Genomic DNA, 129,175 nt, shown 5'->3' with positions numbered 1-129,175 from the left:
AGGCTATTTGCCAATGTTCAGTATTATTTTTATCCTCTTACATTAAAGGGTATAATTTATACAATAAAATGTTACAGAGATTTCCTAGAGACTAACAAAAATACTTTAAAAACATATTCTTCCATGAACTAATGTAACAATTCTCTTTTACTGAGCTGAAATCTGTCTGCATGCACTCAGTTCCTTTGTGGTTAGTTCATGTGGAAGACAAGACACAGTGTAATAATTCCTGATCTTGGAGTCAAATCATTTTATAAATCAGCTTTATAACTATGTAGCTCTATGAGTTTGGACATGTTATTTTACCTTACAGATGACAGTCTTCTCATTAGTTTAAAAGAGGGGGGGTGGGCTAGTAATATTCACCTCACATGTCTGTTAGCAGGATTAAATGAGTATACATTGCAATAGTAATTGCTTAATAAGTGATAGTTCATTACCATTATATGTCATATATTTGAAATCAACTGAGTAGTCTCTTTTGCAAGTTAAACATTGGCATCATTCAGTTGTTTCTTATAAGATGTAGTTCTGAGTTCTTTCGGTGGCCTTGCTGTTTGTCTATTCTCATTATAGCTTGTCTATCTGCTCTTAAACTACAGTTCTAGTGTTAAAAATAATGACCTAAGTTTGCCCTGACCAAAAAACAACAACAAAAAAGAAAACAAAAAAGAAACTGAGCCAGATTATAAACTTCATCTTTCTACCAGTACAATGAAAGTCCCAATCTTTTTTTATTTTTTTATTTTTATTTTTTGGTCACATTGTTCTCTTGACTCTCCTTAGGTTTACCAATGACAAAATTCCCAAAAAACAATCCAAGTCAGTTCCACAAATACTAAAGATCTGCTTTGGACCAGATGCTGTGATAGGAGCTGGAGTTTAAAAAGATGGATACAATTGTTTTTGATTATGGAAGCTTTCTTCTCATGCCTGGTGAATCATGTGTTTCATCTCCTATAAACATATAGTTGCTTTGGAGGGAGCTCAGTGCAACACTATAGTTTTTTACTTTTAAGTTACATCTTGTTAGATCCAGTTCATGATTGCTACCCACCAAGATCTTTTGGAATGGTGATTCTGTCATCTTTTGCATGCATTTTTTAATATACTTTATTTACTCTCTTAGCTTTGTACTCTGTAATAAGGTTCCTAAGAGAGGCCTACTCACTAGCACAGTACCTAATACATAGTGGACTCCCTCCCTCACTCTCTGTGTTTCTTTCTGTATTAAATATATATGAATATGCATGTGCATCATATTTGAATTCAATTGAAAAAATGATTAGCATATATTTTGTGCCATTATCTATTTAATAAAATAATCTGGGTGATTTTTTAATGATACAGTTTGAAAATAAAACATCGTTATGGGAAAACCTTAATGAAGATATTTTGTCCTTTTTGACTCAATATAGTCTGTTAATGAACCAGGACTTAAATGTATATACTTATGGACTAGCCATATGCCTTTTCTTCTAGAATTATAGGTGAAGAGCAACCCCATTCCCATTGCCCTTTTCTAGAAACAGTTGTTTTTTTTTCTGTTTTATAGAAAAATGCAATTGCTCTCTAGAGAAGGACTTGAACTTTGTACTTCATATTCTCAGCTGAGATTGATTTTCTCTTTTTCTATTGGTCTTTATCATCTTTCACTGAGGATAGTTATTATCCTTCTATTTTGAATATAGAATCTTCTGGTTATCATTGCATGTCCTTCCTTATGTTGTATTAACATTTATATCTTGGTATCTTTCACCTATTTAATATACAATTCAGGGAACTGCAGAACAAATTTAATTTTCTTTCAAATATATTGACGGCCTTGAGAAACCTAGATTAAAAATGTTTCAGAAATAATAAATTAATACCACTTAATATGTAGTACAAAAGCACCTCAATTTCAAGCTTTTGTTATTTCAGAGTTTCCCTCTGGTATATTCCCCCTTTCCTCCATAATTGTTCATTTCCTACTCAATTGGTCTGAAGTTTATTGTGAAAATTCAAGTCTCTCATAAAAGCAGATGGACTGCAAATAAATGAGTCAATTTATTACAAACATAATTATTTTATACAGTATTGATCCCAAACACAAAATCTTTTATTTCATTGAGTCTTAATATGTAATTTGTACAATAGAAATATCTTTTTGTTGATGCTTCTTGCTTAGCCCAGGCTTTCTATTTGAAGGAAGACTAATTTATTATCTATCAATTTAGATTTAACATTGCTATCAAATCCATATCGTGCAACATTTTTCACAAAAATTATTTGTTTCAAAGCAACGTATTTATTCATAGCATGGATGAATCCCAGGAAAGTGCTAAAAGTCACTTCCCTTTTTTGAATTTCAACATCTTTTGGCTTAGTTATTCATAGGATTGCCATCACCCTACACTTATTTTAATAGCTTAGTCCTGATTCTGTTGAGAGTGGCTGTTAATGGAACACATGATTAATGGCTATTAATGAGGAACACAGGCATAAATACTATGCAGGAAACAATTACAGTGGTTTGAAGCTCAGAAAAATGGGACATCCAAGGTTTCATTGGAGGAGCATTTTATATATTTGTTTATAGATCTTTTCTGTGTTATCTAACATTTAAATGTGTATAGCTAATGAGAATGCAAATTCATTGTGATACAATATTATCCTTGATCACTGGATTGTTGCATACATATCAAGTAAAATGGAATAGGCACTCTTTATTTGTATGGTAAAAAACAAATAAATAAATGAAAGCAAAAAACTTCTCACACCAACTTCTACCCAATAAACCTAAAACAAAGGCATCTAGAATAAAGTGGATGACAGCCGTGGACTTTTGATTTAAAAAAAAAAAAAAAAAAAAAGCAGTTCAAAATCCAGGCTCAACTATTTACTTCCTTGTGACTTACTAAATTACTTACGCTTCCTGATATTTGGTTTCCTTTTCTGTAAAGCAAAAATATGAGAATCAACTTCAAAGAGGGTTTATAGGATTACACACATATGAAAGAATTTATCCTTTGTCTTTTGGCTTTTTATATCCTGTTGTATGTGGCCTACAAATTAGCAAGAAGAATTATCATAAATAATACACTATATTTAATAATACAGAATCATCCTTAAAGGATCTGATTCTTTTAAGGGCCTGAAGGTAGTATCTAGGGTCCAGCTAAATCAACTCTTTTGAAAATTCATCCAAAAACAAATAGTTTAAATGATACATAAGTCTAAATGTCTTTCTAAAATCTGGAACCTCATTTCTATTCAAGTCTTGCTCTTCAATTTCCAGTTACAGAGGTTTGCCATTACCCTAGTACAGCCCCTTATCACTTTCTATTAGATAAACAGTTGTCAGATGTTTCAGTCTCAGGACTCTACAAGTTTTTAAATTATTGAGGATCCAAAAAGCTTTTCTTATTTAGGTTATCTTTATCACAGTCTATCACTTCAGATATTAAAACTGAGAGATCTATAAAAACATTTCTTTATCATTATACTTTATTTTATTTATTTATTTATTTTTAAGACAGAGTCTCTCTCTGTCACCCAGGCTGCAGTGCAGTGGTGCTCAGCTCACTGCAAGCTCCACCTCCCGAGTTCACTCTATTCTCCTGCCTCAGCCTCCTGAGTAGCTGGGACTATAGGCACCTGCCACCATGCCTGGCTAATTTTGTTTTTGTATTTTTAGTAGGGACGCAGTTTCACCATGTTAGCCAGGATGGTCTCGATCTCCAGGCATGAGCCAACGTGCCCAGCCTATCATTATATTTTAAATAACAATACACCTATTACACGTAAACATAAATCTTTTTCTAGGAAAAAGAAACCCTATATTTTTCCCAAGCAAGAAAATATTTAGTGAGAAGAATGGCATTGTTTTACATTATACAATTCTTTTAAATGTCTGATTTAGAAGAAGACAGTTGGATTCTCATATCTGCATCTGCATTCAATCAGTTGCAATACATTGTTTAGCTGATATATATGAACAAAAATATGGATTTACAATTGCATATATGTGTTTGGAAAAAGGAAGATTATTTTAACAGCCTTTACAAATAATAGTGGATATTTTTCTTTAATACTAAATCCAAACTTAAGAAGTGCTAGTTTTTTAAAGGTTAGTTGGTATGTGGAGATTAAAACCACATTAATGAATTTTTTGTACTTTGACACGTTTAAATCTATTGATCTGTCTTCTACTTTGAACGAATCTGCTATTCATGTGTAGTTTTGTAATAGTATGCATTGATCATTTAGAAAATACTAGTTCACTGCATTATGTCACTTTCCAAATGGTGAAACATGTCATTAGAAAATAGCAACAAATTACATTTGTTCATATTACAACTGGTCTTGTAGGAAATTTCTTCCAATATTGAGATGCTGTTAAGCTCCCAGTGGGGGACAATTTTCCAAATTCCAACTTTGCTTGAAAGCCTGAACTTAATCATTGGTAATAGATACTTTTAGTTTTCCTTGAGTTGATACATTCAGTTCTTTCATTTTCAGGAAGATGTCTGCCAAACACAGAATTTCGAATAAATGTAGTTTATTTTTCAGTCATTCTTTAAATAAAAATAGTGATCCACGGAAAAAGTGGTTAGTTCAGTTCACAGCTCAAACAGTCATGCATGTGCTTTTCTTTGAGACAAATCTCTTACTTTAGTTTGTGGCAGAAGCTTCATGTGTCCTTCCCATGTCATCATACACAGATTTAAAGAGATGTACTCAAGGGCCAAGATTTAATACCATTAATACATTTTACTGATCCATTAATTATAGTTTTAAAAGTAGAACTTATTTCATGTTTTTCTTCTGTGACTGCAGGTCTGTGAAGAGCACAGTGACTCTTAGTACAGCATGGGGTTATTGTATCGATTTCTGCTAAGGTGTGAGCAGTTGAACTCATGATTGCTTATGCACCATTCATGCAAAAATGCAATATAGTGAAAAAGCCATTTAACTTTATAGAATTATTATTAAAATTGGTTTAACTTCGTTGATCCATGGAAAGAGTCTTAGAGACCCCACAAATCCACAGACTATACTTTCAGAAGCGCTGATTTAGGTCATTATAAGAATGTCTCAGCTTCTGTCTTTTGTTTCCTTTTACTCCATTGAACATTTGTACCAGTGCCATGTAAATCTTTCTAAAATCTCTTCTTGAGCAAATCACTCTTTTGCATTATAGCCTTCAATACTCACCAAAACAAAACAAAACAAACAAACAAACAAAATGTATTAACCTGCATTCTTATCTCCGTACAACTCTCTGTCCTTCCTTTCCCTTGATTCTTTCTCTCATCCTCCCCTCCCTGAACTTCATGCTCCAAGGGTCACAGAGAAAGCAGTGGGGGTAGCACTTTTGCAGTGCTTTAATTCTGCTGTCAAACCCTTGCACATTTGCCTTTGTATAAAAGACTCGTTGGTGTTAATTCCATGGGACTATTCCATTTTCATTAAAAACTGGCATTTTATTCACATTTTCATCTCTAACCCAAGGCCTGCCTTCAATTTTCTCTCTGTTTTTCACAGCTTCCCTTTCTCCTCCTCCACACTTTAAAATCTGGCCTTTATTTCCAAGGACACTAGGGACTTTCATAATGTTAAATCTATTGGTGTTTTAGTCTTTATTTTGTAGCATCTCTCTTTTTGATATTCTTTATTATCTCTCTTCCATAACTTTATTTTTTAAAATTACTTTCCCACCCTGACAATTTCTTTTGGTTTATCTTAATGCTTTCTTCTTCCTTTGCTTGCATTTTAAATGTGGATGTTTTCCAGCATTCTCTCTATTAACCTTTTCAACGTGTTCTTCTTAAGTAATCTCAAGTCATTCTTGTCTTGATTTTAACCTATATGCTGACAGATCCAACCTACATCTCCAGCTCAGTTGTTTCTCTAAAGCTTCAGATTCTAATACAGATAACTTTGGTAGACATTTCCACTTAAATAACTCATGAGCACTGGAAATACAACAAGCCTAAAGCATTTTCACCTTCCTATCCAAACATAGTTCTCTTAATGGCATCATCATCTCCTTAGTTCCCCAAGGCAAAAATCTGGCAGCCTTCCTTGGCCTTCTAGGTAGGCAGCACTGTTCAGTGGTTAGAAATGTGAACTTTGAACTGGGTGAGGTGGCTTATCCCTGTAATCCCAGCATTTGAGAGTCAGAGGTGGGAGGATTACTTGAACCCAGGAGTTTGAGACCAGCGTGGGCAACATAGCAGAATCCCATCTCTACAAAAACAAAAAATTATCCAAGTGTTGTGGTGCATGCCTGTAATCTTAGCTACTCGGTAGGCTGAGGTGGGAGGATCACTTGAGCACAGGAGGTCAAGGCTTCAGTAAGCTATGACTGTGCCACTGCACTCTAGCCTGGGCAATAGAGAGAGATCCTGTCTCCAAAAACAATTTTAAAAGAAGTATAAATTCTCATACCCCATTTCTTGCTAAAATCTTGTTTCAATCACAGGCAATTGGTGTGACTATGAACAACTTAATCAGCTAGTTGATGGCCTGATTTTTTCATTTGTAAAATTGGATTTCCAGTAGTGCTTACTTTATAAGACTTTTATGGGTGTTAAATGAGCTTCATTAATAAAGCACTTACAAGAGTCCTTGGCACAATATGCATCATATAAATTTTTGTTAAAGAAAATCATAGACTGCTCTCACTGCCTTTCCCACATTCAACTACCACGATTGTTGATTGTACCTTTTGGTATCATTTTTGTTGTTCAGACTTTCACGGCTCATACAGAGTTTTACAGTGAGCTCTTAACTGATCTATTTTCCTACATGTTCATCCTATACACTGTAGCCAGAAAGAGATTAAAAGAATGGAAATCAGACTGTGCCCTTGCTGATGATGCTTGTTGGCTCCCCATAATGCACAGGATAAAGTTAAACATCCTGACATCTAAGGTCCTTGAGGACAAACCCTTTTAGCTGCATTTCTGGATACCCACTGTTTGCTCCTAGCTCACCATGAATCCTGAACGGCTTATAATTCCCTGTACTTGCCATGCTCTTTCTTTCTTCTCTGTTTTTGCTCATTTTTTTTTCTTCTAGCACACAGTAGATATTTAATAAACATTTTACTTTGATTTTTATTTTTATTATTTTTTCCGAGATGGAGTCTCACTCTGTCACCCAGGCTGGAGTGTAATGGCGTGATCTTGGCTCACTGCAATCTCCGCCTCCAAAGTTCAATCTCCGCCTCCCAAGTTCAAGCAATTCTCCTGCCTCAGCCTCGCGAGTAGGTGGAATTACAAGTGTGTGCAACCACGCCCAGCTTTTTTTTTTTGTATTTTTAGTAGAGATGGGGTTTCACCATTTTGGTCAGTCTGGTCTCGAACTCCTGACCTCAAAGGATCTGCCCGCCTCGGTCTCTCAAAGTGCTGGGATTACAGGCGTGAGCCACTGCACCTAGCCAATAAACATTTCTTGACTCACTGTAAGACACTGGTTCTATTGACATTATAGACTGGCAGTTATGGAATGTAGCAGCTCCTCAGCCTTCTCTGTAGCAACTGATTGCCAGGATAGTGGTGTAGACTCCATGGTTTGGTGTATTCTAGACATATGCAACAGCATATCTCAGAACTTAATGACCTGTGCCAAACAATTAATTGATAATTTTCTCTTTAAGTACTTTTAGTAAAATAATAATTTAAAATTGTCAAAATAGCAATATTTCATATTAACAGTAGGACATTCCATTTTTGAAATGAGATTTATAGAAATGTGAACTACTCACAGAGCTTTTGATGAGATTAAACTACCATAGAACATGTTATTTTTTTTTTTGATTGCTTTAAATATAAAATTAAACTTCCATGGTAACCTTAGAATTAAGTTACACTTAGATTCTTTGTGGCTGAAATTTCTGCTTCTTATCTTGGATTATATAGTCTAGGCTTCATTTGGATCCATTTGCAGGCTCATAGAGCAGTACTAACGTAACTTGTCTTTGTGTTTATCTGTTCTGTGACTGTTTTCATGTAAGAACAACGAAAGCAATCCATGTATTTTAATGGTGTTTATCACTCTCAATCCTTCTCACCTTCATAGAATGTTTCCTCTTTTCAGGGAGGAGATTGCCAAAATTGACATAGAACAAGGTCTACTACCCAAATTTATTCTCTAATCTGTCTGTATTGTTAGTAGAGATGGGGTTTCACCACGTTGGTCAGTCTGGTCTTGACCAGACTGTCTTTTTTCTCTAATCTCTCTGTACTTTCCAAATCTTATAGGGGAAAACACAAAAAAATTTTTGTACTAAAATTAATTTGCTACTGGGAAAGTCCAGTGCATGTACTTTGTGAATATTTTCTATTATTCTGTTTTTTTAGCTTACAATTTTACTTGTTTCTCCCTCATTTTCCTTGTAAGTGTCCAAGTACATAGTAAGAATATTGATTAAAGTAAATTGATGTTTTGAAGTTCATTCTTAATAATACCTTACTATAAAAGGTTTAAATTCTTAAAGAGACAGATATAGTTCTGTTTTGAATCTTTAAAATTTTTCTGGGCATAAAAGAAAAGTTCTAAAATCCCCAGTGTCCCCACAATGCCTGTCTTTTTATTTTCTTAATCAAGTTTATGGACCTCAAGAGCAAAAACCAGGATTTACCCTTCTTCATAAATATGTTAAAATCTCCTCTCTTAAATGTAAATGCACACCAAGGGGAAACTCTCAGAAGTCTACAGTATGTCAGGTATTCTACTACTTTTTAAGGAAACAGACCTGAATATAATGTACATGGGTACATGACTAAACATTTCCTGATAGGAGGCTACAGAATTATTAATGATAGCTCATTGTATTAGTCCATTCTCATGCTGCTAATAAAACATATCTGAGACTGGGTAATTATTAAAGGAAAGAGGTTTAATAGACTCACAGTTCAACATGGCTGGGGAGGCCTCAAAAAACTTAAAACCACGGCAGAAGAGGAATCAAACACGTCCTTCTTCACATGGCAGCAGCAAGGAGAAGTGCAGAGTGAATGGGAGAAAAGCCTCCTATAAAACTATCAGATCTCGTGAGAACTCACTACCATGAGAACAGCATGGAGGTAACTGCCCCTATGATTCAATGAACTCCCACTGGGCCCCTCCCATGACATGTGGGGATTATGGAAACTACAATTTAATATGAGATTTGGGTGGGGACACAGCCAAACCATATCATCCATCATATGTCTAGAAAATCTCATCTGGAACTGTGCTTCCTTTTATATTAACATATCCTTTAATATAGCTGCAAGTGTTTAAGTCTTTATTTCTTGAAGTAGAATTGATTTTTTTTGAAATATTAAAGCCAAGTTTATGCATTCATTGTATTCATATTATTTTGTTTGTGGTTTAAAGAAAGACATTCAGCTTTAGTGTATGTGAATGAAATTTATTTTCAAAAAACACGTTTATGAATTTTTTTAAAGCAATTTCAAGATTAGTTCTTAAACCAGCAAGTTTTTTCAGAAACAGATAATCTTACAAAATGACCATTTGAAAGACTGCTTTCATTTATTCATATTCTAGAGTATTTAGTTTTTTTTAAAGGAAACATTTAATTTGTTGTCACGTTGCTCATATACTACTTTACAAAATGTCAGTCTTATGTATATCCAAATATTTTAAGGGCAGATCAGAGTTTAAAGGGGGCAGTGTCTAATATGTGAATCTGTATTTGAGCTTAGCAAAGCCCCATGGAGACCTCTACAAGGGAAGGGCTACTGATAAGCTAGACCAAATAAGATAATAATATTGGATTTCTGGTGAAGCAAGATGGCAGAATAAAGGACTCCACTAATTGCCACCCAGATATCTACACAAAAAAGCACCTCATAAGAACCAAAAATCAGGTGAGCACTCACAGCATCTGTTTTTTTTTTTTTTTTTTTTTTTTTTTCTCTGTTGCCCAGGCTGGAATGCAGTGGTGCAATCTCTGCTCAGGTTCATGCCATTCTCCTGCCTCAGCCTCCTGAGCAGCTGGGACCACAGGCGCCTGCCACCATACCCGGCTAATTTTTTGTATTTTTAGTAGAGAAGGGGTTTCACCATGTTGGCCAGGATGGTCTCGATCTCCTGACCTCATGATCTGCCTGCCTCGGCCTCCCAAAGTGCTGGGATTACAGGCATGAGCCACTGTGCCCAGCCAGCACCTGGTTTTAACTTCATATCACTGAAAGAGAAAGAGGCACTGAAGGGGTAGGAAAAACAGTCTTGAATCACCAACACCATCCCTCCTCCATTCCCCAGCAGAGGGTGGGCAGTGCATGGACAGTGTTTCTGTGTGCTAGGCAGAGGGAGATTGCAACATTTGTGACATATTGAACTCAGTGCTGTCCTATTATAGCAGAAAACAGAACCGGACCAAACTGTGGGGAGCATTTAACCCAGCCCTAGCCAGAGGGGCATCACTAATCCCAGTGGTCTAAACTTGAGTTCCTGCAAGCCTCACCACTGTGGGCTAAAGGGCTCTGGGGCCTTAAATAAACTTGAAAGACTATCTAGGCCACAAGGACTGCAACTTTCAGGCAAGTCCTAGTGCTGAACTTGGCCAACAGACAGTGGACTATAGGAGCATTGTGATGGCTAAGGAAGAGCTGGCATCACTCCTCTCCTAGCCCCAGGCTGCACAGCTCACAGCTCCAAAGAAATCCCTTTCCTCCACTCTACAAGGGGAGAAGAAAGAGTGGGGGGGACTTTGTGTTGCATCTTGAATCTCAGCCACAGCAGGATATGGCCCCAGTCATCGTCGTAAGGCCCTCTTTCAAGGCCCTAGCTCCTGGATAACATCTCTAGACACGCCCTGGGCCAGAAGAGAACCTGCTACCTTGACGGGAAGAACCCAGTCCTGGAAAAATTTATCACTTGCTAATGAAGAGCCCCTGGGTCCTGAATAACCAGCAGCAATACTCAGGTACTATGTTGAGGGCCTTAAGTGAGACTGAGAACTTCATGGCTTCAAGTGAGACTCAGCAGGTTCCCAACCATAGTGACTATGGGGTAGGACTCCTTCCACTTAAGAAAAGTGGCGGGGGGGAGGGGGAAGCAAAGGGCACTTTGTCTTGCACCTTAGATACCAGTTTGGCCCCAGTGGGGTAGAGTACTAAGTAGGTTCATGGGGTTCTAGGACTTGGCTCTTGCATAGCATTTCTTGGCCTGCCTTGGGCCAGAGGGTAGCCCATTGCTCTGAAGGGTGAGTCCCAGGCAGGGTACATTCATGCCAAGCTGACTGAAGAGCCTTTGTGGCTTAAAGGAACAGCAATGGTAGTCTGGCAGTACTCCCCATGGGCCAATAGTGGCTCTGGCCACAGGGTGAAGCTCCTCTGCCTTTGGAAAGAAAGGAAAAGTGGGAAGGACTGCATTTTGTGGTTTTAGTACCACCTCAGCCACAGTAATGTAGAACACCACATAGAGTTCTAAGGTTTTTGACTCTAGAACCTGGCTACCACATAGAGTTCTAAGGTTTTTGACTCTAGAACCTACAGCAGGACTTGAGTAACACCCAGTGCTGTGTTGGCCTGAGGTCTGACCCAGCAGAGTCCAGGTAGTGGTGGTCTCAAGGGTTCTTGTGTCACACCACCCCCAGCTCCACGTGGCTCAGAACAGGGAGAGAGACTCCGTTTGTTTGGGAGAAAGTAAGAGAAAAAAACAAGGGTCTCTACCTGGTAATTCAGATAAGTTTTCTAGATCTTGTCAAAGACCATCAAAATGGTACCTCAGTGAATGTGCAAGAATCACAGCATTACTGGGGTTGAGGCGCTCCTTAAAGCAGATACACCTTAGATTAGAACACCCAAGTTATTTTGAATATCTGGAAAGCCTTCCCAAGACGGACAGGTACAAATACAAACCAACCCAGGCTGAAAAGACTATAATACATACCTTATACTTCAATGCTCAAACACAGATGAACATCTACAAGTATCAAGACAATCCAAGAAAACATGACCACACTAAATGAACTAAATAAGCCACCAGGGACTATTCCTGGAGAAACAGAAATATGTGACATACAGACAAATAATGTAAAATAGCTATGTTGGAGAAACTGAAGCAAATTCAATGTAATGCAGAGAAGAAATTCAGAATTCTATCAGATGCATTTAACAGAGATTAAAATAATTAAAAATAATAAAACAGAAATTATAGAGATGAAAAATGCAACTGACATACTGAAGAATACATCACAGTCTTTTAATAACAGAGATGAAGAAGAATGAATTAATGAGCTTGAAGACAGGCTATTTGAAAATACAGTCAGTGGAGACAAAATAATAAAGAATAAAAAGCAATGAAACAAAGAAGCACACTCACAGGATCTAGCAAATAGCCCTCAAACGGGCAAATCTAAGAGTTATTGGCCTTAAAGAGGAAGTGGAGAATGAGATAAGGGTAGAAAGATTATTCAAAAGGATAATAACAGAGAACTTCCCAAACATAGAGAAAAATAGCAATATTCAAGTATAAGATTATTATAGAACACTAAGCAAATGTAATCTAAAGAAGACTACCTCAAGTCATTTAACAATCAAACTTCCAAATGTCAAAGGTAAAGAAAGGATCCTAAAAGCAGCAATAAAAAAGAAACAAACAACATACTATTTAGCTCTAATATGTCCGGTGGGCACACTTTTAAGTGGAAACCTTACAGGCCAGGAGAGAGTGGCATGACATATTTAAGGTGCTGAAAGAAAAAAAAAAACATTTACCCTATTTCTTCATCAAATATACTTTAAACATGAAGGAGAAATAAAGACTTTCCCAGATGAACAAAAGCTGAGTGATTTCATCAACACCAGACCTGTCCTACAAGGAATGCTAAAGGGAGTACTTCAATCAGAAAGAAAAGGATATTAATGAACAAAAAGAAATCATCTGAAGGTACAAAACTCACTGCTAATAGTAAGTACGCAGAAACCCATGGAATATTATAACATTATAACTTTAGTATGTAATCTAAACCTATCTTAAGTAAAAGGAATAAATAACAAACCAATACACAAATAATAACTACAGAAACTTTTCAAGATATAGACAGTACAATAAGATGTAAATAGAAACAACAAAACCTTAAAAAGTAGGGGGACAAATTTAAGGTTTAAAGTTTTTGTTTTTGTTTTTACTTGTTTGTTTGTTTATGCAAAAAGTGTTAAATTGTTATGAGGTTAAAATAATGAGTTACAAGACAGTATTTACAAGCCTCATGGTAACATAACCATCCCTCAAAATACAAAGGATACACCAAAAATAGAAAGCAACAAATAAAACCATATAACCAGAGGAAATTACCTTCACTGAAAGGCAGATACATGGAAAAAAGAAGGGAGACAAGACCACAAAACAACCAGAAAACAAATAACCAAATGGGAGGAATAATTGCTTACTTATAATAACATTCAATGAAAATGGACTAAACTCTCCAATCAAAACCTAATTAGTGGCTGAATGGATGAAAAATCAAGACCCATTGATCTGTTGTCTAAAATAAACTCACTTTACCTCTAAAGATACATATACACTGACAATAAAATGATAGGAAAAGATATCACATGTCAATGGAAACCAAAGAAGAACAAGAGTAACTATACTTGTATCAGACAAAATAGATTTCAAGACAAAAGCTACAAGGAGAGACAAAGAAGATTACTATATAATGATAAAGGGGTCACTTCAGCAAGCAAATATAACAATTTCAAATACATTTGCACCCAACATTGGGCACCCAGATATACAAAGCAAATATTATGAGAACAAAAGAGAAAGACAGGCCCTAGTACAATAATAGCTGGAGACTTCAAAAGTCAACTTTCAACATTAAACAGATCTTCCCGACAGAAAATCAACAAAGAGACCTCACATTTAATCTGCACTATAGACCAAATAGACTTAATACAGAACATTTCATGCAACAGTTACAGAATATACATTCTTCTCCTAAGCACATGAATCACTCTCAAGAATGGACCATATGTTAAGTTACACAATAAGTCTTAAAACATTCAACAAAATTAAATATCAAGTATCTTCTCTGATCACAATGGAATAAAACTAGAAATCAATATCAAGAGGAATTTTGGAAACTGTACAAACACATGGAAATTGAACAATATGTTCCTGAATGACCAATGAGTTAATGAAGAAATTAAGAAGGAAATTGAAAAAAGTCTTGAAACAAATGACAATGTTTATTTGAACACAACATACCAAAACCTGTGGGATATAGCCAAAGCAGTACTAAGAGGGAAGTTTGTAGCTATTAAGTGCCTACATTAAAAAAATTCAAATAAGCATGTCTTAAAGAATTAGAAAAGCAAAAACAAACCAAAGATAAAATTAGTAGAAGAAAAGAAATAATAAAAATCATAGTAGAAATAAATGAAACTGAAATGTAAAAAACAATACAAAAGATTAACAAAACAAAAAATGAGGTTTTGAAAAGATAAACAAAATTGACAAACCTTTAGCCAGACTAACTAAGAAAAAAAGAGGGAAGATCCAAATAAATAAAAGTCAATGATGGAAAAAAAGACATTTGGACTGATACTGCAGAAATTCAAAGGATAATTAATGGCTACTATGAGCAGCCACATGCCAAGAAATAGGAAAATCTAGAGGAAATGGACAAATTATTAGACACATACAACCTACCAAGATTGAACCATGAAGAAATCCAAAACCTTAACAAACCAATAACAGGTAATGAGACAGAACCCAGAATAAAGTTCTCCCAGTAAAGAAAAGCCCAGGACCTAGTGGCTTCACTACTGAATTTTACCAAACATTTAAAGAAGAACTAATGCCAATCCTACTAAAACTATTCTGAAAAATAGAGGAGGAGGGAATACTACCAAACTCATTCTATGAGGCCCATATTACCCTGATACCAAACATAACAAAGTCACAGCAAAGAAAGAAAACTACAAGCCAAGACCTCTGATGAATACTGATGCAAAAATCCCCATGAAAATACCGGCAACCTGAATTCAACAATATATTGAAAAGATAATTCATCGTGACCAAGTGGGATTTATCCCTGGGATTCAAGGCATACACAAATCAGTCAATGTGATACCTCATATCAACAGAATGAAGACCAAAAAACATATGATTATATCAATTGATACTAAAAAAAGCATTTGATAAAATTCAATATTCCTTCATAATAAAAACCCTCAAAAAACTGGGGCTAGGAGGAACATACCTCGACATAATAAAAGCTATGTATTACAAACCCCCAGTTACTATCATACCAAATGGGGAAAAACTAAAAGCCTTTCCTCTAAGATCAGGAGCATGACAGGGATGCTTATTTTCACCACTGTTATTTAACAGTACTGGAAGTACTAGCTAGAGCAATCAAACAAGAGAAAGAAAGTGCATCCAAATTGGAAAAAAAGAAGTCAAATTATCCTTGTTTACAGATTATATTATCTTATATTTGGAAAACTCTAAGGATTGAACCAAAAAACAATTAGAACGCATCAACAAATTTAGTAAAGTTACACGATACAAAATCAACATACAAAAAATCAGTAGCACTTCTATATATCAACAGTGAACAATCTGAAAAAGAAATCAAGAAAGCAATTCCATTTACAATAGCCACAAGTAAAATGAAATACCTAGGGGTTAAATTAACCAAAGAAGTGACAGATGTCTATAATGAAAACTATAAAAAATGTAATAAAAGAAATTTGGGCGACAGAGCAAGACTCCATCTCAAAAAGAAAAAAAAAAAAAAAGAAAAAAAAAGAAATTTAAAAGGACACCCAAAAATTGAAAAATATTCCATTTTCATGTATTGGAAGAATAAATATTGTTAAAATGTCCATACTACTGAAATCAATCTACAAATTTAATGTAATTTCCATCAAAATCCCAATGACATTCTTCACAGGAAGAGACATAATAGTCCTAAGATTTATGTGAAACCACAAAAGACCCAGAATAGCCAAAGCTCTCCAGAGCAAAAAGAACAAAACTGGAGGAATCACATTACCTGACTTCAAATTGTACTACAGAGCTAAAGTAACCAACAGCGTGGTACTGGCATAAAAACAGACACATAGACCAATGGAACAGAATAGAGAACCCAGAAACAAATCTACACACTTACAGTGAACTCAGTTTTTTACAAAGGTGCCAAGAACATACATTGGGAGAAAGACAGTCTCTTCAATAAATAATGCTGGGAAACCTGGATATCCGTATGCAGAACAATGAAACTAGACCCTTATATCTCTCACCATATACAAAAATCAAATCAAAATGAATTAAAGACTTTAAGTCTTCAAACTATGAATCTACTACCAGAAAACATTGGGGAAACTTTCAAGGACGTCTGTCTGAGCAAAAATTTATTGAGTAATACCACATAAGCACAAACACCCAAAGCAAAAATGGACAAATGGAATCATGTCAAGTTTAAAAACTTCTTCACAGCAAAAGAAACAATCAACAAACTGAAGAGACAACCTATAGAATGGAGAAAATATTTGCAAACTACATATCTGACAAGAGATTAATTAACAGAATGTATAGGGAGGTCAAACAACTCTATAGGGAATAAAATCTAATAATCTGATTTTAAAAATGGGCAAAAGAATTGATTAGATGTTTCTCCAAAGAAGATATGCAAATGGAAAACAGGTATAAGAAAAGATCATCACCGATGATTGATGATCATCATTGATGACACCATCATTGATCATCAGAGAAATGCAAATCAAAACTACACTGAGATATCATCTCACTCCAGTTAAAATGGCTTATATCCAAAGAATAGGCAATAACAAATGCTGGTGAGTTTGTGGAGAAAGGGAACCTTCATAAACTGTTTGTAGAAATGTAAATTAGTACAACCAGTTTGAAAGTTCCTCAAAAACCTAAAAATGGAGCTACGTCATGATCCAGCAATCCCACTGCTGGGTATGTACTCCAAAGAAAGGAAATCAGTATGCCAAAGAGATAGCAGCACTCCAATGTTTATTGCAGTACTGTTCCCAGTAGTCAAAATTTGGAAGCAACCTTAGTGTCCATCAACAGAAGAATGGATAAAGAAAATGTAGTATTTATATATACTACTCAGTATATATATATATACACTACTCAGTATATATATACTGTATATATTTATATGTACTACTCAGTATTTATATATACTACTGAGTACTACTCAGCCATAAAAAAGAATGATACTTTTATTTGCAGCAACATAGATGGAACTGGAGGTCATTATGCTAAGTGAAACAAACCAGACACAGAAAGAAAAAGTTCACATGTTCTCACTTATTTGTGTGATCTAAAAATCAAAGCAATTGGACTCATGGAGATAGAGAGTAGAAGGATGATTGCTAGAGGCTGGGAAGAGTAGTCAGAGGGTATGGGGGAGGTGGGGATACTCAGTGGGTTACAAAAAAAAATCATTAGAAAGATTGTATAAGACCTACTATTAGCACAGGAGGGGCAAGAGCCCCCAAGGCTGTGGGGAGGAGGCTGGGCCCCTGCACGGGAAAGGAGGGTGGAAGCCATGGGATGTGGAGCAGAGGCTCTTCTCTTCTTCAGGAGATTACTCTAGGATTTGAATGATCACAAGAGATTCACCAGAGGATTTTATACACTTGGCTGTGGCAGCAGACTAATTACACCACAGCACCAGGCTAAAGAAGAAAAATCACATGATCATATCAATAGATGCAGAAAATGCATCTAGCAAAACCAGCTCTCATTCATGATCAGAACTCTCAGCAAACTAGTGATAGAGGGGAGCTTACTCAACTTGATAATGAACATGTACAAAAATCTTTCAGCTAACGTCATACTTAATGGTAAGACATTGAAGCTTTCCCACTAAGATAAGGAGCAAGATAAGGACATCTCCTTTCACCAACACTTTTCAACATCATATTTATTGAAAGTCCTAGCTAATGCAATAAGACAAGAAAAGGAAGTAAAAGGTATACAGATTGGGAAGAAGAAAATAGAACTGCCTTTGTCTGCAGATGACATGATTATCTATGTAGAAAATCTGAAAGAATTGACCAAAAAACAAAACAAAACAAAAAACCAAAACAACAACAGCAACAAAAAACTCTCCTGGAGCTAATAAGCAATTATTAACAAGGTAGCAAAATTAGGTTGATATACAAACGTTAATTGCTTTCCTATATGCTAGCAACAAACAAATGGGATTTGAAATTAAAAACAAAATCCCATTTACAATATTACCCCCAAGCTAAATACTTAGGCATAAAACTAACAGAAATATATAAGACCTTTATGAGGAATTCATAAAACTTTGATGAAGAAATAAAAAACTAAATAAATATAGAGAGATTCCATGTCTACGGATGGGAAGACTCAATATTATGAAGACATCACTTCATCCCAACTTGATGCATAGATCCAAGGGAGACCCAATCAAAATCCCAGAAAATAATTTCCTGAATATCAACAAACTGATTCTTAAGTTTATAAGGACAGGCAAAAGAACCAGTATAGCAAACATAATATTGAAGAAGCACAAAGTTGGAGGACTGTCACTATCTGACTTCAAGACTTACTATAAAGCTACAGTAATAAAGATAGCGTGATATTTGCCAAATAATAGAAAAATAGATCAATGGAACAGAAAAATAGATCAATGGAACAGAGCATAGGTATAGACCCATATAAATACTATCAACTGATTTTTCATAAAGGAGCAAAGGGAATACAATGGAGAAAAGGTAAGTTTTCAACAAATGGTGTTGAACAATGGGATGTTCACACTCAAAAAGATGAATCTAGACATAGACCTTAAACTCTTCACAAAAATCAGCTCAAAATGGATTATAGACTGAGATGTAAAATGCTAAAGTATAAAACTCCTAGAATATAGTGAGGAAGAAAATCTAGATGATTTTGGGTTTGGGCTGAATATTTGGGATCCAACACCAAAGGCATGATCGATGAAGGAAATAATTGACAAGCAGTACTTCATTAAATTAAAAACATTTACTCTTGTGAAAGCACTGTCAAGAGAATGAAGTGACAAGCCACAGATGGGGAGAAAGTATTTGCAAAATGCTTTTGATAAAGGACTGGTGTCCAAAGTACTCTAAAAACTTACCAAAGAAGACACACACCAGGCAAAGAAGCATATGAAACAGTTTTCAACATTGTATGCCACTAGCCAATTGCAAATTAAAATGAGATACCACTACATACATATTAGAATGGCTCAAATGCAAAACATGAACAACACCAAATGCTGGGGCAGCAAGAACTCTCATTCATTGCTGCTGGGAATGCATAATGGTAGAGCCATTCACAGTGCCAATCATAATCCAAAAGACAAAATCTCAAATGCCATAATCTCAAATGCCTATAAACTGTTCAGTTGTTTTTTTATGTTTCTCAAACAAACCTTCTTTACAAATGTAAGTAAATGTCTTTAAACAAAATTTTTTAAAATTATCTTTCCAGAATTATATTGTGATTTTGGTCTATCAATATTTGAATTTTGGGAATTTTAGACATTAGGGATTTTGATAATTTGGGATTTCAACATTTGATATTACAAAATTTAGAATGGCATCTTTCAGGAGTATGGCCCCAACCCCAGTCACTGTAGAAAACAGTTTGACAATTTCTTAAAAAAGCTAAACACCCAGCCACTATTGAAAACAGTTTGGCAATTTCTTAAAAAACTAAACATATTTTTGCCATACAATCCCATAATCATGTTCCTTGGTATTTACTCAGATGAGTTGAAAAGTTGTGTCCGTATAAAACCTGCATACAGATGTTTATAGAAGCTTTATTCATAATTGTCAAAATTGGAAGCAACCAAATTGTCTCTCAGTAGGTGAATGGATAAACTGCAGTACAGACAATGGGGTATTTTTCAGGGGTAAAAAGAAATAAACTATCGGCTGGGTGTGGTGGCTCACGCCTATAATCTCAGCAGTTTGGGAGGCTGAGGTGGATGGATCACTTGCTCCCAAGAGTTTGAGATCACCCTGGTCAACATGGTGAAAACCCATCTCCACAAAAAATACAAAAAGTAGCGAAGCATGGTGGCATGTGTCTGTAGTCCCAGCTACTTGGGGGACTGAGATGGGAGGATTGCTTGAGCCCAGAAAGGAGAGGCTGCAGTGAGCCATGTTTGTTCCTGGGCAACAGAGCGAGACCTTGTCTCAAAAAAAAAAAAAAAAAAAAAAAAAAAAAAGAAATGAAAAGAAAAAGAAAAAGAAACCATCAAGCTATGAAAAGACCTAGAGAAACCTTAAATGCACATTTCCAAGTGAAATGAGCCAATCTGAAAAAGCTATGTACTGTATGACTTCAACCATATGACATTCTGGAAATGACTAAACTATGGAGACAGGGGAAATGTCAATGGTTGTGAGAGATTGGAGGGAGGGAGGAAAAAATGGGAAGAGTGTACGAATTTTTAAGGCAGTGAAACTATTCCATATGGTACTATAATGGTGAATGCATGTCCTTATATGTCAAAACCCATAGAATGTACAACACAAAGGTGAACTCTAATGTAAACTATGGACCTTGGGTAATAATAATATGTCGATATAGGTTAGTTGATTGTAATAAAGGCAAGAGGTGTTAATTGTGGGGACACTCTGTGTGTGTGTGTGTGTGTGTGTGTGTGTGTGTGTGTGCAAAGGTCATATGGAAATTCTCTGCACTTTCTGCTCTATTTTGCCGTGAACTTAAAACTGCTCTAAAAAATAAAGTTCATTTTTTTAAAAAGCATGCTATCAGTAAGCCCCCTACAAAACAAGATAGCACAACAGGGTGACTACAGTCAATAATAATTTTAGTGTACATTTTAAAATTACTAAAATAATGTAATTGGATTGTTTGTAATGCAAAAGATAAAGGCGCGAGAGGTTGGGTGCTCGATTTGGCATGATGTGATTATTACACATTGCATGTGTGTATCAAAACATACCATGTACCCTATAAGTATGTACACCTACTAGGCACCCATCAAACTAAAATTAAAAAATAAAAAAATGGTAATATTATTAGGACATTTGTGTTATAAGAAAAAACAAAATTTGTGGGGGAGAAATTATGTGTTCAGAAAGAGAAGATATTAAGAGGTTGGAGTGAGGTTCCTGGAAAATAGTCTAATGTTGGATATAAGGAGGGTGGGCCTTGAACCCAAATAGAACACATTTTGTTTAAATAGAACACACTTTGTTTTTCCGTGTAAAACATGAAGAGAAAAGTTACCCTGGGTCAGGGGATAGTAGTATTTTCAGGGGCTGAGTCTTCATTCCTGAACGCAGTTTGGATAGGAGAATGACATGGTGATTAGAAAAGAGTATCAGATGTTTTCTCTTGGGGCAACATCACAAGACTTAATCTGTTTTTATTATTTACTAGGACTATAATGGGTTTTGGTCTCTCACATTTTTGATATGCAGGGTCAGAAAAGACAAAAGAAAGGAATTAATGGGGCACAATAGAAAGTGAGAAAGAACTTGGAACCCAAGGATGCATATTTTCTTCTTTTTGTTTGTTTGTTTGTTTTTGAGACAGAGTCGTGCTCTGTCACCCAGGATGGAGTGCAGTGGCCTGATCTCAGCTCACTGTAACCTCCGCCTCCTGGGTTCAAGTGATTCTCGTTCCTCAGCCTCCCAAATAGCTAGAATTACAGGTGCAAGCCACCACGCCTGTCTAATTTTTTGTATTTTTAGAAGATACAGGGTTTCACCATGTTGGCCAGGCTGGTCTCAAACTCCTGACCTCAAGAGATCCATCTGCCTCGGTCTCCCAAAGTGCTGGAATTACAGGTGTGAACCACTGTGCCTGGTCCCCAAGAATATATTCTTAGGAGAAAAAAATATCTCTTTGTTTATACCTGAGTGCCGGCAGCTGCATGTTAAACAAAAGTCAGAAGGCTTTAGTGAATCTTTTGTCTGTGGTTTCCCTGGGGAGTGCTGTAAATACCTACCTTACTCTACATGGTGAAGAGTTCAGTGCCTCACACTTGGTGTGTAATCATGAATACGTGCTGTTTGATTGATTGATTGATTGAACAGTTGGCTTAATTGACTAGGTGGTTTGAGTGGGTAGATGGTAAGGACACAGCACAATTATATAGCAACATCACTTCCACTTAAATGGTCTTGTTTGATGTTTTTGTTGAGCAGGAATTATTTTATTTCAATTTTTCTAATTCAGAAGCTGATGCTCAAATTATTCCAAAAACTTAACCATGGTCACCTGTATGAAAAATAGAACGGGAAATCGAGGAAGTTAAGTGCTGGGGAGGCTTTATGGCTCCTTTAGACTTCTTCCCTTTATCCCTTCTCATAACTTATGGGTATGAACAATACATTTTCTTGACTGTCTGCCAGACACTGTATTGGGTACTTCCCTTGAATAACCACATGAGGTAGGTTCTGTCCTAAGTCTCTGTATGCAGGTACGTGAACTGGGCTCTGTGGAAGATGGAGTGAATGCCTTCAGAGGCTACCCTCTTTAGCCATGGCAGTCTGCCCTGATCTCATGTACACCTGTGCCCCAGTGCCATTAAAAGCCTACAAGAGATTCTGTCCATCATAAATACCTGGATTAAGACACATGGCAAAATGCACTGTGACCATATCAAATCTCAGGTAGATTTTTGGCTGTGACAAATGAATAATACTCGCCCATTCATTTACTTAACAAATATTTATTGGGCATCACCTATTGGTCAGGCACTGGTACCAAATACTTAGTTAAAAGAGTAAAAACACAAAATCCCTGGTTTAATGGAGCTTACATTGCAGAGGGAGGAAAGAAAGATGGGGTATGAGAAGGAAGAGGAAGAGAGAGGGAGAGAGGAAGAAATTAGTTTCATGTAATGTCAGATGGTGTTAAGTGCTGGGGAGGTAAACAAGTCAATTTTGTGTCAAAATCAGCTTGATAGCCCAATGAAAAAGTAAGCTAAGACGTAAACTGAGATATTTGTATTTGATTACATAAACAGAATCATATTGATTAAGGGAATAAATCCCAATCATTATTTCTGGATACAATCGTAACCATTGTGGGATTTTTCTGTTTGTTTTCAAAGAACTTTTTTTTTCTGTTTATTTGGCTGGTGACCTGATTTCCAATTGAGAAACTCTCCACCAGACTCCATCTCTTTCTGCTGTATACTAGAGCTCCTATCACAGTGAAAAATACAGTCCACACGTGTGTGTTTTCACACATGCCAAAATAGCTGTTGCGTATTCCTAACTTAAGAAAATAACTTAATGTCATATTAAAAAAGTAGAATTGGAATTCCTAAACTTGAAAATAACTTTCAGCATAAGTTCTTCAAATTCACTTCTAAAAATTACAGTGTTGCAATATGTGTCATCAGCAATTTAAATTCTTATCAGAGTCAGGTATACAAAGTAAAGTACCTTCTAAAGAAGTTTGGTTACTCTTTACTCACTGCCTTTTCCCCTTCTTCCCTCACTTAAAGGTAATTTAAAAATTTTGGTTTCTCCATAAATTGTTACCATAAACAGATATGTATATGTATTAACAGTATTTTCTCTTCTATCCTTAGGTAATTGTTGTCACATATACAATTTTATCTCCTCCCTGCTTTCTTATGCTTTTTGTGTGTAATTTTATAACCTGCTACTTTAATATAGTTTCCCGTGATAGTACATAATGATATACAGAGATATATTTCACTGCTTTTAATAATTGTAAACAATTTGTGTGTGTGTTTGGAATTACCATACTTTATTCAACCAGTACCTTATTAATGAACATTTGAGTTATTCTCTGACATTTGCTGTTCTAAACAGGAGTACAGTGAATTGCCCTGTGCATTTTGGATTTTTGCTAGCGTATCTTTGAGGTAGATTCCTAGAGTTACTGCTGCATCAAAGGATACATGCATATGTAATTTTGCTAGATATTATTAACTTTCTTTACTTGGAAATCGTACATTTTGCTACTCCACAAGAAATATATATGACTGTCTGATTCTTCATGAATTTGACAGCAGAGTATGATTTCAACCTTGTGGATTTGTGCTGATCTAGTAGGTGAGAAATGATATCTCCATGTAGTTTTAATTGCATTTCTTTTACCAGTGAGGTTGACCATCTCTTAGAGTTAAGAATCATTTGCTTTTTTGTGAGATCTCTTTAATTTTCTATCCCATTTAAAAATAGAGCTATTAGTCTGTTTTTTCTTTATTTTAGAAGATCTTTATATATTAGAGATACAGCACTTAGCTATTTTTTTCAGTTTGCCATTTGTCTTTATTTGCTTATGATTTTGCCATATCAAAAATATCTTTTTATTTTATGTACTCGTATTCATCAATTTTTTCCTGTATTACTTCTGGACTTTGTTGTGGCAGTTTTCCCACTCTCAGATGATAGAATTTACCCATGTTAACTTCTAGTACTACAGTGTTTAATTTTTTAGAATTTACTTTTTGATTCCTTCAGAATTTATTCTCATGTATGATGTAAGAGACTGATCTAATTTTTGTCTTTTTCCATATGAACATCCAATTATCTCAATTCAAGTTACTAAAAGTTCATCTTTTCAGCTTAGACTTGAGATTCTATCTTTATTGTATCCTATATTTGTATCCTATATTTTCTATGTATGTATGTATAGGTAACCAAGCTGATTTCTGAATTTTTAAATTTTGTTCCATTAGTCTCTCTGTCTTGTTACATATCACATTCTATACCATTATGAGACTTTTAGTGGATTTTAATAACAAGACTAGCCACTCTCTCCATATGTTTGCTTTTTTCCCAAATGAACTTTATAATTAACTTCTCAAGCTCTAGAAAAGAAAAATCTGGTGGTTTTCAATGGTCTCGTATTAAATTTCAAAATTACCTGAGGGATAACTGATCTCCTTATAAGGTTGCTTCTTCCTAAGTACGTGGCATATCTTTCATTTGTTTAAGTTTACTTTTGTGTCTTTGAAGAGTGTTTTCTAGATTTCCTCTAGCGATGTGAACATTTCTTGCTAAAATTTAGCCTGGATATTTTATATTGTTATACATTTTGGCTATATCAAATATGGTCTTCTTTTCCATTGTATCTTCAGTTTAATTATATGTGCATATAGGATATTGCTTTTGGCAGGCTTACTTTTTATATCCTATGCCTTATTCAATTCTCTTCTTGTTTAAGGCACATTTTTTATTCTGGAGAATTTTAACTTCATTTTTGCATGGGGTTACATATCTTAAATTATAGTAATGGGAAAATTACTTCACTTTAAAATTCAAAACCCCGTAGACCTTTTAGAAATGCATATACCACATAAATGAAAGGATATCTGTGCTCAGTGGGCCCAGCAGTAATGTATTCAAGGACATAGCTTCTGGTGAAATCTCTGCTTAGCTGGGCTTTTTTTCCCTAAATTCAGCATAAGCAAATTTTAAATCACCTTACCTTCAATCGTCATTAAATTTCCCTTAAGGTACCAGGTATGTAGTTTTGTATATATGAACCTGCATGTCGAATTTATCAATTCTTCTCATTGTCTGTGGCTCTTAATATTCATTTTCTTTATGACAACCAGCAGCCTGCTCAGCTTTTTGTCCATGGTAGGAAACCTCTTAAATATAAGGTTATGTTTTTCCTTCCCTCATAATTTTTAACTGGCTTCTCATCTTACTTAGAGTAAAATCAAGTTTCTTCGAATGGCTTGAAAGGCCCTACAAGATTTGTGTCCCACCTCACTCCTCCACCACCTCTGTGACCTCATTTCTACCACACTTCCCTCATTTCTTCCATACTGCCTTATGGCGTCTGCACTTGAAATATTTCTTCCAGATATTTCTGTGGCTCACTTATTGACCTCCTTAGGGTGTCTTATCAGTTAGATCAAATAGATCAGTAACCTCTTTCCTGACCTGTCCTTTAAAGTAGCATCGACGCCATGGTAGATGCATCACTGGCCCCATTTCTTACCCTTCCTTGTCTCTGTATCCTTTACTATCTGACTCTCCAGTTCCTTCTCTCAATGGGTAGGATGACCTGCTCTGTTCTTTGACTCTAGTATCAACAATATGACTTTCTTTCCCCAATCGAATGAGCTAGAAGTGACAGTGTGCTAGTGCAAGTCTAGGTCTCAAGAAGCCTTGGCTATTTCCACGTGTCCTCTCACCCCTTCCAAAGCCTGATAACCTGCTCAGACTAACATGCTGGAGATGGAGACACATGCTGGTTTCTCCAGTCACCTTAGCAAGAATCAGCTTTGATCACCCTTCAGTCAGCCAACCCCTGCCAACATCAGCATAGTTGACAGATCTCAGACACATGAGCAATAAACACGTATTGCTGAAATGTGACAATTTTGTGGCAATAGTAAACTAATGGACACACTATTGACACTTTATTTTACTAAGCTTTATTAAACATTTACCATTATTCAACCTATTAAATTTTACTTATGTGTTTATTGTTTTCTACTCTTTGATGTTAACTCCATGAAGGCAGAAAATTTTGTCCAATATGAAATTGGTTCCCCATAAACATTTGTTGGATGAATAAATTCACAAATTATTTCTGTAACTTTTGCCAGCATGCATTGATTATTTCAGGTACTTGAATGGCATTGCTTACAGAATTTCTCAGTTTCTCTCACACAGGAAAATTTAAATGACTAAAATGCAATGAACATAGCTATTTATAAGCTCTTCTTAGATTCTCACATATTAGTTTTTGAAAGTTTCCTGGCTGTAACTGGTTGATATTCTATGCATCACATCCTTCATTGTTATTGTTCTCTCTTGATTATTGGATAAATTTAAAAAGCAGGAATCAAAATGTTTGAGGCTCAAGGCTAATGTCCACTTGAAAACACTCTTCTTTTTGGCAGGCCTAAATCATCAAGGATATGATGCAACAAATTCATTCATATGCTATTTGTGTCCTCCCCACCCCCACCAACCAAATTCATATGTTGAAACCCTATTCCTCAATATGATGGCATTTGCCGATGGAGCCTTTGGCAGGTGGTGGGGTCATGAGGGTGGAGCTCTCGTGATGGGATGAGTCTCCCTATGAGAAGAGACACAAGAGGGTTTTCTTCCTCTCTCCCTGCTGTCTGCCATGTGAAGACACAGCAAAGGATGGCTATCTACAAACCAGGGAGAAGGCACTCGCCAGAAATTGTTCTTGGACTTCCCAGGCTCCAGAACTTTGAGAAATAAATTTCTGTTGTTTAAATCACCAGTCTCTGGTATTCCATTATAGTAGCCCAAACTGATTGAGACACTTATATTTCATTCATTTTTGGAAAATATGTCACAGACTCTATTTTAACTTTTGAACATTGCTGAAAATTAATACATTTAAGACAGAAAAAAATAATTGATGAAAATATAATAGAAACAGAAATTGTGAGCAAAATTCTATCTTTGAGTTTAAGACTCTAGGCTGGGCACTATTGGCCACTTTAATCCTTTGGAGAGATAAGACCTAAGAGGGCTTGGAAAGTAGAATGACACTCTAAAGGCCACTGTTTTGCCCAAACTGGGAACTATAAAAATTTGTATTTTCAGCTTAAGTGTGCCCAATAGATCTAAAGGAAGGAAATACATATATCTATTCATGATCCAGAATAAAAGTTGATGATCCATTTACTGCTACTTTCTGAGGAGTAAAAATTCTTAATAATTTAAACATTGTGGAAAGTTTCTATTACGATAGTGATTAAATAACTAATGTTTATTTCTACTGAGCTTTACTTGCTTGAGATTATTTCAGAAATGTGTCAACTATTAAAACACAGCTATTAAAAATCATAGCTTGTTACATTTCTATTATTTAGCCCATAGTTAGGTCCAAACCTTTTGTCCACACCTTTTGTTCTGTCCAAACCTTTTGCTGAAGCAATGATTGCAAATACTCAATTCCACTGGTGTTATTGATTTGGTCTCATCACATAACTGCTAAAAATGCAATTAAGGAAGATATTTCAGTTTTTACATTTGGAAGTGGAAGTCCAATAAATTATTTAGTTGGTAGTTGAAGTATTGCTTGAATTGCTTGGAAAGTAGACTCAGCTTGACTCTCAGAGTATCACCCTTTCTATTACTGAATGAATCCTTTTTCATATTTAAAGTTAAATCCAAGTTCTCTGAAAACATTGATGTGGCATAATTTTAATAGTACCATCTGTATTAGTTGTCCATCTGTGAAATAAATAAATAAATGGGCCTATATTGTGCTCATACTAATGTCTGTCAAAGATGATTTCTTTTTGAAAAGAAGAAATGTTCTAAAATGGTCTACACAAAAATATAGTAGAAAACTGACATCATTTTAAAAGTTCTGGTCAGAATAATGTTTACTTTTTCTTGAATATTCATGCAATTGAAAAATATGTATTTTTTCAATTAAAATTACCTGGGCTTAAATTATTTGTATGTATGAGCATTGTGTGAATACACACGCACATAGGTGTACAAAGATAATTACGCAGTCTTGAGGCAGTTTATATTTATATTAACAAATACCACTCTTGTGAAACTTTTTAATCTGTCAAAGCTTTTCTTCTTTTTGCTATTGGCTGGTTTTTGTAAATATTTAATTTCCTTAGCTGGGAATCCTATATTTCTCTATAAGTCGTCCAAGCTGCCAACTCTGATAAAGTTAAGAAGTCACCATAGGAACTCTGAAATAATTTCTATAAAACCGTAATTTGGCATAAATATCACTCCATGGCCACTCTGAGAAAACACAGACATGCACACACACACACTTTATCATTGAACCCACACAATTGTTAACTACTATTTTTGTGCTTGGTAGTCCTCATTTCCTGCTCTTACATCACAGGGACAAGGTGGAATGTACAGCATTTAAGAGACGAGTGTCAAGTAGCCCTTACTCCTACTCTTCCAGCAAATGCAATGAAAATGATTTCTTCAACAAAATAAATGAACTGTACCCTACCCTGGACCATGCTACTTCAGCACTGTGCCTTGTGCTGCTTCTCCTGCCACAATGTGAGAGGATATCAGAGTTCTGTGCTCCAGGTTTCCAGGAAACATTTTGATGGGATGTAAGGGCTGGTCCTTCTCATCGAATTACATTTATTGCATGTAGTAACCACAAGAATAAGGGGCTGCAATTACAGGAAAAGCAGGAGCCCTTTTCTGTCATCTCAGAGCAGCCCAGTTCTGCCACATCCACTTGACCGAATTCTCTTGTTTGTAGGAGGAAGGGGCAATTTGTGCAGGCAAAGTCACACACTGAATTCAGACCACACACTGAATTCAGAAGACTGTCTGACCCAGCTGCTTTTTCTTGCTTGCTTTCCTATCTTCCTGTGAGTTTTCAGGATGCAAACTTAGAGCAGGCATACAATATTGTGACAGATCACACTTCCTTTGAGCTCGAAGGAGTATTTTCCTCCAAACGAACCTGGAGGGCTTCCCAGCTTTGGTGCTGATGGATTTAGCCCTCGTCATTTTCTTTACAGGAAGACAAACAAAGAGTTATTGGTGGGAAGGAAATCTTGAACAACAAGCAAATACACATGCAGTGATGAGCCAAAGACAATTTTGTTTTTGGATGAGATGATTTTGAAATTAAAATTCTAGTTGCCCGTATTCAGATATAAGATCAAAACTGGTTTACAGTGATTTGACTGAGAAATATCTCTGCTCACTAAAGTAACTAGTAATACTCTATTAAAGGGGTGACCTTTCCAAACAGAGAGAGACCGTTTTTTTTCTTAAGAGAAGATAATATACTAACACTTGTCATTTATGAAGGTCTGTGGTCCAGGCACTGTTTAAATTCATTTACTCTCCATAACAATGCCATGTAGTAAGCATTTTCCTTATCCTCATTTTATAGGTTGGAAACCGGAATAGAATATAAAAATAACTTACATGAGTTTACAGAGTTCGTATGAAGTAAAATTGAGTATCAGTTGGGTAGTCTGCTTCCTAGCTTATGTTTCTACCCGTTTTCCTCTACTGTTGCTCATTACAATTTATCTTCAGCATTGGCTTTGATGATGGACGAGCTGGCCTTTGACCCTGGATCTGACACTTCCCAGCTAACTTCCACAAATCTGTTTCCTCATCTGTAAATTGGAGATAATAGAGTCAACCTCACTGTGTTTAGAAAAAATGAATAGAATATGCTTGGCGCATTTACTTGGGTGGAAACTGTTAAATCAAAAGTTAGTCCCTTTACTTAAACTTTATATGTTGTCAAATTAAATACCAAAACAAGTGTCTTGGCTGCCTCCTTGCAGTGAGATGCCCTCCCTATTCCCTCATCTAAGTTTATTTATCTGTCCTTCGTTTATCTGTATGTCTCTCACATATGGGAGAAGAATTAAATAATTTTCATATTTGCTGAAAATATCCTGCAAGTTTGGCTGGATTTTTTTTTTTCAGTGTAATTATAAGATAACCTCATTTTGAAGTGACATCTGGAGTCAAATTCTCTGCTTTTGTTCTGGTAGTGCTTGGTTTTATATAGACAGCGAGAAAATGTTTCATAGTGACCTACATGATAGGAATTACTGCAATTGTATAAGAATCTGTATCACAAACCAGCATTTCTTGTTAAATAGAAAGGATATCTTATTCAGGGTTTGTTTTGGTGAGAAATATGAGAAAATATACGTAAGCACATTAGAAAACCACCTATATTTGTAAATCCCCTGCTTCATCCCATGTCTCCTTCTATTGACCACTTCATGTATTTCCTTCAAACTCATTTCTTCCAGGTTGTCACTCATTCAATCTCGACTTCCTCACTTCCTATCACTTTTCAACCTATTGAACCTAGCTTTCACTTTCATTGTTTCATAGAAATGGCGCTTGACAAGACCACTCTCGACTTTTATTCTGATAAAACTAATTGACCCAGCATTTCCTCAACCTACTCATTTTCTCTTTCTTTTCTTTAATTTTTGTGGGTACATACTAGGTGTATATATTTATGGGTTATATGAGATACTTTGATACATGTAATGCATAATAATCACATCGTGGTAAATGATGTATCCATTGCCACAAGCATTTATCCTTTGTGTTACAAACCATCAAATTATATTCTTTTAGTTATTTTAAAATGTACAATTAAATTATTGACTATAGTCACTCCGTTGTGCTATCAAATACTAGGTTTTATTCATTCTATGTTTTGTACCCATTAACCATCTCCACTTCCCCCTACCCACCCCCCACTAACCTTCCCATCCTCTGGTAATCATCCTTCTATTCTTTATCCCCATGAATTCAATCATTTTAATTTTTAGCTCCCACAAATATGCAAGAATCTGTGAAGTTTGTCTTTCTGTGTCTGGCTTATTTCATTTAGCATAATGACATCCATTTGCATCCATAGTGTTGAAAATGACAAGACGTTATTATTTTTTATGGCTGAATAGTACTCCACTGAGTGCATATACCACATTTTCTTTATCCATTCATCTGATGATGGACACTTAGGTTGCTTCCAAATCTTGGCTATTGTGTACAGTGCCACAATAAACACTGGAGTGCTGATATCCCTTAGATATCCTGATTTCCTTCTTTTTGGGTACATACCCAGCAATGTGATTGCTGGATTGTATGGTAGCTCTATTTTTAGTTATTTGAGGAATCTCCAAACTGTCCTTCACAGTGGTTGAACTAATTTACTTTCCCACCAACAGTGTATGAGAATTTCCTTTTTTCCATATCCTCGTCAACATTTGTTATTGCCTGTCTTTGGGATATAGGCCATTTTAACTGGGGTGAGATGATATCTCATTGTAGTTTTGATTTGCATTTGTCTGATGATCAATGATGGTGAACATCTTTTCATATGCCTGTTTGCCATCTGTATATCTTCTTTGGAGAAATGTCTAATCAAATTTTTTCCCCATTTTTTGATCAGATTATTAGATATTTTCCTACAGAAAAAAAATTTCCATAAGAAACCCTTATCATTGATATTATTCAGTGTCTTCATTGTGGTGGTGATAAAATTGCTTTTTATATATTTTGTGGGTTGTCTCTTCACTTTGTTGATTGCTTCCTTTGCTGTGCAGACACTTTTTAACTTGATGTGATTCCATTTCTTCATTTTTGCTTTGGTTGCCTGTGCTCTGGGTATTACTCAAGAAATTTATGCCCAGATCAATGTCCTGGAGATTTTCCCCAATGATTTATTGTAGTAGTTTTACAGTTTGAGATCTTAGATTTAGGTTTTAATCCATTTTGATTTGATTTTTTATATGGTGAGAGATAGGAGCCTAGTTTCATTGTTCTGCATATGGATATCCAATTTTTCCATGTTATTTATTAAAGAGACTGTCTTTCCCTGATGTATGTTCTTGGCACCTTTGTAAAGAAATGAGTTCACTGTAGGTGTATAGATTTGTTTCCAGGTTCTTTATTCTGTTCCATTGATCTACATGTCAGTTTTTATGCCAGTACCATGCTGTTCTGGTTACTGAGCTCTGTATATAGTACAATTTGAAGTCAGGTAATGTGATTCCTCCAGTTTTGTTCTTTTTGCTCAGGAGAGCTTTGGCTATTATGGGTCTTTCGTGGTTCCATATAAATTTAAGATTACATATTTCTCTTTCTGCAGAGAATGTCATTGGTATTTTGATAGGGATTGCAGTGAATCTGTAGATTCTATTGGTATATGAACATTTTAATAATATTGATTCTTCCAATACATGAAGATGAAATATCTTTCCATTTTTTGTGTCCTCTTCAATTTCTTTCATTAACATTTTATTGTTTTCATTGTAGAGATTGTTCAACTCTTTGGTTAATTCCTAGGTATTTAATTTTATTTGTGGCTATTGCAAATGGGATTACTTTCCTGAGTTCTTTTTCAGATTGTTCACTGTTGGCATAGAGAAATGCTACTGATTTCTGCAGGTTGATCTTGTGTCCTGTAACTTTACTGAATTTACTTATCAGTTCTAATAGTTTTTTTGGGCTCGTCTTTAGAGTTTTCTGAATATAAGATGACATCATCCACAAACAAGGATAATTTGAATTCTTCATTTTCAATTTGAATACCATTTATTTTTTTCTCTTGTCTGATGGTTCTACCTGGGACTTCCAGTACTATGTTGAATAACAGTGGTGAAAATGGACATCCTTGTCTTCTTCTAGATCTTAGAGAAAAGGCTTTCAGTGTTTTCCTATTTAGTATGATAACAGCTGTGGGTCTATTGTATATGTTTTTTTTTTTTAATGTTGAGGTATATTCTTCTATATCCAGTTTTAGTTTTACTTTAATCATGAAAGAATGTTAAATTTTATCAAGTGCTTTTTCAGCATCATTTGAAATGATCATATGATTTTTGTCCTTCGTTCTGTTGATATGATGTATTACATTGACTGATTTGCATATGTTGAACCATCCTTGCATCCTTGGGATAAATTCCACTTCATCATAATGAATGATTTTATGAATGTATTGTTGAATTTTGTTTGCTAGTATTTTGTTGAGGATTTTTGCATCAATATTCAGGGATATAGGCCCATAGTAATTTTTTTTTGGTGTGTCTTTATTTGGTTTTGGTATCAAGGTAATACTGGCCTTGTATAATGAGATTGGGAGTATTTGATCCTCTTCTATTCTTTGGAATAGTTTGAGTAAGATTGGTATTAGTTTTTATTTAAATGTTTGGTGGAATTCAGCAATGAAAGCATCAGGTCCTGGGCTTTTCTTTACTGGAAGACTTTTTATTACAGCTTCAATCTCATTACTTGTTATTATTGTATGCAGGTTTTGGATTTCTTTTTCTTTTTTTTTTCCAGGCTGGAGTACAGTGGCACAATCTCAATTCTTTGCAACCTCCACTTCCCAGGCTCAAGTGATTCTCATGCCTCAGACTCTCGATTAGCTGGAATTACAGATGCATACCATCATGCCTGGCTAATTTTTTTGTATTTTTAGTAGAGATGAGGTTTTGCCGTGTTGGGCAGAGTGGTCTTGAACTCCTGAGCTCAAGTGATCTACCCACCTTGGCCTCCCAAAATGTTTGGATTACAGGCATGAGTCACAATGCTTGGCCTAGGTTTTGGATTTCTTCAGGGTTCAATCTTGGTAGGTTGCATGTGTCTAGGAATTTATCCACTTCCTCTAGATTTTCTGATTTATTGTTATATAGTTGCTCAAAGTAGCCACCAATGATTCTTTGAATTTCTGTGATATAAGTTGTAATGTCTCCTTTTTCATCTCTGATTTTACTTGCGTTTTCTCTCTTTTTTTCTTAGTCTGGCTGAAGGTTTGTCAATTTTGTTTATAACAAAAACAGTTTGTCAGTCTTTTATGTTGTTTTCTTCATTTCCGTTTTATTTATTTCTGCTCTGATATTTATTATTACTTTTCTCCTATTAATTTTATCGTCGGTTTGCTTTTGATTTTCTAGTGCCTTAAAATGCATCATTTGGTTATTTATGTAATGTTTTTGTTATTTTTTCAAATAGGCACTTATAGCTATAGATTTCCCTTTTAATACTTCTTTCTCTGTGTCCCATAGTTTTTGGTAAGTTGTGCATCCAATATTATTTGTTTCAATACATTTTTAAATTTCCTTCTTAGTTTCTTCATTGACACATTGGTCATTCAGAAACATATTGTTTATTTTTCATGTTTTCATACAGTTTCCAAAATTCCTCTTGTTATTGATTTGTATTTAATTCCATTGTAGTCAAAGAAGATGCTTGATATTATTTCAAATTTTTTTGAATGTTTTAGGACTTGTTTTGTGACCTAACATATGATCTATCCTTGAGAATGATTCATAAACTCAGGAGAAAAATGTGTATTCTGTAGCCATTGGATGAATTGTTCTGTAAATATCTATTAGGTCTATTTGCTCTATAGTGCAGATTATATCTGATGTTTCTTTGTTGATTTTCTGTCTGAAAGATCTGTCCAATGTTGAAAGTGGGCTGTTGAAATCTCAAACTATTATTGTATTGAAGTGTATTTCTCTCTTTAGCTCTAATAATAGTTGGTTTGTATATATGAGTGCTCCAGTGTTGGGTAGATATATATTTACAATTGTCATATCTTTTTGCTGAATTGATCCCTTTATTGTTACATAATGACCTTCTTTGTCTCTTGAAACGTATGTCGTATGTTTATCTTGAAATCTATTTTGTCTAGTATAAATATAGCTATTCCTGCTCTTTTTTTGGTTTTCATTGGCATGGAATATCTTTTTCCATCCCTTTATTTTTGGTCTATATGTATCTTCATAGGCAAAGTGTGTTTCTTCAAGGCAGCGGATCAGTGGATCTTATTTGCTCATCCATTCAGCCACTCTTTTGTTTTGAACGGTGAGTTTAGTCCATTTACATTCAATGTTATTATTGATAAATAAAGACTTACTCCTGCTATTTGGTTATTTGTTTTCTGGTCTTCTCTTCCTTCTTTGCTTCTTTCTTATCTACCTTTTGGTGAAAGCGATTTTCTCTGGTGGTATGATTTAATCTCTTTCTTTTTATTTTTTTCTGTATCTGTTGTATGTTTTTTGATTTGAGGCAAGCATGAGGCTTGCAAATGCTGTCATATAGTTCATAGTTTTAAACTAATGACAGTTTTACACTGATTGCATAAACAAAAAAAGCAAAAAGCAAAATATGAGTAAAGATTATACACTTTAACTGCATCTCTTCGCTTTTTAACTTTTGTTTTTTCTCTTTATGTCTTCTTTTTCTGTCTATGTCTTGAAAAGTGTCATAATAATTATTTTTCACTGGTCTATCATTTAGTCTTTCTCCTTAAATAAGAGTAGTTTACACCCCACATATGTGTTATAATATTCCGTGTTTTCTCTATGCTTAGCATTACCAGGGAGTTTTGTACCTTCAGATGATTTCTTATTGACCATTGACATCCCGTTCTTTGAGACTGAAGAACTCCCTTTAGCATTTCTTGTAGGACAAGTCTGGTGTTGATAAAATCCTCCAACTTTTGTTTGTCTGGGAAAGTCTTTATTTCTCTTTCATGTTTGAAGGATATTTTCACTGGATATCCTTTTCTAGGGTAAACTTTTTTTTTCCTTCAGCATAACAAATATGTCATGACTCTCTCTCCTGGCCTGTAAGGATTCCATCTAAAAGTTTGCAACTGGATATATTGAGCTTCATTGTGTATTATTTGTTTCTTTTCTCTTACTGCCTCTATGGTCTATTTATTTTTATTTTTATTTTTTAATGAAATCTTACTCTGTTGCCCACGTTGGAGTGCAGTGGTGTGATCTCGGCTCACTGCACCCTCCATCTCCTGGGTTCAAACAATTCTCCTGTCTCAGCCTTCCAAGTAGCTGGGACTACAGTTGCATGCCACCATGCCTGGTTAATTTTTGTATTTTTTTAGTAGAGTCTGGGTTTCACCATGTTGGCCAGGCTGGTTTCGAACTCCTGACCTCAAGTTATCCTCACCTTGACCTCTCAAAGTGCTGGGATTATAGGTGTTATCCACTGCACCTGACCATTTTAAAATGGTCATTTAAAAATGTCGTATTGTTGTATGTTATTAATCAAAATGAGCTTATTTTCTCTTGCTGCTGACCTTAAAATTTCTGTTTCAATTACTGCCTTAAACAGAATCCATCTCAGCCACCTCTGAAATTTTGGGTGCCAACTAGCTCAGGGATAAAGTCTGGCAGGGGGCTGAGGGTGTGACTCGGCATGGGCCTGCAGGTGTCCCTCAGAATGAACAGTCTGGGTGGTGCAGATGGTATGTTAATGCAGTGGGAGGCAGACAGGTTACTAGTTGGGAAGGGATGGGTCCCCAGTGAAACCTCACCTCCAAGCCAGGGATGGCCTGAAGCCTGGGAGCCGGGCTGACTGTTCCAAGTGGAATCTGTGACCAGGAGTAAGAACTTCCTTGATGTCTTTTGGCCAATTGGATGGTGCTTTTTCAAGGCCTACCCACGGCCACCCATGGACCAGTCAGCATGCACTTCCTCCATCCTGGCACATAAAAACCACAGACTCAGTCAGACTCAGGCACTCGTTGGGATGATCTGCCTGCAGAGCTACCCACTTTGGGTCTCCCAGGAGCTGTTCTATCTCTCAATAAAGCTCCTCTCCACTTGCTCACCCTACAGTTGTCTGCATAACCTCATACCTCATTCTTCCTGGACATGGGACAGGAATTTGGGACCTGCCAAACAGCAGGAACAAAAGGAACTACAACATGTTCCTGGCTGGCTCGCTGAGCTGCAGGCAGTGACACACTCCTGGACTGTGGGAGTGAAGAGTAGTGACCCTTCTGGAAACCCAGATCTCAGGGTTCCTGAAGCCAGAGCTGCTGTAACAGTATAGCTCTTCTGCCTTCCACTGGCTCCCAGTGGTCACCCCATGCAACAGGAAGCAGTGGTGGGGCTGGGTCAGTCCAGGAACCACAGGCCAGACTTGGTTAGTGGGACTGAAAGAGCTGTAACACAAATGGGCTAAAACATGCCCCCCCAAAACATGCCCTCCCACCCTTGCTCACCACACTGTGGGTGGCAAGAAGGAAAGAAGACCTGTGGCCCTTCTGGGAGTCCAGACCTTGTGGGTCCCTGATCCTGGGCTGTGACAAGCTGTAACAACCTCTTTGGGGCTCTGTGTTCCTGGCATCTCTGAGCTTTTGGGCACCCCTGTGTTCCCTGGTGCCCACAGTGGAAGCCGCTTATGGTATACCTGGTCCAGCTGCAGCCTTGCACAGAGCCAGAGCCAAATGAGCAAGCATGATTACAGGTGTGAACCACTGTGCCTGGCCCGAGCCCAGTGGATGTAAGCAAAACCCAAGCATAAGTGCCACCTGTCACAGAGGTTTCTGGTTGGCAAAGCAACACCCTGAGGCTCCAGTGATGATACCTTTAAATATAACCTACATTCTAACACTACCAACGTTGTATTTATATTTCAAACTCCTCTTCTGAAATATTTATTCAGCTTACTAGTTAGTGTCTCTATTCTGATAACTCTTAGCATCCCAAACCTAATGGGCCCAAGCTTAACATTTTATTTCATCTCTAAAACTTTTTATCACTGAGTCTGCTCTCATTTAGTAAATGACATCATTGTTCACTTAGTTCCCCAAACCAGCAAGGTCTTCCCCTGCTTTAAATTCTTCCACAGCCACTGCATTCAGGCCCTTGAGTTGTATGGCTTTTGCTGATCTTTCAGACTCATCTGGTTTTACTTTCTCCCTTGCTGTGCTTCAGCCACAATGACTTTATTCCATTTCCTCGAACATATCAAGTTCTTCCTTAATATTTCAGCACAAACATACCCCTTCACCTACTCTCCTTTGTGCTATTCCTGTGATATGATGAGTTCTTGTCACTTAGTGGGTTAGTTCATATGTTGCTGTTGTAGAGAGGACTCCCCTATATGATCAAAATTGATGGACTTTTGACTCTCTAGCATAACCGATTGTTAATTTCCTTCCTGGCATCTAACACAATTTGTATTTATTTGTTTATTTGAGATGGAGCCTAGCTCTGTTGCCCAGGCTGGAGTGTAGCAGTGCAATCTCAGCTCACTGCAACTTCTGCCTTCCACGTCCAAGCAATTCTCCTGCCTCAGCATCCCTAGTAGCTGGGATTATAGGCATCTGCCATGTGGCTAATTTTTATATTTTTTAGTACAGACAAGGTTTCACAATGTTGACCAGGCTGATCTCATACTCCTGACCTCCAGTGATCCACCCACCTTGGCCTCCCCAAGTCCTGGGTGGCATGAGTCACCGCCCCTGGCCACAATATGTATTTAAATACATATTAGTTTATTTACTTGTATTACCTATTTCCTACCATATTATGTACTTTTTAGTTCAGAGCCTAATTTTTGTCTCATGTATTATATGCTTAGTGTCTCATACAGTGTCTTGACATAGTAAGTACTCAATAAATACTTATTAAATAAATACATAAGCTAAATAGATTGGAAAATTGTTTTGAGACATAGTGTGTGCTAGTATCCCTTAGAGCAGAGCAAAATAAATAACAATTACAGCTGTAGAGTTTGGAACATGGTTTATGAGCTCTCAGGGTTTAAATTTATTAAAACCTCTATGAACTTCAACCCAAGTGCAACATGAAGTCCATAAAGAAGCAGAAAAAGGGAAATACAACTGAGGACTGTTTATCATCTTCACTTCCCTGAATCATTCCCAGAGTAATTCTGCATATTGTTCTCAATGTAGAAAAAGGCATCCAAAACAAATGACAGCTATCCAGTCACTCCATTCGGTGAAGTGTTCTCCCTTTGATGTAGCTGATGGGAGAATTAATAGTCCATAGCAGTTTAGAAAATAAGAGTAGTAGCAGACTCAGATGCCTTTAATGGAAGAAATTAATTCTTCCCTTTATTGTGTATGAAGTGAAAAAAGTTAATAAAATATCAACTCGTACTATTCTTATTAGCTATCCAGCTTCTTGCACCAATAAATACATAGTTCAGCAAAATCAGAGAATCTGATGGCAAATTTGGATTATTTTCCTATTTGGGATCAGTATTGTATAAATTTAAAACTGTAATTCCTGGACTTATGCTTTCAGTGGAAATGGAGTTAGAGAGACTCAATTTAACCTCTTGCCTGAGAAAATGACTTTCAACTTATTGGACATCAGGAAACAAAGAACAGTGATGCCTGGGAAATGTGAAACACACAAGGTGAGCCTGAAAATTGCCTCAATTTCCTGCCTGAAGAAAGTTTTGAGGCTGCAACATGGGGAGGAAGAATTCAAATAGAACCTGGTGGTCTCCTGAATTGGGAAGAGAAGGCTGTGTGTCCCTGGAGAGGACAAGGTGGCTTGAATAAGTATGGCAGAATACCAGAGAAAAGAGTGCCACATATAGACAGAACTGCATAGGTCCCTCTCAGAACTTCCGGTGTTTACTAGTCAGGACGTGCATGTGAGGAAATTATCTGAGGCCAGATGAAGAACAGCCTGAAAGTATTAAGAGTCAACAGTGCTTCCACTAGGGTTGAGAATAGTTCTTCTTCCACCAGAGTAAAAAATCCTCTAAACCATGGGCATCAAGAAAAGTACACAAATGCCTTTTACCTCAGTAGTAGGGAAAATTAACACTAAAATAAAGGCTTCTCTGCTCCTCCCTAACCACACTTAAAAGCAAGACCTGTAAAAATCTCACTGTTTCTGAGTAACTTATCTTCTGTTCCAGAAAAAAAGATTAAGAGTATTTATAAAAATACAAAAATATTTAGCATCCAACAAGGTAAATTTCATAATGTTGGCTTATAATAATAACACATTACCAAATGTGATGGTTAATACTGAGTGTCAGCTTGACTGGATTGAAGGATGCAAAGTATATTGATCCTGGGTGTGTCTGTGAGGTGTTGCCAAAGGAGATTAACATTTGAATCAGTGGGCTGGGAAAGGCAGAGTCACCCTTAATATGGGTGAGCACAATCTAATCAGCTGTCAGCGTGGGTAGAATATAAAGCAGGCAGAAAAAAATGAAAAGGCTAGACTGGCTTAGCCTCCCAGCCTACATATTTCTCCCATGTGGGATGCTTCCTGCCCTTGAACATTGGACTCCGAGTTCTTCAGCTTTGGGACTTGGACTGGCTTCCTTGCTCGTTAGCTTGCAGATGGCCTATTGTGGGACCTTGTGATCATGTGAGTTAATACTTCATATATATATACACACACATATATATACACACATATATACATATATATTCACATACACACACACACACACACACACATATATATATCTCCTATTAGTTCTGCCCCTCTAGAGAACCCTAATACACAAAGTGTCCACAAAGTGTCCCAAAGAAGCAGGAAAATATGATACATAATGAAGGAAAAAATCTATCAAACAAATCCAATCCCCAAATAATACACATAATAGAATTACTTGACAAGAATGTAACACAGTTATTTTCATTATAGTTGATATGTTTAGGAAGCTATGAAAGAGATGAGCATATTAAGTAGAGACATAGGAAAAATCTCTATATCAAACTTCCTGAAATGAAAACTACAATAATGGTGATAATAAATACACTGGGTGAGATTAACAGCACATTAGACACTGGAAAGAAAAATATACAGATTTAGCAATAGAAACTCTTCAAAATAAAATACAGAGAGGAAAAGAATGAACAAAATGAAGATTACATCAAAGAATTGTGGGAAACTTTATGTAGCCTAATATATGTAAAATAGATTCTCCAAAGGAAAAAGGAATAAGAAAAAAAGATAAAATAACAAGTAAAAAAGTAAGGTGGTTAAAAATATGCCATACTAATAGTAATCAAAGCAAACCTGGGGCACCTATATTATGTTTGTTAGGCTAAGTGGATTTCAGAATAAATAATGTTACCAGAAATGAAGAGAGGTTTTAAATGACATGAAGAGATCAATTCATTAAGAATGCATAATCCCAAATATGTATGCATTTAATAGTAGCACCTAAAATACATCAAGCAAAAACTGAAGAACTAAAAGCACGCCAAGGAGAAACAGACAAATATATAATGTGTGTTGAATATTTAAATACCCATTCTGATATTGACAGACCAAGTAGACAGAAAACCAGTAAGGATACGGAAGACTTGACTAACACTCTCACCTAATTTGACCTAATTGACATATATAGAATGTTTCTTTGAACAAGACCAAACTGTCCATTTTTCTAAGTGCACATGGAACATTTAATAAGGGAAACCATATCCTGGACAATAAAATGAGTCTCAGAAGAATTTAAAAGTTTCAAGTCATAGAAAATATGTTCATTGAGCAAAATGGAATTAAGGTACAAGGCAATAATAATAAGAAATATCTCTGAGATATTTCTTTAAGACCTATACTTCTAAGATCTCTAATCTTAGAGATCATCTAAATAATTCATGGGACAAAAAAGAATTTAAAAGCAAAATTAAAAAGTATGTTGAAGAGAATGAAAATGAAAACACAGCATATTAAAATTTGTGTGATGTAGCTAAAGCAATATGTAGAGGGAAATGCATAGCACTGAAGTCCTATACTAGAAAAATTAGTGTCTCAGATTAACGACTTCAGCTTCTACTTTAAGATACTAAAAAAGAAGAGAAAATTAATTCCAAAGTAAGCAAAAGAAAGAACATAATACAGGTCAGAGAAGAAAACAATAAAATAGAAAACAGGAAAATAATACTGAATAACACGCTGATTTTCAAGAAGATAAATAAAATTGTGAAAACATCATTCTCCCTCCTCTACCATCTACCTTTGTGGGTTTTTAAAAATATTAGATTAGGGGACGTTTTGACTACTCTGCACAGTGCCCTATAAAATATGATAGTTTTCCATCTGGTTAGTAGAAATAGGCAATATTTTTAGCACGAGATGAGTGCCAGATACTGTTCCCTCTAATCCTGTTTGGGTGGTTCTTTTTCAAGTCTTTAATAGCTTCCTCTGCACTGTTCAGTATTATGTTGAATACTCAAGAAGCACCCTCTGCAGATTCCAGGGTTCTTTATCTCTGCAGCCCTCGCCTCTCCAGTATTCTGCCTGGTGAGCTCTAGCTGCCTTGCTTTTCCTGGACTTTTTGCTTCCTCTCTTCACAGCTCAGATGCTCTGCCTCGGTTTCCTCTTCCTGTGCTATGGCCTGGAAACTCAAGGCACTAAGCCAGGGCAACCGTGGGCTCATCTTGTTTCCTGTCTCTCAGGGATCATTGTTCTTTGTTGTTGGATGTACAATGTTTTGAAGACTTTTGTTTTCAATGTCTTGAAGACTTTTGTTTTTGTTATTCTCTTTTTATTGTTTCAGTGAGGGTTAATGAAATATCTGTTATTCCATCTTGGCTAGAAAGACAACCTTAAATCTCTTTTGTTTTTAAATCTATGTCTGTCATATTATGTTGTGTCTTCTCTTTGTATTTCTCTTCTGTGGTTCCATCCGATTTGTTTGGCCCTTAAAAAATCATTTGAGTGTTTAATTGTCTCCTAAATTGAAATGGAATTTATACAACCTACGTATTTTCTTTTTGTGGTTGCACTAGCAGTGGCAGTTAGAAAGTGTTTGATCACTAAAGAATACTCATAGAACCTAGAATTATAATGATACAAACCTGTGGTTTTCTTCAGGAAAAGGATATTGTATAGCCACTTAGGAAAATTTAATACTCTAAGACAATTCATGAAGTGCTTTTCATATACAATATTGGTTTATAGCGATGTGATACCAAAATAAATGTTGAAATCAGTCAATGTAGTATTAAGAATGTGTTTAAAACACAAAACTATCACCGCGCTTTTCGAGTTTCACATTTCATGCTACTCTTCTTTAAATATTACATGTCACCTTGATTTGATCCAGAAATCACTTAAGGCAACTCATGATACATATAGTAAATTGAGATTGTCAATGCTCTCTAGACAAAGACAATGAGAAATTTACCTGTAACAGAACAAGTTGGAATTACTGTTTGTATCAACAAAGATCATAGGAAACCGAGTCACCTCAGTAGAAGGGTTTTTGAAAAAACTTTTCTTGTTTGTTTTTTTTTTTTTACATAGAATTTGGGTTTGAGGTTAGTGATTTTCAGAAGAGTTAAGCAAGCAGGCTTTATTCTGGATTGGATACTCAGAGACTGGGGTTATTTCTATCTGGGTAAATCACATCTAGAAGGAGGGAAGACTAGACTGAGGTTGAAATCAGCCACTCATCTTAGCTAGAATGGGGTGTGTTTAGACAGTTTTGTGGTTTGAACAACATCAATAATTTTGCCTGTATTTGGACACAGTTTTGGAGTGGTCTTGTCTTTGGCTTAATCCATCATAGTCACACAGTGTCCTTGTCTGATATTGATGTTCTCTGAAACTATGTTACAGAGGAGAACATCAAGGCATAGCTCTAAGTGCCAGGCCAGCTCCTGGCTGTCAAGGGCAGCTTTTCTGTTTTCCAAGATAAATTAAAATGAAATCAGGTAAGGGAGATCCAGGAGAAGTAAGGAATAGAAAAATGTGTTAAAATCAAAATAATAAGTGTACAAAATATGTACCATCATATTAGTCAGGGTTGTCCAGAGAAACAGAACCAATATATACAGAATATAGAGGGTATATAGAGAATCTATATTGTTTTATGAAATTTCTCCAATATGGAGACCATCTAGTCCCAAATCATCAAGGTGGACTGGCAGGTTGAAGATCAGCCAATGTTGCTGTTCAAGTCCATCTTCTGACAGAATTCTCGCTTTCAGGGGAGGTCAGCCTTTTGCGGTACTCAGGCCTCCACTGATTGGAGGATGCCTCCCCATTTTAAGGAAGGCAAGCTGTTTTACTCAAAGTCTCATTTAAATGCTAATCTTATCCAAAATACCCTCATAGAAATATCCAGAATGTTTGATCACATATCTGGGCACTGTGGCTCAAGTCAGTTGATACAAAGTTAACCTTCATAACCATGAAATGTTATACACTTACTAGAAAAGGAACATAAGCAGTTATGTGTCTGATAGGGTCTGAAAACTAGTAGCTCTGGAGAAGCACAATCCTTCCTGGTACTGAGACCAGCGATATCTCTCTTTTTTTTTTCCCCTGGCTCTCATAAAATGGATAGACAAGTCACTTGGCTGTTGAACAAAGTATCAGGCTGTGTCCAAAGCAATACATCTCTGGGTATGCTGCTTTGGAAATGTGCGCTACTCTGTTCCTCTAACTTGTTACATTTAGTCAGCTCACAACATACTTTGAGGCTGAGGTTCTATAGGAGAGGTTGCTCTTGTCTGCAATACAGCTTGCATTATCAGACTTCGGAAGCTAATGATGAAAACCTTGGGGCTGCTCTCTCTGATCTTCTAAGCACAGGAGAATGTCTGCAGGATAAGACAAGTTTTGAAGTATAATTGGTTCATGAACAACGTGGGGATTGGGGCACTGCCCCTACTCCCCCCTACCCCCGCCCCCGCCACAGTCAAAAATCCACGTATAACTTTTGACTTCCCCAAAACTTAAACGACTAATAACCTCCTGTTGTCTGGAAGTCTTAATGATAACTTAAATAGTCAAAAAGTACGTATTTGTGTGTTACATGTATTATCGGCTATATTCTTACGATAACGTAAGCTAGAGAAAAGAAAATGTTATAAAGAAAATCATAAGGGAGAGAAAATACACTCATAGTGTTGTACTGTATTTATCCATATGGTAATTTGATAACCGTTTACAAGATGATTTGTCTGTCTGAAATGGTTGACAACCGTAGCTGCAGACCTCAATCTAGGGTATATATCAAGCAGTCCAACTTTTTTTTTTTTTTGTAATGCCATAATTTTTATCTGCTCCTCAGAAGCACTTCCAGCGGCACTGCGTGCACTTTATATTCAACGTTTACAGTATTGTGCTCAACATGATGAAAAATACGTGAGAACAGTGAGAACTCGCTTTTCACTACCACGTGCAAGTTACTGGAGCTGGAAACCACTCAGCTGGAGATGATTAGCATGATAGGGCATTTTAAGTGGCTACTCACAACACTTGAGCTCACTGCAATAGCAACAAAAGATGGTTATAAAATGATTACACTAGCACACTTACTTTTATACAGTTATGATTTAATACTACATCTTTACATTTGTTTACATTTATCTCAACTGCCAATGGTACCTTATATGGTCTGCGTCCGTGTGTGAGTTTTGATGTATTTAGCTTTTTGTAATAGACGTATCTATTTTATTATAGTACATGATAAAATACAGTAGTATCATAACATACAAAACTTTTTCTTAAATGTTTTTGACATTTCTAGGCCATGTGGTTCATCTGTGAGGTTTTTCAGATTGTCCCAAACCTTCACGAATTTTCCCAATATATTTACTGAAAAAAATCTGCAAATAAGTGGACTTATGCAGTTGAAACCTGTGCTGTTCAAGGCTTAACTGTATGTTTTGTAATCCAGATTGTGAGATTGTGAGCCAGATTAATAACATAATATTTAGATCAAATACATAGCTCAGAAACTCACTAAAAAATTTCTATATCTTGTAATATCCCTCAACTATTTGCAGGGAATAACTGTTCCAATAACAATTGAGAAGCATTTATGCTTAGTTGTGAGGTGAGAAGCAGTTTATGCCTAGGAACAGTATAATCTTAGATCTTCCAATAGGAGGTCATAAACTTTTTAAAAAGCTTTTTCCACATTCACCTTTACTTTTGTTTTGCATTTGTGGCTAAGTCTCTTGTTTCGTTCCCACATCGCCTTGTTTCTATTTTTCATTCCTTCAGCTACAATTCAAACTCCTTTTAGGCAGAAGTCCTGGCTTCTATTTATTTTGCAGTGGTGGCATGACCTGCAAAAGAGTTGCATAAATCGAGGGTGTGTGGCACTTAACAGATATTGTTGAATGTACAAAAGAAGGAAGGAAAGTGTGAATATATTGACACATGAATAAATACCAGGTAGGGAGAAAGAGAAGTTTGACTCACCCTAGTCCATCTTAAAAAGAAAAAAAAAAAAAAAAAGGCTTTGCAAAGACTACATTTTGTGCTCCTATATCTCTGGTTAGTGTTTACAATGACAAAAGCAAGTTCCAGAGGAGCACTTGGCACTGTAACTTTTATCCAGTAACTGAATCGAGGTGATCAGACAGCACACTACAAGTATCAATTGATACATTTTATCTTTCCTTTTTCAATAGTCTGGTATTTCTGAGTTTCTTCTCTCTGGCCTTTTATTATGAGAAAGTAACAAGAATATTGAGCAAATAATTAGAAGAGTATTTCTATGTTCTGGATCAACCACTTATTACGTCTCTGACATTAGACAAGTCATTGTGGTTAAAAGATTTGGGTTCTTAATCTAAAAATGAGGAAAGTAATTCCCACTCTGCCTGTAATGCCATTATCAAGAGATGTGATGAATACGATGGGCATTTACAGGCCATAAAGCCTGAAGAAGTGATTGAAATTCTATTTGTGAGAGTCTCAGTTCTGCAGGAACAATGGCAATTTCTAATCTGTTTACCTTGTACCTGTGACTTTGTTTAAATGTGAGATTCCTGTGGTCCTCCTGAGACTATAAATGTCAGATGCACTAAAGGATGGAGGCAACTATCCAGATAATTTAGAACCAGAACACCGTGTGTGGCGTTTCCAGAGAGTGGGCGTGAATAATATTAGAGAGGCATCCAAGAGTAAGGCCATGTAGGATCTGGTAGGCCATGCTAAGGACTTTGAAATTTATCTTGAGTTCAATGGAAAGTCTTTGGGAGTATTGACGGCAGAGGGCAACATGATGGGATTTCTGTTTGAAAGGATAACTCTGGAGAATGTGCAGCTAGCCTCCAAAGATGGAGCCCAATGGCCCGTACTCTTCAGAAGTCATTTTTTGTGAAGTCCTCTCCCACCACCATGAAACTAGGCTGGCCTTTGACATACGTTAACCAATAAGTGTGACAGAAGAGATGTTGTCCTAGTTATAGATCTAGCATTTATGAGGACTGTCCACTTCTGCTTCTTCTTTCTTGAACCACTCACTTTGGGAGTCTTTAGCTACCATGGGAGAAGCCTGGTTACTCTGCTGAAAAACCACATGGGGAGGACAGGCCCTGAGAGGACAGGCCCTGAGGCTCCACAAAGAGAGGGAGGTCCAGCTTTCTCCTTGTCCAGGTAACTCTCTACCTCCAACTGTGTTAAAGACACCAAGTGAAGCCAGCCAAATAATCAGTCAGTCAAGCCCAGTCAACACACAGAACTATGAACAACCATAAAATTGTTGCTTTCAAGTTACTGTGCTCTAATAAAGTTTGTCATTGCAATAGATAACCAGAATATGGATGTAGAAAGGCAAAAGAAGAAACAGAGAGATGACTTAAAGGCTTATTCAGTTTCCAGGTGAAAGATAATGACGACTGAGTTCTAGAGATAAGAAGTTGTTGAAGTTAGAGATGACACAGTTTGTTGAAGGATTGCTGGTGGGGTCTGGGATAAAGATGAGAATCAAAGGTTACTCTATATTTGTTGGCTGGAGAAATTAGGATCACAGTGCTACTACTTAGAGTTATCTTTTGCATATTGTCAACATAAAAAGAATTATATTGGCTGGGTGCAGTGGCTCATACCTGTAATCCCAGCACTTTGGGAGGCTGAGGTGGGCAGATTGCCTGAGGTCAGGAGTTTGTGACCATTCTGGCCAGCATGGTGAAACCCCATCTCTACTAAAAATACAAAAAAAAAAAAAAAAAGTTGGGTATGGTGGCGTGGTGTGCACCTGTAATCCCAGCTACTCGGGAGGCTTAGGCAGGGGAATTGCTTGAACCAGGGAGGTGGAGGTTGCAGTGAGCGAGATCGCGCCACTGCACTCCAGCCTGGGCAACAGAGCAGGGTAGAGAAGGGCAAACAGAGGATTAGCCATATTAGATATTTGATAGATACCAGAGGGCATGTCAGAGCTGAGGTCTAGTTATTGGAGTCATTAATTTAATTTGTGGACAATATTAACACATGGTCCTGTATGAGATCACCTGGAGACAAACCATAGTTAGAGAATAGACATACTGCAAGATGGAGCCCTGGAGTATGCCAATATTTAGAAGTCTGGAACATGTATAGCATCCAAAAAAAAGGGGGAGACTGAGAAGAAATGGTCAGTGAGAGCAAAAGATAATCAGAAAAGTATGTTGTCCCCAAATCCAAGTGAACAGGTGTTTGAAGGAAGAAAGTGTGAACAGTTGGGTTAAATAGTGCTGAGAGATCACATAAGAAGAGGGCTAACCATGGCTATTGCATATGACAATATGAATGTTGTTATTGACCAAAAACAAGACTAGCTTCAGTGGAGTGGTGGGGATAAAAGCTTGAACTGATGAGTTCAAGAGAGAGTGGGTGATTACAAATAATGGCAGCAATGAGGATAAAAATCATTTTATCTCATTTTTGCTATGAAAGGGAGCAAGAAATGTGTGCAAAACTGGTGGTATGGGGGTTGCAAGAGGACTTTTTAAAGGTGGGACTTATCACATGATTGCTATGTCATTAGAATGTTCTAGTGAACAGGGAGAACTTGATCCCAGGGGAGACGACCCAGGTAATTTCAGGAGCAAGTTTCTGAGTAGGTGAGCAAGGCTGGGATCCAGGGCATAGGAGGAGGAATTGACTTCATCTAGGAGAAAGGCTTTTCCTCCATAATATAGGAGAGTTGTGTTCTACATGAGCACAGATGCTTGATCTTGGTGGACTTGGTGGACTAGGAGGAGAAGGATGTCTTCCAAGAGCTTCTGTTTTTGCTGCTAGAAATTTGGAGAGGAGATGTTGGAGTATTGAGGAGAAAAAAATAGTCATCTGGATAGAGTGAATGGACTAGGCATTCAGAAGCATACCTGAAGTTCTGAGTTTCTGTTTCTCCACTGAAGAGTGATTTCATCATGATCCCCTGTCCTGTTGCTACATGGTCTGCTATTTTGTCCAAAAGTCATGTTGAAATTGTTCTGAACTGATGTTGCCATAGAGCTCATGTACACAGTCTTAGTGAATTGCCCTAAATTTCATATCTGTTGGGGATTCAAGATTGGTGTGCCACTCTATGAGACATTGATCAGGACATGTTATTAGACTCTACATAGGCAGAATGCTGAAGGATCTTTGCCAGTTACTGTGAATATTTTAGCAGCATTACCATAGAAAGTATTGCAAAAACTATGATTCCATTCTGGAAATAGAAAACGTGTTTGCTTGTTTATGTCTGCTGAGTGTTGAAGCCATTCAGTGGGACTCGGGGTGGTTCCTTGTGCCCCAGGTGACTATGAATTATTATCATGGTGTTATTCTCTCTTGCTGCTTCAGCATTCTTGATAACCTATTTTCATCCATCAAGAAGGGTTGGTTTTTTTCCCCTTGGTTATTTTTTTTCCTGGTTTATTCTATTTTATATTTATCAAAGAATAACCATAGAAACACAAGAAAGCCTTATATTGCTGAATAGCATAAGTTTCGAATAGTGTTCAGAAAAACCTGGAGTATTATCTTTCTCTCTTCCCTAGGAACAATTTACAAACACACACACACACACACACACACACACACACACACACACACACACAGATGCCTCGTGAATCTAACCGACACTGATTTTTTTAAAAGACAAAAATTCAATTATTCAAATGGTAAGTTTAAAAAACATTTCCAGTGGAACCTGTCTAAGCTTAAAAATACACTGGTTACTGTAGATTTTTTAAGAACTAGAAGTATCTAACGCTATGGAAGAAATTAGAGACAGTCTAGTGATAGAACCCCTGGATAAATAAGAGGGTGATATGATTTGCCTTTGCCAGTACCAAAAAGAAAAATGATGATGATCTATTTTTGAGCCACAAGTTAGGTTAAACCAAGATTGTATGAAAACAAAGTCTTACTGGCTAGAACAATTAAATATTGATGTGTCATGAAACACATTGATACAAAGAATATAATTATAAAAGATAAGTTTTTAGCTGAGTGCGGTAGCTTGCACCTGTAATTCTAACGAATTGGGAGACTGAATGGAGAGGATCACTTGGGGCCAGTAGTTCATGACCAGCTTGGGCAACATAGTGAGATCCCCATCTCTAAAAAAATTAAAAAATTAGCCAGGCATGGTGGCGCACACCTGTAGCCTCAGCTGCTTGGAAGGCTGTGGTGTGAGGACCACTGGAAATCAGGAATTTAAGGCTGCAGTGAGATATGATCACATTACTGCACTTCAACCTGGGTGACAGGGCTAGACCCTATCTTTAAAAAAGATAAAATTTCGGTGCTAGTTCAGAAATGCTCTGAGTGCTCTGAGGTTGAATAGAACCCTTTGGCCAATTTCAGAATGTCGTTTTGTGCACTTCAGTATATTTGCAATTTTAGACCAAATGAAGGACTTTTCACTTGGGGATAAAAACTTCTGACTTTGAGTCACTGAATTTTCTAATGGAATAAGCAGTAGAAGCGTTCAGAAGTGATAATGGGCAGACGACTTAAACGTGTTCTTTAGTGTCCTCAGCTTCTCTAGGGAATAAATATTTCATTCTGTGGAATGAGAATCAGCTTTTGAAGTAACAGTGATAGCACCAGAATTTTTTCAGCTCTGTGCCTCTAGAGACACTACCTAGTCTAAGTAATTGAACTTTTGAAAATGGGGCTAGGGAGTGTTCATAATGCTGAGGTTTAGACTCAGATGAACGCCTGACAGGAAATTATTTGGGCCTGTAATAAATGGGTGTGGTGGGGCATAGCAAATCCCAATTTTTCTGAGGATTCTTGGCTAAGAGAACTGAGAGAGTGTACATTCTAGCCCCTGTCCCTAAAGCCCGGAAGGTACCTAAGGATGCTTGCCACACAGAATATAAGAGGGATAATTCAAGCTTGCAATATAAACACTGAGGATTAGAACTGTAACTACAGCTGGCTTAAGCAATGTTAAAGACCCTTGGTTTTCATTCTTATCTGCAAAGTGAAGCCACATGATATCAACTTGCATTTTAATTGTCTTAGCATGTTTGATCTTTCTTCTAATTGAAATATAAAACGATCTAATTTTGGGTATCTTTCTGACCGACTGATCCTAGGGATAAAGGAGGGACTCTGGCACTTTACTAATAGTCAAGATTTCTTTGTGTTAGGATGCACATTCCAGAACGCTTTGAGCTTGGAAGCAGAGCAGGAAGAAGGCTGTTAGAATAAATAACTGCTAGTAAAGGGTCAAAGCAGTGCTTGTAATAAGGGGAAAGTATTTTTTCTCTTTTGTATACATATATGTGTTTTATTAAGAAGATATGGTGAGTCTGGTTCTAATTCCATTCTGTCTGCAACAGGAAATAAATGAAAATCTACAATTTTAAAAACTAAAATGATTTAATTTATACAGAACCAAAAAGGCTGCAGTTACTAAATAGTGGTCCCAGCAATTATAATACCCCTTACTTGAGGGGTTTAGATAAGCAATATCTAGAAGACAGAGTCACTAACGTAATTCTAATCTTAAGGTCCATGGGAAATATTTTATAGAGAAAAATCCAACAATAATAGCAAACTTACTTCTAGAAAAAATGCCATTTTTAGATGATTCAATAAGTCCAGCTCCTCAAATGCTCCCTTCTTTCCCATAAATAGTTACATGAAGGGTAAATAATTAAACTTAAAGCACAAATACAGCAGCAGTGGGCCTATAGGCAGCTGGGTTCAAGTAAGGTCTTGGGCTTTCTTGGGGTCTAGGCAGAGAGAACTGTGCAGAGTTTTTGCTGCTTTTCTTGGAGTTCTTGGATGAATTCTGGGAACCAGCAGACTGGGAAGATCTTCCCATCCACTGAGTGTGTTGAGTCTCCCTGATCATCGAGAGAGTAGGGAGGAACTGAGGTGGACTAGGTCATTTCTGTCCTCGACGGTGGTAGAGTTGAAGATTTGGAGGAGATGGATTCTTCCAGGTGCAGCAGCAGGAAGCATGCCCAGTTCTATACCACAGGCCCATCGAGATAGAAGGGATGAATAGTAAAAGTATGTTATTCTCCTTACCTTTGGTTGCTAATGGTCAAAATAGGTTTTAAAACTGATAAATCAAGTAATATCACTGAAAAAGTATGTTCCTCAAAAACTGGATGATAGAGAAATAAGGCAGGAAAAGGAACAAAGGGGAACAATATTAATTCTGTTATGATCATATAATGTATTAAGTCAAATACTGTAGAAAATGAAAATAATTAAGATATTAGATGTATAGATATAAAAGTAACCACTGGAACAAAATATTAATTATATACATTATTTGAAAAAATCATACTAAAAACAAAATAAAACAAATAAAGCAGAAGAAGACATAGTGAAAAAACATAAAATTTAAAGTATAGTAGAATATGTGATGGCAGAGATAAGACCAAGATAATGTACTGATAAATATAAATGAGCTAATGAACTCACAAAAAGAAAAGTTTCTGATCGAATCACAAAGCAAAACACAAATAATAATTGCTTCATAAGATTCATCTTTAAAAAATAATTTAGACATGCTGAAACTAAAAGGATAGAAAAAGATGTAACAGGAAAATACAAACAGACCAGGTAGGGTGGCTCATGATAGCAATCCCAGCACTTCGGGAGGCGGAGGCAGGAGGATTGCTTGAACCCAGGAGTTTGAGACCAGCCTGGGCAATATAGCAAGATCTCATCTCTACAAAAATAAAAAATTAGCTGGGCATTGTGATGCATACCTGTAGTTCTAGCTACTTGAGAGGCTGAGATGGGAGAATCACTTGAGCCCAGAAGTTTGAGGCTGCAGTGAGCTATGATCACACCACTGCACTCCAGCCTGATTGACAGAGTAAGACCCTAACTCTAAATAAATAAATAAATAAATAAATAAATAAAGGAAAAAGAAAGGAGTTATCTTAACTTCATACTAGAGTGAAATTAAATAAAAGTAGGAAGTGTAATAATCTATAAATATCTGTGCACCAAATAATATAGTATCAGTATTCATTAGGCAAAGACTATGAGAAATACAGATGAAAAACGCATTAAGGATAGTCTTTAGTCCATTATTATCCAATCATGTAAGATCAAGCAAACAAAATTTAAGCAAGACTACAAAAGGTATAAATAACCTGACTAATGATATGGGTTCCATATATTCAGAAAATAGATGTTATGTCCTTTTCAAGTGCTCATGGAGCTATAAATAAAAATTGACCACATATTAACACAACCTCAGTAAACTTCATAAATTAAAAAAAAGACTTATTTTCTGATCAAAATTAAATATTAATGAATTTATGAGATTATTGGAGAATAAGGTAACATCTATTACAAGAAAATAAAACTATAAAAAAAGGCAGATAAAAAGCTTTCTTAAAAACTATTTGGTAAAAGAGAAAATCTATACCAAAATAGTAAAATATCTGGAAAACAAAAATAATGGTAAAACTATATATCTGAACCTTTGGCATATGGATGGGATGAAATAACTCTGTCTAAATAATCAAGAAACAAAAAGAAAAAATTAAACACTCAACACAAGAAGTTAGAAAAACTAAAATAAACTTACAAGAAACAGAAGGAAAAAAAGTAAATAAAAATTATAATAATGAATTAGAAACTGAAAACCATTAGAAATAATGAATAAATCTCACATTAGGTCTTTTTTGGGGGGAAAAAAAAACCAGACCATAAAATTGTTAAAACTGTTAGCAAAACCAGTCAAGGAATAAAGACGGGAGTATGCCAATAAACCATAAAAAATGATAATGGGGAAATAATAATAATTGAAAGAGGCAACAGAGATGGCTGTATCCAAATTATGCTATTTAATTTCATGAAATATATTTTCTAAAGAATGTGAATGGTCTAAATTGCCCCCAGAAGAAATAAAACAATAGCACTAAATGTTGTTTTTTTTCCATGCCTGGCACTGTTCTGAGAGCTTACAGACCTTAACTCTTTTATTCTTTGCAACAAACTTATGAGGTATTCTTATTCTTATTATTTTAATTATTGCCATTTTTCAAATGAAGAAATAGAGGCACAGAAGAAGTGATCTGCCTAGGGATACACAGCTAGTAAGTGATGGAATAAAGAGTCTAACCATGGTTGCCTGGCACCAGCTTTGATGCTTTCAGCCAGTTTACTACATTGACTGTAAGAAAACCTAAGTAAGCCAAATGCCACAGAAGAAATAGGAGTTACTGTCAAAGTGTTACTTCCCGAAAAAGAAATCAGACTAGAGAGTGGCAAAGAAAATTCTACTCTGCTTTGATGTAATCTAATCAATGCTATTTGATCAGTTCTAAATAAGAGAAACAAAAAAACTCCCAGTTTTTCTCTCTCTCCTTCCTTCCTTCCTTCTTCCTTCCTTCCTTCCTTCCTTCCCTCCCTCCTTCCTTCCTTCTTTCTGAGGGAGACTTGATCTGTCACCCAGGCTGAAGTACAACAGTGCAATCTCTGCTCACTGCAACCTCCACCTCCTGGGTTCAGGTGATTCTCCTGCCTCAGCCTCCCAAGTAGCTGGGATTACAGGTGCCCACCACCATGTCTGGCTAATTTTCGTATTTTTAGTAGAGATGGGGTTTCACCATATTAGCCAGGCTGGTCTCGAACTCCTGACCTTAGTTGATCCACCTGCCTCAGCCTCCCACCAGTTTCTTTTATGAAGCAAACATAACCTTGATATTAATGCCCCAAAATATAGCACTTAAAATGTCAACGAGCCAAGCGTGCATGTGAATAATAATAAAAGCATTCCAAGTAAACAAAATTCTAGCAAATGATTAACAACTTCACAGCATAATAGATTGCATTTTATTCTGGTTATATAACAAAGATTCAGCACTAGGAAACGTAGTAATTTATCAACTAATCCGTAAAAATGTAATCATTTTACATATACATAGATACTGAAATTAAAGTTGATAAAAGTTAATATTTGTGATTAGAAAACATTGTGGTTAACTAGTAATGTATTGAAGCAGGAAGCAGAATTGCAAACTGATAGTCTATATGCAATGATTATTAGAGTGGTACTCCAAGTGGTGTTTTCCTCATATTGTAAAGAAGCTAGAAAAATTAAGTTAAATATTGAGAAATTAAAAGAATAAACAAAATGTGATTCCAAATACACTTATGAGAATGGCTGTGATTAAAAAGACCAAACATAAAAATATTGGCAGGAATGTAGAGCAATGAAACTGTCATATATTGCTCTTGTGGGTGTAAACTGGGACAGTCACTTTGAAAACCAGTTTTGTAATATCTTCTAACACTAGATGTTTACATAGTCCTTCACACAGAAATGTTATGTATCCTTATAAATATTTATAGAAATATATCGGAGAGAGAAATGAGTATATGTGTCCACCTAAAGACGTATGTCCAAAATATGTTTATAAAATAATTTGTACAATAAGTAACAGCTTATTCATAATACCCCCAAACTGGAAACAATGCAAATGCCCATCAACAGTAGAATGGATAGATACATCGCAGCATATTTGCTTAATGGAGAACTCCACAGCTACAAAATACAACCGCTACCTACAACAACATTGATGAATCTTACTGTCATGAGTGAATAAAACCAGATGCAAAATACTATGATTCCATGTATATGAAGGCAAAAAATAAAACATTGATGTGTGGTTGTAGAATAGGTGCTATGGGGGATCAGAAGGAGTAGGTTTTGACTTGGAAGGCATAAAGGAACTTTCTAGGCTGCTAGAAATTTCTCTGTATGGTCATTACAAGGGTTTACACATAGATAAACACTCATCAAACTGTACACTAAATATCCGTGTTTCTAATGCATCTCAGACTTCAATAAAATATTACAAAATAAAAGGAACATAAAGTAAATTCTATAAAGACAAAATTTGAGAGTTTTGAATATAACACAAAGATTTCTCTTACACAAATAACGTCATGGACAGAATTAAGAGGCAGGTTATAGATGGAGATGATTCTGTCACAATATATAGCTAAAAAGGACTAAAATCTTGAATATATAAGGATTTTCTTTAATTTAGGAAAAATAAGACAGGAATGCCACTAGTTAGCCCAGAAAAGATGTAATTAGGCAGTCCACAAAAAGGAACATTGATACCTGATTATTCAATCTCATTAGTGAGGAAAATTTTCAAACTAACAAAATTAAGGCAGAAATAAAAGAATATCTGAAATAAATGAAAACAGAAACACAATATACTAAAATTTCTAGAACGCAGCAAAAGCAGTGTTAAGAGAAAAGTTTATAGTGCTAACCATCTACTTCAAAAAGTTAGAAAGCTCTCAAATTAATGATCTAACCATCACACCCAGAGAAAACTAACCCCAAAGGTAGCAGATGAAAAAAAATAACTAAAATGAGAGCAGAACTGAATAAAATTGAGACCCAAAAATATATATTTAAAAATAGACAAAACCTAAAGTTGATTATTTTAAAGGATAAATGATACTGATAGACTACTAGCTGTATTAACAAAGCACAAAAGAGAGACGATTTAAATAAGTTTAATCCACAAATGAGCTCACAGAAATATAAAAGAAAGATTCTCAGAGACTACTATGAACATCTGTATGCACACAAATTAGAAAATCTAGAGGAAATTGATAAATTCTTGAAAAAAAAAAACCCTCCCAAGATGGAATCAGGAATAAATTAAAACCCTGAACAGACCAATATTGAGTTCCAAAATGGATTCAGTAAAAAGCAAAAACTAACCCCCAAAAGCCCCTGACCAGCTGAATTAAGTCCAAAGTCTACCAGAAGTGCAAAGAAGAGCTGGTACCAATTCACCTTGAAATATTCCACACAATTGAAGAGGAGGTACTCCTCTTTAACTCATTCTACAAGGCCAGGATCAACCTGATACCCAAACTTGGTAAGAGATACAATGAAAAAAAGAAAACCACATGCCAATATCCCTGATGAACACAGATGCAAAAATTCTCAGTAAAATACTAGCAAACCAAATCCAGCAGCACATCAATTATGATTCATCACTATCAAGTAGGCTTTATTCCTGGGAAGCAAAGTTGGTTCAACATTGCACAAATTAATAAATGTGATTCATCACATAAACAGAATTAAAAACAAAAACCATATGATCATCTCAATAGACACAGGAAAAACCTTCAATAAAATCCAACATCCCTTTATGATAAAAAACCCTTGAGAAACTAGCATTGAAGAAACATACCTGAAAATAATAACAGCCATCTAGGACGAACCTGCAGCCAACATTGTACTGAATGGGAAAAAGCTGAAAGCATTCCCCTTGAGAACTAGAACAAGACAATAATGCGCAATCTCACCAATTCTATTCCACATGGTACTGGAAATCCTAGCCAGAGCAATCAGGCAAAAAAAAAAAAAAAAAAAAAAAAAAAAAAAGAAAAGAAATAAAAGTAACCCAAATAGGAAAAGAAGCCAAACAAGATCTCTTTGCTGATAATATGATTCCATACCTAGAAAACCCTAAAGACTCCACCAAAAAGGTTCTTGGAACTGACAAAAGACTTCAGTAAAGTTTCAGGATACAAAAATCAATGTCCAAAAATAAGTATTATTTCTATACAACAATAATATTCAAAGCTGAAAGCCAAATCAAGAATGCGATCCTATTCACAACAGTCACACACAAAAATAGAAAATACTTAGAAATACATCTAAACAAGGAGGTGAAAAGTTTTTATGAGAACTACCAAACATTACTGAAATAAATCAGAGATGACACAAAAAATGAAAAAATAATCTATGATCATGGATTGAAAGAACCAATATCATTAAAATGGCCATAGTGCCCAAAGCAATCTACAGAATTAAAGCTATTCCTATCAAATTACCAACATTATTTTTCACAGAACCAGAAAAAAAACTACTCTAAAATTCATATGGAACCAAAAAAGGATCTGAATAGCTGAAGCAGTCTGAAGCAAACAGAACAAAACTAGAGGCATCTCATTGCTCAACTTTAAATTGTACTATAAGGCTACAGTAACAAAAACACATGGGACTGGAACAAAAAAAAGGAACACAGACCAATGGAACAGAATAGAGAACCCATAAATAAAGCCACACACCTAATGCAGCCATCTGATCTTTGACAAAGTTGACAAAAATAAGCAAGGGGAAATGACTCCCTACTCAGTAAATGGTGCTAGGATAACTGGCTAATTATATTCAGAAGAATGAAACTGGACCTCTGCCTTTCACTGTATACAAAAATTAACTCAAGATAGATTGAAGATTTAAATGTAATGCTTCAAACTATAAAAATCCTAGAAGAAAACATACAAAATAACATTTGGGACTTTGGCCTTGGGAAATAATTTATGATGAAGTCCTCAACTGCAACAAAAAAATTGACCAAATAAAACTAATGAGCTTTCTGCACAACAAAAAACTATCAACAGAGTAAACAAACCACCTACAGAATGGCAGAAAATATTCACAAACTATGCAACTGACAAAGGTCTAATATCCAAGATCTATAAGGAACTTAATCCAACAAGCAAAAAACAACCCCATTAAAAAGTGGACAAAAGACATGAACAGACACTTTTTTTCTTTTTTTTGAAACGAAATCTCACTTTGTTACCCAGGCTGGAGTGCAGTGGCGCAATCTCGGCTCACTGCAAGCTCCGCCTCCCAGGTTCACGCCATTCTCCTGCCTCAGCCTCCTGAATAGCTTGGACTACAGCGGCCCACCACTACGCCTGGCTAATTTTTTGTATTTTTCAGTAGAGACGGGGTTTCACTGTGTTAGCCAGGATGGTCTTGATCTCCTGACCTCGTGATCCCCCCACCTTGGCCTCCCAGAGTGCTGGGATTACAGGCGTGATTCACTGTACCCGGCCAGACACTTCTTAAAAGAATAAATACAAGTGCGTGATAAACATATGAAAAAAAAAATGCTCCACATCATGAATCATCAGAGAAATGCGAATCAAAACCACAATAAAATGCCATCTCACACCAGTCAAAAATGTGTATTATTAGAAAGTCAAAAAATAACAGATGCTGGCAAGGCTACAAAGAAAGGGTAACACATATATTGTTGGTGGGAATGTAAATTAGTTAAGCCACTGTGGAAAAGAGTTTGGAGATCTTTCAAAGAACTTAAAACAACTACTATGTGACTCAGCAATCCCATTACTGGATATATATCCAAAAGAAAAATCATTCCACCAAAAAGTCGCATGCACTCATATGTTCATTGCAGCACTGTTCACAACAGCAAAGACGTGGAATCAACCTAGGTGCCCATCAATGGTGGGCTGAATAAAGAAAATGTGGTACATATACATCTTAGAATACTACACAACCATGAAAATGAATGACATTATATCCTTTGCAGCATCATGGATAGAGCTGGAGGCCATTATCCTAAGCAAATTGATGCAGGAACAGAAATCCAAATAACACATGACCTCACTTATAAGTGGGAGCTAAACGTCCGATACTCATGGATATAAAGATGGCAACAATAGAGACACTGGGGGCTACTAGAGAGAAGAGGAGGGAGGCTGCAAAGGCTGAAAAACTGTTGGGTACCATACTCCCTACCCGGGTGATGGGATTATTCACTCCCAAATCAGCATCAAACAATATACCTGTATAAGAAACCTGTACATGTACCCCCTTAATCTCAAATAAAAGTTGAAAGAATAAAAAAAGAAAAAAGAAAAAAATTTTAAATAATGTTAAATGTAACCATCAAAATTAATCTGCAGAGACAATTTGTAGTGAATTTGTGTATGTGTACACATTGTGACTCTTGAGAAAAATCATTCTAAATATACACAAAGAGATCGTCCGGCATTGTTAGTCAAATCAAAGAGTGGGAAACAATGTAAATGTCTGTATATAGGGACTTGATAGGTACAATGTGGTATTACACATGATGGAATGCTATGCAGCAGTGAAAAGGAAACTACTACATCTACAGCGGACAGCCTGGACAACTCGCAGTATTCTGAATGAATATTGTGAAGAAACATGAAGAGATGAAAAGCCCAAAGCCATCATGTAAATTGTATTCACATAGTTTATGGTGACATAATGGATTGGGGTGAAGATGAGGTGATATTAGAGATGATACAAAGGGATATAAGGAAGGAAAATAAAAGGTGAAAATAAACTTAAAACAGAATGCCAGAAGCATAAATTATACTATGTCATAAACTGTGGTCGATTGCATCAATTCTAGGCACTTGGACCCTAAAAGAATCAGATAATCTCCCAGATAACACAAGAAAATTACAAAACTATTTTTCATTTCCCTTAAATTGCAATTTATAAAGCTAAATCACATAAAAATAAACAAACTGGAGAAAGCAAGAACTAAATCAGAGTAACATCATTTATAACATACCCTTTTTGCAGGATCTTGATGAGCTCAATCTTTATCTTGTCTTATTTTTTGAGTATTCGATTGAAATCAAATATGATTACATCTGCTTCAATTTGGAAGATGCCATGATTTTTTGATTTCTAAAGGTCTGTCAGAAAAATTGACAGATTTATTTTTTATCCATCTAAAACTTCTAGTTTTGCTGCTATAGTGTAATTATATAGCTTATGAAAATATACAGCAATACTTTTTTACCTATAGAGTTTTATATAATCATATTAACTAGTCAAATCTTGTATGAAACCTAATAAAGAATATTCTTGACTAATTATACTCAGAATGGCTTATTATTTCCTTAGTGTAGATATGACTTTTTTATTGTTACTGCAGCTCTAATTTAATGAATAATCAATTTTGGTAACTAAAATTCTGCTTGTTTTACCCTGAAAAAAACTACCAACACAATTTTATTGATATTATTAGCACCATGTCAGATCCCTGGAAAATTTAAAAATACTGTACAAACTACAACTATAATCACAATCTCCATATCATTACAACATACTAAACTTGTAGACAAACTAGTTCTCCTTAATTCATTTTGTTAAATAAGAGCAAAAGTCATGATGAGTTGCAAAAGGCCATGATTTTTATGTAGCGCAAATCTGCAAATGGTTACAATCCATAGATCAACAGGTCACACACTGGAAGTAGTTAATATTAATGCAACATATCTGTGCTTTTTACTTGTGCCATTTTTTTGGTTTCATTTTGAGCAAATCAAAGAAAGTCTGTAGAATGTGGTGGCTGTAGCATCAGCTTCAGAGCCACATTCAAATAGTCACTCCCCACTTAACAATCTGGGTCACAGTGCATCACATGTTTGATCTTTCTGTGTCCCAGCTTCCTCCTGTGTTAAATTGGGGAATTGTCCTTACAATCTATTAGGGTTCACTTAACTGGTGTCCAGAATATTGTGAAAAGAGTCAGAGAATCCAGCAAAATGGAGCTTAGCCAAACAAATCTCACACCAGATGCCTCTGCCTTAGCACAAACCTTCCCACAGAGCTCCTCAGAGCAGGCAGGGCTGTGATACACTCAAAATCTCTGCAGTTGGCAAGCAAAATGAGCAACATCTGGCACTAATTACCTCACTGTCACACACTGGTCAGCAGTGAACCACCCTGATGACTTTTTTAGTGACCAGCTGCAGAGCATATTGCTTTCCATCAGGGTCAAGAATTCTACGTTGCTGCTGGGCACAGTGGATGTTTCAGGTGCCCAAAGGTTGGCTCACAGTCACAGGTGTGGTCTATTAAGGTGGGCAGGGACTCTCGGCAGGTGCAACAGCCTTGATCCCTGTATTTATGTCCTCACATATATTAGCTTGTCCTTTCATGGTGAATACACTCCTTTTTATATTTATGTTAGCTTCAGGATACTGCCCTAACAATGCATGCGTATCCTGCAAATTAGATCTTCATCAATAATTTTAAATAGTTGAATTGACAACGTTGAATTAGATTCAAAATCCATTCCCATTTTCAGAAGCAATTTTAACATTAATTTGTCAACGAAATAAAAAGAAGAGCTGTTCAAATCTTGAAATATGATTTCAACTGTGGTATTTTTTTTTTTCTGCAAGCTTATTATGAACAAAGTTTTATTGATGATCACATGAAGAACTTTAAAATATCATCATTTAAACCTTGACCAGGAACTGCATCTTACCATTTCAAGCACAAGATTCAGATATTAAAAAGACATGTTCAGGTCGGGTACAGTGGCTCATGCCTGTAATCCCAGCACTTTGGGAGGCCGAGGTGGGTGGATCATTTGAGGTCAGGAGTTCGACACCAGCCTGGCCAACATGGTGAAACCCCACCTCTACTAAAAATACAAAAATTAGCCGGCCGTGGCGGCGGGCACCTGTAGTCTCAGCTACCCGGGAGACTGAGGCAGGAGAATTGTTTGAACCCAGGAGACGGAGGTTGCAGTGAGCCAAGACTGCACCACTGCACTCCAGCCTGGGCAACAGAGTGAGACTCCATCTCAAAAAACAAGGAGACATGTTCAGAGAAACAAATTTAAATTTCTCATTTAAATTTTGAAAAGCTGAGATCTGAATGTTTTATAGACATTAATTATATACTATATGACCAAACATTTTTTCTAATAATTAAGTAATATAAAGAAAGTGCAATGAAAATTTTTTGTTTGCCAAACACCAAGTGGATATCTCTACCATGACCCAATCCCACATGTATTTCTTCCATTTTTCCATAGAAATGTTATTTTTCTTGTGTGCCATGCCTCAATAATTGGGGGAAGTATTTAACCAACATATGGTATAAACCAAAACTGGAATGCACTGCAAACATTAGAACAGAAATGTAGATGTATATTACTAATAAGGGAAAATGTCCAAGCATAGTAGATGCTACTAGTTCTTACCAATATTGGGTTCTTCTTTTCTTCCTGGGCACTTGGGAAGCTGCATGTCTCATCATTCTCACAGTTGGGCATTAACAATTATCTAGTTCTGGATAATATTAGGTGAGAAGACATGACATGGATCACTTTCGGTGTGAGATTTTCCAGTTTTCTGTTTTTCTCTGCCTTGCAACTAACAACATTCCAGATGGTGGAGCATCAGTCACTCTGGATCCCTGAGTGAGAGACTATATGGACAAAGGTGCTGTCATCAAACCCAGTGATCTGCAGCACATCTAAACATTTACGTGTAAATCCACTGATAGAGGTTATTTGTGCTCTCAGCATAAACCTAGTATATCCTGACAAACTCATCAAAATATTAAATAAAAAATTGTAAAATACATTGGGGCTTATATCTAGACTAAATTAAGAATTGTTAAAAGATAATAGAAAAAACAGATGATCCGGCAAAATTATGGGCAAGTATCCTGAACACAAAAGAAGATACACAAATGCTCAATAAATGTATAGAAAGGTGCTTAACTTTAGTAATGAGAGAAATGCAAATAAAAACATAACAAAAGACCACACATATACCATAATGACTACATGAGACAAATGCAATCCCACGTGCTAGCAAGGTTACGAAGCAAGGGAAACTCTGGCAGAAATGTAAACTGGACCAACCCTTTTGCGAAACTGTTTTGCATTATTTACTAAATTGGAATCTATTTAGTTCAATAGCTGAGCCTATGACTCAGCTATTCCATTGCTAAGAATCAACTACATATCAATGAAAAAGATCCAACACCTGAAAATAAAAGTAGAATAAATAAAGAGTGGTGTGTTCATATACTAGTACATTTATTATTCATCAATAAAGGCAAACAAACTATAGCAAGACAAAATTACATAGATAAATTGCATAATATAACATTGACTAAAAAAGCCATAAGTAGAAAAAGATGTATTGTATTTTTCCTTTTCATGAATTTCAAAACTTACAAAACTGTCCATTCTGTCGGAAGTCAGAATCATGTTACCATTGATGAAGAGAGAAGTAGTGATTGTGCAGTTGTGTGAGGCACTTCCTCGTCCTTCAATATTACTATCCTTCCTTGAGTGGTGGTTACCAGGGTGTTCATTCTGTTATAATTTACCGTGGGGAATATTTGTTCTTCAGATGTTTTATGTGTGTTTGCTATTCTTAAAGAGCTAGGAATGTTACTAATGCAAAAACTCCTTCTGATAAATACGTGAGTAGGCAAAGAATATAGTGTGACAGTATGTATTTCAAGTGAATTATACTGTATGGTAAAATTATAGATGGTTTTATATTATTCTTCATATTTTTAATTTTATATATTTAATTATACCTTTTTAAATTTGACAGGAAGTGAAGCTGTTGTAAATAAAATAAATACCTCAACCTTATGGCAGGCTACGAAATTTCCTTCATAGTTTTCTTCAACTTAAATCTCCTTTCACTAACTCTTATTTTTCAGAGGCATTGCATTTAATATAACATTTAAAAATGTATCTTTGCATTTCTGTTTCATTCAATTTTACTACTGTTTTAGCAGTAAAAATCTTACTGCATGATCAGTAATTTATTTCAACTTTATTTAAAGAATTAGTAGGCTTGGCTGGAAACTGAGCCATCATTTTTATGTTTCTATTAGACAATACATTCTGAGTTATGAAGAGTAATAAAAACAAACTTTTAGAACTTAAAACTCCTTTGGTAAGTTGAAATCTTTGCTTTTAAGAAATTGTTTATGCGACTATCTCCCATAGTTTGTGCCAGAGGAAAGCAAATCTTCAAGTGTATATAAATATTGTACATTTTATTTCACCCTCTTAGTTTGGCTGTGTCTGGTGGTTTTTGTTGTCTTAGGACACATTTTGTCATAAGAAGGTTATAGCTGAAGTAGTAGTTTTCAAAATATGTTTTGTGAAGATTATTTCTGAGAGATGTTACACAAGCGCACACACACACACACACATTCACATACCCCTCGTTTTCAGAAGTATTGGGGAAGTGATGTACTCTCTAGCTTCCCTTGGAGATTGACAGGTCTCTCATTAGAATACGTAGGACTGTAAATAGCCCTGCAAACAAATGAGCCTTCTTTATTGAACTTAAAACATTCTTCCCCATATTTATTTAAAACAGAACATTTTCCCCACTGACCACAGCTTTCAATATTCCCAGTTCATGAAATCCTGGCTTACATCTAAGGCATATTCGGTACAGTCATCTGTGATCATCAAGCATGATGCCCCATTTCTTCTCTGCCTAAAACACATTTGAGTAATCTTTGCCAGAAATCTGAAAAATGAGGATTCTCATCTTTCTCCTCTCCTTCCCTAAAATGCCTTTTGTTTTATGCAGTTTTAACCACAGTGGTAAAGCCCGTATGTGTTCTGGGGAACACTGTTAAACTGGCTTTGTCCTCCATAGTGTGCCCCCACGCCCCTGTTTCTGTGCCACTTCTGGAGACCTGCATCTCCCCTGCTGCCAACAGGGCCCAGCACCTCCCCGCAGCCTCACCCCCGGTGACCAGCACACCCCTCCAGAGCCCATCCAGCCTTTTTCCTGTGGGATCTATTACTTAAAAGGGGCCTTTCATCCTCTCATCTACTCTATTAAAACTTCCATTTTCTGGATATGGCTGTTTAGAGAAAATCATTTTCACAATTTCACATAGTGAGAGAGAGCATAGCCTAATGCATTTTTCCCCCTAGAATGGTAGCTTCTTTCTTTCTTTCTCTTTCTTTCTCTTTCTTTCTCTCTCTCTTTCTTTTTCTTTCTTTCTTTCTTTCTTTCTTTCTTTCTTTCTTTCTTTCTTTCTTTCTTTCTTTCTTTCTTTCTTTCTCTCTCTCTCTCTCTCTTTCTCTCTCTCTCTCTTTGCAAAGACTGAGATTTCTAAGTTTAGAATTAGAGCTAGAAAGATAATCAAGTACAGTTTATCAGGAAAGAACCTGGGGAGATATGTTTCAGAATCCATGTATCAGACCATAGAGGAGTGACAAGTTCCAACCTCAGTACTGGGTTCACTTGGCTTCTAATGGCATTGGTTTGGACAACAGGACCCACCTGTAGTAGGTATATTTCCACTTATACTTGCACTGCTTAGAACAGGAATTGGAAACTATGGCCCAAAGGCTGTTTTGGGCCAGCCCATGAACTGATAATGGTTTTAACATTTTTCAATAGTGGAGAAAAATATCAAAAGAAGAGCAATATTTTATAAAACATGAAAAGTATATAAAATTTATATTTCAGTGTCCACAAATAAAGTTTTATTGGAACATAGCTAATGGTCATTTGTTTTCGCATTGCCTGAAGCTGCGTTTGCATTACAGCAGCAGAGTCTGTAGTTATGACAGAGACGTATGGCCTGCCAAGCCTAAAATATTTACAACCTGGCCCTTTACACAAAAGTTTGCATGCTCTAACCTAGAAGAGAGAAAAACATCTAAATGGAGCTGCTGCAGGACCACCTCACCTCGCCACTTTCTGATCTAGAATAACACTGTGTACCTTCTATCCTCACACTAATGCTAACGTGTAGGTCCCTCAGGGAACAGTTTTTGTTTTTTTCTTTTTTCCATTTGCTTCTTGAGGTCTTACACTTTTTATTTTATAAATTTGCCAATGTAACACTTGCTTTTCACGACAAATTAGAGTTAAGAGATGGTTTTAGAAAAAAAGTAAAACCTTTTTTACAAACCCGTGAAATTCCTCCACCATACGTAAGCAGCATTAGCAATTTGATATACATTATTCCACAAGGTGCTCTATGCTTAATCAAACAGAAACGAGCATGTACAGTGTAGAATAATTCACTCCTTGAAAGTAGAGCTAATCTGGAGAGCAAAAAGGCAAACTTGGATAAAAAGTTATGGACATATAACTTATAACATATAACATATATACATACTTATATAACATATAACACATATACACACAGACACACAAACAACACTCCACATTTTATAAAAAGATTTATAACTAATGTATAGTTATTAAAACACACATGTATTCACACACAAAACCAACACTCCACACTTATAGTAAAGCGCAGTCACTGATCGATTTTTTATAACCCATTGTTTTTAGTTGTTCCTAATAGTTTAGGATGAACCATGATTATGTAGCCATTCACTTTGGGATATGCATCCATTTTTCTTTCTTCCTTCTAATCTAACCGTGATAAACACATTACACATAAATCCTTACATACTGGAGATTTGATTTCTTTAAGATAGAATCCCCAGTGTGGCAAAAGGTTTGTGCACAGGAAGGGTAGAGGGGGGTTAAGGGTGAGTTGGGAATGGTTAAATGGAACAAAAAATAGAACATATGAATAAGGATTATAATTTGTATATTTAAAAATAACTAAATTAATATAATTGAATTGTTTGTAACACAAAAGGTAAATGCTTGAGGGGATGGATACCCCATTATCCATGAGGTGATTATTACACACTGCGTGCCTGTATCAAAATATCTCACACAACCCATAAATATTTACACTTACTATGTACCCACAAAAATTAAAAGTACAAAATAATTTTAAAAATGTTTGAGGCAGGAGAATTGGGTTTGGAGGCAGGGAACCAAAGGCTGATTCACACTGACTTCCTGGAACTAAATCAAAAGGAAAACCCCAATTCTCCATGCCCAAGTAACAAAAACAGAGACTATTCACTTTTGAGGTCCCCCACTTTCTGACTTGCAGATGAGAAATGGAAAGTACCTCAGATTGGTCTCTTCCTGCAATCAATCAGATATTTGCATAAGGTGTAACTTTGTAACTTTACTTCACCTTCTTATTGGTCGCCTTCATAACCAATCAGACTGGTCAATGGCCACTCCTTCGTTTACGTAGGATAAATGAACGAACCAATGGGAAACCTCTAGAGGGTACTTAAACCCCAGAAAATTCTGTAACCCCAGCTCTCAAGGCAGTTGCTTGAGTCAGGTCTCACTCTGTGGAGTGTACTTTCACTTCAATACATCTATAATTTCATTGCTTCATTCTTTCATTGCTTTGTTTGTGCATTTGGTCCAATTCTTTGTTCACAACACCAAGAACATGGATGACTTGTAGTCCACTGGTAACAGGTTTGTGCAATGTTTTTACAAAATAAAAAGCTAGTTTTCTTTTTCTTAATACAAAGAAATACACAGAAGATGAACACTTTTTCAAGAATAATAAAATAAATTAAAATGCATTTTACTACATCTTGTTTTTTTTTGAAAAAGTCAATATGACAGTGATACCAAATCTCTGTTCATATTAATTTAGTGCCCCTCCTTGATTTATTTGACAGTATCTGTTGCAAATTTAATCTTGGTTGAAATTATTATTGCAACTCAGCTTTCTTTTTGTTATAACTTGCCTAATATAATATTTTCATTCTTTTACTTTTAATCTAGCTGAAGTATTTATTTTTAGTTGAGTCGACTGTATAAAACACATAGCTAATTTTAATTTATGCAGTCAGCTATGAGTGTTTACGTTTAAATAGACAAATATACTCCCCATTTAAAATCATCAATAAAACATATCTGACTAGTATTAATTTCTCAGTCTAATCTTATGTCTCTATTTCCTGAGTGTGGTAAATAAGAGTTTCCATAGTAACCTCAGATAGTGATATCTAAATCCATCTGGAATCCAAATTTCAGAAAACAAGTAAGGACATTTTGGATACTAAAGCATTTATCCAATATTTGTCTGAAATTATTTAGTCTCAAAGTTTGGATAGGAAGATTTCCAACTTCTGTAGATACCTGTATGTGATTGCTTTCCAATGGTGAGCGCTATCAGAAGTTTCAGTGTAGGTACAAGGAGAAGTTGACACAGAGTATTACATTTCAGAGAAATGTCAGTGATTTATTTTATGAACCAATTTCTGCAGTAGAAAAACTCACACCACTTCAGGATTTATACTGAAATTCAGTCGACAAGGCGTTTAAGGAAAGCCAAGTCTCACAGGTAAAGGAGACGCAGTTCCCGAGAATACATGCAACTCTAATTCACAGTTTCTTTGTGTTACCAACTTCCACAGGAATAAAAATCTCTGACTAAGGAAAAATTGCTGCCAGCTTTTGAACACAATTCTTACACATTTTATGGATTAAAATAGAGCTTAAAATAGCTTGCTTTATCTATTATCTATCTATCTATCTATCTATCTATCTATCTATCTATCTATCTATCAATCAATCATCCAACATCTTTCTAGTGATGGACAGCTTACAGCACATTCCTAGTAGATGCTAAAGGACAGCACACACTCTCCAATGTTCATTATTTGGTTGTAAATTATTTTTAAGGCCCTCTTAAATTCCTCTGAATAGCTAATATAATATTACAATTGTTAAAGACAGACACACAATACTCCACACTTTTATAAAAAGATTTTTAACTAATGTATACTTATTAAAACACACATATATACACACACAAAACCAGTACTCCACACTTTTAGTAAAGGGCAGCCACTGATCGATTTTTTATAGCCCATTGTTTTTAGTTGTTCCTAATAGTTTGGGATGTACCATGATTTATGCAGTCATTCACTTTTGGATATACACGCATTTTTCTTTCTTCCTTCTAATCTAGCTGTGATAAACACATTATGTATAAATCCTTACATGCTGGAGATTTTAGACACACTATAAAATTATATTATTTTGGCCCACTTACCAAGCTTTATATGAGGAGAAACAATTCGTCAGTTGTTTAGGAAAGTGATAATCCATACACTGTCTACATCAGCCCAATTTCAGATAATAAAATTGGGAAATTATCTGATATCTTTATATGCATGAAAATAAATTGTAAGAACTTCTTAAAAGTAAGTAAAATTTGGGAATTATGAAATTGACTCTATAATTACAAATGTATAATGACAGAATTATAAAAGGAAGCATGATTTTATCTAGTTACTTATATATAGTATCAGAAGTATTTGCTAATTTGTTTCTGCTAGAGGATAGCCTCTTGGAGATAAAACGAATAAATGTTTTAAAAGGATAAACAAATGAGTACAGAAAAAATGTCATTAGCACATTTATATGTACATCAATCTTCCTAATGTAGCTTTAAGAGTTTACCTTCTTTTTTTTTTTTTTTTGAGACAGAGTTTTGCTCTTGTTCCCCAGGCTGGAGTGCAGTGGTGCAATCTCGGCTCACTGCAACCTCCACTTCCTGGGTTCAAGTGATTTTCCTGCCTCAGCCTCCTGAGTAGCTGAGATTACAGGCATGTGCCACCACGCCTGGCTAATTTTGTATTTTTTTTAGTAGAGAAAAGGTTTTCCCACGTTGGTCAGGCTGGTCTCAAACTCCTGACCTCAGGTGATCTGCCTGCCTCGGCCTCCCAAAGTGCTAGGATTACAGGTGTGAGCCACCTTGCTCGGCCAACAGCTTACCTTCTTGAATTAGTTTGCATTCTTTTTTTCTTTTTTTTTTTTTTGAGATGGAGTCTCGCTCTGCCACCCAGGTTAGAGTGCAGTGGCATGACCTCAGCTCATTGCCAGCCCACCTCCTGGGTTCACGCCATTCTCCTGCCTCAGTCTCCCGAGTAGCTGGGACTACAAGCACCCGCCACCATGCCCAGCTAATTTTTTGTATTTTTAGAAGAGACGGGGTTTCACCGTGTTAGCCAGGATGGTCTCGATCTCTTGACCTCATGATCCGCCCTCCTCGGCCTCCCAAAGTGCTGGGATTACAGGCGTGAGCCACCACGCCCGGCCGGTTTGCATTCTTTTCTTTCACCCATAATCTAATTTACTTTATAGTTTTATTAATCATTATTCTTATGACATAATGCTAAGTGTTCAATAATAGATTCAAAAAAACTACAGTTTAAATTAAGAATCCTTTAGGTTTTAATGTGTATATAAAATGGCTTTGAGCAAATTCAGAAAATACCACAAATAAATGGTACTGCTACATTTTCCAGTTTATTTGAAGGGAAGCAATATTAAACTGGGTTACGTAAGGTGTTCAGAAAGAATGCTGTGTAAGGAAATATGGCACATAATCAGAGCTGCCAGATAAAATACAGTATGCCAAGTATTACGTCGGACACATGTATATGAAAAATTATTTGTTATTCATCTGAAATTCAAAAGTGACTAGGCCTCCTGTATTTTTATTTGATGGATCTGGCAATCCTAAATATAAAACCAGAATAGAATTATTTTGTTCAGAACACATATAGCATGTAGTAAATGTTCAAAATGTATTATTGAGTATAATGATAAAAATGATAATTGTTGACCAAATTTGAAAATTTGACCAAATTTGAAAAGAATATCCAAATGTGCACTACACATTGTATGAAATAAACAATGGTGAAAAAAATAGCCCAAGCATTATTAAGAATAATATTAGTTCTTAGGGACTAATTTCAAGCTATAGATGTATAATACATTGTTTAGATATTTGCAAAGAAGAGTTATTCAAGAATCAATGGAAGGCAACATTTTCTGTAAACAGATGAAAAGTGGGAATAGCTATGGAACCAGGCCAAGCTAAAAGGTACAGCCAGCTAACCAAGGTGCTTTTAATTATTTTTTCAGGAATGTTAAGGAGCATGTTAAAGAGAGTGCTTTAAATAGGCAATTTAAGGATTTATTGCAAAGAGGTTTTGCTCACATGGAACTTATACTTTTAAAATGTAATATTTAAATATTGCAAACCTGAGCCTGCTGGTGTGTTTTCAAGGCAGGCCTTTAAGAGTATAAGCACAAAGCCTTATAAGGATAAATTCGAGACCATTTTTTTTCCCTCATGCAAGATGAAACCAAATCTCATAAAGATTACATAATTACATTAATGATCTAGTTAAGAGTATTCCTGAGACCCAGGTTACCTGACCCCAAAACTTGTGCTCTTTCCGTAACGGAAGATAACAAAGAAGAGATTTTAATCTCAGGAATAACTTAGTGCTTGAGAGTTTACTAAAAACTATTATTTGATGCTTCAGCTCTTCTATGTTATCATTGCCTACTCTTATTCATCTACAAACTCTTAAAAGTTGAATTAAGAAATTAGCTTCTGGCAAGTTGGTGCCAATGAGTTATTCTATTAGGTTCTTGGGGCACGGGGTAGATAATAATATTTATTAGGAGTCCCAAGGTCAGGAAGAATAGGATTATTATGTCATTTAGCAGTAGCTAGCAAGGACTACTTAGAAACTAAATTTCATTCAGATTTTTATCTTTCCTTGTCCATTTATTTGATGAGCATCAAGTCAATTTTCATTTGTCCAGTATGCAGTTTTGATAGGCTCATTGTTCCTCATGATTGAATAATCATATTTTGGTGTCCTTTCCTGTTTTTTTTTTTTTTTTAATAATTCTTTGTATGGCATATCTAATCCTTAAGCTTGTTTCCTGCAGCCTGACTCTTCTTGTTTTAGTTGCTTTCAGTCAACTAAAATTTATCGGATGATTTTCCATTTGTTGCCACATAGTAGTACCTAAAGAGACGGCAAAGAAAACTTTACAATGTTTTTCAGTAGTAGGCCTTCTGAGTGGGGAAGAGAACCTGGAGAATACTGGAGGAATCTAATATGGGGCAGGGGGACAGCAGAGATAAAATCTTCTTCACAGTTCATTTAGCAAATTATGCATATGATCATTGAATAAGAATTTCGTTTTTGCAAGGGAAGCCAATATAAGATTATTTAAATCACCTCTCTGATGTTCTCGTCCTGCAGTGTACGCCATTGGTCCTTCCTCGGGGATGTGATCACCTTTAGGGGCAGGAAGTTCCAGTTTCCGCAGGATCAGCTCATTCTTCTGCCTGTCAGCTCTGACCATACCCTCTTTAACTTGAAATTGAAGGATTATTTCTGGCAAAACAAACAACAAGAACAAGAGACACAGAGGTAAGAAACATCATTATATCTTTTAGGAGTGGACATTTATGTCATTTTTAAATAAAATGATCAGGGTGTGTTGTAACAAGATGTCTCATGGACTACTTCATAAATCACCAACAGAAATATAATTCTGATATTTCAGTGGATTACTCTTCATAAAGTTGCATTCCTATTAACTAAGACATGGATGTGTTCTAGCAAATATGTGCACACAGCCCCCACCCTGACTTCCATGCCTGGCTTGTTTTTAAACTTACATTGGTGAGTAGCTTTCGTGTTAGCCAGTTCTCATGAAACTCATGGTAAAAGAGACAGTTGGTGTTGTGGTTTTGATGGAATGTTCGCAGGAGTGTCCCTGTTATTCTAACTTAAGATTCAAGGCCAGGCATGGTGGCTCACGCCTGCAATCCCAGCACTTTGGGAGGCCGAGGAGGGCAGATCACGAGGTCAAGAGATCGAGACCATCCTGGCTAACACTGTGAAACCCCGTCTGTACTAAAAATACAAAAAATTAGCCAGGTGTGGTGGTGGGCATCTGTAGTCCCAGCTACTCAGGAGGCTGAGGCAGGAGAATGGCATGAACCCGGGAGGTGGAGCTTGCAGTGAGCTGAGATTGCGCCACTGCACTCCAGCCTGGGCGACAGAGCAAGACTCTATCTCAAAAGAAAAAAGAAAAAGAAAGATTCAGTTGTGGTTTTGTAAGCATGAGGTCCTTTTGATATCTTACCAAGAACATCAGATTGAGGAGGAAGTTTTTGATAACTTACCAGTTGAAACACTGTAGTGTCAAGATAGTGTGTTTCTTATCCTCAGAATATCTGGTGTTATGGTAAGGCAGCTCAAATCTTCTCTGACAAAATTTTCTTTTTTGTTTTAACCATATTTATCTTCTTGTAATTTTTCATGTTTACCCTTTCTAGTACCTACAGACTTTCTTCATTCTAATCTTTCAACTCTGTTTACAAAAATAATTTTAATATAAATAGGAAATGTTACATGTGGTCATTTAGAAAAATTAGAAAATATTTAAAATGAAGAAAAAAGTCACCTGTAATATCACAACCTGAGATAATCATTGCTGTCATTTTGATGTACTTAAAACATGGATTGTGTGTAATCCCAGCAGTTTGGGAGGAAGATGCGGGTGGATCACGAGGTCAGGAGATCGAGACTGTCTTGGCCAACATGGTGAAACCCCATCTCTACTAAAATACAAAATATTAGCCGGGGGTGGTGGTGTGTGCCTGTAATCCAAGCTACTTGGGAGTCTGAGGCAGGGGAATCACTTGAATCCAGGAGGCAGAGGTTACAGTGACCTGAGATTGCACCATTGCACTCCAGACTGGCATCAGAGCAAGACTCCATCTCAACAACAAAACATGGTTTGTGATATTGTGTCTGGAATTGGTGGGTTCTTGGTCTCACTGACTTCAAGAGTGAAGCCACGGACGCTCGCAGTGTTACAATTCTTAAAGATGGTGTGTCCAGAGTTTGTTCCTTCAGATGTTCAGATGTGTCTAGAGCTTTCTCCTTCTGGTGGGCTCATGGTTTTTGCTGACAGGTGTGAAACTGCAGACCTTGCGGTGAGTGTTACAGCTCATAAAGACAGCATGGACCCAAAGAGTGAGCAGCAGCAAGATTTATTGCAAGGAGCAAAACAACAAACCAACCCCAAGGTGGAATGACACCCTAGCTGGTTGCCACTGCTGGCTGGGGCAGCCTGCCTTTTTTATTCCTTTATCTGACCCCACCCACACCCTCTGATTGGTCCATTTTACAGAGAGCTGATTGGTCTATTTTGTAGAGAGCTGATTGATCCATTTTACAGAGAGCTGATTGGTCTGTTTTGACAGAGTGCTGATTGATGTTGTTACAATCCCTGAGCTAGACACAGCATGCTGATTGGTGCATTTACAATCCTTTAGCTAGACACAGAATGCTAGACAGAAACGTTCTCCAAGTCCCCACTAGGTTAGCTAGATACAGAGTACTGATTGGTATATTTACAAACCTTGAGCTAGACACAGAATAATGATTGGTGTATTTACAAACCCTGAGCTAGCCACAGAGTACTGACTGGTGTATTTACAAACGCTGAGCTAGACACAGAGTGCTGATTGGTGTGTTTACCATCCCTTATTCTAGACATAAAAGTTCTCCAAGTCCCCATGAGACTCAGGAGCCCAGCTGGCTTCACCTAGTGGATCCTGCAGTGGGGCTGCAGGCGAAGCTGCCCACCAGTCCCAGCTGCCCCTGCACTCCTCAGCCCTTAGGCGGTTGATGGGACCTGGCAATATGGAGCAGGAGACAGCATCCATTGGGGAGGCTTGGGCCACACGGGAGCCCACTGCAGAGTTGGGGCTGGACATGGTGGGCTGCAGGTCCCCAGCCCTGCCTGACGGGAGCCCACACCCATGCCCGCTGGAACTCACGCTTGACTGTGAGTGCGGCGCGCAGCCCCGGTTCTCCCGGCGTCTCTCCCTCCACACCTCCCTCAAGCAGAAGGAGGCGGCTCCAGCCTCGACCAGCCCAGAGAGGGGCTCCCACAGTGCCATGGCAGGCTGAAAGGCTCCTCAAGTACGGCCAGAGTGGACTCCGAGGCCGAGGAGGTGCCGAGAGCAGGGGCTGCTAGCACGTTGTCACCTCTCAATATTATCATCTTTTTTTTCTTTTTTTTGAGACGGAGTCTCCCTCTGTCGCCCAGGCTGGAGTGCAGTGGCCGGATCTCAGCTCACTGCAAGCTCCGCCTCCGGGGTTCACACCATTCTCCTGCCTCAACTTCCAAGTAGGTGGGACTACAGGCCGCCACCACCTCGCCCGGCTAGTTTTTCTTGTATTTTTTAGTAGAGATAGGGTTTCACCGTGTTAGCCGGGATGGTCTTGATCTCCTGACCTCGTGATCCGCCCATCTCGGCCTCCCAAAGTGCTGGGATTACAGGCTTGAGCCACCGCGCCCGGCCTCAATATTATCATCTTTTATTCACTTAACACATTTTGTGAGTACATTTGTCAGTTGCTGAACATACTTCTATCTTGAAACTTTGAAGTCAAATTACATCCATTGTATGGCTATTCTATTATTTTAACCAATCCCAATTGTTGTACGTATGTCTTTGAATAAAACTCTTGTAATTTTTATTAGCGTGTTTTTCCAATATGTAAGAAGGGACATCTTAAAGCTTTATGAAACCAGTTATAAATCATTTATATAATAATAATTCTTTTTATGTTTTTCCCTTTAATTATATATAGAATGTAGTCCTTACAATAAAATGTTGTTAAAAGCTTATGTTGATTATGGTCATCATTAATTAGTAACATGTATTGCCTTAATAATTATTATACTATACTATACCAATAATTACTAACAAAACAAGGAGTTTTGTTTAGTCTTTTTGCAATAGTAATTATTAGTATAATATATATATGACATAATAATAAGGCAGAGACCATGTATTATTCATCTTTTTAGCCCAAGTGCTGAAGTCTGGAGTATAATAGGTCTACATTTTTATTCAATAAATGGTTGAATATAAATGATAAAAATCTTAATTTGAGAAAATAATTTGAATTGTGGATTTCTAAATGTTTTCTTTCTTTAATACACAATTAATAGGCAAATTATAAAGAACACTTATTGAAAGAAGTTCGTTTGATGGAGATCCATTTTTCTCTAATTGAATTCATAGTGAGGAACATAGTATTGAAAATTACTTTCTGCTCTTTTCTCATATCAGGATAAAGCACAAATGGATATGACAGGAGACATCATCTGGGTGCCAAATGCTGGCAAAAACAATTACCAGCTGTTTTTAAACAGTTGCAGCTCATCACCAATCTGAGGGGACACAGAAGTCACTTCCTAAATTCTTCTCTATTAACAATCTTAAAAAGTCAAATTCATAATTGGAAGAGCATGCTTCTTCTTATATGTCCACTCTAAATATGAGGTAATTATTAAACAACAATTAAAATTAAGGCAGTAAGTATTTTTTTAAAAGCTACTTTTTTTACTTCCCTTTACAAAAGTAACATTGAAGAAAACATAGATAAGAAAAAATAGATTACATAATCTCTACTAACATATTGCTTCAAATTCCCAACTTCATCCCTAATATATTTGTATAAATGGGTCAAAAATATAATTGTGTATCTGTAATGGATTTTTAAAAAAAATTTTATTTTGTGGTAACATTTAAGATTACATCCACCCTCCTAATAATTTTAAGTGTACAATACAGTATTGTTAACTACAAGCACAATAAATACATTTTTAATAAGAACTTATGTTAGTAAGATAATTTTTAATTGTTATTTCTTTTTTTCTATAGATAAAGGCAGTGCCAGAGGCATAATATAAAATATGTTTACTTTGAATGAAAACTAAGATAAACAATTGTTAATTAACTTAATACTTATATAATCAACAGATGTTATTTCACCACAAACAACTTGAGCACAAGTGGGCATTGTTTGATTAAGAACATCATGTTTCTTTCCTTCCTCCCTCTAGGGAAGATGGATAGTTAGGGAAGCAGGAATGCTGCTTGCACAGGAGAGAGACTGCATTTGAATCACAACATGAAGCAGAAAGCATGGTTATTTACCCTCAGAAAGTATAAAGTCATGTAAAAAAGCCAGTGTCAAATCTCTTTTCACAAAACAAGATTTTGCCTCCAGGAATCAACTCAAATATTATTTTTAGAGATTTCTATCTGTACCTATCTTTACTTTTTCCATTTTTCCCAGATATTGCTGAGTTCACAGTCTGTTTAGCACTTGGCAGAGATTATTTAGCATAGTGGCAGGTGTCTAGTGATAGCTCTACTCCTTTTCTTTTTCTGCAAAAACTGTTGTCAGTGCCTGAAGCTCCTGAATGGGGGCGGGGGAGGAAAGAAAGGTGAGAAGACCTGTAGTGAAAATTTTAGATCCACTGGGGGCAATCACATCACAGCTCTCTTCACAGCCAGAGAAACGGTGACACTTCACACCAAGATCTTCAGAACTTTGGAAAGCCCAGAAATCTTTCTGAAGGGTCAACCTAAACTGATGTTTGAAATTCAGGCTTGAGTCCAAAAGGGATTGGCCCAAATCCACGTGGCTTATATTGCCTGCTACTTTTGTAACACATTCTTTGTTCCATAATGAATGCTTAAAAAAAAGAAGAAGAAATAAACCATTTGCACCTAGCTGTTTTCTCCTATTAATTACTGTTTCTGAAAAGTGCCTTGGCAGAAAATGTTTTTGATCCTTATCAACTTGACACAGCATTAATCCCCAAATCACAGAAATTTCTACACAATCTAAACATGTTGAGAAAAGAATGCAAATATTAAAGAAAAAAGTTCTATACTGGACAACACTATATACATGGATGCTAAATACAGGATATTATCACTTGGAACAATTCTGTTGCAGTTAGCGATTTGGATACTGATTTACCTATGGATGGCAAGGGATTGAGGGATAGAAAAAAGAGGGGGAATTCTAGATGCATCTGAAGAGTTCATCTATTGCTATGGAAACAGATACATCCTAGCAACAGCTGCTTGGTACGTAGCTGACATGCAGAGCTTGAGCCCTCAGACAAGAGAAAAATGAGCCATGAAGAAATCTTTAGAATACACAGCATTTATATTTTTAAAAGTTTTAAAAGGACAATCAAAAATTCATACATATGTCAAAATAATAAAGTTACAGAAATTTCATTTTATTACCAGCATAGAACCCAGCATATTATTTGATATACTAACTACTATCCTGATTACAAGATAATATGTCATATAACAGATAGTCAATGCTAGTTGAACATTTTTTTTTTGCTGAGTCTAGAAGACAGTACTCAACCATACTTTTAATATACCTGGTTTGTCCTCAGCAATTCTTAGATTCTTATCAGTATAAAATATTACAAACACCGCTCTGTAAAAGGAGAAAATTCAGATGACTGAAGAATTTTATTGAGGTTTGAAAAACATTGTGATTATATCTTATTTAGTAAATAGAATAGCTTTTGTATGCATTAAATGTTCTGGATAAGTACTTTAACCATGTACTTCTTACACGCTTAAATAACCATTTATTTCTATAAAATGAAAGTAACCAAATATCGATCATAATTTTGTATCACTTTGTGTGAGTGGTGTGTGTGTGTGTGTGTGTGTGTGTGTGTATCTGTGGCAAATAGTTTCTAGGAAGCAGAGTACATTTTTATGTAACTTTCAATTACAACATAAAAAGTAATGAAATTAACATTAGTTAAAGGCCTCTTAAACCTGAACTGTCATATTTGCTGGATCACAGAAGGTTACATCTGGAGTAGATCAAACTCTTATTCAAACAAAAATTAATACCCAGAGCATGAAGAAGTTTTGCTGGCTTTTTATTCTCCCAAGATAAATAATTTCTACCCTATGTTGGTCTGTGGCTCTACGTGTGAGATTTCTTATGCCAGAATCTCATCAAATATAATTATAAAGCAAAGAATTCCACTAAAATTAATCATTCATTAAAGCAGATACCATCATAAAGAGTAGGAGAAAGACACTTTAATCATAATAAACTGTAAGAAAAGGGAAGCTTGGAGGACTTCTCATTAAGATAATTTATAATTTTTAAAGCATCTTACATAAAGATAAAATAATTGGAAGTAGTAGCCATTTTCGGTATCTGGTCATGAGTCCTGGAGGTAAACATCTCTGATTTGTATTGTGTTGCTTAGCCAAACGATATTTTTTGCTCTTTGTATTGTCTTTAATAGGGAACCAAAGAATGGGTCTTCTATTGTTCCTCTGTGCAAAAATTCATCTTCATGTGATATATACCAGTGCCAACTGGAGTTTATAGTAACATTGATATTACATATGCCTATAAATTAAAAATGATATCAAATAGGTCATTAAAATGACTTGAAATATCCACATCACCCCAGAACTCAGAGTGATGCTGACCCCCAAGAAGTAGACACAGCTTACTTTGTGGCAGGATGAGTTTCTGATCTCATAGACTTGCCATAGCTTGTATTGTGGCTGTGCCTGAGCCATAGTGCATTGGTTGGTAACTACTTAAACACAGTGCCAGACCCCCACCCTCTTAGATTCAGTGAATTGAGGCAAATAGGCTTTTTGAACTTGAAGACCTTCCCTGGTGACCAAATGTGGGCTTGGGCTTTAACTTCCTTTACTTTCTCTTAGCTTTGGAAAGCAGCATAGATAAACATCTGTTCTAATATAAACAATACACTTTTTATCTGAATGTAGCTTCAAGATACATCCTGGACTTTCCCTTCTCCCTTTTCTGGACCCATCAAACCAGGGAATGGAAACAGTTACATTATTAAGGATCTTTTTAGGATCTCATGCTGCTTTACCGTTTCACGTATCTCTTTTAATGGCTATCATCATGAGTTTAATATTTAAAACACACTTTTACACCAAACCCATAGGAACAGACAAGAAAACAGATATTAAATACGTGCCCTTTTGCTCTCTGGCTCCTGCTGTCACCATGTTGTTACTAGAAAGTGGTCATGATCCAGACCCAAGAGAGGATTCTTAGATCTCGTGCAAGAAATAATTCAGGATGAATCCATAAAGTGAAAGCAAGTTTATTAAGAAAGTAAAGGAATAAAAATGGCTACTCCATAGACAGAGCAGCCCCGAGGGCCGCTGGCTGCCCATTTTTATTGTTATTTCTTGATTATGTGCTAAATAAGCTAATGTGCTAAATAAGGGGTGGATTATGTATGCATCACCCTTTTAGACCATATAGGGTAGCTTCCTGGCATTGCCATGGCATTTGTAAACTGCCATGGCAGTGCCGGGAGCATATCAGTGAGGATGACCAGAGGTCACTCCTGTTGCACTCTCAATTTTGGTAGGTTTTGGCTGCTGCTCTACTGCAAACTGTTTTAGCAGCATGATCTTTATGACCTGTATCTTGTGCCAACCTCCTATCGCATCATGTGATTTAGAATGTCTTTTCCTCCTGGAAATGCAGCCCAGTAGGTCTCAGCCTTATTTTACCCACCAACTATTCAAGATGGAGTTGTTCTGGTTCAAACGCCTCTGACAATGTGATGTGCCTTTTCCCACTTGCCTTCTGCCATGCATAAAAGCTCCCTGAACCTCTTCAGAAGCCAACATTCCGCTTGTACAGCCTGCAGAACCCTGAGCCAACTAAACCTCCTTTCTTCGTAAAATACCCAGTCTCAGGTATTTCTTTATAGCAATGAAGAATCGCCTAACACAGAACATTGGTACTGAGGATTGGGGCATTGCCATAAAAACACCTGAAAATGTGGAAGCGATTTTGGAATTGGGGAATGGGCAGAAGCTGGAAGAATTTGGAGGGCTCAGAATAAGATGGGAAGATGAGGGAAAGTTTGGAACATCTTAGAGACCAGTTAAATGTGACCAAAATGCTGATAGTGATATGGACAGTGAACTCCAGGCTGATGAAGTATCAGACGGAAATGGGGAACTTACTGGGAACTGAAGCAAAGATCACCTATGTTATACTTTAGCAAAGAGCTTGAGTGTTTTGTAGTCATACCCTAAGTATCTGAAAGTTTGAACTGAGTGATGATTTAGGGTATCTGGTGGGAGAAATTTCTAAACAGCAAAGCTTTCAAGATGTGGCTTGGCTACTTCTAATTGCCTAGCTCAGATGTGGGAGCAAAGAAATTACTTAAAGTTGAAATTTATATTTAAACATGAAGTGGAGTGTACAATTTTGGAAAATTTGTAGCCTACTCATGTGGCCAAGAAAGAAAAAGCTTTTTCAAGAAAAATTCAAGTAGACTGCAAAGTAACCATTTGCTATAGAAATTAGCATAACTAAAAAGACCCAAGTGCTGATAGCCAAGACAATGGAAAAAAAGTCTCAAAGGACTTTCAGAGATCTGAGGCAGCCCCTCCTATCACAGACCCTGAGGCCTAAGAGGAAAAAATGGTTGCAGGGGTCAGGCCCCTAGTGCCCTGTGAAGCCTGGGGATACTGTTCCCCACCTCCCAGTGGCTCCAGTTCCAGCCTTGATTCAAAGAGTCCCAGGTATAGCTTGAGCTGCTGCTTCAGAGGGTGCAAACTGTAAGTCAGGGCAAGTTTCATGTGGTGTTAAGACTGCAGACACACAGAGTGCAAGAGTGAAAGAGGCTTGGTAGCTTCTGCCTAGATTTCAGAGGATGTATGAGAAAGCCCGGGTGTCCAGGCAGAGGTCTGCTGCAGGGGCAAAGCCCACACAGAGAACCTCTACTTGGGCAGTGTGGAGGGGAAATGTGGGATTGGAGCCCCTACACAGAGGGACACGGAGTCAAAGAAGATTATTTTAGAGCATTTAATTACTGCCCTGCTAGGTTTCAAATTTGCATGGAGCCTGAAGCCCCTTCTTGTTAGCCAATTTCCCCCTTTTGGAATGGGAATGTTTACTCAATCCTTGTAACCCCATGTATCTTGGGAATAAATAACTTATTTTGATTTTGCAGGCTCACAGCTGCAAGGAACTCATCTCTAGACGAGACTTTGGTCTGGGACTTGGGACTTTTGAGCTAATGATGGAATGAGTTAAGACTTTTGGAGACTGTTGGGAAGGCATGATTGTATTTTTCAATATGAGAGGGACATGACATTTGTGGGGAGGAGGGCAGAATGATACAGTTTGGATATATATCGCTGCCATTGAATTATAATCCCCCATTAGCCTGTTCACTCTGATGGTAGTTTCTTTAGCTGTACAGAAGTTCTTTAGTTTAATTAGATCCAATTTTTCAATTTTGGCTTTTGTTGCCATTGCTTCTGGTGTTGTCATCATGAAGTCTTTGCCCATGCCTATGTCCTAAATGGTATTGCCTAGGTTTTCTTCCAAGGACATGAAATTTGGGGTGGGGGGAAGGCAGACAGATATGGTTTGAAAATATGTTGCTGCCAAATCTCATGTTGAATTATAATCCCCCATGTTGGAGGTGGGAGGTGTTTGGGTCATGGCAGAGGATTCCTCATAGCTTCATGCTGTCCTTGTGATAGCGAGTGAGTTCTCGCAAGATCTGGTTGTTTTAAAGTGTGGCATCCCCGCCCTTACTTCTCCCTCATTCCTTCTTTCACTGCTCCTGCTCCTGCTTCACCTTCCACCATGAGTAAAAGCTCACTGAGGTCTCCCCACAAGCTGAGCAGATGCTAGTGTTACCAGTTGAGGGTGTCCAGGTTCTTGGCATTTTGAACAAAGAATTGGACAAAACCCATAAATGAAGCACATAAAGAATGAAGCAACAAAAGCAGAGCTTTATTGAAAATGAAAGCACACTCTACAGGGTGGGATTGGGCCCTAGCAAGCAGCTCAAGGGCCCTGGTTACAGAATTTTCTGGAGGTTCAATTCCCTCTAGAGGTTTCCCATTGGTTACTTGGTATATGCTCTATGTAAATAAAGCGGATGAAGTCAAGTTACAAAGTCATCTACTCAGTATGCGCCCTATGTAAATGGAGAGGATGTTACTGGATGTGTGTTGCCTATGTAAATGAAGAGGATGAAGTGAAGTTACAAATATATTTACATTCCTGTCATTGCTGAAGTGTTTCCATTTAATTTAGTTCTAGGAAGTTTTAGGTTCCCAGTTTCCAGGCCCTATTCCCCTGCCTCACTGGCACCATGCTTGTATAGCCTGCAGAAATGTGAGCCAATTAAACCTCTTTTCTTTATAAATTAAAAACAAACAAAAAAAAGTCTTTTATAGAGAGCAACTCAGAAAATTGTAGTAAAAAGATAACATTCGTTTTGTATTCAAATACCAAATACCAAAAGTCAAATGCTTCCATCAGTTAGAAATGTCATTTTTAAATCCAGAAAAAACAAAAATTTTTCATCTTTATTAAGTGATTAGGAAGCATATATTCTTGTCTGTGCTGTCAAGATTGCAAGGCTGTGACTCAGAACATTTAAATGTCTATTTATCATTGCATAGAGAATCGTTTGCATGATTCAGAGAGCCATAGTCTGTGACTGCTGATTTTCACATTAATGGACACTAGTGTCAGAACTATCTCTTAGTTGTGATTCACAGTTCTTGTTTTGTAATATCTAAGCACTTATTAGCTCAAGATACATTATAAGAGTCTCCAAAACTCTGACAAAATTAACCTTATTTTATTTTAATCTGATTATATTGTGTGCATATGGGTAACAAAACCAAAAACCTGGGAGTTGTCCTAGACTTTTTCTGTAGTTCTGATCTCTTATATCCAATCACTAAGTCCTGTCAATTTTCATTTTTTAAAAAAATTCTCAGATGGATAGATTGCAAAAATTTTCTCCCATTCTGTAGGTTGCCTGTTCACTCTGATGATAGTTTCTTTTGCTGTGAAGAAGTTCTTTAGTTTAGTTAGATTCCATTTGTCAATTTTAGCTTTTGTTGCCATTGCTTTCGGTGTTGTAGTCATGAAGTCTTTGCCCATGCCTATGTCCAAAATGGTATTGCCTAGGTTTTCTTCTAGGGTTTTAATGGTTTTAGGTCTTATGTTTAAGTCTTTAATCCATCTTGAGTTAATTTTTGTATAAGGTGTAAGTAAGAGGTCCAGTTTCAGTTTTCTGCATATGACTAGCCAGTTTTCCCAACACCATTTATTAAATAGGGAATCCTTTCCTCGTTTGTTTTTCTCAGGTTTGTCAAAGATCAGATGGTTGTCCATATGCGGTGTTATTTCTGAGGCCTCTATTTTGTTCCATTGGTCTATATATCTGTTTTGGTACCAGTACCATGCTGTTTTAGTTACTGTAGTCTTCTAGTATAGTTTGAAGTCAGGTAGCGTGATGCCTCCAGCTTTTTTTTTTTTTTTTTTTTTTTTCTCCTTAGGATTGTCTTGGCTATACAGGCTCTTTTTTGGTTCCATATGAAATTTAAAGTAATTTTTTCTAATTCTGTGAAGAAAGTCAATGGTAGCTTGATGAGGATAGCATTGAATCTATAAATTACTTTGTGCAGCATGGCCATTTTGATGATATTGATTCTTCCTATCCATGAGCATGGAATGTTTTTCCATTTGTTTGTGTCCTCTCTGATTCCCTTGACTAGTTGTTTGTAGTTCTCCTTGAACAGGTCTGTCATATCCCTTGTAAGTTTTATTCCTAGGTATTTTATTCTCTTTGTAGAAACTGTGAATGGGAGTTTACTCATGATTTGGCTGTTTGTCTATTATTAGTGAATAGGAATGCTTGTAATTTTTGCACATTGATTTTGTATCCTGAGACTTTGCTGAAGTTGCTTATTAGCTTAAGATTTTGGGCTGAGGTGATGGAGTTTTCTAAATATACAATCGTGTCATCTGCAAACAGAGACAATTTGACTTCCTCTCTTCCTATTTGAATACCCTTTATTTTTTCTTTTGCTGGAATGCCATGACCAGAACTTCCAATACTATGTTGAATAGGTGTGGTGAGAGAGGACATCTTTGTATTGTGCTGGTTTTCAAAAAGGGAATGCTTCCAGCGTTTGCCCATTCAGTATGATATAGGCTGTGGGTTTGTCATAAATAGCTATTATTATTTTGAGATATGTTCCATCAGTACCTAGTTTATTGAGAGTTTTCAGCATGAAGGGGTGTTGAATTTTATCAAAAGCCTTTTCTGCGTCTATTGAGATCATCATGTGTTTTTTGTCATTGGTTCTGTTTATGTGATAGATTATGTTTATTGATTTGTGTATGATGAGTCAGCCTTGCATCCCAGGGATGAAGCTGACTTGATTGTGGTGGATAAGCTTTTTGATGTGCTGCTGGATTCGGTTTGCCAGTATTTTATTGAGGATTTTCACATTGATGTTCATCAGGGATATTGGCCTGAAAGTTTCTTTTTTTGTTGTGTCTCTGCCAGGTTTTGGTGCAGGATGATGCTGGCCTCATGAAATGAGTTAGGGAGTAGTCCCTCTTTTTCTATTGTTTGGAATAATTTCAGAAGGAATTGTGCCAGGTCGTCTTCATACCTCTGGTAGAATTTGGCTGTGAATCCATCTGGTCCTGGGCTTTTTTGGTTGGTAGGCTATTAATTACTGCCTCAATTTCAGAACTTGTTATTGGTCTACTCTGGGGCTAATATCCGGAATCTACAAGGAACTTAAACAAATTCACATGAAATATACAAATAACTCCATCAAAAAGTGGGTGAAGGATATAAGCAGACACTTCTCAGCAGAGGACATTTATGCAGGCAACAAACATATGAAAAAAAAAGCTCATAATCACTGGTTATTAGAGAAATGCAAAACAAAACCACAATGAAATACCATCTTATGCCAGTTAGAATGTTGATCATCACAAAGTCAGGAAACAACAGATGCTGGAGAGGATGTGGAGAAATAGGAACGCTTTTACAGTATTAGTGGGAGTGTAAATTAGTTCAACCATTGTGGAATTCAGTGTGGTGATTCCTCAGGGATCTAGAACAGAAATACTATTTCACCCAGCAATCCCATTATTGGGTATATACCCAAAGGATTATAAATCATTCTATTATAAAGGCATATGCATACATATGTTTACTGCAGCACTGTTCACAATAGCAAAGACTTGGAATGAACCCAAATGCCCATCAATGATAGACTGGATAAAGAAAATGTGGCACATATACACCATGGAATACTATGCAGCCATAAAAAAGGATGAGTTCATATCTTTGCAGGGACATGGATAAATCTGGAAACCATCATTCTCAGCAAACTAACACAGGAACAGAGAATGAAACACTGCATGTTCTCACTCATAAGTGGAAGCTGAACAATGAGAACACATGGAAACAGGGAGGGGAACATCACACACTGGAGCCTGTCAGATGGTGGTAGACTTGGGGAGGGATAGCATTAGGAGGAATACCCAATGTAGATGTTGGGTTGATGGATACAGCAAACCACCACGGCACATGTATAACTAGGTAGCAAACCTGCACATTCTGCACATGTATCCCAGAGCTTAAAGTACAATAAAACAAAATTCTCATGAATTACTATAACAGGCTTCTAGCTGTTTTCTCTGCTGCTGTCTGTCCTCACTTCAATCAGTTTTCCTCACAGCTGCTACCTGAGCTTTCTGAATTCAACACCATTGGTGTTAACTCTCCTGCTTAAAACTTGTTAAGGGCTCCCCACTTCCCTTACAGTAAAGTACAGCATCTTTTATAGGAAATAAAATTCTCCAACACCTAATCTCTGCTTAACATTCCAGCCTTATATTCCCTTTGCTTTTTAAACTCCAAGCAACAGCCACCAGAAACTACGTTTCCTGAACTGTGCCCACTTAAACCTATACATCTTTACTCTGCACTAAGAAACTTTTCTTTAACTTTTAATTTAAGTTTCATTTGTTCTTCAAGATCACCAGATAACTTTTTTTGATGGAGAATTCCAAGATACGTAAAAGTAGACCAAAGAGTACAATGAAACCCTATGTAACCATTACACATCTTCAACTATTAATCTATGGTCAATATTTTTCAAGTATATCTCATTCTTCCTGTATTGTTTTGAAGTAGTTTTATTTATTATATCTTCTGTAAATGCTGTAGTTTATAGCTCTTAAAGAGAACTCTTTTTTAAAACCAAGCACAGTAACATTATCTAAAAATAATTGCCAATGGTTCTTGAATACTATAAAATATTCAGTGACTGTTCCAATTTCCAACAGTCTCACATGTGTTGTTACTTTATTTTCAATTTTAAAAATTTTAAATTTTTATTTATTCATTTATTTTGAGACAGAGTCTCCCTCTGTCACCAGGCTGGAGTGCAGTGGCCTGATCTCCACTCACTGCAACCTCCGTGTCCTGGGATCAAACTATTCTCCTGGCTCAGCCTCCCAGGTAGCTGGAACTACAGGCGTGTGCCACCACACCCAGCTAATTTTTGTATTTTTGGTAGAGATAGGGTTTCACCATGTTGGCCAGGGTGGTCTCAATCTCTTTACCTCATGATCCACCCGCCTCAGTCTCTGGAAATGCTGGGATTACAGCCATGAGCCACTGTTTTATTGTTTGCTGCTTTAGTCTAGATTGAAATAAGCTCAAATATGGCAAATGGTTTATATGTTATTACGTATAGGTCTTCTTTCCAACTTTTTCCCCCTTTGCAACTTATTTGTGGAAGAAATTAGGTTATTTATCCCGGGGAGTTTCTAACTGTCTGCATTTTGCTGATGCATCCCTGTGGTGTTCTTTAACATTCTTCTGTCTTCTCTTTCATCTGTCTTGATAGTTGGATCTAGAGACAACCATATTCAGGTTTAATTGTTTTGGCAAGACTATTCCAAAGCTGCCACTGTGATCTTCCATTAGGAGGCACATACTATCTGGTTACCTCTGGTTTTAGCATGTGAGTAGCTGTTTACACTCTTGATTCATTAATTTAATATTGGTTGCCAAATACTGGTATTCCAACTGTATCATTTGGTTCTCATTTAATAGCTAGATTACTTTAAAAATAGAAACATCCCTTCATCTTCTCTTTGTCTATCAGTGGTAGATCTTATTTACCAATTTATATAGATATGTATTTTTTTTACAAGTTTTCAAAACATTAATTGACTAGCAATTTTTAAAGTTTTATTTTGAATCATTGTAAACTCATGATGCCTCTTTGATGTATTTCAACCCGTTTTAGTTATTTTTGATATTGATGCTCAAATAGTCCCACTTTTAATCATTGATCCCTCCTTAAGTTTGCTCCTTATATCTTTTGCTGACTTCGCAGGTCTTTTTTTAATACCTGATATACCTAGGTGTTTCAGCCTTAGGTTATTTATTTCCTGCCCAGACCTGAAATCAGTCATTTCTCCAGTGAGCTATTTTATTTGTTTGAATAAAAGATAAAGACTATCGTGTGTCCTATTTATATTTCCAGTTAAAATTCAGGACCATGGGGATTTTGTATAGCTTCTTCTACCTTACCTCTTATCGTCTTAGTCCTACATTGAGAATCTTGGTTATAAATGGTATTGCTTGTGATAGAATATTCCATAGGCATTTATTTAATTTACCTTGTCATATAGATATAATGGTGTCAGAATTACAATATAAACATGACTACCAACAATATGATTTCCAAAAATAGCTCAACTTATTTTTTCAGTCCTTTGCCTTTTTGTCCTTAGGGTGTATCCTCTTAGTGATTATAAATACCTAATTTGTTTTAAAGTCGCTTAGTACTAGTACTGGTCTTCTCTGTGTGTATATATCATCATCAACATACATAGTTAAGTTTATGTGTTTCATTGTCTTGATTTTATTAAGAATTTTTAAGAATAAAAAAATTCACACAATTTCTTAATTATGTAAAATATTCTTATAATTTAAAAATCAAAACAAGATATATTTAAGGAAGTTTGGTGTCTTTCACTAATTCCTTGCTCCTAATTCTTCCTTCACTTACATAGGTATCTATTTTTTACATGTTTATTTTCTTTTTAAAAAATATTAAGCACATGTACAATGTACTATTTTTAAGATAAATAGGATCATACTATCCATCACTTTCCACCTTTATTTTTTCACTGAAAAATAATTCCTACCCTCAGTCCCTGGAAGTCCACAGAGATGTTCCTCATTCATTGTTATAGCTACATAGTAACCCACTGAGTGGCAGTGTAATGTAATCCAAACAGCTTCCTACTGATGTACATTTAAGTTGCTCTATCAGATAATTCCCACAATGAAAAGCCAATGTATCTGTGGGATAGATTTCTAGAAGTGAGATTGCTAGGGCAAAAAATTGATTCTGTGTAATTTTGCTAGACATTTTCAAATTATTTTCCATAGCAATTACTTTGATTGCTATGGAATCAAATGTTGATGTCTCTCGAGAGATACAGGAGAGTGCCCCTTTTTCCATAGGCTTACCAACAGAGTAAGTTTTCTTTTTTTTCTTTTTTTTGAGATGGAGTCTCGCTTTGTCACCCAGGCTGAAGTGCAGTGGTGCGATCTCGGTTCACTGCCAGGTTACCTTCGCCTCCCAGGTTCAAGTAATTCTCCTGTCTCAGCCTCCCGAATAGCTGGGATTACAGGCATCCCCAACCATGTCTGGCTAATTTTTTGTATTTTTAGTAGAGACAGGGTTTCACCATGTTGGCCAGGCTGGTCTTGAACTCCTGACTTCAAGTGATCTGCCTGCCTCTGCCTCGCAAAGTATGTTTTCTAACTTTGTGCCCAACTGATAAGTAAAAAATGCTCTCTAGGTGTAGGTTTAATTAGTATATTCTCTTAATATGAGAGAGGTTGAACATCTATTTACATGGCTAAAACCATTTGCGTTTCTTATTTCTATGAATTGATCATGAATTTCTATAGGTCATCTGTAAAGAAACATTGACTCTTTACTATTTAAGGAACATTCAATATATTAGTGATATTAATGATTTATCCGTGATTTAAGTTGTAAATAATTTATTTTATTACTTTGCTTACAGTGTTTTTGACAATTCAAAAGTATTTTCTTTTAATGTGATACAATTTTTAAATTTCTTTTTTTTTTCTTCTTGCCTCTGGATTTTGGACTTTAGATGAGAAAGGTATGCCCACTCAAGGTTAAATATGAATTCAGCCAAATTTCTTTTCTTTTCTTCTCTTCTTTTGTAGAGTCTGGGTCTCACTCTGTCACCCAGGCTGGAAGGCAGTGGCATAATCATGACTCACTGTAGCCTTGGGCTCCTGGGCCAAAGAGATCCATCAGCCTTGACCTCACAAAGTGCTGGAATTTCAGGCATAAGCCACTGTGCCCGGTCTAAATTTCTTCTATTACTTGTATCATTTCATTTTTTTGTTTAAATCTCTGATCCATTTGAAGCTTATCTTGCTGTGTAGTGTGAGTAATGGATCCAATTTTTCTGTTTATCCACGTGGCTATACTGTTCTTTCTGAATATCACTAACCACCACCACCCCCCAAAAAACCCAACAAAAATCCAAACAATATTCACACAGAATTGAGATATTGAGATGGTCCTTTTAACATATATTATTTGTGTATAAATTGCAGGATATTCTTTTTTTCCTAATTTTGTCTAAACCATGCACATATCCCATATTGTTTTAATTTAACTTCTTTATAGATTGAGTTATTTTAATATTTGGGGGAGCTAGCTCATCCTCTTGCTGTTTTGAATCTTCTTCAGGATGCTTTCAGGTTTTTGTGCTCGATGTCTTTAACCTGACTAACTAGAAAAGAGTCAGTCATTTACCTCTTGCCAAATCATAAGAGTGCAGCTAAGGAGGTGCAAATCTGTCATGAAGTCCTGAGTGTTTTTTAAGCAAACAAAATGCCCAAAGATACATTTTTAAATCAGACTTCTGATAATTTTTGACTTAATCTATTCACCACTGAAGTAGGGGACACTCTTGCAAGTACCTTATTTCCTGAACTTAACCTCATGTAGAGAAATACGGGTTTTTTAAAAATTTTATCTTTTAATACTAAGAAACCATAGCAACAATTTGTTTTTCTTCATAATACATTTTTTTATAATGATTTGGCAGATATTAGTTAGAATTTATGCCATTGCTTAATATAAGGATAAGTTTTTTCATGGGTGAAGTTACAAATTGTAGGTGTCAGTATTTTGACCTTAAAGTGAAATCTACAGTTATTTCACAGAGAAGTAACCAAACTCTCCAGCAGAGAATTGCAGACAATATTCCAGATACGTAATCTGGATAATCAATCTTTCTTTAGATAAACACATTTTTCTGGGAAATCATCAAAAATTCAGAAAGTTTAAAAAATTAAATTTCCACAGTTTTCACTAATGTTGACATATGCATCATCATCTCTGTCTCTATAATGTGAATTGTTTTAATTTCAAAATCACCTAATTTCTGAATTCCTTGGAATGTCTATATATCAATTCATTTTATGTTAGCATAGATGCGTCTTTGCTTCTTATAGCTACAGGAAATTTATTTTTGTTAGGCCTTGGATATATCCTGATTTATTTAATTTTTATTTATTTTTACTTTTATTTCAATAGCTTTGGGGGTGCAGGTGGCTTTTGATTACACAGAAAAGTTCTTTAGTGGTGATTTCTGAGATTTTAGTGCACCTGTCACTCAAGCAGTGTGCGCTGTACCAAATATGTAGTCTTTTATCCTTCACCATCCTCCCAACCTTCCTCCACAGTCCCCAAAATTTATTATAACGTTCTTACATCTTTGCATCCTCATAGTTTAGCTTGCACTTACAAGTGAGAACATATGATGTTTAGTTTTCCATTCCTGAGCTACTTCAATTAGAATAATGGCCTCTGGCTCCATTCAAGGTGCTGCAAAAGACGTTATTTCGTTCCTTTTTATGACTGAGTAGTTACAGAAAAATTAAATCCTATAGCTATAGCCAATTGACTTCTTGCAGCCAAAAAATAATAAAATAAAATGATAAGCTGCTTTGTAGTGTGGGTTTAGGGCTCCTACGAGGTCCCCTAGTCCCAGAATACATACTTCTTTAGGTAAAACCCTAATAGACTTAGTTAAAATTCATTTTTAAAAAGCAAAATATAAAGATTTGTTATATTGAGTAACAACATTTTAGCTTGGAAATCAAAGTAACCTATTTAGTAGGCTTCTTGAGGAAATTACATATCTAAACACCCACGGAAGCCCCTGCAAAGTGAGAACACCTAAGACATCCCAACAATAGAATTTTTTAAAAAAGTTTTGGGGAAGTCTGCACCTTGCACAGTATGCAGATCTAGCCTCCAACGCATCAGTTGGCTCTCTGCTGAAACTTTCTACTTTTGAGGGATGTTGTAAAAGCGTTAGGTTGGCACTAGCTACTCGAAGATTAGAAAGTATGGCAGCAGGCAAGCCCATGGGCAGATTCTTCAGCAGATTTAGAAATAAAAATACAGCCCAGGCCACATTAGAGAGCCTGGCCAACTCCAGAGATGTGAGGATGACTCTGGAATTTCCCCGGCCTGCAGTTCCAGCTCATGACCAGAGATGGCGCTGAGGGTACAGGGAACCTACGGCTAACCTGAAATGGGACTGAAGTCTAGGAGCGTGAATCCTCAATTAACCTCAGCAGCACAACATCTCAGAGAGTTTGCAAGAAAGAAAAGCAAAGAATAAATCAAAAAGACTTGCGTTAGGGGAGCGTCACATTAGAAAAGAGATAAGAGAGAAAATCTCTACAGTTAATATGGGTAGAAGCACTAACCAAGTAAGGCATCAGGAATGCAGATGAAAACACTGAATATTGAAGCATCCGTGTATTTTCTCTGGTTAAATCCCCTTGAAGGAAGTTTTTATTTGGCGGAATGATATTGGAAATTTTCAGGGTTTCATGTTATATATTCTAAATGCATGTGGACCGTTTATATTCTTTCTGTCTTTAACAAACGGGAATTCAAAAGTAATTTAGTCCGGGCATAGAGTACTATCCCCAAAGTCTAATTTAATGAATTTAAAATTTCTTTTTGGTTAGCAGATATTTTCTAAACCAACATGAGGTCCATCGTAAGTGAGAAAGGCATTAACTGCTTAACTGCTAGCAGCTGGCATTTCCTTCACTTATATCAAAAAGAAAACGAAATTAGAGACTCCATATAAATACGAAAAAATTATTCAAAGTCCCTACAATGAGTATGACAATTTAAAAAAATTATTATTGGGCTGCTTAACCCTCTGTATTTTAAAATTAAAAAAATGTAAAGGCATAACAAATTCCAAATAAGATAATTTAAAATAGAAAATAAAAATGCCCTCCCTTGCCTTGCTTGTATAGCTCCCTCTTCCATCTCTCCTTGGAATTTGTAACTATGGCACACAAAGCTGTGGTTAAGAGCTACTTGCTTTATCCTTACCTCTCAAACTGTGGTCTGTAAATCAGCAAGTTGAGCATCACATAGGAGCTTATTAGAAGTGCAGAATCTCAGGTCCCAGCCCAGAGTTAATGGACCAGGATCTGTATTTTAAAAAGAATCTCCAAGTTATATGTTGTGTTGAGGAAATTACCCTGAAGTTTGAGAAACTCTACTCTTGATTCCAAAGAAAGAATCTTTAATTGACCTCATGCCCTTCTCTTCCAACTTAGCAAGAGGCTGTAGGAATGGTTTAACTCTCATCAATGACCCTATTCTTAGTCTACACAGAGGGAAATAGGGAAGGAGTGTCTAAGTCCATTGTAACTAGAGACATTGAGAAGTAGTGTTCACAGTAGAGACTTTCTCTTTTCCAAGGGAGTGAGAGGATTCCCTCCAGCGGAATCAGTGATAGACAGAGGTGGTGCTGAGAGTGCACTTGCCTCTCAATGGAAGGCTGAATGTTTGTTGATTTGAAGGATCTGCACAGCCACCTCAGTGTTTCCCGTGGAGTATATAGGAGCATACACGTTCTTAGAAAGGGGTTGTGGTGTATGATTAGAAGGAGATGGTGGAAACCAGCCTCTCAAACCATCTCAGTTCTCTGTGATCTTGGAAGGGGTACAAAAGAAGATGTGTGCTGTTCCTTTGGCTCCCTGAGATGGGGCATAGCAGTTAAATGAGGAAGTATGAGTTCAGGAGACCACTAACCCTAGCAGATTTTAGTCCATTCCAGAAAAGTAGTTGTGAGCATGAACCACTGTCATGGTTAAGGAGACACTGCTGGTATCTCTGAAGGGGGCAACAATAACAGATGAGGCCTGGGTGAATACTGGGGAGCATTGCACTAAGAAGAACACTCATACAGCCATCTGCAGACTCTCATGACCATGAATGGTCATCAGCAGCAAGGAAAATGAACTCAAATCAGAGCAGGACCAGGAGCTAGTGCCCATGATCAGCCTTCAGGTAGTTGTGTAAATACACCTCACCACTAATATTTCTCCCCCAGAACCCCAGGAGATCTAAACGCAGAAAATGAAACAGGAGAAAGAAGTCAGAGTAGACTCCATCTCCCCATCACTCTAGCAGCCATGATTACAAATCAAATCTATTCTTGAAAATGGACGTGGGGTAGAAAAGGAAGATCTATGATTAAAATTGAGTTTTGGATTGGTGCATTAAATTAGTCCGAACTTTAGGAGCTGAAAGTGACCAGAGAGTTGCAGAACTGGCCCAAGATGTAGCTAAGGGATGAGAAAGAAAGATGCAAAACAGCAGGGTTAGAAGACATAATAAGAGAAAAAACAAACCACTGACTGCCATCCATCCACTTGTTTTTAAAAAATTACAAATGTAAATAATAAGTATATATTCCTGTTTCTTTATAAATCACCCTTTTTTCCTTACTCCTTGGTAAGCAAGATGAGGAAAGTGCAATTTTATTACCTCCTACCACCCTTCCACGCTCATATCTCTTGATTGGGAGAAGTTACGCTTTTGTTGGTTTTACTTTGTGCTTAGCTGTACAACTTTACTAAAAGTAATGTAATATCGACATCATTTATGGAAAGAAGCCATCACTGACTCTGTGAAAATGAATTGAAAAAGCTGTTAATGCATTTATGCTCTCTACACATTTTCTTTTAGCATCCACACATTCTCCCAGGACAGTCCTCAGCCACTGGTTGACAAGAATTGGAGCATAAATACCCCAGCTTCTTTTTCCTTATATCAGGAGGAAGGGACAAATCTGAGGTGCATGCTATACCATTTTCCAAAAATTTCCAGTGGGAAAACCTAAAATTATTATTTTTAAAAAAGCTAGCATGACAGAATATATCTATCACATTTATTACCACATATGAAGATTGATGGACTAGAAATAGGAAGAGTAAATTTGCATAATGGAAAGAGGGTCTTTTCTCTGATTTGCAAAATGAGATAAGCAAAAAATATAAACTAATCTGGGGGAAATCCACAATGACTGGAATTGTGTTATAAAATACAGCACAATATAAATGTTCCAAGTCCATTCAGTTTTTTGAATCTTCTTAGGGACTTTTGTAGGAATTATTTTTCTAGTTTATGTTTTTTAGAGTATTTTATTTTTTCTCTTCTTTCCTGCAACCTGCTTTCTAAGACATGTCATTATGTTTTTTAAATTCGTAAGCAGTTAGGGGACATGCAAGATAAAACTCAAAGCAGTTTGTTTTGCTCTTATTAATACAATTTTGCCAAAAAGGCAAGAAGAAGGAAGTTGGAAACAATTATCTAAAATATTTCTCAGACTACCTATGGATTTTAATTTTTAAAGATAGATTTAGCATTTTAGATACAATACAGACGGGCAGGAAGAGGCCACCCACACACACACACAGACATTTACCTTTCTCCCTCTGTTGTAAGATTAGATTACGTTCATGATTTAACTCACCAAGGCTAGAAAAAAAAGTGACTGAAAGTACTGTAACCAGGCAGAAAAGAAGCACAGGCAGCATATCATAATACAGCTTTTCTAGGCCTAGAGATTCAAAAAGTATATGTAGTTACTGATGAAACTGCAGTGGTTTCAGCATGAGGTCAATTACTGTGCAGAGTGGCCCTTTAATTGGGGCCATACATGACTATTCAGGTAGACTTTATGGAAATAATCAGTGTGCTTCTACTCAAGGCAGCATTCCTCAGTCTCAGAACTACTGACTTTGGACTGGATAATTTTTTGTTGTGGGAGGCTGTCTTGTGCATTTTAGGATGTTTAGCAGCAAGTCTAAGCTCCACTCACCAGATGCTGTGACAGCTCAACATGCCCCCAGACGTTGCCAACTACACCCTGGGGAGTAAACAGTGTGCCATTGAAATTCACTGAATTAAGGTAATGTTTACAAATATTTGGCTGTCCTGGTTCTTGATCTGTACTCGCATCATTAAAGCAATGCCATCATACTGAGGGATGCGAACGGAGTCAGTGGTCAGGGGCTTCCGAGCTGTAGTTCCCTACAGTTCCCCATATTCCTGAAAGGCCATTTCTGTAATCCCCCTTCCCCTGCTATCAAAACTAGTCAGCCTGGTTGTGCTTTACATTATAAATGGCATGAAATTAAATATTTCAATGCTTGCTTATACCAGGTATAAATCATACCATGATTTATACATTCTAGCAATGCTCTTTCTTGTTTACCTTCTTTCTTTGGATTATTTTTTCTTCTTCCTACATTTTTTCTCACTTCCCACATGTCAGTTTATTGTGCATGGTGGTTTTTGCAAGTGGGGAGTAAGATAGTTATGTGTGGAATACCGCTACTAGAAATTTAAGCTTAATCCATAGGTCAACACAGATTGTTGTGTTTACAGTGTCATTCTGCATGACACCATGAAGTATTTTTATCACATATCTAAATGCAGCATGTTTCCCAGTCCTGTCCACCCTGCCATAATTCCTATGTATATCTTATCCCCTCCACTTTTGCTATCATCTCTTTTAGTAAACATGAGAAATTTTACAAAGAAATAACATTGTGCTTGCTGCCAGACAGATTTGATGTGACATTCATGTGAAGATCAATGGATTTGGTCTTCTCCAGTGATAATCACAAGTAACAGTTCTCAGATATGAAAGCTTCAAACACAAAGAACAAGCATGGCAAAATCTTTTCTCCACAGCAAAGGGAGAGACAGAGCGCCTGTTACTGAAGTTGTTATTTCCTTGGATGCACATCTCAATAATGAATGTCCTTTACCAGTGCAGTTATAGCTAGTTTGAAAAATACGGGCCGGGTGCCGCCATGGCTCATGCCTATAATCCCAGCACTTTGGGAGGAGAGGCCAAGGCAGGCAGATCACGAAGTCAGAAGATCGAGACCATCCTGGCTAACACAGTGAAACCCCGTCTCTACTAAAAATACAAAAAGTTAGCCGGGCATGGTGGCAGGTGCCTGAGGCAGTTACTCAGGAGGCTGAGGCAGGACAATGTCATGAACCCGGGAGGTGGAGCTTGCAGTGAGCCAAGATCGCGCCACTGCAGTCCAGTCTAGGGGACAGAGCAAGACTCCATCTCAAAAAAAAAAAGCAAAACACAACAAAACAAAAAAAAATGTGAAATAACTTTTTACCCACTAAAATGATTACAGTAAAAAAAAAAAAAAAGCAGAAAACAATAAGTGTTGGCACAATGCGTAGGAACTGGACATGCCCATTGTTGGTGGGAATGTAAAAATGTGACAAGCACTTTTGAAAACAGCTTGATAGTTTCTTTAAGTTATACATAAACTTACTGAAAACTCTGACAATTCCACTATTTCCTATCTACCTGAAAAAAATAAACTATATCCACGTAACAAGTTCATTAATAGCACGATTGTTCATAATTGGAATAAATAGAAGTGATCCAAAAATCGATCAGATGGAGAATGCATAAACAAAATGTGGTATAGCCATACAATGGAATACATACAACTCAGCAATGAAAAGGGTTAAACCACTGATTCATGTTATGACATGAACGAATTTCAAAACGTTATGTTAAAAAGTGCAATGCAAATGATTACATGTTGTAGAATTCTATTGATATGCACTATGCAGAAAAGTCAGATCTATAGAAACAGAAAGTATTTCAGGGGTTTCCTAGGGTTGGGAATAAGAATAGGATTTGAAAAATGGGCACAGGGGATTTTTCTGGGATGGTGGAAATGCTCAGATTGTGGTGATGGTTTCACAGCTCTGTAAGTTTAATAAAAATACGGAATTATACAATTAAAATGGGTGAATTTTATGGTACATAAGTTTTACCTCAATAAAACTATCTTAAGTAAATGGGAAGACAGTCTGAAAATAGAAAAATATGCCTTGTTTGCTTTCTTAGATTATCTTGGTTCATAATTTTACCTCTGTATACAGCATGTCAATTTTATGTGATTCTATCCCACCCTCACCAGTGGTTTCTAATCTCCTTGAGGATCATATTACTAGAATTCTGATTGAGTTAAATGTCACTTATTACACTTAGTTATTGTGTAGTGAAGAATTAACCTTACCCAAAGAAAGGTCTGGACTTTGCCCTAAGCTATTGGGAGGTGAGATCTAAATGCTTGATATTTCGTGCCTGAGGTGGGGAGGGTCTTTGTTTGCCTGGAGGCTTTGGCCATCTGACAGTCTTACAATGTGATTTATGATGGGGCTTTTGGCCATGTGGTTTGAGTTTTGTCTCTGGAGGGAACTGGAGGCTAAATATGTCAGTCTGACTTTGGCAAATCCTGGACACTAAAGATTAACCACACAGCAGTGTGTGATTGAGCCGCAATAAAATCTCTGGACAACACAAGCTTGGGTAAGCTTTCCTGGTTGGTGATACTCCATGCATGTTATCTCACATTGGTGCTGGGAAAGGAAGGTGTTCATGATGCCAGAGGTGAGGACAGCAGAAGTTCTGCGTGTGCCACCTTCCCGGGACTCTGACCTATGCGCTTCTTTCCTTGGATGATTTTAATTTGCATCCTTTCCTTGTAGTAAACCATAATCACGAGTATAATGCTTTCAGTGAGTTTTGTGAGCCCTTACAGTGAATTATCAAATACAAAGGTGGTTTCAGAAATCTGCTCCCATCCCTGAACATTCAATTGGTGTCAGAAGTGAGAGTGACCTTGTGTGGGGGCTATACCCCCTAGTGAGTCCAGTTGTGCAGTTGGATATACTATCTCAAAAAACAGTAGTTCATCTTTATATTTTATAGCATTGTGAACTCCATTTTTAAGTCCTTCGAGATGGTCAGACCTTGAGGATAAGGCCTATGTAGTATCTTCCTGGAAGCTGGCAATTGATAAATAATTACTAGAGTCATGAAAATATTTCCAAAACAAGATTTGTGTGTGTGTGTGTGTGGGGGGGGTGGGGAAGGCATTACACAGTGAGTGTCCTACTCCTAAAAACTGGGCAATGTTCAGCACTGGGCTAGAGACCTTAATGTAGCTAGAGACCTTATGTACTGAAGAGACACACAGAAATATTCATCTGAACTGAAATGATCTGAATTAAATTAAGAAGCTCTAATTCAGACTGTTGGCACATTAGAGGGCATCTGTAACAAGTACCTTATTCTTGAGAACTGACCACAAATTCCTCAGAGCCAATCATTACATACATGGAACTGAATAGTTTAAAAAATAAATTTATGAGACCTGGCACAGTGGCTCACAACTGTAATCCCAGCACTTTGGGAAGCCAAGACAGGTGGATCACTTGAGGTCAGGAGTTCAAGACTAGTCTAGACAACATGGTAAAACCCCAGCTCCACTAAAAATACAAAAATTAGCCAGGTGTGGTGGTGTGTACCTATAGTCCAGGCTACTCAAGAGGTTGAGGCAGGAGAATCGCTTGAACTGGGAGGTGGAGGTTGCAGTGAGTCGAGATCATGCCACTGCACTCCAGCCTGGGCAACAAAGTGAGACCCTGTCTCACAAAAAAAAAAAAAAAAAAGAATTAAATGTACGCATATTCATATCATGATACTTGACTTTAGAAGTTACAAAGGGCTCTCACATAAATTATTTCATATGATGATTACAAAAATCTGGTGAGACAGGCACAGAGTGCTTAAAGATAGTTAATGACTTGCTTAGATTTCCATAGTCACTGAGAGTGGTCTCGTAATTTATCAAGACCTAATCCTTGTGAATGAAACTTCCTCACCTAAATTCCCTGTTATGAACCATGTGACTTTCTCATTAACAAATGATTGGACTGAAGGTGGCATCTGACCCAAAGGCTGGCCAGAAATTGGTGCCATGGATTGATATGAAAAGATGGGGTGGATCAATCAGTTCATCGCTCTGGAGAATATGAACTGTGAATGAAAGTTGCTGGAGTGCAAGTAGAAGTTGAAAGGATCCCATGAGGAAGCAGATGGCCTCTGGGCTCCTGGTGAGTCAAAATCACAGGGAAGAGAAAATTATGGGCCTAGTGGAAGTCAAGAGGGGAAAAAGAATGTCACTAGAAGACATTTGATACAAAGCAGACATTATCAGATATACAGAGGTAATTGTGCTAGGGCTACTCCAATGGTGGATATGGGCATGAAACTACGACTACCTGTACCTCCTGAGGTTGCAGCAAAATGTAACACCCAGACTACATGTGGCCTCTGTGCATATTGTACTTCTGGTTTACTTTGAAGAATTTCTCTTCCCTAACACTAGAGAAACAAGGAGAAGATCTCAAGGCTGCCCTGGATTCTTCATGAAATATGCTCTGGTTTTCATGATTCTTGAATGTTGTACCAAACCGAGGTCCCTATTCCTGTGTACCCTTAAAATAACCTTGTTATGTCATCACCACCGTATGTTGATATATTGATAAAGTTCTAGCTTTTTAAAAAATTATATGTCTTTGATGCTCAAACATACCTAGCTGAATTATTCATAACATTTATCAAATGTGGCTTGTCGATTCAATTCTTCTCAGAAAAAAAAGGAAACTAAAATATTCTCCACAAATATGCATCTAACATTTTTTCAGCTTTGTTCTGAAATTCTTGTCTCATAAACATGTTACCACAGCTATAAGATAGAGCTCTTTGGTTAATTTCAACATTTGCTTTACTTGTGTTATCCCTGGCTTTACTGCAGAATCTAAATCCTGTAAACTGATAAATGCAAGTTACTTGGGCCTCCAGAAAAGGCCACTGGAAACTTACTTTGAAAAGAAGAGGGCTGGATGCTGTGGTTCACGCCTGTAATCCCAGCACTTTGGGAGGCTGAGGCAGGTGGATCACCTGAGGTCAGGGGTTCGAGACCAGCCTGGCCAACATGGCGAAACCCCGTCTCTACTAAAAATACAAAAATTAGCTGGGTGTAGTGGTGGGTGCCTAGTCTCAGCTATTCAGGGGGCTGAGGCAGGAAAATCGCTTGAACCCGGGAGGCGGAGTTTGCAGTGAGCTGAGATCACACCACTGCACTCTACCCTGGGTGACAGAGTGAGACTTTGTCCCCCCCCCCCCAAAAAAAAAAAAGAAAGAAAGAAAGAAAGAAAATAAAAGAAAGAAAGGAATAGGGAATAGGTGGCTCTCATGGAGGCAGCTAGCATGAGGAGGCTGGGGAGCGCAGAGCTGCCTGTCATGCCTTGCACTGCTTAGGCTAGTGAACACTACTGTCAGGATGGCTAATGACAACCCTGAGAAAAAAGGGCAATACGTCTGCTTATGCCTTCTTTGAGCAGATGTGCAGAGAAGAACATAAGAAGAAAAACCCAGAGGTCTCCTTGTCAATTTTGCAGAATTTTCCAAGAAGTGCTCTGAGAGATAGAAGACAAAGTCTGGTAAAGAGGAAGTCAAATTATCCCTGTTTGCAGATGACATTATCCTATATTTAGAAAGCCCCATAGTCTCAACCCCAAACCTTCTTAAGCTGATAAGCAACTTCAACAAAGTTTCAGGATACAAAATCAATGTGCAAAAATTGCTAACATTCCTATACACCACCAACAGACAGGCAGAAAGCAAAATTATGAATAAACTTCCATTCACAATTACCACAAAAAGAGTAAAATACCTAGGAATACAGCTAACAATTGAAGTGAAGGACCTCTTCAAGGAGAACTACAAACCTCTGCTCAAAGAAATCAGAAAGGACACAAACAAATGAAAAAACATTCCATGCTCAGGGATAAGAAGAATCAATATTGTGAAAATGGCCATACTACCCAAAGTAATTTATAGATTCAATGCTATTCCCATTACCTAACATTGACAATCTTCACGGAATTAGAAGAAACTATTTAAAAATTCACATGGAACCAAATAAGAGCCTGAATAGCCAAGACAATCCTAAGCAAAAAAGCAAAGCTGGAGGCATTATCCAACTGACTTCAAACTATACTATAAAGCTACAGTAACCAAAACAGCATGGTACTAGTACAAAAACAGACACATAGACCAATGGAACAGAATAGAGAACTCAGAAATAAGACCACACACCTACAACTATTTGATCTTAAACCTGACAAAAACAAACAATGGGTAAAGGATTCCCTATTTAATAAATGGTGCTGGGACAACTGGCTCACCATATGCAGAAAATTGAAAGTAGACCCTTTCCTTATTCTTTAAACAAAAATTAACACAAGAGGGACTAAAGACTTAAACGTAAACCCCAAAACTGTAAAAACTAGAAGAAAACCCAGGCAGTACCATTCAGGACATAAGCACTGGCAAAGATTTCATGACGAAAATGCCAAAAGCAATGGCAATGAAAGCAAAAATTGAAAAATGGGATCTAATTAAACTAAAGAACGTTTGCACAGCAAACAACAACAAAAACTATCATCAGAGTGAACAGATAACGCACAGAATGGGAGAAAATTTATGTGATCTATCCATCTGACAAAGATCTAGTATCCAGGGTCTACAAGGGATTTAAATTTACAAGAAAAAAAAAATCCCATTAAAAAGTGGGCAAAGGAAATGAGCAGACACTTCCCAAAAGAAGACATCCATGTGGCTAAGAAACATGAAAATAACATCACTGATCATCAGAGAAATGCAAATTAAAACCCCAATAAGATAACCATCTCACACCAGTCAGAATGACTACTATTAAAAAGTCAAAAAACAACAGATGCTGGCAAGGTTGTAGAGAAAGAGGAACACTGTAACACTGGTGGAAGTTTAAATTAGTTCAACTACAGTGGAAGACAGTATGGCGATTCCTCAGAGATCAGAGGTGGAAACGCCACTTGACCCAGCAATCCTGTTACTGAGTATAAACCCAAAGGAATAGAAATCAATCTATTACAAAGGCACATTCACACATATGTTCACTGCAGCACTATTCACAATAACAAAGACATGGAATCAACCCAAATTCCCATTAATGATAGACTGGATAAAGAAAATGTGGTACATATGCACCAAGGAATACTATGCAGGCATAAAAGGTATGAGATTATGTCTTTTGCCGAGACTTGTATGGAGTTGAAAGCCATTACCTGCAGCAAACTAATGCAGGAACAGAAAACCAAACACTGCATGTTCTCACTTATAAGTGGGAGCTGAATGATGAGAACACATAGACACATAGAGGAAAACAACTCATACTGGGGTCTGTCAGGGCGGCCATGGGGAGGGAGAGCACAAGGAACTGTAGCTAATGGTTGCTGGGCTTAATTCAGCTTAATTCCTGGGTGATGGACTGATCTGTAAAGCAAACCACCATGGCACACGTTTACCTATGTAACAAACCTGCACATCCTGCAAGTGTACCCTGGAACTTAATAGTTGAATAAAAAAAAAAAAAAAAAGAAGGCACATGTTTCCATGACCATGCAGGGTTGACATATTTACACACCCATCTTTTTAGTTGCTTAGGCCGAAGAATATCCTATCCACATATTTTTTAATGCATAATTCTGAGTAGGTGATGAAATACCCTGACCTCTTTTGTTGCCCCTGCAAAATCTCACTGTTTTTTAGCTGGTTTAGATTTCTAAAGTTGCCTTTCTCTAGCCTTTTTAACTGGGAGGCTTTTTTCCCCATTAATGCTAAGCAAGATTCTCATTTTCATTTAAAATACTTGCTGACTTTTTGGTTTTTAGAATCTGCAGCTGTTCTTCTTTTGATGTAGTTTATCTCCACCTTTTACATTTTTTCAGTTCCTCTTGAATCTGAGGCTGCCTTAACTTTTTTCATTTGATCTTTCTCTTTCCTTTCATGGATATATTGCCAGTTTAATTTCGGTCATGGTAGAGAATATTTTTCTCATTTTGCAAGAGGGAAAATTGAGTATTAGACAGGGGAAGGTGCTGTGTGACAACAAAAATTATTAAGTGGCAGAGTCTGTACTTGAACCTGTGTCTGTCTGACTACAAACCTGAGCTAATGAGTTTTCTGCTATTTATTGCTAGTTCATGTTCCTGTAATCGAAAATGCCAAAATATATACCTTGCTATTAAGAATTTTCAGTTAGACCAAGATCTCCCAATTGCAATGTCTATTTTATTTGAATTACATCAGACTGCTTCCCAGCAATAATTCCATTTCACTTCGCTTTGGATTTACGTCGTGTTTTCACGTCCATTATTTCAACTTGCCCTCTGAGTTGGGTGAGGCAGATACTACTAAACAGATAAATAAGCCCAGACTAAGAGAAATTAAATGACAGAGCTGAGGTCACAGGCTTAGTAAAAACTTGCTCTCCAAAAGAGTCAGTATTTTTTTGTTGTTGTTTGTTTTGTTTCGTTTTTTGTTTTTGGTGAGACAGAGTCTCGCTCTGTCACCCAGACTGGAGTGCAGTGGCACCATCTCGGCTCACTACAACCTCCGCCTCCCAGGTTCAAGCGATTCTCCTGCCTCAGCCTCCTGAGTAGCTGGGACTATAGGCACATAATCATCACCACGCCCGGCTAATTTTTGTATTTTAGTAGAGATGGGATTTCACCGTGTTGCCCAGGCTGGTCTTCAACTCCTGTATTTTTAAGATGGTTTATTCATATATTATCACATATTTTAAAAATCAGACCAGATTTTGGGCTGGGCACGGTGGCTCACGCCTGTAATCCCAGCACTTTGGGAGGCTGAGGCGGGCGGATCACGAGGTCAGGAGATCCAGACCATCCTGGCTAACATGGTGAAACCCCGTCTCTACTAAAAATACAAAAAATTACTCGGGTGTAGTGGCGGGAGCCTGTAGTCCCAGCGACTCGGGAGGCTGAGGCCGGAGAATGGCGTGAACCCGGGAGGCGGAGCTTGCAGTGAGCCGAGACTGCGTCACTGCACTCCAGCCTGGGCAACAGAAAGAGACTCTATCTCCAAAAAAATAAAATAAAAGAATAATAATAATAATAATAATAATAATAATCAGACCAGATTTCAACTCCAGATGGAATCTTTGTTTATATTAACACATGAAACCCCTGCATTTCAAATGCTCTACTTAAGTCAGATATTGTTTCCAATTTCTCTTTGCTTGACTCCATGGCAAATAACTACACAGACTGGGGCAAAAATAAGAAGAGGATTCTATTGCTGCAGGTGTGTCTCCATGGGCACAGGCAGTTCTGTGGTAGGGGGCATCAGTAAAGCTCTTCTCCGGGGCTAGGGGTCTCCTTATTTCTAGACTGTCAGGGAAAAGGACTTCTTCAAAGGAAACAAGAAGTGCAGTATTCACAACGGACACATGCACTCTCAGTGCTGTATTTGGCTGCAACTTCAGGGAGGTCAGGTGTTCATGCAGTTTACCACTGGGTAAGACCAGGTGACATGTTTCAGTGTTCCCTGAAACATTCAATATCCAGTGGCCATATTTTGTCCCATTTTGTAAAAAGGTAACCAGAATCAAATAGGGATTAAATCCTCAAGAAACCATGAGAATAAAACAAACCTGGTTTATACTATTCAGTCATCCTTATAATCAAATCCAGGTTGCTGAAGGAAAGCAGTAACTTCAGTGTAGACACATTTAGGAAGTTTGCAAAATTGTCTTTTGCCACCTCTACATCTTTTCTCATTGAGATCGCAGAATAACTCTGCACCCTTCCAAGCACATGTCTTGCCAGGATGATGGATTCTTAATTCTAAAGAAGAGTTTGGTCATAATGGAGCAGAAGTAGTTCTATCCGTGATTTTCTACTTAGTATGACTATAATGTCTTTCTCTATTTTCAAAATGAACTCTACCTCATTTGGTTTTGCACATCTTACTCTATCCCTATGAAAGTATCAATAGTAGATTACCAAGACTGACTGTGTCTGAAGAAAAACATGCTTTTTAAAGACATTAAAATTCCTTTGAGACACTGAGAAAAGATGTAAATACATATTCTTAGTTGTTTTTCTTTTTTGATTGTTTGAAGAGATTTCAGTAAAGGAATGGGGGGAATAAAAACAGCAGAGTGTCCCTAACAAGTCCAAGCTAATAAACTACCATTTCAGATGAAGACGAGCTGTAGACTGTCTATAATTTCTCTGATTCTATTAGGCCTGACAGCAGAGATTTTCCAATGTGAGCAAAGCCTCAGAAAATGACAGTTATTATATACCAGTGTCAGAGCTTTCTGTGAGTAATTGTTGTGAGAGGTGTTGATCTTGCTTATCCAAGATTAATTTCTCCTTTGTGTGGTAGCTATCTTGATTCTCTTTGAGGAAAAGAGCTCTCCCTTTTATTGCAGTCAGCCTTGTCTGTGATTTCAACCAAGATGCTTTGACTTGCCCTGGCCAAGAGATGGTAAGTTTATAATCCAACTAGGACAAACTATCTCTCACAGATGAAATGAAGAGGTGAAGTAGTTGGTGAAGAAGTACCTCCATGGTGATGTGGGGATGCTCTCTCTTTGTCTTTTTTCTCATCATCCCAAGGGATTTTTGAGTTTCTGTATATATAGTCAGGGACTCCAGAAAAACAAATGGATAGGATATATATACAATAGTTTTTCAGCCTCTGTATATATTATGTAAATATATGTACCAATATGTATTATAAGGAATTGGATTATGGAGGCTGAGAAGTCCTAAGATTTGCATTCAGCAATCTGGAGACCCAAGAGAGCTGATGGTGTAAGTTCCAGTGCAAGTCTGCATCCAAAGACAGGAGAAGACTGATGCCCCAGCTCAGAAACACCCTCACAGACACACCCAGAATAGTGTTTAACCAAATATCTGGGCACCCTGTGGTACAGTCAAGATGACACATAAAATTAATTATCACACGGTTCTTTAAGAAACTTAGTTTACCAGCTCTGTTTTTCAGTTTCATGACTCATCGCATTTGCTTCCAATAATTAAACAAAAATTTTCTTGCTTAATTTAGCCAATTTTGTTTTTCTTTTGTCAACAACTAAAGAACCCAGAAAACAGAAATGTTTCTTACCATATTGAGGACAGGGCCAGTTGTTGTCATAAAAGTACTAGATAATTGATGCTGTATTTGCAGTGTCAGAGTCCATGGGGCCTATTCCCAAATATCTTTCACTTTGGGCTACCATGATGTGTAATCTCACATTAGCGTCATTGGTAATGGCAGAATTATAGTTGTTGGAACTATAAAGGACCTTGCAAGCTCATTGTCCCCCTGGTTTTAGCAATATGTATACTTGACCAAGAGTGACAATATACTTTCCTAAGGTCACGCAGCTGGTAGTGGGAGGGATAGATGTGGAACCTTGGTCTTTCGATCATATGTCTTAGTATTTTTATGGTACCTCTCCAGGGAATGTACAGTACCTGTGAGCATTTCCCTAGCAGACTCTTGTGTCGACACAGATAAATTGAAAAATCAGATCTGAGAGGATTTAGAAAATTGTTGAGAAGCCTCAAGACAAAATATACAAACTCTACCACCATGCTCAGAACTTGTCCTGACAAAGGGGTAGGAAGAGTTATTTGTGAGTAACTGACAAGAGTAGTTCCGATTGGAGAAGTGATTATGATCTAGAAATTCTATGCATCAAAGCACTGATCCCGAAGTTATAAATCTCAGCTCATTGATGGGCTTTGAGAATCATTTCAATTCTCCATTTAAAAATGGAATTATTTATTCTACTTTTAGAGATGAATTATATACAATTCTATCAACTTGATATTTTTAGGGTTAAGCTGTTTATAAAAATAAATAGCTTTCTTTGTGTAATTAAATTATGCTGTTTATAAATTTAAAAGCAAATTGGGCTTGTGGAGTCTTAAGAAATTATTTCTCAACTCAAATTCATGAAACAACTCTCTGAAATCTTCAAAGTGTTTTATAACATGCCCTTTAACATTTAGGTTTAACGCTTTTACAGTTGCATGGATTGTGTGGTAGGAAATCCACTTGTTCTCTTCTTGTAAGAAGCCAATTTTCCCAACATTATTTATTGTGTAATCTGCTCTTTCTTCTGTCATTTGCAATGTCTTAAAGTTTTGTCACTTACATGTGACTAGGGAAATACTTGATTTCATTGATCTATGTGTTATTTCCTGTGCAAGAATTGCACTGATTTGATATCAATGGATTTAAAATATGTGCTTACATAGGCACGGACAAAGATTTCATCACAAAGATGCCAAAAGCAATTGCAACAAAAGAAAAAAATTGACAAATGGGATCTAATTAAACTAAAGAGCTTCTGCACAGCAAAAGAGCTTCTGCTCACAGAGTGAACAGACAACCTACAGAATGAAAGAAAATTTTTGCAATCTATCCATCTGATAAAGGTCTAATATCCAGAGTCAACAAGGAACTTAAACAAATTTACAAGAAAAAAAACAAACCACCCCATTAAAAAGTGGGCAAAGGATACGAACACTTTTCAAATTAATACACACATGCAGCCAACAGATATATGAAAAATAGCTCAACATCACTGATCATTAGAGAAATGCAAATCAAAACCACAGTGAGACTCCATCTCATGCCAGTCAGAATGGCTATTATTAAAAAGTGAAAAAACAACAGATGGTGGCGAGGTTGCAGAGAAAAAGGAATACTTTTACCCTGTTAGTGGGTGTGTAAATTGGTTTAACCATTGTGGAAGGTAGTGTGGTGAAAGATCTAGAGGTGGAAATACCATTTGACCCAGCGATCCCATTACTAGGTATAAACCCAAAGCAATCTAAATCATTCTGTTATAAAGACACGTGCACATGTATGTTTATTGCAGCACTATTCACAATAGCAAAGACATGGAATCAATCCAAATGCCCATCAATGATAGACTAGATTAAAAAATATGGTATATTATACCACGGAATATTATGCAGCCATAAAAAGTACTAGATCATGTCCTTTGCAGGGACATGGATGGAACTGGAAGTAATTATCCTCAGTAAACTAATGCTGGAACAGAAAACCAAACACTGTGTGCTCTCACTTATAAGTGAGAGCTCAATGATGAGAACACACGGACCCCTGAGGGAGAAAAACACACAATGGAGCCTTTTGAGGGGTGGTGGAGGGAGGAGGGAGAACATCAGGCAGAATAGCTAAGGGATGCTGGGCTTATTACCTAGGTGATGGGTTCATCTGTGCAGCAAACCACCATCGCACATATTTACCTGTATAACAAACCTGTACATCCTGCACATGTATCCTGGAACTTAAAATAAAAGTTGAAGGAAAAAAAAAATAACACGTACTTATATCCAGCAGGTGAATTCTCCTTTTTCAAAAATTATTTCAATGATTTCCTTAGCTGTTTGTAAACTTTTAGCCTTCCACATTTATTTTGGGACATGTTTCTCACATTCTACTAAAATCTGCCTGAGATTACAGCTGCAATTGCATTGGATATTAAAAAATCCCATCCATAATCATGCCATTTCACTTCTCTTATGTCTTTTCATAAAGGTCTTACTAATTTTTATAAAGCTCAGTTCCTAGATAAGATACAGATTTTCACACCATTGCAAAATATATCTTATTTTCCTTTTTTACTCATTGTATTAAAAATTCTCCAGAGAAACATAATTGATAGGATCTCTCTCTCTCACACACACACTCTCTCTCTTTCTATCTCATATCTATATATTTTTGAGGGACCAGCTTACCTAATTGTGGGGGCTAGTAAGTTCGGGATCTGTAGGGCAGGCCTGCAGACCGGAAACGAAGGCGGGAGTTAATACTGCAGTCTCGTGGAAAAGCTTCCATTGTGGAAAACTCGTATTTTCTCGTAAGGTGTTCAAATAATAAGATGAGGCCCATTCACATTACCAAGGGTAATCTTTACTTGAAGTCAACTGATGGAAGATGTTAACTGCATCTATGGAATATCTTCACAGCAACACCTGGATTAGTGTTTCGTTCAAATAACTGAGCACTACAGCTTAGCCAAGTTGATAATATAAAACTAGCCATCACGATTACTCATGAAAATACACAGAGGAACATATTGGCTGTTGGATATTGATACACACAAAGTAAACGTCTGTCTGACTCTGATTCTAACCTGATTCTAATCTCTTTTGATTCTCTTGTGTTTGTGATATAAATAATGGCATATAATTTGATCTTGTTTACTACAATTTTTATATATCTTTTTTTCTCTCATCTTACTGCATTGACCAATATCTCCTCTTCTAAGGTGAGTTATAGGGAAGAGATTCTTTTCTTGTTTCTACCCTTCTGTAGTTTTCCCATTAAATATAATCTTTCTTATAGGGATTTGATAGAGTGCATCAAGTTAAAGAAACTCGCTTATATTTCTAGTTTTCTAAAAGATTTTATTTGTAAGTAGGTATTAGTTTTTATTAAATGCCTTTAGACTCCTAATAAGATGATATTAATTTTCCACTTTTGAACACTGTTGCATAATATCACATTGTTAAATTTTTTGAGGTTGAATCATTTTTGCATTTCTTAAATATACTGTAATTGACCATATTATTTTTCTTATAATTTCAGGACTTTTAAAGCTAAGTTTATAGCTGAAGTTGACTTATTTTTCCTTGCACTTACTTATGAGATTTTGATAGTTAAGTTCCAGACGCATCCTGAATTGGAGCATGTGGACACAAAGGGAGGCAAGGGAGGAGAAGAATTCTTGCTTGACTCAATTCTTGCAAGCGAATGTCAGCTTTTACTAAACTTGGCAGGTGTTTAAAACAAACTCTTTCTTTATCTCATGGAGTGCTTCTGTGGACTTCTGAAGACCCCTCAGCATTGGGAATTTCTCCCGTTGCAATTCCTGTGACGAGGCAAAATGTATCTTTATTTCTGTGGATCATTTACTCCTTCCTCAGCTTCTGATTATCCAGTGATGACTCTAAGTTCTTATTGTTTTGCATTGAATTGCCAGAGAATCCTTGGAATAAAAATGATTAAGAACTGCTGCCTACGGAGAACCAAGATAAATTTTTGAGGCTGAATAATATGCAAGATATATTTTATTCTCCTGAAGATTAATCAAGCATTCTTTTAGTTTTCATTAGATCTCAGGTTCTGCATTTTAATGTAACAGGGATTTACGTTTGGAGAAGTGTGCTTAGATACAGTAAAAAAAAATCACAAAAGCCAGGCATGGTGGCATGCTCTACTGGGCTCATTCTTCCTACTTTAGCCTTTCCAGTAGGGATGGCACCAAGTTTAAGAGTACCTGGGAGGCAGAGGCAGGGAGATTGTTTGAGCCCAGTAGTTTGAGGCTGTAATGCAGTATGATCTTGCTTATGAATAGCTACTACCCTCTAGCCTGGGCAATATAGCAAGACCCCATCTCTAAAAAATTAAAATAATAAAATAACAATACTATGGTATACCTTCTTACTCCATTTAAACCTTTCTTTAGTTTAATTCAATTCACTATTGTTTACTACATAATAAGACGCTCTAACCCTCCTTCTCCCACAATTCTCTACTTTTGAGAGAATTCCAGTCTGTGTGGAGCACATGCTTTCTTCAAATTTTCATGTTTTACTTTCAATCACAGTGTTCAGGGAATAATTCTAATGACTTTCACATAATCAAAATGAGTGGCTGAGGCATGCTTAAGAAAAAATGCTAGCAGCAGGGCGTGGTGGCTCACGCCTGTAATTCCAACACTTTGGGAGGCCGAGGCGGGAGGATCATGAGGTCAGGAGATCGAGACCATCCTGGCTAACACAGTGAAACCCTGTCTCTACTGAAAATACAAAAAATGTAGCTGGGCGTGGTGGCGGGTGCCTGTCGTCCCAGCTGCTTGAGAGGCTGAGGCAGGAGAATGGCGTGAACTCAGGAGGCGGAGCTTGCAGTGAGCGGAGATCATGCTGCTGCATTGCAGCCTGGGTGACAGAGCGAGACTCCGTCTCAAAAAAAAAAAAAAACACAACAACAACAACAAAAAAAAACAAAAACAAAAACAAAAAAACAAGAAAAGAAAAGAGAAAGAAAAAAGAAAAAAAAGAACTAGCAAGGCAGTTGGTGAGAAATGCTTTTGTACAAAAGTTTTAAAAGAGGAAAGAAAAGGGGTAAAAGGCCTTGAGTGCTGAGAGAGAGAAGAGAATAATTTTTGATAGTGGGAGTGGGCTTTTTGTATGAGATTTATGTGCTTTGTTTCTTTGATTACATGAAACAATATAGCAGGCAGACAAAACAGGTTAAACAAATGCAGGACGTTAGAATGCGATGGGCATATCAGAGAAGAAGGAGACCAGGTATGGTTACGGTGTGTGACTAAGTGTTTATTATTGCACAGAGGCAATTTATGGAACGTCTTATTTTCCTTTGAGTAGTTCTAGGAAGCTACTAGGGATTTCTTTGGTTTATTTTCCAACAATTTTTTGGTTTAATGCTAGAGAGGATCCATCCATTTCAACGGTTGGGTATGTAGGGATCGGGTTAAAACTTGCTTATGTTTTACCAGGAGCTTCGTTGGCTCCAAAACCACTGCTTATACATCTTCCAACTCAACCTTCTGTGCTCTTTCAAAAATAACTCCTGCCAAAAAAAATTAATAAATAAATAAAATGAAAATGAAAAAATAAAGATTACTTTTTATTCACAGATATTGTCACCATTACTAATTAGCTGTTTGTATCTTAGATAATTTACCATCCTCAAAAAAAGCAAATAGTTCTGGAGTATTTGGAGAGTGGCTGCATTTCTTAACTCATCCACAGGTCCTCTTTAGCTCCGGGAGCCAATACTTTTCCTGTGGAATTCGATTGCCATCTCCACTCTGGGGAGAAAGTCTTTCTTTAAGCAGGTACTCTTGGAGAGTTTGAAGTATTGATTTATATGTTCGAATATTTTCTGAAGGTGCAAAAAGAGAATCTCAGTTTTTAAAACAATAAATAGATATCTAGGCACACCCAGGAGTGAACTCAATTTCAGGAAGTCTTGGTGAGAATTTTAAAAATATTTGATAGAAAACTGACTGCTGTCGTTCATGAAAGTGTTCTAGGACTTCTATTGTACCTACATATGTTACTTGGTGACATAAGTGCAAATATCATAAAAATGGGATTTAAAAATATTTATTCATTTATTTACATGTGATTATTATTCAATAGATGAACTTGATACATATCAAATAGGCATTTAAAGGAAACCAAATATAAATATTAGATAATCATGCAATGTAATAACAACAAACATGATAATAATAAAGCACTTTCTTATCAATACAGCAATTAGGCTGTTTAAGAAAACAAAACAAATCGAAATTCAAAACCTGACAGTAAGTAGGCAGCTAAAAGGCAGCAAAATTTAGAATCCCCATCATATAGTCAGCACATAAAATGAACATGTAATCATTTGAACAGTATTTATCCTCTTAACTAAATTTGAATCTGCAGTTGCATCTCTGGCTGAGAAAAAAATGAAGGCATTTTCTGGTTTCGGTTTCTATGGAAACCTGTACTTTGATTACCGATGGGTTTTGAATGTATCATGTTTAGTCCCATAGGTACAATGTTTGAAGAAAAAAATAAGAGCAGAAGGAGAGGCCTGCAAAGTTATCAGAAACATTTCCTCAAATACTAATTTTTTTTCAGGCATCATAGATCTGAGAGATGCTGGAAGAGATTCCAAATTAAATTTTAGCTTCATTCAATAGTCACTGAGTGCCTGCTAGGTGCCAAACACTGTCCCAGTGGCCACAGCAGCAAACAAAAAAATAAAATTTAATACCAAGCTTTAGAAATAACTTTACTAAGAAACTTAAGTCGTATTTAGATGTTTGGGTTTTAGTTAACTGAATTTTGTTATTTTCATATTTGTATCCATGCGACATCTTAATGCGTGGGTTTTTTGTATTTTTTTTGGAAATTATGTGTCCTTTCCCTGAAGAAACATTTTAAAAATGTCATTAACCTTTACTTAAACAAGTGGAGAACATGAAATTTGTTTCTGTTTTCATTCTTTGTTCTTTTTCATTGGTTTCCAGACAAAGGCATTAGGGCAATAGTGAATCCTTTGTAATGTTTTCAACAGTGTTATTTTCAGTGTGACATGTTAAGCCAGTGCTTTTATTAATATAGGAACCTGGTATGACTAGCATAAAATAGCCAAAACTGCTACTCACTAGAAGTATATCATATAAAATATGTTTATTATATAGCTAAATCCAATTACTTTCTTTAAAATTAGGTTATAAAATATAATCGATTTTATTCATTTTAAATATTCAAATAAATTATAATTTGGCAACCCTATATTTTTTTACTGGTAGTTTTCAATTTGGGTTAAAACCTATGTAGATATTTACATGGTTCTTATAAATTCTTTAGATCTCAGTTTAATTGACACTTTTTTGGAGAATTCTTCTGTAACCTCAATGAGGTTAAACATCCTTTTATTTGTGCAGTATCTGCACAACTATTATTTGTACCAATTTTACATTTATTTGTAAGCTTTATGCGTCTGCTTTCTCCATCATATCAAGTGAATGGATGAACGAATGGATAACCAGTTGCTTAACTGAAGCATTAATCTCTTCCCTTCCCTTATCCTTTTTATTAAATAAAGGTCATGATGATACAACAGTGTCTCCTCTGCCTCGTTCTGTTCACTTCTCCCTTCCATAATTGGAAAACTTTACTCAACGAGCTTTCAAAGATCAGACAATGCCAGTTAGAATCTCAGGTGCATATCACAAAGCATTCTTAGCTAAATGACAAAATTCATTGCAATGAATTGTTTTAATATATTATTTTCCTAGTAGTCCCCGAGATTTTTGAGTACAGAGGCTAAGTTGGCTTTTCTTTTTTTCTCCGCTACTCTATTCCCAGCACTTTGCTTAGTGAGCAACTCCTAATAGGTTGTGTTGGTTAGAATGTCATCATTTGCAGCAACAGAAAACCAATAGTTCAAACTCTTGGAACATGAACAAGAACCTGTTGGATAATGTAATTATAAACATCTAGATATAGGGCAAGCTTGAGTCTCAGTTTGACCAACCCTTAGTTCCATTTCTTTTAGCCATAATCTCATCTGTATATTGGCTTCATTCTAATCCTGATATCCCTTGTGTTAATAAAAAGTCTGCAGTGGTTTCATCCTTTCCATATGAATACCATGTGATTCCAGAAGAATATGAAACTTCGAACATAAAAAACTTTGAATAAAAAGAATATAAAACTTCGAAGTCCTGAGCTTCACTGTAATTAGAAAACGGGGGATAAAAGACAATGTACACATTCTTTATCAATTTCTATGGTCAGTAGGACTGTCATTCACTGTTGCCTTAGGTCCCTGCAATGTGTCCTAAGTAGGGTAATTTTAGATTAATTAGAGCGTTGCTCTGAAGCTAAGGATGTGGCCCTACTGACTTTAAATGACCAATAGTCAACAGCAAAAGTGTGAAATGCCTGAGAAAAAGTCAACTAAAAATTGCAAAATGGCCACTATTCACATGGAAGTGGGAGAGCCTAGAATTAAAATATGTACAAGATATGTTTTCTGATCTAGCACCTATAACAAAATAAGGTCATTCTCAGGAAGCTGAAGGTCATTCTCAGGCAAATTGAAGACTGAACTTTGCTTATTTACATTTTCATGATTTTATGGATATTTGTGGATACTGGTGGGTTGAATAAGGGTTTTTATTTATATGTTTTTTTGTGTGTGTGTCCTGACTGGGGTGAAAATGGAAGATTATACAGTTGATCCTTGCACAATGCATGGGTTAGGGGTGCTGATACTCTGTGAAGTTGAAAAACCTGTATATAACTTTTAACTCTCCCAAAACTAGATTGCTAACAGCCTACTGTTGACTGAAAACCTTATTGATAATATAAACAGTCAGTTAAAACATTCTTTGTATATTATATGTATTATATACTATATTCTTACAATAAAGTAAGCTAGAGAAAAGAAACTATTACTAAGAAAGTCACAAGGAAGGAAAAGCATATTTACTATTCCTTAAGTGGAAGTGAATTATCATAAAGGCCTTCATTTTTCTTATCTTCAAGTTAAGTAGCCTGAGAAGGAAGAGGAAGAGGAAGAGTTGATCTTGCTGTATCAGGGGTGGCAGAGAGAGGCAGAAAAAAAAATCCATTTGTAAGTGTTTGAAACTGTGTTCTTCAAGGGTCAACTGTACAGTCATAGGTATTATGGAAATTCCAGCTTCATTCACTATTATTCTTTAACTAAATGAAAATAAATACTACTTTAAATTACTGTGGATTGTAAAAAGAGCCTGAGTTGAAACTAAATATTCTTGCAAAAATGTTGGCAGCAAGTTCAAATGTATATTTACCTATGTATGTGTCACCAGGCTGTGATAAATTGCTTTAAAATTGTATTTTTAGAAAATAGTAATGCCCTCCACGTGTATGTTAACTGATTATAATAATTATGTAATCACAAAAAAAATACATCTTTGGCTAATTCAAGAAGAGATAAAGGGAAACACGACAACCAGGAATAAGCCAGCAGAGAGTATTTCGGGGGCTTTGGGGTTGCAGAAGGCATAAGAGGTTCTGGCCATGAAAAACTAGGAAAGATAGAAAAACAAAGACTGAAAAAGCATTTGAGAAACTGCAGGTCATAAGGTGAAAACATTTACTCAGATGTCCATGTTAATGCAGTTGTACCTGGCCATGCAACAGTAGATGGCCAGATGCAGGAAAATAATACAGACACTTGAGTGAGACCTGTGAAAGAAGCCTCAGTGGGGAGAAGAGAGATATCACACCATTAGATAGAAGTGCCCTGGGTATACACCCAAGGGATTATAAATCATTCTACTATGAAGACACATGCACACATATGGTTATTGCAGTTCTGTTTAAAATATAGCAAAGACTTGGAACCAACCCAAATGCCCATCAATGATAGACTGGATAAAGAAAATGTGGCACATATACACCACGGAATACTATGAAGCCATAAAAAAGAATGAGTTAATGGCCTTTGCAGGGATGTGGATGAAGCTGGAAACCTTCATTCTCAGCAAACTAACACAGGAACAGACAACCAAACACCCCACATTCTCACTCATAAGTGGGAGTTGAACAATGAGGGCCTGTTGAGGGATGCGGGGAAAGGGAAGGGAGAGCATTAGGACAAATACCTAATGCATGTGGGACTTAAAACCTAGATGATGGGTTGATAGGTGCAGCAAACCACCATGGCGCATGCATACCTATGTAACAAACCTGCACGTTCTGCACTTGTATTACAGAACTTAAAGTAAAATTAAAAAAAAAAAAAAAAAAAGAAGTGCCCAAATGAATAAGGTCTAAGTAAAATTATTTTTCTGGTATAGGTAAGTCCCAACTTGCCATATAATCTATATACATTACTTGCCAATTGTATGTATCCTCATTTATTTATTGTCTGTATCCTCATTTATTCCCATCTTTTAGCGAAGTGGTTTTGTTTTCATCAATGATTGTACAATTGCTTTAATTATGGAGATGGATACAGGGAGAAAGTGGATGATCTATTCCTAAAACCACAGGGCTGAACCCTCATCCGTCCAAGGTCAGCAGTAAAAGCAGAGGGCTGCCCATGAGGCTGTCACTTTAGCACTGTTGGGGTTACAAAGGAAATACGATTTTTTTACCTTTAGGCTGAAGAGTCTTAAGGGTGGCAGAGGAAACAACCAAATATAGAAGCACAATGCCAGAGGAAATTCTGACAGTGTATCAATGTATAGTGGAGTAAGCTATGTTCAGAAGCTGCAGTGGGTAAACTGGTGTTAAGTCAAAATCAAGTTGGGTTTGATGTTGCCTCCCTTTGCCTCATTTTCTTCAATTGTAAAATAGGGATTATGATACACTCGTATTTGGTCAGTTGTGAGATTTAAATAAGATCAGATACACAGCACACCTACACAAACTAAGGGCTTAAAATTGGAAGTCATTTGTGTAATAGTACAAAAGTAGACAATGAAGAACTAACTCACTGATGAATTTGAAAAATATTTAATTAGTGTAATATTAGAATCAACAGAATTGTCATTTCCTACACATTTCAATGGAAAAAAAACCCTTTCTTTATTTTTATTTGTTTTGATTATAGTCATTTACTCCTCTTTTCCATGATTAGATTTCATTATTCAATTAAAAAAATTAGTACTAGAACATAGTTCTGGTCCTGCCATTGACTGAGTGTGTGAACTAGAGTAAGTCATTTAAACTTTATGCATTTCTTTCCTTATCTGTAGAATAATGCGTCAAACTAGGTAATCACTAAAATCTCTTTCAGCTGTGACATTCTATGTGCCTTTTTCCTCCTTGTTCCCATTACTAACCTAAGAGAAATGACATAGGTAATCTGAGGCAAACGATACACCATTTTCTCTATGATAGATTCCCATTAAAATGAGGCCGATGGTTTGATTAAAATGTATGAGCATTAATTCTATTTCTCTTTAGATCTGAGCTAGCTTCTCGTGCCTTTGGGCAATGGGATTAGAGATTATTTTCATGACTGACTGCATGTTAATAGAGTTACCAATGGTTCCTAGGAAAAGTTATTTCCGTTTCTATGATTTTATGATATGTGCCTATGTAGGAAATGGCAAACTCTCTGGTATCTGAAAAATCAGTAAAATGAATGAATTCTTGTGGAATTCATAATACAGATTCCAAGAAGCTCATGACTTTAAGGGAAAAAAATGATTTGGGAAGGATAGAATAATAGGGAAACCCAGGAAAACATTTTAGAAAATGTTGTGTGCTCTGGATCATTTATTCTCCAAAACTGATCCTTTTTACTGATGGTTTGAGACACCTAAATACACTGACACTGAAATTCCTGGTGTGGGGAAAACAAAACAGAAACAAAATAAGAGCAAGGATAAATTGTTCAAGAAAAGTGCAGGCGTTAGAACAAAAACCAGACATTTAGATGGACTGAATGATAACATACATACATATGGATTTCTGACCCGGTGATTTACACTGAAATAAAGCACGACAGTTTGTCTTCCTTGGTGAGGAGACACAATGAGGTTTTGGTAGCTCTATGATGTTAAGAAAGTTTCTTAGTCTCTCTGAACCTCAGTTTTCTCATCTGCCTCCAGGCTTTCTTGTGTGTATAGCATGAAATGACATAGAGCCTTTAACAGAGAACCCCAAACGATCTGATTTGCAGCAATCTTGTCCTACCATCTATTCTAGTATCTGCCTGATCTCAGAAGCCATCCAAGCCCTGCCCCTAGTCCTTGCCCAGGAGCCAAGTGAGGTGACAGTAGAAACCGCCTTGTCCCTTTGTCTAGCTTTATAAGGAGGCTGAGGTGGGTGGATCACGAGGTCAAGAGATCGAGACCATCCTGGCCAACATGGTGAAACCCCGTCTCTACTAAAAATACAAAAATTAGCTGGGTGTGGTAGCGGGCGCCTGTAGTCCCAGCTACTTGGGAGGCTGAGGCAGGGGAATCGCTTGAACATGGAAGGAAGGCAGAGGTTGCAGTGAGCCGAGATCGAGCCACTGCACTCCAGCCTGGTGAAAGAGCAAAACTCTGTCTCAAAAAAAAAAAAAAAAAAAAAAAAAAGGAGAAAGAAAGTGGATTACTTGGAGAATCTTTGCTTCCATGTAAACATTCATCATTCCCTAATGGTGACTTGGAGTTGCCTCCTACATGGCTTCTCTCCCCTTCCCTCTCTCCCCTCTCTTCCCCCATTTGCTTTCCCCTCTCCTCCTCTCCTCTCCTCCTCTCCCCTGTGCCCTTTCCAATCTGATCCCTTCCCCCATCCCCACTCTTTCTCTCTCTCCCTTTCCCTCTCATTCTTCTGCTGCCTCAATCTTCAGCTCCTATTGTATTTGTAATACAGATCTTATGAGAATTATTCTAACTGCTGTTTAAATCCTCTTGATTTATACAGCACTACATTACTTATGTATCTTTTATTGAATAATTCATGAGATTCAAAAAATTCTTGAAAATGGTTTTTCTTCATAATCACTTTTTAAATTGTCTCATAGATTTCTCAGAAATGAAATAAAAGTTTATTACTAAATATCCTATCTCTCTTCTTTTCATCCATACATGGAAAGATGGAATCACATTTATTTTGTTACCAGCATACTTGGTTTCATTAACCTGGTAAGCAGATGTCACAGAAAACAGCATGGTAACATATGTGTGGATAACTTTATGGAAAATGTGTGGCTCTTTAGTACCAGTGTTCATTAGTCAGGATACAGGCATCAAAGTTTAAAACTATTAGAGAGAGCATTAAAATTTGGCTATATTATATACAGGCTTTTTATTATTATTTATTTTATTTATTTTTTTTTTGAGCTGATGTCTTGCTCTGTTGCCCAGACTGTAGTGCAGTGGCACAATCTTGGCTCACTGCAACCTCTGCCCCCCTGGGTTCAAGCAATTCTCATGCCTCAGACTCCCAACTAGCTGGGACCAGAGATGCATGCCACGAGGCCCAGCTAATTTTTGTATTTTTAATAGAGACAGGGTATCACCACGTTGACCAGGCTGGTCTTGAACTCGTGGCCTCAAGTCCTCCACTGGCCTTGGTCACCCAAAGTGCTGGGATTACAGGTGTGAGCCACCGTGCCCAGCCTATACAGAAAATGTCATAAATGATGTAGGTTACAATTTCATGGAAATTCCACAAAATTTTTAAGATTTGAGCCATAACATGCAAAGGAAGGGAATGATTTGCATTGTAGTAAATTATTTCTTTATTTCTCTTATTGTAGACTGTAAGGTTGTCTAGAACTAACTTTTAACTGTACTCAGAGATGGTGCTTCTGTCTGAGAAAAATGAACAATGACAGCACCGACAGAGGGATCCCATGGTTTACAAGACTTATACCATTTGCCCCTAGACATCTTGGGGAAGGTCTACATCACATTGGATTCAGGCTTCCAACAATGATGCTGAAGAATAAAGAGTTATATCTCCAGTGGGAGCCTGAGAGTCTTGGCAGGAAACAAAATGCTTTGCAGAACCAAATAATCTCTGTGCTATGTGCAAATTCTGGTGGACTTGGGACCTGAGGTACTGGAGGACTGAGAGGTCAAGAGACCTCCACTGACAGAAAGGACCTGTGATGGTTAATACTGGGTGTCAACTTGATTGGATTGAAGGATACAAAGTACTGATCCTGGGTGTATATATCCAGTAATATACCTTTACTGTCCTATCTCAGGGGCATATCAACTCTCCAGCTTTGTATCATAATCTTATTCGGAGAGACCTTGATCGCTTTTTGCTTCCACAAGATATCACTCTGGTCCATTACATTGATGACATTATGCTAATTGGATCCAGTGAGCAAGAAGTAGCAAACATACTGGACTTATTGGTGAGAGATTTGTGTGCCAGAGGATGGGAAATAAATCTGACTCAAATTCAGGGAACTTCTAACTCAGTAAAATTTCCGGGAGTCCAGTGGTGTGGAGCCTGTCAAGATATTCCTTCTAAGGTGAGGAATAAGTTGCGTATTTGGCCCCTCCTACAACTAAGAAAGAGGCACAATGCCTAGTGGGCCTATTTGGATTTTAGAGGTGACACATGCCTCACTGGAGTGTGTTACTGCATCACATTTATCAAGTGACCTGAAAGGCTGCCAGTTTTGAGCAGGGTCCAGAACAGGAGAAGGCTCTGCAACAGGTCCAGGCTGCTGTGCAAGCTGCTCTGCCACTTGGGCCATATGACTCAGCAGATTCAATGGTGCTTGAAGTGCCAGTGGCAGATAGGGATACTGCTCGGAGCCTTGGGCAGGCCCCTATAGGTGAATCACTGTGGAGACCTCTAGGAGTTTTAAGCAAGGCCCTGTCATCTTCCGCAGGCAACTACTCTCTTTTTGAGAGGCAGCTCTCGGCCTGTTACCGGGCTTTGGTGGAAACTGAACATTTGACTATGGGTCATCAAGTCACCATGGAACCTGAGCTGCCTGTCATAACCCATCTAGCCATAAAGTGGGTCATGCACAGCTGCATTCATCAAATGGAAGTGGTATATACATGATCAGCCTCGAGCAGGTCCTGAAGGCACAAGTAAGTTACATGAGGAAGTGACTCAAATGCCCATGGTCCCCACTTCTGCCACCCTGCCGTCTCTCCCCGAGCCTGCACTGATGGCCTCATGGGGAGTTCCCTATGATCAGTTGACAGAGGAAGAGAAGACTAGGGCCTGGTTCACAGATGGTTCTGCATGATATGCAGACATCACCCGAAAGTGGACAGCTGCAGCACTACAGCCCCTTTCTAGGACATCCCTAAAGGACAGCGGTGAAGGGAAACTTCGAGCAGTGCACCTGGTTGTGCACTCTTCATGAAAGAAGAAATGGTCACATGTGTGATTACATGCTGATTCATGGGCTGTAGCCAATGGTTTGACTGGATGGTCAGGGGTTTGGAAGAAGCATGATGGAAAATTGGTGACAAAGAAATTTGGGGAAGAGGTGTATGTGGATGGACCTTTCTGAGTGGTCAAAAACTGTGAAGATACTTGTATCCCAAGTGAATGCTTACCAACGGGTGACCTTGGCAGAGGAAGATTTTAATAATTAAGTGGATGGATAACCCATTCTGTGAACACCACTCAGTCTTTTTCCCCAGCCACCCCTGTCATTGCCCAATGGGGTCATGAACAAAGTGGCCATGGTTGCAGGGATGGAGGTGACACATGAGCTCAGCAACATGGACTTCCACTCACCAAGACTGACCTGGCTATGGCCACTGCTAAGTGGCCAATTTGCCAGCAGCAGAAACCAACACTGAACCCTCGATATGGCACCATTCCTCGAGGTGATCAGTTAGCTACCTGGGGGCAGGTTGATTACATTGGACCTCTCCCATCATGGAAAGGGCAGACGTTTGTCCTCACTGGAATAGACACTCCAGATATGGTTTGCCTATCCTGCATGTAATGTTGCTGCCAAGACTACCATCCATGGACTCATGGAATGCCTCATCCACCATCATGGTATTCCACACCGCATTGCCTCTGACCAATGCACTAACTTTACAACTAAACAAGTGTGGCAGTGGGCCCATGCTTTAGATTTCATTGGTCTTACCATGTTCCCCATCATCCTGAAGCAGCTGGATTGACAGAATGGTGGAATGGCCTTTTGAAGTCACAATTATAATGCCAACTAGGTGACAACACTGCACAGCTGGGGCAAAGTTCTCCAGAAGGACTTGTATGCTCTGAATCAGCATCCAATGTATGGTACTGTTTCTCCCATAGCCAGGATTCATGGGTCCAGGAATCAAGGGGTGGAAGTGGAAGTGGCACCACTCTCCATCACTCCCAGTGACCCACTAGCAAATTTTTTGCTTCCTGTTCCCATGACATTAGGTTCTGCTGGCCTAGAGGTCTTTGTTCAATAGGGAAGAACGCTGCCCCCAGGAGACACAACAATGATTTCATTAAACTGGAAGTTAAGATTGCCACGTGGACATTTTGGGCTCCTCCTACCTTCAATTCAACAGGCTAAGAAGGGAGTTACATTGTTGGCTGGGGTGATTGACCCAGACTATCAAGATGAAATCAATCTACTACTCCACAATGGAGATATGGAAGAGTATGCATTGAATACAGGAGATCCATTAGGGTGCCTCTCAGTATTACCATGCCCTGTGATTAAAGTCAATGGAAAACTACAACAGATCAATCCAGGCAGGACTACAAATGGCCCACACCCCTCAGGAATGAAGGTTTGGGTCACTCCACCAGGGAAAAAACCACGACCTGGCAAGGTGCTTGCTGAAGGCAAAAGGAATACTGAATGGGTGGTGGAAGGTAGAACCAGCTAAAACCGCGTGACCAGCTGCAGAAATGGGGACTGTAATTGTCATGAGTATTTTTTCCTTCTTTTGCTAAAAACATGCTTGTGCTTGTATACACTTGTCTTAAGAAAATATCTTTATTTTATTTCCTTTTCCTTTACCATGTGACATAAGATTGATTGACTCTATATCAGCAATTAAGTATTGTTAACCTTATGTAATAGTATTTGGATTGGTGACTGGTGCGTTTCCAGTTGTATGAAGGACAGTTGTATTATGTTAGGCATAACTATGACCTTATTATTACCTTTATTTGAAGACTATGTGTGATCTTAGGAGATGTGTATGGGTTCAAGTTGACAAGGGGTGGACTTGTGATGGTTAATACTGAGTGTCAACTTGATTGGATTGAAGGATACAAAGTATTGATCCTGGGTGTGTCTATGAGGGTGTTGCCAAAAGAGATTAACATTTGAGTCAGTGGGCTGGGGAAGGTAGATCCACTTTAACCTGGTGGGCACCATCGAATCAGCTGCCAGAGAATATAAAGCAGGCAGAAAAATGTGAAAAGGAGACAGACTGGCCTAGCCTCCCAGCCCACATCTTTCTCCTGTGCTGGTTGCTTCCTGCCCTCAAACATTGAACTCCAAGTCTTCAGTTTTGGGACTTGGACTTGCTTTCCTTTCTCCTCAGCCTGCATACAGCCTATTGTGGGACCTTGTGATCATGTAAGTTAATACTTAATAAACTCCCCTCTATCTATCTATCTATCTATCTATCTATCTATCTATCTATCTATCTATCATCTATCTAATCTATCCTCTTAGTTCTGTCTCACCATAATATGGGCCCTTTCTTGTTATTGCTTCCATAAGCATTAGAGAAGCCTTTTTTTGAAGTTTCATTTAGTTATCTAATCTATAATCTTAAAAAAATGTTGTGGGTACATAGTAGGTGTATATATTTATGAAGTACATGAGATATTTTGATATAGGCATGCAAAGTGTACCAATCACATCACAGTTAATGGGGTATCCTCTCCCTCAAGCATTTATCCTTTGTGTTACAGACAATCCAATTATACTCTTTTTGTTATTTTAAAATGTGCAATTAAATTATGGTTGACTATAGTCACCCTGTCTTATTCATTCTGTTTTTTTTCTGAATCCGTTAACTATTTCTACTTGCCTGTGTGTCCCACACTACCCTTCTCAGCCTCTGGTAACCATCCTTCTACCCTCCATCTCCATCAGTTCAATTGTTTTAAGTTTTAGCTCCCACAGGTATGTGAGAATACGTAAAGTTTGTCTTTCCATACCTGATTTATTTCACTTAGCATAACAGCATCTGTTTCCATCCATGTTTTTGCAAATAACAGAATCTCATTTTTTAAATGACAGAATAGTACTCCACTGTGTGTATGTGTGTGTATATATATATACATAAAAAAAATTTACAAATACACACACATATATATACATATATGTATATATGTAATAATGTTTATATATAAATGTTATATATAATATATAACATATATTATATATAATTATATATTATATATGTATTATATATTATATATTATTATGTATACTATATTATATAATATATACTTATATATAAATTTATATATATAACATAAATATATAACATTGTATATATAAATGTGTGTGTATATATAATTTTTTTTTATCCATTCATCTGTTGATGGACCCTTAGGTTGTTTCTAAATCTTAGCTGTTGTGAATAGTGGTGCAACAAATATGGGGTAGCAGATATTCCTTTGATATACTATACTGATTTCCTTTCTTTTGGGTCTGCATCCAGCAGTAGGATTCCTGCATCCAGCAGTAGGTCATATAGTAGCTCTATTTCTAGTTTTTTGCAAAACCTCCAAACTATTTTCCATAGTAGTTGTACTAATTTACATTTCCATCAACAGTATATGGGTGTTCCCTTTTCTCCACGTCCTTGCTAGCAATTATTTTTGCCTGTCTTTTAGATAAAAGCCACTAAACTGGAATGAGATGGTATTTCAGTGTAGTTTTGATTCACATTTTTCCAATGACCAGTTACATTGAGCACTCTGTTTGTTATTTGTATATCTTCTTTTGAGAAATATCTATTCAGATCTTTTGCCTGTTTTTAAAATTGGATTATTAGATTTTTTTCCTGTAGAGTTGCTTGAGCTCCCTATATATTCTGGTTATTAATCCCTTGTCAGATGGTTAAGGTATTAGTCTGTTTTCATGCTAGTGATAAAGACAAACCCAAGACTCCGAAGAAAAACAGGTTTAATTGGACTCACAGTTCCACATGGCTGGGGAAGCCTCTAATCATGGTGGGAGGAGAAAGGCACTTCTTACATGGCCGTGGCAAGAGAAAATGAGAAAATGAGGAAGATGCAAAAGTGGAAGCCCCTGATAAAACCATCAGATCTCATGAGACTTATTCACTACCAGGAGAACAGTATGGGGGAAACTGTCCCCATGATTCAAATTATCTCCCACTGGGTCCCTCCCGCAACATGTGGGAATTATGGGAGTACAATTCAATATGAGATTTGGGTGGGGACAGTGAGTCACACCATGTCATCCCACTCTTGGCCCCTCCAAGTCTCATGTCCTCACATTTCAAAACCAATCATGCCGTCTCAACAGTCCCCAACAGTCTGAACTCATTTCAGCATTAACCCAAAAGACCACAGTCCAAAGTCTCATTTGAGACAAAGCAAGTATCTCCCACCTATGGGCCTGTAAAATCAAAAGCGAGGCAGTTACTTCCTAGACACAATGGGAGTATAGGTATTGGGTAAATACAGCCATTACAAATGGGAGAAATTGGCCAAACCAAAGGGTTACAGAGCCTATGCAAGTCCAAAACCAGTGGGGCAGTCAAATTTTAAAGCTCCAAAATGATCTCCTTTGACTCCAGGTCTCAAATCCAGATGCAAGAGGGGAGTTCCCATGGTCTTGGGCAGTTCTACCCCTGTGGCTTTGCAGCCTCCCTCCCAGCTTTTTTCAGAGGCTGGCATTGAATGTCTGCAGTTTTGCAGGCACACGGTGCAAGCTGTCGGTGGATCTACCATTCTGGGGTCTAGAGGACAGTGGCCCTCTTCTCACAGCTCCACTAGGTGATGCCCCAGTAGGGACTCTGTGTGGTATCTCTGACCCCACATTTCCCTTCTGCACTACCCTAGCAGAGGTTCTCTGTGAGGGCCCCTCCCCTGCAGCAAACTTTTGCCTGGGTATCCAGGTATTTCCTTGTGTCTTCTGAAATCTAGGGAGAGGTTCCCAAACCTCAATTCTTGATTTCTGTGTACCTGCAGGCTCAACACCACGTGGAAGCTTCCAAGGCTTAGGACTTGCACTGTTTGAAGCCACAGCCCCAGATCTATATTGGCCCCTTTAAACCACAGCTGGAGCACCGAGTCCCTAGACTGCACACAGCATGGGGACCCTGGCCCTGGCCCATGAAACCACTTTTTCCTCCTGGGTCTCTGGGCTTGTGATAGGAGGGATGCCATGAAGATCTCTGACACGGCCTGGAGACATTTTCCCCATGGTCTCGGGGGGATTAACATTTGGCTCCTTGCCACTTATGCAAATTTCTGCAGCCAGCTTGAATTTCTCCCCAGAAAATGGGTTTCTCTTTTCTATTGCATAGTCAGGCTGCAAATTTTCTAAATTTTTATGCTCTGCTTCCCTTATAAAACTGAATTCCTTTAACAGCACCCAAGCCATCTCTTGAATGCTTTGCTGCTTAGAAATTTCTTCTGCCAGATACCCTAAATCATCTCTCTCAAGTTAAAAGTTCCACAAATCTCCAGGCAAAATGCCACTAGTCTCATTGCTAAAACATAACGAGTCACCGTTGCTCCAGTTCCCAAGAAGTTCCTTATCTCCATCTGAGACCACCTCAGACTCTACGTTATTGTTCGTATCACCATCAGCATTTTGGGCAAAGCCATTCAACAAGTCTGCAGGAAGTTTTAAACTTTCCTGCATTTTCCTCTCTTCCTCTGAGCCCTCTGAACTGTACCAACCTCTGCCTGTTACCCAGTTCCAAAGTCGCTTCCACATTTTTGGGTACCTTGTCAGCAATTGCCCACTCTACTGGTACCAATTTACTGTATTAGTCCATTTTCATGCTGCTGATAAAAACATACCTGAGATTGGGAAGAAAAATAGGTTTAATTAGACTTACAGTTCCACATGGCTGGGGAGGCATCAGAATCATGGCAGAAGGTGAAAGGCACTTCTTACATGGCAGCGGCAAGAGAAAATGAGGAAGATGCGAAAGTGGAAACCCCTGTAAAACCCATCAGATCTCCTTAGACTTATTCACTACCATGAGAACAGTATGGAGAACACTGCCCCCATGATTCAAATTGTCTCCTACTAGGCCCTTCCCACAACATGTGGGAATTATGGGAGTACAATTCAAAAGAAGATTGGGTGGGGACACAGAGCCAAACCATATCAGGTAGTTTGCCAATATTTTCTTCCATTGTGTGGGTTCTCCCACTCTCTTCACTTTGTCGATTGTGTCCTTTGCTGTGCAGAAGATTTTTAGCTTGATGTGATCCCATTTGTCCATTTTTGCTTTGATCGT

At 37.1% G+C, this 129,175-nt stretch overlaps 2 long non-coding RNA genes across 3 annotated transcripts; one reads left to right on the top strand and one right to left on the bottom strand.

Moving 5' to 3' along the window:
* The first annotated feature begins 10,639 nt into the window (after positions 1-10,639).
* LOC105478706 (uncharacterized) lies at positions 10,640-88,492 on the top strand. The gene is made up of 4 exons (XR_985394.2): positions 10,640-10,927; positions 72,997-73,167; positions 76,899-77,111; positions 88,386-88,492. It is a non-coding gene; the product is annotated as an uncharacterized lncRNA (long non-coding RNA).
* On the bottom strand, positions 45,175-106,483 carry LOC105478707 (uncharacterized). 2 transcript variants are annotated; one of them, XR_011623477.1, is made up of 6 exons: positions 106,340-106,483; positions 72,973-73,131; positions 63,268-63,494; positions 60,835-60,961; positions 46,164-46,308; positions 45,175-45,502 (listed from the first exon to the last, which is right to left on the bottom strand). It is a non-coding gene; the product is annotated as an uncharacterized lncRNA (long non-coding RNA). The 2 variants fall into 2 exon arrangements; XR_011623478.1 differs by lacking the exons at positions 45,175-45,502; positions 46,164-46,308 and adding an exon at positions 51,760-52,428.
* Positions 106,484-129,175: the final 22,692 nt, after the last annotated feature.

Source organism: Macaca nemestrina, chromosome 5, assembly GCF_043159975.1.
Source record: "Macaca nemestrina isolate mMacNem1 chromosome 5, mMacNem.hap1, whole genome shotgun sequence".
In the NCBI taxonomy this organism is placed as follows: Eukaryota; Metazoa; Chordata; class Mammalia; order Primates; family Cercopithecidae; genus Macaca; species Macaca nemestrina.
This window is presented reverse-complemented; position numbering and strand designations above follow the sequence as displayed.